Source organism: Homo sapiens, chromosome 16, assembly GCF_000001405.40.
Source record: "Homo sapiens chromosome 16, GRCh38.p14 Primary Assembly".
NCBI classification, from domain to species: domain Eukaryota; kingdom Metazoa; phylum Chordata; class Mammalia; order Primates; family Hominidae; genus Homo; species Homo sapiens.
In genome coordinates, this window is record NC_000016.10 from 66720269 (window position 1) to 66839340 (window position 119072).

Genomic DNA, 119072 nt, shown 5'->3' on the forward strand with positions numbered 1-119072 from the left:
GAGTTATATCTGTTAAGAGTATAGTATCCAGAATACATAAATAACTCTTACAACCCAATGATAAAAAGTCAAATAGGCTGGGTGCAGTGACTCATGTCTATAATCCCAGCACTTTGGGAGGCTGAGACACAAGCAAGACCCTCAAAACAAACACAAAAAACACAAAAGGCAAATAACCTAATTTTAAAATGAGCAAAGAATCTGAATAGACATTTCTCCAAAGATATATAAATGGCCAATACACACATCAAAAGATGCTCCTTAACATCGTTAGTCACTGAGATACCCACCACCTTCATACTCATGAGGATGGTTGTAATTTTTAAAAACCAAAAAAACCAGGCTGGGTGTGGTGGCTCACACCTATAACTCCAGCACTTTGGGAGGCCAAGGCGGGAGAACCACTGGAGGCCAGGAGTTCAAGACCAGACTTGACAACCCCCAGCTCTAAAAAATAAGATAAAATAAATATGGCTTTACAATGTTATTCTTTCCAGAATTTCTGACAATTTCAAGTGAGACAGGTAAACATTTTTAGTTATGTGATCAGATACCCCATATGATTAGCAGAAAATTCAATGTATCTCCAGTGGGATGATTCACCATAAAGAAAGCCACCAAAACTTGTAAGCAGTCTGGATTCGTGTTTATTGAAGCCAGTAATTAGAGACATCTTTTTTTCCCAGGACTAGAAAGCAAGGTTCCACATGACTGCATACTGCACCCGGACAGAGCCACACCCCTGGACTAAGGCTGGTGGGGGATAATCTGCAGTCTTACTTTTAAGTTAGAAACACCAATAAATTTAGTATACAGACGACAGTGAACTTTCACTTACAGCATTAACATTGTTAAGGTCATGATGTACAGAGCAGTCACTTTCAACTTTGTTAAATTAATAAAACATGACAATGTCTTCAGTTTAAATACCGATTTTAAAATGCCAATCAAAAAAAAGTGCAAACAAAATAACAATCTAGCAGCATTATCTGTTGCATTTTTAGGAAAGACCAATTCTTGGCTGTTATCTTCAGCCACGTATTCAAAGGTGGGCTTTTCTCTGATTTTTTTTTTTATTTTAAAGACAAAAAGCAGATGTAACCATTATAATGTGCATAAATAGTCATAAAATTGTCTTTAACAGTCTACCATACAAGTGTACTCTGCAAATAAAATGAATTTTACTTTAAAAACTAAAGGCTGTTTATTATTTGGCCTTTGGTTCCAATGCTTGAAAACCCCAAAATAACAAAACTCATCTCCCTTCCTCCCACCTCCCAAAAAGAACCCTGCAGCTCCCCAAAGTTGGTAGACTTTGGCAACCACTGAGCACATGACACTATGTATCAGCTTCTTCTGATACTAGGAGCTTCCACTTCTCATGAGTAAATAAAAGTGGTCTCCAAGAAACCTTCCTTCACAAGACATGTCTTAGCATTTCATCAGTTTTAGTATATTTTATATTGACACAAAAAGTGCTTATCAGTTCAAATGATAAAAAATAAAGACAAATTAAAATTTTGCATTAAAATTTAAAATTATACCATATTCCTCTTCGGCATGTGCCTTTCCAGGAATTCTTGTTTCTGAGGTCACTCATTTTACTCCCGGGGACTAAGCGACCCCACCTTTAGTGAGGCCACAAGCTGTTTGGCATCTATTGGTCACTATACCACAATTATCATTCTACAGTCAGTTTACTGTCATTACCTAGACAACCTGGTAACTGGAAGCCACAATACATTTGTTTTTTTAAAAAACTGAATTAAAAAAGGAAAAAAATAGTATATCTCAACAATAAAACTGGCACAAGAAACATTTCTATCAGAAAGGCAAGTTGATACTCAGCTTTCTCCTTAACAGTGTTCAGACCTTTACGAAAGCAATTCAAGAAAGTCTTCAAAGAGTCTTGACACAACATAGGATATTAAGTTATCCCCAGTACTACATTAGTGGTCAGTCAAATCTGGTATGTAAAAGTAATGACATTAGGGAAGTTATGCTTAGACACAGTACAACAAACATTCATATAAAAAAAGTAAACTCCACATGGTGAACTGTGGTTTTTTCCCTTGGTTTGACAACATTTTATACATTAAATTCATGGTAGTGTTTGCATTTAAATGCTGTCATATATAAAATTAAAAGTGCAATTTCAAATCCACAGAAATCATTTCCAGAATGGTGGTATAACATGACAATGTGCATGAATTTGCCCTAGGTGGGGAGACACCTGAAACTCTTATTTCCATAAGAAAAAAAATGCTACATTTTATGAAAACACCTAACAAGAGAAATGTATCATTTCCATTTTCTGTATAAAACATTCACACTTATCTGTCCATCTCATAGCACTGATCAGACCAGGAAGCTAGGAAAAGACCCTTTTGCATCAGTGGAACTCCTTGAAGCTTTCCACAAGTCATAAGGCAGGGCTTGGTACGAGCCAATTAACCAGAGTGCAATTACATTAAAAACCTCCCCCAAACTTTCCGTGGCACATTGCATTATGGTAAAACCAGAGGTTCATCACCTATTTTGTATTAGTTAGGCCAGCCTGTGATAGTAAAAACAAAAAATTTAATTTAAAAAATAAAGCAGGAGCTATTTAGACAACAAAATTCAAAGTAAACTAATTCTGTAACTGCTGACTTTGAAGACATCCCACAGTGACTGTCTGCCCCACAACACATATCCGTGGACCCCAGTACCTCTCACGAGGACATAGCCTGGGCCAAGCACATGGGTCCTGGGCAGCTGCCATCGTTCCCACCCCTGGGTCAGCTCCGCCTGACTCAGGCACCCCCACAATTAGTACATCTTTCGTAAGTTAAAGATGCATTCAAAATAAGCCTAATTCCCATTTTGCTTAGTGTTTTGTTTGGAAATGCTTCTAACAATGATTCTTCAACTTCTACTGAATGCACAGTATTTACTGACACTGCTCATCTCCTCCTTCCTCCACCTCCCTCAACATTCAGCTTCCCCACCATCACTTGTCTCATTACTCCTTCTGGTCTTTCTTTCCTGGACTTTCTGCTACTTAATCTGCTTCCCAAGAACAAGTGAATTTACTAACATGAAACTGGTCAGACTAACCATCATCTTACCAATGATTTCTTGGTCTCATTTGCTCCACCCTGTTAGAAAGTGGGCCCTCTTTCTTTCACTCTACCTTCCCCTCCACAAGAAGCCCAGATGTGCTTGCCTCCCACAAAAGAGCCACATGCCCCAGAGTCCAAGGGTTATCCTTAACAAAGGGTCTGACATGTAACCTTCCTAAATGTGCATTTCACACTCGGACAAGCCAATGAAGTTTTTTTTTTTTTTTTAAAGTTCATCTCCCCTGCCCCAAAAAACTGATAGCATGTGCCATATCAGAAAAATCCTGGTCTTAGCAGATCAATATACATAGTTATTTGGTCATTCGACATATGCACTTTTTAAGGAGGTTCAGGCTTCATTTTCTGTTGAAGAGTTTGTTACCATAGAGTCTGGCTTTCGAGTCATTCTATCCAGTTCTTCCTGAACATTTGACAACACAGTCTTTTGTCCTGAAAAAAAAAAAAAGCAAAAAAGCAAAGTAATGATGTGAGAAGAGGAAACAATTTTTTTTAAAGGAGCATTTAAAATTATACGCCTTCTATAATCACTTGATGACAGTAACCTTAATAAGAATGAGGAAAGCCCTTTTCTACTGCAGTGGTGAGGAGACCCCAACTCGGCACATCCTAATCCCAAAAGTCACAGGCCAGTGCTTCCTCCAACTCCAAGGGAGTGACTTGACTGCTCTCTGGCGGGGGGTGCCTTTGTGCCAAATACAAGAACCTTTCTGAAAACCCTCTCACCACCCAACCCTGACCCCTGTGCACTCTCACCACCATCTTCCTAGAGGTAGTACCTGAATTTCAGCAACGAAGGAAACTATTTTCTTTGCCCCAGATAGGTGTTTTTGTTTATAACATTCTAGACTGACTCAAATGGATAGCCTGAAAACATTATGTTTCAATAAGAATAAGATAGTTCAGTCCTGCACAAAATCTATACTTGTATTTTTCTGCTGTCAGACACGAACAGGCCTAGAAATAGACACCTATTTCCCAGAAGGGAATACTACCAGCCCAGAGTCTGGGCCACTAGACCAGACTCTGAGTTTCTTAGAACATAGGAGCCACTGGAGGCCCAGGCTGCCCCAAGTGATTTCCTGAGGGTCTCCTCTGCCCTGAAGACATCAATTAGGGAAAACAATGTATAAACATACCTTATAGCCAATGGAAAATGGAAAGCAAAAACCCCTTAAAATGTCCTCCAGCTTCTTGGGAAAATGTGTAATTCCCAAGGAAAACATGTTTTGTTTTGTTTCAGAGATCTCCAAGACATAGACCCGCCCTACCTGCTTACATGGAAGGACAGGTGGGTGGCTGCCACAGAGGTGTGTATGTGACAAGTAGGGAGCTTCAGGGAGGAGGAGGCCTTGACTCTGCAGTGAGACAGTGAGGGTTCACAGCCAAACTGGGGGCAGTGGAGTAAACAAAAATCCTTACAAAGCATCACAGAAAAAAAAATAGAACAAATAAAACATCACTGGTTCAGAACAACTAAGGCTTTAGTATAATTTTAAAAAATTAAAAGTAGGCCAGGTGCACTAATCCCAGCACTTTGGGAGGCCAAGGCAGGTGGATCACCTGAGGTCAGGAGTTCGAGAACAGCCTGGCCAACATGGCGAAAAACCGTCTCTACTAAAAATACAAAAAAATTAGCCGGATGTGGTGGCGCGTGCCTGTAGTCCCAGCTACTCGGGAGGCTGAGGCAAGAGAATTGCTTGAACCCGGGTGGTGGAGGTTGGCAGTGAGTTGAGATCATGCCACTGTACTCCAGCCTGGGCGACAGAGCAAGACTCCATCTCTATCAAAAAAAAAAAAAAAGTCAGCCGCAGACGGTGGCTCACACCTGTAATCCCAGCACTTTGGGAGGCCAAGATGGAGGGATCACCTGGGGTCAGGAATTCCAAGACCAGCCTGGCCAACATGATGAAACCACATCTCTACTAAAAATACAAAAAATTAGCTGGGCATGATGGCACGCGCCTGTAATCCCAGCTACTCGGGAGGCTGAGACAGGAGAATCGCTTGAACCTGGGAGGCGGAGGTTGCAGTGAGATCACGTCATTGCACTCCAGCCTGGGCAACAAGAGCAAAACTCCACCTTGGAAAAAGAAAAAAAAAGTCACTGGTACACCCTCCATGGACCATGACTTCTACTGGAGAGGTTCTACAACAGGGCCACATATGTAATTTAGGCTATACCTCAACTCACCCAACACCCAGTTCCCGAGAACCCAAATGTACACAAATCCCACTCTCAATGTGCCAAGGAAACCTGCATGGTAGTAAGGCAATCCCACTGAAAGCACGGCACACTGCTCAGTAGGAAATGAAGACCTGCTTCCTTGCTTGGCTATTCAGGACACTGCAGGGTCTGCAGGGCAGGTGTCTGCCTCTCCATCCTTGCAGCACTACTCAACCACAAGAGTCACAAGTCTCCAGGGCCCTTCTGTACCTGACTTCTTGGCTGTGCTCTGCACCCCACCAGCACCAGGACTTCCAGGAGAGCCTGTCTTTTTACTCAACAGACTGTTGAAGAAGCTGGCCAACACCCCTTCACTTGCTGCATTATCTAAGGAAAATTAAAGAGAAAAAAAAGCATCATATAAACTGGAAGACTTAAAATTAAACACCCTAGTTCTCAGCTTGGCATTAGCCACTTGTGGCTATCAGCTTCCTAGGATATTGATAACATTCATTCGCTACGATGCCTTTACACTGCTACTGCTGAGGCTACTTAGCATGATTACTAAGTGGAACCATGTTTACATTTCCCACTTGTTTGGGAGCAGAATAGATAACCTGTGCTCCACACCACCTCCCCGTCCATGAGACAGTGTTTTTCAAAGTTGCATGAGCACTTAACATTCCAAACCTGCTGTGAAAAGCTCACATCCTGAATAGAAGACACCCATCAAACAAGCATTAAATAAAACTGTTTTTTAATGATTTTACTGCAGGCAGTATCTGTGAGTATCACTAAGTTACTGGGATAAAAGCTACTTAATCTGAAAAGTAATTGAGCTTGACAAGAGAAGTGAAGGGGGAAAAATCCCCACAATTCATAGACAGTCATCATATAAACATAATGAGAAACAAAGTTACAGATTCAAAATACACATTTTAAAGTGACTCCCTCAGCCAGGGGTGGTGGCTCACGCCTGTAATCCCATCACTTGGGGAGACCAAGGGCGTAGGACTGCTTGAGGCTAGGAGCTTGAGATCAGCCTCGGCAACGTAAGTGAGACCCCTACCTCTATAAAAAATATTTTTGTTTGTGTTTTTTTGAAATGGAGTCTTGCTCTGTCACCCAGGCTGGAGTGCAATGGCACAATCTCGGCTCACTGCAACCTCCACCTCCCAGGATTAAGCCGTTCTCCTGCCTCTGCCTCCCGAGTAGCTGGGATTACAGGTGCCCACCATCACGCCTGGCTAATTTTTGTACAGAGAAGGTTTCACCATGTTGGCCAGGCTGGTCTCAAACTCCTGCCCTCAAGTGATCTGCCCGCCTCAGCCTCCCAAAGTGCTGGCTTGAGTCACCACGCCAGGCCTTTTTTTTTTTGAAACAGTCTCTCACTCTGTCACCCTGGCTGGAGCATGGTGGCATAATCACAGCTCAACTGCAGCCTCAATGCCCTGGGCCCAAGCAATCCTGCCGCTTCATCCACTTGAGTAGATGGGACTACAGGCAAGCACCATCATGCCCAGCTAATTTTTCAATATTCTGTAGAGGCGAGGTCTCACTATGTTGCCCGGGCTAGTCTCGAACTCTTTAGCTCAAGCTATCCTCCCACCTTGGCCTCCCAGAGTACTAGGATTATAGGCATGAGCCACTGCATCTGGCCTACAATAAAAATTTTAAAAATTAGCTGGGCATGGTGGCACACGCCTATAGTCCCAGCTACTCCAGAGTTGACATGGGAGGATCACTTGAGCCCAGGAGTTTGAGGCTGCAGTGTGCTATGATCGTATCACTGTGCCACAGGCTGGGTGACAGAGTGAGACCCTGTCTCTAAAAAAATAAAGTTACTATTTTGCATTCCTCTCTGAAGGAATGAGCAGGGCCTAAGTGAGGTCTCACACAGAGCCAGGTGCATGGGCTACCAATTCTAACAAAGGAACAGGCCCTGGTCTCTGCCTACCATGGACCTTCTTCCTCTGGAATGGGGGAAATGGAAAGTAGCCCTTATCGGGGAAGAGAATAGCCTGGCTTCCATGAGTCTCCACCTTATAGACTCAGCCACCCAGCCCCTGCAGGGCTCAGGTCTAAAACTAAACTACTCTCCAAAGAGACATACTTTTGAGGAATACATACTTTTGATGTTTGGGTCCGGCTTTTTTACTGACGTGCCTGGGGAGGAGCTAGGCACACTGGCTGGCCCTCCCCGACCCTGGGTCCTTGGAGAGCCAGAGGGTCCTCTTGCAGGAGATTCCTAAGTCCAAAAGCAGCTAAGGTCACACACAGGCATAACAATAACAAAAAATACATATGCCACAAATGGAGACATGCTTCTGAGGGATATTTTTCACAGGCTATGGTACAGGACTGGGAGTATGCTCTCAATTCAAGCCCTTTCTGGCTCTCTTTCTCCTGAGAGAAAGACATCCAGATAACAAAGCCAGCTCACTCTAATTCCCAGAGTTGTATTCTTTCATCAGAAACTTCTTGAGTTTCTTTTATGTTTCTGGTCATGGGTCTTTAGGGAAACCAAATTCCCACTGAAAATACAAAACCCACACAAATATACGCTCTCACAAATAATGGTATAAAGTTTGATGACACCCACAACACTGGGCCTTGACCCTCTGTTTAGTGTAAGGTACTCACAGAAGCTCTCGTGGGAGTGGCTGGTTGCTTGGCAAGGAGTGACTGCAAAGAGAGGGACAAACTGGCTATTAACCAAGGCCTGCAGAGAGCACTGAAGGTCTAGAGAAAAACTTACTCCAAGTACTCCACTAGAGGGCACTATTAACAACAACTAAGTCCTATGTTTTATACCACAGATGCCAAAAAATTTTAATTGAGCCGTTTGGTATATGGTGAAAAAAAATACTCCAAGTAACCAGTTTTGAAGCTAAGGAAGCAAGCAAAGGACAGAAAGGAAAAAGATGGAAAAAGAAGGAAACAGTTGGAAAAAGAACCATCAAAACTTCCTGCTGACCTGCCTGTACCACTGGGCAGATGATAGGTGGACCCAGGACACATCTAACAATAATCTGGGTGACAGAAATGGGAAGTCTGCATTCTAAACTGTCAGCTTGGGGAAGTTACTCTCCTCATCTGCAAAACAGGCATCACCTGCCTTTATGTACAGGGCTGTGTGAGGCTACATGAAATAATGGAAGTGTGGTCAGGTTACTTGGTTAACTGTCAACATAGGAAGTATTATGCCAGAAAACCACATTTCCAAAGAAAGAGCACTTAAAAGATGCGAATCCTACTATTCCTGTAGGAGAGTCTGCAAGGCAGGTAGGTGATCTCCTAAGGAGGTGGTCCATCCCCAACTAATCCTAGAAATAAGGAGGGAATGAGGAGACCTGGTCTCAACCCCTCTACCACTGCAAGCTCTTTGTGACTTCCCACATGCAGACACCCCCAACCCCACCCTAGGGACTGGCATTTCATGCATGAGAAGGCCTCTGTTCTAACCTCACTGGTCTTCTTACCTGTTGCTTCATTAGGAACACCTGCTCATCTTCTGCTGCCAACTCTTTGTCGTGGACCAGCTGTGAAACAACATACATGTTTGTGGCCACAGGCCAAGAATACTCCTAACCACTGTCAAACTTCATGCCGAAAGGAGAGTCCGAGGCTCAGGCTTCAACACAGGTCTGGGAGATCCCTACTGAGACTGCAGAGTAATATTTTTCTAGCCTGGCACAGACCTCTCCCAAAACCAGCCGCAGCATGTAGCCAACTGGCATTTTTAAGTCTGGCAGGTTCTAAACACCTCAGGGTCTGCAGGACATCACATGAGGGGATCCAGTAACAGTAATCCAGAGGCAACGGCAGCACTGGCAGGACTTAATGGGAAACACCACCAACTCCAGGTGAGCATTCCATCACTCCTTCCCACCAGCCCTGAGCCATTTACATAACGCCAGACCTCATTTAAAGATCAACAAAAAGGCCCTGGGACTTACTACTCCCCACTACCCCCCACAAACTATACAATGTGTAAGACCTGTTTCTTTATAGTTTTTTTTTTTTTTTTTTTTTTGAGATGGAGTCTCGCTCTTGTCACCCAGGCTGGAGTACAGTGGCCCGATCTCGGCTCATTACAACCTCCGCCTCCCAGGTTCAAGCAATTCTCCTGCCTCAGCCTCCCAACTGCTGGGATTACAGGAATCAGCCACCACGCCCCATCTTTATAGGCTTCTTTTTGCATTAAAAAACACCTAAACCCTTTTTCTTCTTTTCTTTTTTTGATATGGAGTCTCACTCTGTTGCCAGGTTGGAGTGCAGTGGCGCAATCTGGGTTCACTGCAATCTCTGCCTCCCAGGTTCAAGTGATTCTCATGCCTCAGCCTCCCAAGTAGCTGGGATTACAGGCGCTTGCCACCATACCCAGCTAATTTTTGTATTTTAGTGGAGATGGGGTTTTGCCATGTTCGCCAGGCTGGTCTCAAACTCCTGACCTCATGTGATCTGCCCGCTTTGGCCTCCCAAAGTGCTGGGATTACAGGCATCAGCCACCGCGCCCGGCCCTAAACCCTTAAAGCAATTGTCTTTGACTACCTTTCTCACGGGAGGTTTCACAATAAAGTCTTCATATGCATCTTCCGGCTTCACGGTTGTAAAATTTTCATGTAAAATAGCTATTTTCTTTTCATTGTCCCAGCCTGCAGGTCTAAAGGCAAAGAGAGAGGGACTGAATTGCTTTTCCTGGGGCTGCCTTAGAGCATACTCAGATCACATTCAGGACTCCTGGGTAGGACACTTCTCACAAGATATAGTGTGTAGTTGTTGGGGGTTGTTTGTAGCTTTTGGCAGATGTGCCAAAATACACTGTGGGTATAATCCATCAGAACATCGCAGGTCCTGCTCCATACTGAGTTCATGGGCCCAAGGTCTAAGGAGCCAGTATGAGATCCCATTCCACAGGCTGCCCCACTCAAAAGCATTTAGCACTCTCCCACAACTCTGCCTAGAAGAGCAAGGACACAGTGGGGTCCTGTTCCGACAGAGAATAGGATGCAGAGAGCAGCACAGAAGGCAGAGCTCAGGATGGGATGGTTTTCTTGGGCTCTGACATGGCTCCCCTCCTGTGGGTTGTTTCTCTAAGAATTCTTTCAACAGTTATCTTGTAGACTGGTTCATTAACTTTGCTGGCATGGGAAGATGTGTCCTAGAACCAAGGGGCAAGCAGGGCCTGTGTTTATCCTAGGCCCCAAACCAGAGAAGCACAGAGTCCTTGAGGTTCCTACACCAGTGCTGGCCAGCTCAACATCACAGGGTAGGATGGCACCCAAGTTCCATTATGTGAAGCCACAGCCTAGGGTTCCCACCTGAATCCCTTAAAGGTAGCAATGGTAAAATACCCTGTATGACACACTTTTGAACTCGAGCAGCTCTGAAAGATGGCAACTGACTGATTGTTCTCACAGGCCTCTCATTCTCCATCTGTCTTCTACTCCATAGCTCTATAATCAAGAGGGTGCTTAGCCAGGGTGCTCCACCCCAATATCCTTGCTGACTTTGCCAGTCACCAGAGAGGTAACTACCAACAGGACCAAATGTGCAAACGGGCAGGGCATGATTGAGATACTGCCGTGAGCCATGCAGCCTTCGGAAGCTGAGAGATGCTTCTTCATTCCAGACCAGCCCCAAATCCAACCGGTCTCCTTGCTCCTAGGGATGACATGTGATTTGGATACCAAGTGATTCCAAACACACCTCTCACAGGGCTTGTGCCTCTGGCGCCTGCCTGACTGCTCTGAACAACTATCTAAAATCAGCCCAAGCCTGTAGGTATGCCATCTATGACTAGCCTGAGTGACACTCTCCTTGACTGTGCAGGAGGCAACCCAAATCCCTGAGAGCTCCTGGCTTTCACATTTCCAGCCTCTCACAGACTGCACTCCCCGGCTCCCCCTATTGCAATTCTTTCCAGTCCGCCTGGGATCTACCATTTGTCTTCCAGCATCACCCTCCTGCTTTCCCTGCCATACTTCCTCCATAACCCCATCACTGCCCTTCCCTTCTTCAGCTGTGTATGTCCCCTCTAGACAGTGCCATATGCAAGGAACACGTATCATTCATTTCTGTGTCCTTTGCAGAGAACCTGAGCACCTAGTGGGTGCTGAATAAGGTTTCCTGAATGAATAATGTAATTGTTTGTTAAGTCAGGAGGATACTGAAGCCTGAACATCAATCTGCTAACACAAGTCTTGTCAGAGACCACAGCTTCATATTTATGCATCCAGCAACACTATGATTCTCCAGTGAGAGAAAGACACCAGCTTAGGAAAACAGGTATCCAAGTCTCTATCGAGGACAATCAATCCCGGTGGCTCCCAAAATGTGAAATGCCAGAAGCACAGTAAGCACTTAATATAGCGAAAGCCCATGCTGACAGAGATGCCGAGAGGATGTTTGCAGTCATCCCTGCCAACACACAGATAAAGCAGGCGCTTTAATAGAAGACATTCAGGATCCCCCAAGCACAATTCCCTATATTCCCTCCCCAGCCAGTATTTTACCAGAGTTGACAGTGAGTGCCAAAAATGGCTGGCTTAGGTTTTGGCAACTTGCTCTCGAGGAAGAAAGGCAGCACCCCTGACCACACCACCCACTTCCCTCAGGCAGATGCCTCATAATCCGGAAAGGAACAGAGAGAAGGTGCAGTGAGAGAGCTGGCTGTAGAAGACACAGACAGAAGGCACCTTCCTTGAAGGGGTAAAATGTAAAAAGCAAATGTACTTTAAAAAGAAGAGTTTCAAAGCATCAGCTCAAAATAACTCACATAAAAACGGCATCCTTTTCCACAACTAAGGCAGGTGTGGTGAAGTGGAAACCGTATGTTTTATGAACAATATACTTATACAACAAGTCGAGGTTTTTCTCTTCTTTCACTGATGTGTAAATCAAGGCAGCTCCATCTAATCAATCTGCTCAAGAAAAATCAATTCACTGCAGGAGGAGACAAAATCGAACACATACAACCTCAAAGTACTACTCATAGGTTGATCAGTTTTTGATCAATATATGAGCAACAGAAAGCATTACAATTTTAAAAACTAAAACGCTTATAGTATTACATAGGCATACTGCACACTGGTAAAAATAAATAAATAAATAAAAAAGTAAAAAGGTCATAGTAGCAGATGAATGAAGTCAAAAGCATAAAGCTATGTTGATGCTAGTGGGCTGTAGAGTTTATTTTTTAACGTGTAAATTGTTGTCTTGATCCCACAGATTACTTCCTGAGAAGTAAAGTATTGGCTCTGAGGTTAGCCCAGGAAAACACTCTCAGAGTATCAAGGTACACAGATTCCTTCCCAGACAGATGCCTACATGCGACCAAATTTATCATTAAACCCATCTTTTGAGGGATGGGTGCCAACAGGCTAATGGGCCATCCCAAAAAAGATGGCAGGAACTCATCTCTCACCTCCACCCCAGGGTGTGGAACCACGGCACCAACTGCTATTGGCTTTTTATAGTTAACAGGACTCAAAAGACTACAGACACCACCTCTCTATCATGGACAGCACAAAACATAAACATATGGGAAACACCAGTAGCCTATAAAACAATACCCTGTTTGGTAATTGACCTTTTCTACATAAAAGCAAAGTTTAAAAATATTTCTAAGACAGTATGATAAAAGTAATTTGATGATAAAATGATCACATTAAATTCTTAATAGGAAAGCTTATCAAATGTATAGCATTAATTAAAAGTGGGCAGACACAGTGGCTCACGCCTGTAATCCCACCACTTTGGGAGGCCAAGGAGGGCAGATTACTTGAGGTCAGGAATTCGAGAATAGCCTGGCCAACATGCTGAAACCGTCTCTACTAAAAATACAAAAATTATCCAGATGGCCAGGCATGGTGGCTCGCGCCTGTAATCCCAGAACTTTGAGGGGGCCGAGGTGGGTGGATCACATGAGGTCAGGAGTTCGAGACTAGCCTGGCCAACATGGTGAAACCCTGTTCTCTACTAAAAATACAAAAACTAGCCGGGTGTGGTGGCTCATGCCTGTAATCCCAGCTACTTGGGAGGCTGAGGCAGGAGGGTCGCTTGAACATAGGAGGTGGAGGTTGCAGTGAGCCGAGATCATGCCACTGTACTCCAGCCTGGACGACAAGAGTGAAGCTCTGTCTCAAAACAAACAAACAAAAATCTGGAAGTGGTGGCGCACACCTGTTGTCCCAGGTACTCAGGAGGCTGAGGGAGGAGGATTGCTTGAACCCAGGAGCACAAGAGCTAAGACTGCACCACTGTACTCCAGCCTGGGTGACAGAGCAGACTCTGTCTCAGAAAAAAAATTAAAAAATACGCCGAGCGCAGTAGCTAACAGCTATAATCCCAGCACTTTCGGAGGCTGAGGTAGGTGATCACTTGAGGTCAGGAATTTGAGACTAGCCTGGCCAAAGTGGTGAAACACCATCTTAAAACAAACAAACAAACAAACAAATAAATGAGTGATCAAAGGTAGACACAAGTTAATAAACCTAAAACTCCGATACAGTAAAACATAAACCTAGTAAAAAGATATATACAAATTCTCTTTGGCAGAACACTATTCTGGGTTTGGGAGGTGCTTTATCTCTTTGAAGATGCCCCATTTGGAAGAAAGCCTGTGACCCAGGCCCCACACAGCGCCCAAAGGATACACTGAAGGCAGAACCTCCGCAGGTGTGACTGGATAAAGTCCAAATGCTCATCCCTGTAATCGTGCTCCTTCTCCAGGACACTCACCGCATCACACTGCAGGGAAGACAGACAGAGTCACCTTTTTGCTTCATTGCCTGCTGACGATGGGAACACCTCATTCTTCAGAAATAAAGTATTGTGGCTCCAAAGAAGAAAGCCACAGCTCAGGGTCCAAGCATTAATTAGAGAAGAGTAAAAAAGAACCGGAGATTTTTCTCATTCATCTTGGGCCTCGTTTTTTTTTTTATCTGTAGAGTGAAGATGTAATAGGCCTGATCACCTAACAGTTTGTTCTAAACATCAAACAAGCTCCCATCAGGAGGCAGGCCCGGTGTACACAGTTGTACACTCCACTCCACAGGGCTCCATTCTCAAGAACAGGATGAGAATGGCACACTATAATTGGGTAACATGATGGCTCTGACTGGAAATAAAGTACTTTTAAAACCCAAAATGTGGCCAGGCGTGGTGGCTTACACTTGTAATCCCAACACTCTGGGAGGTCAAGGTGGGCAGATCACCTGAGGTTGGGAGTTTGAGACCAGCCTGACCAACATGGAGAAACCCACATCTCTAATAAAAATACAAAATTAGCCAGGCATGGTGGCGGACACCTGTAGTCCCAGCTACTCAGGAGGCTGAGGTAGGAGAATCGCTTGAACTGGGAAGGCAGAGGTTGCAGTGAGCCGAGATCACACCATTGTACTCCAGCCTGGGCAACAAGAGTGAAACTCCGTCTCAAAAAAAAAAAAAAAAAAAAAAAAAGTTTTAAAACCTATTGTTTTTCCTTATATAAGAGATACAACTTTATTTCTCTATTTCTCTATGACTGAACTTTGTTTGTTTTTTTTTTCTTTTTTTTTTGAGACATAGTCTCACTGTGTCATCCCGGATGGAGTGCAGTGGCGCCATCTCAGCTCACTGCAACCTCAGCCTCCCAGCTCAAGCAATTCTCCTGCCTCAGCCCCCGAGTAGCTGGGATGACAGGCACCTGCCACCACGCCTGGCTAATTTTTCTATTTTAGTAGAGACAGGGTTTCACCATGTCGGCCAGGCTGGTCTTGAACTCCTGACCTCAAATGATCCACCCACCTGAGCCTCCCAAAGTGCTGGGATTACATGAGCCACCATGTCTGGCATGACTGAACTTAATTTCTATTCCTACCTCATCATTCTAATTTTCCACCATCAGTTTGGACCACATCAGCTGATTTAAATAGCCTTAAGGAAACTGCTGTGAGTTCTTTTTTTTTTATTTTTATTTTTTGAGACGGAGTCTCGCTCTATCGCTCAGGCTGGAGTGCAATGGCATGATCTCGGCTCACTGCAAGCTCCACCTCCTGGGTTAATGCCATTCTCCTACCTCAGCCTCCCAAGTAGCTGGGACTACAGGTGCCCGCCACCACGGCTGTCTAATTTTTTGTATTTTTTGTAGAGACGGGGTTTCACCATGTTAGCTAGGATGGTCTCCATCTACTGACCTCATGATCCGCCCACCTCAGCCTCCCAAAGTGCTGAGATTACAGGCGTGAGCCACCGCAACTGGCCAACTGCTGTGAGTTCTAAGTTTGAAAGTCAACAGTGCTTCAGAGACATTAACCCTAGGCCATGAGCAAACTGACTAGTCATGTTTCCTGCATTTAAACTTCCAATTTACATGATAATTTTTTCTGTCTTGACATATTCAATGTACCTTAATGAATCTCAAATAAGCCCAAGTCTCCCTTGGGAAAAAAACGTCAACAGTTTCTCAAACTTTCAGATGGTGACTGTTCACCACCCGAACCCAGCCAAGCCAACAACCCCCTGGCACACACCTTTGTGCACACCACCAACACCGGGATCCCCAGGTTATGAGTCAGCACATTGTCACCCAGAGGCAGGGCAACATTTTCTTCATCGGAGCCTGAGGTCAGAGGGCCTCTTCTCTGTGGGGAACCTTGACAACCTTCTTCAGGTTCCATATAGTCTTGAAAATCTTTCACAACTGGGGGAAAAAGAGGAAAAAAAATCACATGCACATAAATAAAAATACATGTTAGCTTTAGAACACTGAAAAGAAGGCAATAATAAGCACAAAACACAGGCAGTTGTGTGTGACAAACTTCTTAGTCACATCCAACTGCAAAATCAAGGATTTGGGGATGGTGATACAAAATGCCAATTCTGAAATATTCAGTGTGAGCTTTGTAACATCGGGGCAGCAAAGACATTCCCCTGGGCATCTTTAATTGCACCAAACCCCTGAACAGGTTTTTTTTTCTTCTTTTTTGAGACAAAGTCTTGCTCTCTTGCCCAGGCTGAAGTGCAGCAGTCTGATATCACCATCTTCTGAGCTCAAGTGATCTTCCCACTTCAGCTTCCCAAGTAGCTGGGACTAAAGGCATGTGCCACCATGCCCAGCTACTTTTTAAATTTTTGTAGAGGTGGGATCTTCCTGTGTTGCCAGGCTGGTCTCAAACTCTTGGGCTGCAGAGATCCTGCTACCTCGGCTTTCCAAAGTGCTGGGATTATGGGATTACAGTCTTGAGCCACCATGTCTGGCCCTTAAACAGGTTTTTAAAAAATACTAAGGTTTCAATAGTTCTTACCATGAAGAAAGCCACTTTTCTTATGTATCTTACATTTTCAGAATACCAGAAGAGTTGAACTGTGTAACTTCAACATAGCTGACCATTAGAAACAGCTATAACTTACAATACTTATCACAGTCCTCATTAGAAATGCCTAATGAGCTGGGCACAGTGGCTCATGCCAGTAATCTCATCACTTTGGGAGGCCAGGGCGGGTGGTTCACCTGAGGTCAGGAGTTTGAGACCAGCCTGGCCAACATGGCAAAACCCCATCTGTACTAAAAATGCAAAAATTAGCTAAGGATGGTGGTGCACCTGTAGTCCCAGCTACTTGGGGACTCGTGCTAAGGCATGAGAATCGCCTAAACCTGGGAGGTGGAGGTTGCAGTGAGCTAAGATTGCGTCACTGTACTCCAGTCTGGGCAACAGAGTGAGACTATACCTCAAAAAACAAAACAAAACAAAAAACAAAAACAAACAAAAAACAACAAGCTTCCACCCTGGCCAACATGGTGAAACCCTGTCTCTGCTAAAAATACAAAAATTAGCTGGGTGTGGCAGCACGTGCCTGTAATCCCAGCTACTTGGGAGGCTGAGGCGGGAGACTCAGTTGAACCAGGGAGTCGGAGGTTGCAGTAAGACAGAGCGAGACTCCGTCTCAAAAAAAAAAAAAAAAAAAATGCTTAATGAAACAATTGAATTTTATAAGAACATGCTGTTTCCACACAGCTGAAGCTTGTCAGCACTAAGTAACCAGGCTGGTCTTGCCCAGCACCAGATGTATTTCCTTATTATCCTCACTCTTGTGGACTCAGTCTCATCTTTTGGGGATCCCAAGTCACTTGTGCAGTGTTCACGGCCTATTCCTGCCTAACACAAGAAAGGGTCAGTGGTACAACATCCACTTATTGGCATACAATATTCACTAATCCAGCTAAGGAAGGCCATTAAGGTGACAATGGTCCGAGCCTCAGTTAAGCCAAGTGACCACAAAGCCCACAGCTCTGCACCTTTATGTGGGCACTTCAAGGCTCTCATGTTGGTCCAGAGAACAAAAAATGCAACAGTTAAAGCTACCTTGAGCCAGAGAAGAAAACAGGCAGCTCTACCCTTCTAAGTCCAGTAAGACTGAAGGATCAAAGGCCTTTTACTCTCACCAACATGCTAAGTAAATTCAAACAACAGGACTGAAGAGGACCTAGAGAAAGGTCCTACCTGCTCCTCTTCACCCACAGAACACGTTTCAAACATTTCAAACCACGAGTTTTTATTTACAAAGATTTGACGTTACTATTATATGAGCTTCTGAAATTATCTGAGAGCTCTCTGTCTTTCATGTAACAGTGAGCAAACTGAAAACTAACTGATTAGGCCCTAAAGTGCAGATGTGATATTTCATCTCTACAGCTTCTTTTTTTTTTTTTTTTTTTTTTTTTGTGATGGAGTTTCGCTCTGTTGCCGAGGCTGGAGTGCAGTGGCACAATCTCGGCTCACTGCATCCTCCACCTGCCGGGTTTAAGTAATTCTCTGCCTCAGCCTCCTGAGTAGCTGGGATTACAGGCACCTACCACCATGCCCGGCTAATTTTGTTTTGTATTTTTAGTAGAGACAGGGTTTCACCATCTTGGCCAGGCTGATCTTGAACTCCTGACCTTGTGATCCACCCACCTCAGTCTCCCAAAGTGCTGGGATTACAGGCGTGAGCCACAGCACCCGGCCTACAGCATCTCTTTAATTAAGCTCATTCATATACCTTCACTGTCAGGCTAAACGCGATGGCTTATGTCTGTAATCCCAGAACTGTGGCAGGCCAAGGCGGGTGGATCATGAGGTCAGGAATTCAAGACCAGCCTGGCCAACATGGTGAAACCTTGTCTCTACTAAAAATACAAAAATTAGCCAGGCATGGTGGCGGGCACCTGTAATCCCAGCTACTTGGGAGGCTGAGGCAGGAGAATCACTTGAACCCAGGAGGTGGAGGTTGCAGTGAGCCGAAATCGTGCCATTGCACTCTAGGCTGGGTGACAGTGAGACTCTGTTTCAAAAAAAAACAAACACACACACACACACACACACACACACACACACACACACACACACACACAAATACTTCACTGTTAATACAAATAATCTAGTCAAGTAAACCATACTCCATTTTGGATAAAAACAGAGAAGAACTCCTCCATGTGGTTGTTGAAGGGTCTTTAAAGGAATCAAATATTCTCACATTTTTCTCTTTAAAAGCACTTTTAACAAATCTTCAAATCAATAAAATATACAATGGCTTAACTGGGCAAGATCTAATGCCCGAAGATCTCGTGAGGCACTCAACTAGGGCTTCCCAGACAGTGAGAAGCACAGAGCCTGGAAGGGCTCACAGGTAAGCTAAGCTACGGTTGGAAGGTGGAGGCAGGAAGTTCAGACAGCTGGCTCCACGAACCTCCACCCCATTACCTCGTGCACTGTAAACTTTTCTGCTGTTTTTTACCTGTGCCATGAGGAGAAAATAGTTCAGAAGCCCTAGATTATTCACGCTCTAAAGGAATGACTTAATTGTGGCTGCCCAACAATAGGAAATTCACATTTTTAAATAACTTAGCATTTTATTTTATTTATTTAATTGTTTTTGAGATAGAGTCTTGGCTCTGTTGCCCAGGCTGCGGGGCAGTGGCACAATCATGGCTCACTGCAGCCTCGACCTGCTGGGCTCAATCAATTTGTCTGCCTCCGAGTAGCCAGGACTACAGGCATGTACCACCATGACTGGCTAAATTTTTTTAGAGACAGGGTTTCGCCATGTTGCCCAGGCTGGTGTCAAACTTTTGGTCTCAACCAATTGGCCCACTTCAGCTTCCCAAAGTGCTGGGGTTACAAGCATTGAGCCACTGCGCCTGGCCAACTTAGCATTTTAGAAAGCAATTTGGAAAGCAGAGCAAATATACATAACATGAGTGAAAAGGCAGTATTAAAAAGAGGAAGGACCATGTAAGTTGGATAGTAAAACGTGCATTTTTTCTTGGGTATACACATACTGCAGTGTTAACAATTTCTCTCCAGATGGTGAGTATTTCACAGCAGGGGACATCAGCCCACTTGGGGCTTCCCTTTGGAATCAGATGGGAGTGGGTACAAGAAGATCACAGAGCATCTTCACTGCTGCTGCTGCTTCTCTCTCAACTTTTCCCTCCTACCTCATTTATTGGTTTCACAGTCCTGAGAAGACCCCATAGTCCTACATAAGCATAAGAAAAGCCCCATATATAAAACAAGAAAGAGAAGACTAAAGTACAAAAAAGCGCCACCTTCTGGTGGCTATAGGGGATGCTTTCCCTTTCACTCAGATGATCCCTGCAGCCAAACAGCTGCCACAGACACAAAACCACTGGGAACCTAACCCTAAAAGAGACTGGCCGGCCATGGAGCAGCTTTCCAAAATCATAAGAATGGAGACTGGTGTTGGACTGGAAACCAGGTTGAATAACAGCCCTTCACTCCTTCCATATAACATCTAGAGTCCAATTAATCTGGAAAGCAAGAGTCCTCTGGGCAAGAGGATAGCCAACTGCTTTATTAAAATGTAGCCTAAACCCAGTACTAACAAAGGCTCCTCCAACATACAACACAAAGACGTGGCTACCATTCCAAACATCTGAGAAGGGGTGGTGACAGCAGAGAGGCCAATGGAAAACCAACCAGAGTCGTGGGACATGGTTCCAGCAATTGCTAGCTGCCCTACGGTGTCCTCTCTCCTCTTCCTCCTTATAACCAAACTGAACTTTGATATTTAGAACACATGGCAACCCAAAGTAAAGATTACATTTCCCAGCCTCCTTAAGAGACAGCAGCCCCTGCAGCCCTGCATTTCTCTTCCTCCATCCTGCTGACTGGAACACGGATGTGAAGGCTAGAGCTCTCAGTCAGGAGGAAGAGAACCACACCCTAGAAATGACAAAGCAGTAAGCACAAAGGAGCAAGGTCCTCCAGCTGTCTTCCCAGGGCTCTAATTTCCAGTCCTCAACTACCTACACCTCCAGATTTCATTTACAGGAGAGAAATAACCCTCAGTCTTGTTTAAGCCATTATGTTATCTCAGGTTTTATGTCACATGCAGCTGAATCTAATCCTAAATAACAGCCATCAATGACTAAATCACAAAATAAATTCAGTGTTTCATGGAAATTTAAGCCCCCCAGAAGCAGGCCTTTTATTTACTGTGTCTCCAGCACCTAGAACCTGGTACCTGGTACAGTATAGGGCAGACACTTTCCCTATCTGGGAAAAAACAATATTGGCTCAATCTCTCTCTTTTCTGTCTTAACAGATCTCTACAAGGTTATCACTCTAAGAAAACAGCTTCAGAGAACTGAAGTCACCAGTACATTAGCCCACTCATCTGGGTACAAAGCTGTCTGTGCAGTGGATGAAAGCAGGTCTTCAGACTCAGAACTATTCAGAGAAGTTGTCCTTAAGGGCTCTATTTCAGGAAAAAAGAGGCATTATCTAGAAAGGTCAGTGGTTGAAGACACATGAGCTGAGCTGCATAACAATCACAGTAGCACACATGCGGGTGACCAGGGAAATATACACATGCACAACAAACCGAAGAATACAATGTTAAACTCATTGTTTTAGACAACGTGGGACAGAAGCAAGATGAAGTACTGGACAGAAAACACACTGCGAGAAACTTGATTTAAAAAGCGCATCAAAATTTCTGAACCATTCTGCCAGTAAGTGTGAAGATCCCGTGTGCCATGCCCGAGAAGCCCTCATTAATTCACCAGAGGGGGTGATGTCATCCTGTGAAAATACGCCAGGCTGGGTCAAGCTTGCCCCGGCCAGGACGGCTGCTGCTGCTGCCATGGCTCCAGCCCCTGCCCCTCCCATTTCCCTGGCAAGTGGACAGAAGATGATGTAACTGCACAGAAGCAAGGGAAAGGAAAAACAAGCTTCTGAACCACATTAAGGAAAAAAAAACCCAAACAAACTTCCTTTAATTTGAAAGTTCTTTGTTGTCAAAAGGGCTTGGATGTCCTTAGTCTTAAAATAACCTTTCATGTTAATTACAAAAAAAAAAAAAAAAAAAAAAAGACCCTCCTATTTCTAACTAAAATCGTATTTTGCTGGATTCCAAAATGAACTAAGGAGCTGAAAGCTTTGTCTTTCTTAGGACTTCCTCTAAGCCTGCCAACACGAGGGTCCATAGGGCCTTAATGGAATTCCAGGGCAGTAAACTCAAGCTGCAGAGACCACAGCAAACCCTCACATCCTCTGATGTTAACTCAGCAGACAGAGAGTAACAGAAAAGCACAGAGATCCACAGAACTTAACACATTTTAGGGAGTGAGGGAAGAACTCTTATTTGAAACGGAAACCAATGAAGATAATAAATATTGATTTGTTTTCTTCAACTTGTGACACTTGAGTTAAAGACTGCTTTGAATACTTTTGACTACTGAGTTTACAAGAGGAACTCTGAAATAAATGGTGCAAACAAAACAAAACCACGAAGCAAGGGAAGCCTCTAGGATTGGGAAAAGGAAAGTGATTCAAACCATCTAAAGAGACTCGTGAACTTCCCAATTAAGAAAATTATATTTTACTCACACTTCCGTTCCAGCTCCCTCATTTTTTCTGGTGGAATTTTCATTTTATCAATGTGCTCACGTAAAACACTAGCCCATTTCTGCAGAGATTCCATCACAGTCCAAGGTCTAGACATGTCTGCAACAAAAATGACGAGGGTCTCTGGCAAGGATTCAGCAGAAACTGCAAATTTCAGCAGGCCTTTGTGGTACAAGTCTCCATCCAGAATCCACACGTTGCAGCGCGTGTGATCTGAGAAAACAAGTGAATGAAGCTAGTTACCACCTGACAGTGACCATCAGCATAGCTGCAGAAACAGACACATCAGGAAGATCTTGAAGGTGACAGCTATGAATTCTAAATAGAATGCAAAATTTGGAAATCCAAACCAAAAAGTGCCCAAGTGCTCAGGAGACAGCAATCCTTGGTCCTGGTGCCTTTAAAACTACAGTAATATAGGGTCCAGGCATGGTGGCTCACACCTGTAATCTCAACACTTTGAGAGGCTGAGGCAGGTGGATCACTTGAGGTCAGGGGTTCAAGACCAGCCTGGCCAACATGGCAAAACCCCATCTCTACTAAAAGTACAAAACAAATTAGCCGGGCATCGTGACACTCGCCTGTAATCCCGGCTACTTAGGAGGCTGAGGCAGGAGAATTGCTTGAACCCAGGAAGTAGAGGTTGCGATGAGCTGAGATTGTGCCAATGCACTCCAGCCTGGGCAACAGAATGAGAGTCCATCTCAAAACAAAAACAAAAACAAAAACAAAAACAAAACAAACAAAAAAAACTACAGTAATATAGGAGGTGTTCACACCTAAAAAGGTTTCCAAAATGTCTATGAAGTAAAGATTGAGGGTATCGGACCCAGTGCGGTGGCTCACACCTATAATCCCTGCACTTTGGGAGGCTGAGGCGAACTGATCACGAGGTCGGGAGTTCAAGACCGGCCTGGCCAGCATGGTAAAACCTGTCTCTATTAAAAATACAAAATTTAGCTGGGCATGGTGGCAGGCGCCTGTAATCCCAGCTACTTGGGAGGCTGAGGTAGGAGAATCACTTGAACCCGGGAGGCAGATGTTGCAGTGAGTCGAGATCGTGCCACTGCACTCCAGCCTGGATGACAGAGTGAGACTCCATCTCAAAAAAAAAAAAAAAAAAAAAAGGGTGAGAGTCTCTTAGCTTTCAATAAAAACCAAAAGATACTAATGTTCACTGGTCAACTGTGCCACAACCTAAATAATCCATCATCCTAAGGTAACAGCAATCAGTGAAGCAGTGAGCTGTGCTGAAGAGCCTATGTTTAAACAAGCCCTTCTTGTGTTGGTCACACTAAACAATGCATTCACATACTATAAAGGATGCCAAAGAGACAGAACCTTTGTATTTAAATGTGAAGATAAAATCATCACTTACATAAACTGAGATATGAATTACCAGACGCCTAATTATATTGGGGAATTAGTAATTTTTTGTTATGATAATAATATGGTTATGTTTTTAAAAAATTCTTATCTTAGATGTCCTTATGGCAGTATACATAGATAAAATTTAATGTCTGAAATCTGCTTCAAAATCATCTAGTGGGGAGTAAACAGAGCAAAGAGTAAAAGTACAGTTGAAATAAAATTGATCAAGAACTGGTTATGTATGTTTGTATATTTATTTTTGAGACAGCGTCTGAGACACCCAGGCTGGAGTGCAGTGGCAACTGCAGTCTCGATTTCCTGGGATAGTGATCCACCCACTTCAGCCTTCCAAGTAGCTGGGACTACAGGCACAAGCCACCATGCCCAGCTAATTTTTTAGTTTTTTGTAGAGATAGGGTCTCCTGATATTGCCCAAGCTGGTCTCAAACTCCTAGGCTCAAGCAATGCTCCTGCCTCGGCCTTCTAAAGTGCTGGGATTACAGGCCTGAGCCAGTGCGCCCAGCCAGAACTGGTAATTGTTGAAGCAAGGTGACAAGTACACTGTGGTTCATGATACCACTCTCTACTTTGTATATATTTTTTGTTTTCTACTAAAATAGATTCACACAAATGTGCAAGTGCTAAGATGTAATGAAACGTGGTTCCAAATGAATACCAGGATGATCTAACTGCCGAAGACAATTCTCCAAATTTATTCATTTATTTGAGATGGAGTCTCACTCTATCACCCAGGCTGGAGTGTAGTGGCACGATATTGGCTCACTGCAACTGCCGCCGCAACCGCCGCCACCCCTCCCTGCTGCCCAGGTTCAAGCGATTTTCCTGCCTCAGCCTCCCAAGTAGCTGGGACTACAGGCACGTGCCACTACGCCTGGCTAATTTTTGTATTTTTAGTACAGATGGGGTTTCACCACGTTGGCCAGGCTGGTCTCGAACTCCTGACCTCAAGTGATCTGCCCGCCTCAGCCTCCCAAAGTGCTGGGATTATAGGCATGAATCACCATGCCCGGCCAAATTTATAATGTATTTTTAGAAATTTTCAGTTATCTTTTGAGAACTATTTTTTATTTATTTTTATTTTTTGAGATGGAGTCTCCCTCTGTCACCCAGGTTGGAATGCAGTGGTGCAAGCTCAACTCATTGCAATCTCCTACTCTAAGGCTTCGATTCTCCTGCCTCAGCTTCTGAGTAGCTGGGATTACAGGAGTGCACCACTACGCCCAGCTAATTTTTGCATTTTTAGTAGAGACCGGGTTTCACCATGTTGGCTGGGCTAGTCTCGAACTCCTGACCTGTGGTGATCTGCCCGCCTCAGCCTTGTTGGGATTACAGGCATGAGCCACCGTGCCCGGCAGAACTATGTTTTATAAAAGTACCTTGAGAACTATCATCAAAAATATTTTATTAACTATTAATACTTTTTCTTTTTGTGATGAGTTTTACTTTGTTGCCTAGACTGGAGTGTAGTGGTGTGGTGTAGGGGTGTGCCTAGACTGGCGTAGCTCACTGCAGCCCACGCCTCCCAGGTTCAGGCGATCCTCATGCCTCAGGCTCTTGAGTGGCTGGGATTACAGTTGTGTGCCACCATACTGGCTGATTTTTGTATTTTTAGTAGAAATGGGGTTTCACCACGTTGTCCAGGCTGGTCCCGAACTCCTGGGCTCAAGGGGTCCGCCCACCTCAGCCTCACAAAGTGCTGGGATTACAGGCGTGAGCCACCGCGCCCGGCCTATTAGCTTCTTTTTCAATAAATTCCAACATATACTTTAAAACCAGCAGGGCCTGGTGGCTCACGCCTGTAATCCCAGCACTTTGGGAGTCTGAGGCGGGTGGATCACTTGAGCTCAAGAGTTCAGGACCAGCCTGGACAACATGGCAAAACCCCATCTCTACAAAAGATACAAAAATTAGCCAGGCTTGGTGGCATGTACCTGTAGTCCCAGCTACTCGGGAGACTGAGGAGGGAGGACTGCTCGAGCTCGGGAGGTGGAGGTTGCAGGGAGCTGAGATAATGCCACTGCACTCCAGCCTGGATGACAGAGCCAGACCCTGTCTCAAAAAAAGAAAAAAAATAAAACAAAACAAACAAAAAAACCCAATCTTCCTCTTTTAGAAAAATATACTTAAAAAAAAACCTATCTTTTATTAACTTTTTTGTATAAGCAATTAACATGCTATAAAAAAATTTATATTCATGGCTTTGTGTCAACAGTATAAAGTATCTAAATCTAGCAATACTTTCAAATTCTATTTTAGCGGCTTTAGTTTGGGTTCTGTGAATGTCCTCAAAAATACTACTCTGTACCCAAAGTCTGTGGGTTTTAATGCCTACCCATCCACAGGCATGGTTCCTTTTTTCAGCCTCTCTCCCCACTGCCCACTACACGTAACTCACCCATGTGCTTGGAGATCACACCACGTGTAGCATTAAACAGATGCCCCCAAACCTGGAGGCAGAGGTCCTTTGACATGTCACATCCTACCACAAACTAGGTACAAGCCAGAGACTGTTTTCTCTACCTGGGTAACTGCTTGCAAAGTGTATATTTATAACTCAATCACATCACACAGTAAGAAAGACTAGGGCTGGAAAATGTACCATTAACAACAGATAAGGGCAATTCTTCCATCAAACAGGAACTTGCAAGCGGGTGGCCTAAAAAAATCCAATAAATGCAGAGACCAAGAAGTTTTTAAGGTAACTTTAAAAAAATCTGTATATAAGTTAAAATATACTTAAAGGCAAATAAATGTGGTCAACACGATGCTCTGGCATGAAATATGCTTATGGTATCTTGAAACAGAAGAGGCTATAGAGATTCACAGATTACCTACATCATGTTTTACACTTTCAAAAGAAACAAAAGGGTACTAGAGCTATCACCATGTCTCAAGCACTGTTACACCTGATACACCCTGTATCATTTTGTATAGGCACCATTACCCCATTCTACAAATGAGGAAACTCAAGTACAGAGTGGTTAAGTCAGTTACCCAAAGCCACACAACTACTGACTACAGGCATGGCATTCTGAACGAGTTCTGCCTGGCTCCAAAGCCACAGCTCTTTCCACAGTAACCACACTGTCCAAAAAAGGAAGCAAAAGACTCAATACATGTGAGATCCTCTGGCCAGGCTCAGCAGCCCTGTATGTACAGACTCCAGTGGGCCTAGATGAGTACCCAAATGCCTCTGTCCTTCTTACACAAGAGACTCTTACCCATGCCCTCAACATTTTTTTTTTTTTTTGAGACAGAGTCTCACTCTGTTGCCCAGGCTGGAGTGCAGTGGCACAATCTCGGTCACCGCAACCTCTGCCTCCCAGGTTGAAGCGATTCTCCTGCCTCAGCCTCCTGGGTAGCTGGGATTACAGGCGTGCGCCACCATGCCTGGCTAATTTTTGTATTTTTACTAGAGACAGAGTTTCACCATGTTGGCCAGGCTGGTCTCAAATGGACCTCAGGTGATCTGCCTGCCTCAGACTCCCAAAATGCTGGGATTACAGGCGTGAGCCACCGCGCCCAGCCACCCATGCCCTCTACTAAACAGCTCTTGGAGATGGTAGAATTACGGTGCTGGAAAGGACCTTGGTTCAACTTTGTCATTTTAGCAATAAGGAAATGGGGGACTAGAGGTGGTAGGATCAGCCCTCATTATATAATCGCCCATACATCGTAATCTTTACTGTTTAAATGAGTAAAGGCAAATATAAAGAAAGTAATTTTTTTTTTTTTTTTTTAAGAAGGAGTCTCGTTTTATCGCCTAGGCTGGAGTGCAGTGGTGCAATCTCGGCTCACTGCAACCTCCACCTCCTGGGTTCAAGTGATTTTCATGCCTCAGCCTCCAGAGTAGCTGGGGCTACAGGCATGCACCACCACGCCTGGCTAATGTTTTGTATTGTTAGTAGAGATGGGGTTTCACCAAGTTGACCAGGCTGGTCTTGAACTCCTGATCCCAAGTGATCCACCCGCCTCAGCCACCCAAAGTGCTAGAATTACAGACGTCAGCCACCACGCCTGCCCTAAAGAAAGTAATTTAGTGAATACACTTCATCTTTAGGTTATACAGATAACTTTTCTACCAAAAAAACCAACCAACCAACCAACCTAGGTACCAATGGTTATTTATTTTTGAATCATTGAAAAGATCTAACATAGGCTGGGTGCAGTGGTTCATGCCTGTAATCCCAGCACTTTGAGAGGCTGAGGCGAGCAGACTGCTTGAGCTCAGGAGTTCGAGACCAACCTGAGCAACATAGTGAAACCCCATCTGTACAAAAATTAGCCAGGTGTGGTGGCACACATCTATAGTCCCAGCTGCTTAGGAGGATGAGGTGGAAGGATGACCCGAGGCTGGGAGGCAGAGGTTGCAATGAGCCAAGATTGAGCCACTGCACCCCAGCCTGGGTGACAGAGTAAAACCCTGTCTCAAAAAAAAAAAAAAAAAAAAAAAAAAAACTAACATAAAACCAAAAGATTATAAAGGAGGCATTACTGAGCAGTTGTAACCCAAAACCATTACTCCAAATCACAATTACACTTGTAAGAAAACATTTTAAAATTATATGTAATCCTTATAAGAGTGTTTATCATGTGCTTTCAATCATCCTAAGCAGTAACTATTACTACTCACGTTTTAAAGATGAGGAATTAAAGAATATTACCACCTCTGAGCATCTACTCCTCTACCAGAAGAAACACAGAAAATGGGCATTTCTTTCATTCTTTCTTTTTTAAAAAACAGAGACGGTCTCGCTCTGTCACCCAGGCTTGAGTGTATAACACAGCTCACTGCAGTCCCCAACTCCTGGCCTCAAGTGATCCTCCCACCTCAGCCTCCTGAGTAGCTGCGATTATGACAGGAGTCACCAAATCCGGCAGAAACTACCATTTCTAAACTGTCACAAAGAGATTCAGGAAACTCTCCTATTAACATATGTTAAATTGTTACACTCTAAACCACACCAACTTCGGATTCTCTACTAGAACCAGGCAGAGTAACAATGGTCCCCAGGACAGCCAAGCATTTCTCTCATATAAAACTCCAAAGCTTTAAAAAATCTTTCTTACCACCTTTATGGGTTAAGTAAAAATTTATCTTCAGTATCTCTTTTTAAAGGCAGGCTAGCCAGAGCAACAGCTAAGTGTCCCATTCCCCAATTTTGCTAACATACTCTATAAAGGGGGTTAAGTCCTGCAAAAGATACGTACTTCATCTATTCTGTGATTAACTCTCTGAGAACCAAACAGAAAACTGAGAATGCCTGGCCATGCTGCAGGAACTGCACCCAAGGAAGCAGTCAGAGTCCTGCATACACCCCCTTACCATGGGACCAATGCTTCACTCACCATCTCGGTCCTCATCATGGACACTGAGGTAGAGATATTCTAGGCCTCTTCCTTTTTTGCCATGCTCAGCTCCTTGTAGTTTAGTCATGAGGGTTGTTTTACCAGAACCATCTTCACCTACAAAGGATGTTTGCAAGACAAAGGTGTACTGTTTATTCCGGGCAAGGATGGGGAGGCATGACACTCACATGACACGGAGAAACTAAGAATTTCATGCAAAGTCTGCTGTTGAAGTCTCACCTGCTTTCATAAACAAAGGACTTTGCTGGAAGAGTGGTTGGGAGGGTGGGGAGGAGAGGGTGGTAAAGGCAGCAAATTCCAAGATCTAAAATGACATTCTACTGCAGTTATCCTTACTTCAAAAGGGAAATAATGAGGCAGGTCCACAGGCCCTATCTATAATTTATAAGACATGCATTCGGAGAAGTGAAAGTAAAAGGTAGGGTTAGTTTCTCACAAGAAAAAGTTTCACCACAAGAAAAACAAGAAATCTTCAAAATATGATACAATTAACCTAAAAGTCCAGGTACTGTGAACTAAAAAAAGTCTGATCCTGCTTCACAATGGTGAAGAATGGAAGTTATTCACTTTTGATTTTAGTACATCTCCTTCACAAACATTCTGAAGGCTAAGAAACTGACGAAAATAATTATAGACCTAGCAAAACTCTTCAGTACAATCTCAGTTAATTATTAAGCACTTCTTCATCTCCCTCCACCCAAACAACACCCCCCTTCCCCGGATCCTTAAACATCAAGGAGAACCATCGCCAAACATTACTAGGCACTTCTGCCATTTAATAATATGGAATTACAGAACATGAGAATTGAAAGGCAGTCAGTCCACAGATCAAAGACCTCCTCTCCATCTCCAATGCCTCTACCTTATTCAGGCCCTCTGCATCCAGACCAAGGTGAGGACCTGTCAGCCTGACTTCAGTACCTGCTCATTTTGAGCTACTGTCCCTCTGCAGGCAGCGTTCTTTCTAAAACTCAGATCTGGTGATCTTGATCCCCCACTTCTTGAAGATCTCTAAGGGTCCGGTATTACCTACCACAGTCAATTCCTGAGAAAGGTCACACATTCTAACAGTAGGAAAACTACCAAGGCAGTGATTCCCATGGGAATTGGGGGATGGAGGTGAGATAAAAGCCATTTGAAAAATCAGAGAACTTCAGGAAACAGCACTAACTCTTCAGCCTTCCCACAATCTGCCCCCAACTTACCTTAGCAGCCACCAACCACAAGGCGCTTCTAGCAGTTTCCAAACCCCACACCCTCTTGTCATCTGTGTCCCTGCATACTGACACTTTTCTGCAAAATACTCAACCCCCGAATCATCCTCCTTCACCAGCTCTAAGCAGTGTAATGCTTCCACAATAATCGGCATGGTGCAATGCAATCACCAATACATCTGTCTTCCACCAGACTGAGATTCTTCTATAGTGTTTAAGAGTCGCCTATGCTGAGCCTGTGCCCAGCCCACAGGTCCCAAGCAACAAATGGACTTGCTGTGTGAATGTACCCAAACTCCCTCACTTGAGGAGAGTGAGGCCAGAGGGAGTAAGGGACCTGACTCAGGTAACCTAGCAGTGAGGGCTAGCATAATGGAGGAAACGTCCCCAGTGCTGACTCTCTGTCCTCTGCAAAGTCCCTAAAACCTCGGACTATGCACTACTGATGAGGCTCAAAGAAGGCTCCCGTGGTCATTTCCCCACAGCTCCGAGCCCAGGTCACCTCGTTCTCCCACCTTCTCCACCTAATCTCATCTACTAGCTTCCCCTCTCCACGACCTCAATTTGGTAACCGTCGAGGCAATGAAGGCATAGAGGGCCAAGTGACTGAAACAATATGCCGACAACCCCAAAGCACCACTACGCTCTCCAAAGAGGGCAGCATCCCACCCTCAGGCGCTGGAGGCTTGACCACTCTCCAGCTGACCGGCCAGGGCCGACGGTCCCTTTCCCGCCAGGCTGCGGGCAGGCGGCTGGAACGGGGAAGGCGGGGACCTGAGGGAGGGGCGCCCGCCTCGCCCACCCCAGCGACCTGGGGCAACGCCCCGCCGCCGGCGCTCACCGAAGACCAGGATGTTCTTGCCGGACGGCAGCTTGGACCTGGCGCGGGTGGACACTTCGCTCAGAATGGAGGACCTGTGGCGACAATGGCAAGAGTGGTCAGCCCCGGGCCGGGCTGGGATGGCCCGGCTCGCGTCGGCCCCTCAGTGTGTCCGACGGTCCGGCCCAGAGGCCGCGCCCCCCACGGCCCGGCCCGACCGCCCGCGGCCTCACCATAGGCTCTGGCCTTCCTCCTCCTCACTGGTCAGGTCGCCGGCGGCCGCCACCGCGGGCCCGTTGGGACCTAGCAGCAGCTTCTTCTCCACCCCCACCGGCGCCATCTTGCCAACTGCAGCCACAAAGAGGGCCCTCCCCCGGGCCCGCCGAGGACCCGCGAGGACCCGGGCCGGGCCGCCCCCCGCTCGCCGTCCCTCGCGCCGCGCCGCCCGCCGACCTTGCCGCGGCGACTGCGCCGCCCAACGTGTCCTCTAGGTCTGCGATGGCCACGGGCTCCCACGGGTTGCGAGGCCGCCGAGGTGGCGGGCGGCGGTCAGGCAGCCGCCGGGGCAGCCATGCGCGGGGAGGCGGTGGCAGGGGCGGGCACCGTCCGGACCGAGGGCGCGCTGGCGGCCTCTGCCGGCTGAGGGGCGCAGCGCAGCACCCCGCCACGCTCGCCGATTCCCCTGCGCCGTCGCGGGTCGGGCAGCCGGATGACCGACCCGAAAGCCTAGGCTTTGGGAATGAGACTGATGGACACAAAAGCGCCATTTATCTAGAGCTCACCATGTGCCAGAGTCACACATTATCTCACTGAATCTTATCTAACCCTTTCACAGATGAGGAACCTGAAGCTCAAAAAATTTAAGAAACCCACCCAAGGACCCAAGGCTAGAAGATAACATTCGGTACTTCTAATTTATTCCCCAACCTTGGACCATTATATCATGAACTTGGCCTAACCCTACTCAAGCCCTGCATTGAAAGACTAGCCTTAAGGAAGACCCCAGAATCCTCATAAATATCCTGCATTTCCCCCTCCTCCTCCGAAGACTAAAGACTGTGAAGTAGTGCTCTTGACCGCAGTGCATAATACACTTGGCTTTGCTTTATTAACATGCTTTTTAAAATGATGTTTTCAGGGAGCCAGCATTTCACACCAGAAGAGGAGCCCTTAATTTCCTTGGGGGCCAGCTGGCAGGTGCAGAGCGGGGAGAAAAATAAAAGGAAAGGGGATGGAAAAGGGAAAGAGCGGAGAGTAACCGAAGGAAAAACATACATTCCATTATCAAGCTTAATTTTAGGTGTGGCCTCTACTTGAGGGCTCTTGCCATTCTCTATGGAAACAGGCTAACAAGACATTTCTAAATATCACAAGGAAGTGGAATGTGGCAGAAAAGCACCACCTAAGTAGGTTTCAGATGAGTAGGATTGTGATCCTGATGCCAAAAAATCTGGCGGCATGAATTACGGGATAAAACAAATGGGCATATCATCTGCCAAACTGGATGTAAGGTTTAAACAAGACGAGAGTGAAAACCCACTGAGTTCCTCCCTTGGAAATCTGGGAAAATCAGGCAAAGTGCCAGAAGTCCTAAAAGGGCAAGCAGTGCTGAATTTTCACAGGACAGAAGATGGAGATGAAAATTACAGGCCAGTGAGCTTAATCAGCACTAAGTGAAATTTTGTGATTAAACACTAAAGGAAAAGAGAATACCAGATTTACACAGTATCTTTCTTTTTTGCAGGAGTACCAGGTAGGCGGATGCTGCAGATACAGCAAATGCAGATTTCAACAGGGCATTTGACAATTCACATCTTAGATGCGAAAGTGAAATCAATGCTGGATGATAGCACTGAGGCTTATTAAAGACTAGCCCAGAGGTGGCTGATGAAGAGGAGGGACCAGCAGATGAGGCTGCTAGGGGCCTGCCCAAACCTCCTGCCCTGGCCAGCCAATTCAGGGTGCCATCAGTGACTTGGATAAGAATACAGCAGCAGTCATGGAAGTTGTGGATGACCTGAAGCAGGAAGGGTTGCCTTATCTACTGCATGACAAACTGAGCAGAGACTAAATCTAACAAGTTGAAATTTAGCAGGAACTATTAAAGTCCTGTGGAAGAGTTTAACAAAAAAGCATAGGAAGGCCAGGTACGGTGGCTCACACCTGTAATCCCGGCACTTTGGGAGGCCGAGGCTGGCGGATCACTTGAGGTCAGGAGTTCCAGACCAGCCTGTCCAACATGGCCAAACCCCGTCTCTACTAAAAATACAAAAAAAAAAAAAAAAAATTAGCCAGGAATGGTGGCATCCGCCTGTAATCCCAGCTGCCTGGGAGGCTGAAGCACGATAATTGCTTGAACCCAGGAGACAGAGGCTGCAGGGAGTTGAGATCACACCACTGCACTCTAGCCTGGGCGACAGAGTAAGACTGTCAAATAAAGTAAAATTTAATTTAAAAATGCATAGGAATAGGATAGGAAATTATTTGAAATAAAAATGATAATCTAAACGTCATTACTGTATTAACTATAATCTAAGAGTTGGTCATGTAGAATGCCAAGAAACATCTTAGGGTAGAACCCATAAAACCTCACTGATGCTAACAAAGAAGCTAGCCCCCCATGCCAGTCAGGCTGGATTTCTTAGGGTGACATTTCTGGACACATTTTGCAAAGACAGAGGTATCCAGTGGTCAGTGACTAAACTCATAAGGGGACAAGACATCGTTCTGCTGCAACATGAAGTAACTAGGGCTCATCAGTATGAAGGATAAAGATACAGAGGGAGAAGAAGGGAAAGTGTAGACATTTCTGAAAAGCTAAAGCAAATAAACATACACCAAAAAGAAGTGAACCTGACTATATGATGTGGGAGTATTCAAAGCAACTGCATAATTAGTCTTTAGAAGAAGAAACTTTTTTTTTTTCCTCTAGGATACTACAATAAACAATAGAAGAGGAAACTTTTTTAAGAGATAGGGTCTTGCTCTTGTCCAGGCCAGAGTACAGTGAAACACTCATAACTAACTACAACCTCGAACTCCTGGGCTCAAGCGATCCTCCCACTTCAGCCTCTCAAGTAGTTAGGACCACAGGGGCATGCCACCACATCCAGCTAATTTTTAAATTTTTTTGTAAAGATAGGGGTCTCACTATGTTGCCCAGGCTGGTCTCAAACTCCTTGCCTCAAGTGATCCTCCCACATTGGCCTCCCAAAGTGCTAGGATTACAAATATGGGCCACCACCACAGCCAAGGAAACATTTTAATTAACAAAATGTCAAATATTGATTTAGTGTATGGGAACCTTAGTTAAATAGCTTGGGGAACTATTCTTTCTGAATTCTGGGGAGGGACTTTTGTACCATATAAAAATACTAAAATCCAAATGTCCCACATAGTATTTATTGCAATATAATGTCAAATAACATTTAAAGGCTAATTCTTTTCTCTGTGTCCTTTAAGCTTAAGGAAAAATAAAAGCATATTCCTAAACAAATGTTTGATCTTATGAAGGAATTTTCTTACTAATCTGTACACTGATGATATATTTGCTTTATAAATCATTGTAATTTGATGAGTTTCAGCATCACAAAAACTGTTTAATGAAAACTGTATCCTCATTTCCACATTCCTTCTCATGAGAGTTTAGAAAAATACTTTAAATGTATCTTTCAAGGCACTGTATTTTAAGAATCCAAACTAAAAACTGACAGTCTTCTTTCAATCAAGAAGCTGCACACGTGGGGTGTTTGGTCAGCTTGTGGTATTTGTGAGCAAGGTCCACAGCCTTCCGTCCTTGCTGAAAGGGGAAAGACCACAAAATTGAATTCCAGTGATTTCCCATTTTCTTAACTCCATTGAAAAGGTAATTTACTTCTTCTTCAGTAAAGTTTTTGCGAATTCTTCTTTTTTCTATAATTAGAATTGTAGAATATATTAGTATTTGCTGAACAAAGGTCCTGAGATGCAAATAAGTGCTTATTTGGATATGCTTAACTTATACCTAAGGATATAAACTACAGAGTGAGAAATGCCAGGGCTTCTCATCATGTGGAAACCCACTTCAATTTTAAAAACCTGAGTGCCTAATATTAAGCTAGTTGCTATCACTGTGACTTCTTCAGTAATTATAACTTAATTGACAGTAGTAATACAACATCTTTCAGTCAAGAAACAAAAGTTTATAAACATTTGATTGTTAATTCAACATTCCTGTGAGGACAGTTAACAAACATCTTACCGGCCAGGCACGGTGACTTATGCCTATAATCCCAGCACTTTGGGAGGCTGAGGAAGGTGGATTACTTGAGGTCAGAAGTTCGAGACCAGCCTGGTCAACGTGGCAATAATCTCTCTCCACCAAAAATACAAAAAGTAGCCAGGCATGGTGGCACGTGACTGTAGTCCCAGCTTCTCGGGAGGCTGAGGCACAAGAATTGCTTAAACTCGGGAGGCAGAGGTTGCAGTGAGCTGACAGCACACCACTGCACTCCAGCCTGGGCGACAGAGCAAGACTCTGTCTCAAAATATATAAATAAATAAAAATAAAAAACAGCTTACGTATCTTAGAGATACAGTCTTCCCAAAGGGCTCCATAACTTGATAGAATAGAAAAGAATATCAACACTTGTTAAATATTAGGTTTGATAATATTTTTAAGAATAAGGGTCTTTTGAAATTTGCTTTTAAAAACACATGGTCAGCTAGATCAAAACTCAAAATATAGGCTGCACAATGAGGAAGGAAGTTTTTAACTATTTGGTTTTTAAGGGATACTTTCTATAAAGAAAGAATATACAGCTGGTATCTGTAAACAAATATTTTCTGGTGATGATTACTAGGAAATAGTTTTCTTTAAGCTTTTTCATTCATTATTATCTCATCTTATCAATGTGGGTAGATGCTGGTGAGGAGAAGTTTTCTGTATTTCCAGTTGAGGCTGTTATTTACTTTCGTAGTACTGGGTGCAGTTGTCCTGGGTCACCCTTAGAAAACCTTGCCCTTGCAGGCCAAGACAGCCATTTGTTTACCTTTTCTAAGAGCCACAGTTCAGACCTTTTAAAACAGATGAAAAAATCTTCCCAGCAGAAGGTTATCAGTGTAAATGTCTGATTATTACTTAATAGTATTATTTAGAATGTAAGCTCCATGAGGGCAGCAATTTTGATCTATTTTATTCACCATTGTATCCCCAGTGCTTAGAATAGTATCTGACACACAGTAGGTAGTCAATAAATACTTGTTGAGAGAAAAAATTTATTGGTAAAACTATCTCAAAGCTTATCAATGAAATTATTCTTTCATTTTGGGTGTACTGGAAAACTGTGGCTATCCAAGAAATAGGTTTCAACTTCCCTTGCTAAATGATTTGAACCCATAATAATCAGGACTAGATTGGTTACTATAACTTTCAGGATATTGAGCCCTGGAGTTGATCATGTAAAGCCCCACTTTTCCATTGTGGCTGCCATCTCCCTGACTTTTATACTTAATATCTGTGCCCAAATCTTCAAAGATTCCTACAGCAGAGTACTGAGCAGCCTGGAAGAAGGAAGCAGCTCTCTACACCCCAAGCTCCCCGCTCTGTGACTTCTTTAGTGCTCCTTGTAATATTAGGTATTAGGGAAGAGCAAGGGAAAATGGGCAAGAGGGCTTAATTCTAAGGACTCTTTTATTTTTCAAGCCCTCTCAAAACACCAATCCATCCTGAAATAGAGACTTGGGGAAATCTGTAAATGCTTAGGACAGTGGTTCCTTCTCAGAAGAATGGGCTCACATTTGAGTATAAAGTATAATTAAATGAACGGTGGTGAGTATCCTAAAAAAAGGTTAAGTTTATCAAGGGGGAAAAAATGGCAACATACCAAATATTCCTGGCCGGCTTGTGAAAGAGATGTAAGAATCACTACTTTCTCAAGGTTCCTTTCTAAATTCTAAAAAGTAGGCCAGATTATTTGGTTTTAGCTAAAGCAAGTCTTACCTACAAAAAAAAGGCATGTTTTTCTGAGCTCAATGTCACTTAACAGTATATAGGACTGCTGTATATAATCATTGTATAACCATTATTATGCACATTTCATGAAGTTCTGCAAATTATTTTAATATGCAAATAGATTACAGCATATTTTTCATTGTTACGTACTTGCTTTGAAGACATGTTGCTGAAAAACACCTATTATTAATTTGATGCCAAGCCCTTGTCAAGAACAAGATCTCCAAGTGCATGATGTTTCTATGAAAAAACACCCATTTTCTAACAATTACTATAGAAAACATTACTTCAGAAAGTGGGCTCATCTGTAGTGGTACTATACTTAATTATAATTTGCATGCAGAACTTTTAATCTAGAAAAAGACTCAGATATAAAAATCAAATTTGAAATTTCCTTGAAAGTTTTGGCAGTGAAAATAGCCAAATAAATATATGTGGCAAAATGCTTCCTGAATGTATCACGTCCAAATGTCTAAATAACAGAGTGGCTCTATAGGTGTTACTAATTAATATATCCAACCTATTTTAGTCTGCAGGTATTAACTCCGTACGAATAAAAGAAAATGATGATGTTATTTAAGTTTCTGATACATCGGAAATGGTGATCAATGTGAAATGTTAACCCTATAGTTAAATAAAAATTCCCATAAATTAACTAATTGTTTAAGAGGCATTTTTATTTCTTAAGCAGAGTTTTAAAGTTTATACTATTTGTCTCTTCAATTTTTATTGTTTCAAGCACTATAGTTATGAACAAAAACCTGCAAAGTCTCTCTGAAGCACTTGTGCATAATAATTTTGTTCTTAAAATAGAAATGTGAGGATAGAACAAGGGCTTCTGGAGAATGGCTTTTTGAATCTAAGTTCTGCCACTTACCAAGTATTAATAATTATGCCTTACAATAGGAGCAAATTAATATCTAACTTACAATATTGCTATAGGAATTAAAGGAAATAATATCTATACAACACCTAACACCTAGCAGGTGCTTAATAAATGTTAGTTTCCTCCTGCTCCTTCCCCTGCTGGCAGGCAGTGAGTGAGCAAGCAACATGAAGGGAAGAGGAAAGTCTCTTTTATTAGAAGGTCTGACCCTCATCAGAGGCAAGGTTTATCATTTAAGATCCATTAATAATAAGACTGAGAACAACCACTCAGCTGTTCTTTCTCAGAAATATATGAAATTTAAGTTCATTTAAAAATTAAATATATTCAGCCAGGTGCAATGGCTCATGCCTGAAATCCCAGCACTTTGGGAGGCCAAGGTGGGTGGATCACTTGAGGTCAGGAGTTTGAGACCAGCCTGGCCAACATGGTGAAACCCCATCTCTACTAAAAATACAAAAACCAGCAGGGTGTGGTGGCACATGTCTGTAATCCCAGCTACTTAGGAGGCTGAGGCAGGAGAATCACTTGAACCTGGGAGGCGGAGGCTGCAGTGAGCCGAGATTGCTCCACTGCACTCCATCCTGGGTAACAGAGCCAGACCCTGTCTCAAGAAAAAAAAAATTAAATTAAATATATTCACTTATTCCTCCAGGGGTAGTAGATTCATTACTGAGTCGTTGTCTTCTACGTGGGGTCAGCAGAATTTCTGAAAAATATGGAAAACATTTAGCACATTTAGCGTATCAATCTGAGTAATAGCATATCAATTCCATTAGTATATTTCCTTTATTCCCCCGTCTAGTGGGAATACTTAGATAGATTAGGAAGAATTTTTAAACCAACAGTCTAAGACTACTCCCTGGGTACATCTTCAATTACTTGTTGCTTAGAGACAGATTTTCTTTTTAAGATTATTTTATCCTCTAGTTTTTAATATATTTAATGCTTTAGATAATAGTTCAGAAGGTATAGCCATAATTACAATTTTAAAGCTGCTGAATTAATTACTTTTGTTACAGATAAGTGATTTCCTTAGTTCACTTTTATATCTGTCTTCAGCTTCCACAATGACTTTGTGACGATCACATTGGTATGGGCAAGAGTGCAAGAGCTTGCTAAAGTTTCGGCTATTCAGGGATTTTTCTACTGCTATGCAACCTAAAAGAAAACAAATTAAAGTTATGTGTAGATGTCACAAAATATCTAGTAACAAATCTATGATAGCAAATATCTATATGATGGTAACTGAAGTAAAATCAGGAACTATAAACACCTCAAGAAGCTCAAAATCATATGAGGGAGTAAAGACAACAAATACAACAGAGTGAAATAAGTGCTGGGAGGGAGGTATGAACAGTTACGGTGCTTTAGAAAAAGAGCATCTAGGCCGGCCACGGTGGCTCATGCCTGTAATCCCAGCACTTTGGGAGGCCAAGGTGGGTGGATCATGAGGTCAGGAGTTCGAGACCAGCCTGGCCAATATGGTGAAACCTCGTCTCTACTAAAAATACAAAAATTAGCAGGGTGTGGTGGCATGCACCTGTAGTCCCAACTGCTTGGGAGGCTGGGGCAGAAGAATCACTTGAATCCAGGAGGTGGAGGTTTCAGTGAGCTGAGATTGTGCCACTGTACTCCAGCCTGGGCGACAGAGCAAGACTCTGTCTCAAAAAAAAAAAAAAAAAAAAAAGGAAAGAAAGAAAAGAAAAGAAAAAGAGCATCTAGAGCGGGCGCAGTGGCTCACGCTGTAATTCCAGCACTTTGGGAGGCTGAGGTGGGCTGATCACAAGGTCAGGAGTTTGAGACCAGCCTGGCCAATATGGTGAAACCCCATCTCTACTAAAAATACAAAAATTAGCCAGGCATGGTGGTGGGTGCCTGTAGTCCCAGCTACTTGGGAGGCTGAGGCAGGAGAATCGCTTGAACCCGCCAGGCGGAGGTTGCAGTGAGCTGAGATCACGACTGCACTCCAACCTGGGTGACAGAGCGAGACTCCATCTCAAAAAAAAAAAAAAAAAAGAAAAGAAAAGAAAAGAAAAAGAGCATCTAGGTTGGGTGCAATGGCTCATGCCTGTAACCCCAGCACTTTGGGAGGCTGAGGCGGGCTGATCACAAGGTCAGGAGTTCGAGACCAGCCTGGCCAATATGGCGAAACCCCATCTCTACTAAAAATACAAAAATTAGCCAGGCATGGTGGCGGGTGCCTGTAGTCCCAGCTACTTGGGAGGCTGAGGCAGGAGAATCACTTGAACCCGCCAGGCGGAGGCTGCAGTGAGCTGAGATCACGACTGCACTCCAACCTGGGTGACAGAGCGAGACTCCATCTCAAAAAAAAAAAAAAGAAAAGAAAAGAAAAGAAAAGAAAAAGAGCATCTAGGTTGGGTGCAATGGCTCATGCCTGTAACCCCAGCACTTTGGGAGGCTGAGGCGGGCTGATCACAAGGTCAGGAGTTCGAGACCAGCCTGGCCAATATGGTGAAACCCCATCTCTACTAAAAATACAAAAATTAGCCAGGCATGGTGGTGGGTGCCTGTAGTCCCAGCTACTTGGGAGGCTGAGGCAGGAGAATCGCTTGAACCCGCCAGGCGGAGGTTGCAGTGAGCTGAGATCACGACTGCACTCCAACCTGGGTGACAGAGCGAGACTCCATCTCAAAAAAAAAAAAAAAAAAGAAAAGAAAAGAAAAGAAAAAGAGCATCTAGGTTGGGTGCAATGGCTCATGCCTGTAACCCCAGCACTTTGGGAGGCTGAGGCGGGCTGATCACAAGGTCAGGAGTTCGAGACCAGCCTGGCCAATATGGCGAAACCCCGTCTCTACTAAAAATACAAAAATTAGCCAGGCATGGTGGTGGGTGCCTGTAGTCCCAGCTACTTGGGAGGCTGAGGCAGGAGAATCGCTTGAACCCGCCAGGTGGAGGTTGCAGTGAGCTGAGATCGCGACTGCACTCCAACCTGGGCGACAGAGCGAGACTCCACCTCAAAAAAAAAAAAAAAAAGAAAAGAAAAGAAAAAGAAAAAAGAAAATAAAAAGAGCATCTAGGCTGGGTGCAGTGGCTCATGCCTGTAACCGCAGCACTTTGGGAGGCCAAGGTGGGCAGATCACTTGAGGTCAGGAGTTCAAGACCAGCCTGGCCAACATGACAAAACCCCGTCTCTACTCAAAATACAAAAAGTAGCCGTGCATGACGGCAGGTGCCTGTAATCCCAGCTACTTGGGAGGCTGAGGTGGAAGAATTGCTTGAACCTGGAAGGCAGAGGTTGCAGTGAGCTGAGACTGTACCATTGCACTCAAGCCTGGGTGACAGAACAAGACTCTGTCTCAAAAAAAAAAAAAAAAAGAAAGAAAGAAAGAAAAGAAAAGAGCATCTAGGGTTGAAGGGTTGAGAGTGGTGGCTCATGCCTGTAATCCCAGCACTTTGGGAGGCCAAGGTGGGAGGATCACTTGGGCTCAAGAATTCAAGACCATCCTGGGCAACATAGTGAGACCCTGTCCCTACCAAAAAAAATATTAGCCGGGTGTGGTGGCACACATCTGTAGTCCTAGTTACTTAAGAGGCTGAGGCAGGAGAATCCCTTGAGACCAGGAGTTCAAGGCTGCAGTGAGCCATGATCACACCATTACACAGAATAAGACCCTGTCTCAAAAAGAAAAGACAGCTCACGCCTGTAATCCCAGCACTTTGGGAGGCCTAGGCGGGCAGATCACAAGGTCAGGAGATGGAGACCACCCTGGCCAACATGGTGAAACCCCGTCTCTACTAAAAACACAAAAATTAGCTAAGTGTATTGGCGCGCCCCTGTAATCCCAGCTACTCGGGAGGCTGCGGCAGGAGAATCGCTTGAACCCGGGAGGCAGAGACTGCAGTGAGCCGAGATCACACCGCTGCACGCCAGCCTGGCGACAGAGTGAGACTCTATCTCAAAAAAAAGAAAAAGGAATATCTAGTTTGTCTGGTTTTGAGCAAGAGTCCCTGTTAAGGGAAGATATCCAAAAGAAGTGATCCTTAAGCTCAGTCATCTTTTTTGTTTTTAACATTTTATTATGTAAAATTTCAAACACTGAACTCCCATATATCTATCACCCAGCTTCAATAATTATTAACTCATGGCTAATCATGTTTTATTTATACCTCTACCTACTCAGCTCTGTCCCCACGTATGCACTGGATTATGACACCTGGAATTTACATTAAAGTATCATTTCATCTGTAAATACTTCACATGCATCCTTAACAGATAAGGAATTGTTTTTTGTTTGTTTGTTTTTTTTCCTGTGACAGGGTCTCCCTGTCACCCAGACTGGAGTGCAGTGGTATGATCACAGCTCACTTTTAGCCCTGACCTCCTGGGCTCAAGTGATCCTCCAGCCTCAGTCTCCTAAGTAGCTACAACTACAGGCATGCTCCACCACACCTGGCTAATTTTTTATTTTTTGTAGACACAGGGTCTCCTTACATTCCCAGGGCTGGTCTCAAACTCCTGGGCTTAAGTAATCCTCTCCCCTCAGCCTCCCAAAGTGCTGGGATTACAGGTGTGAACCACTGCACCCAGCCGGGACTTTTTTTTTTTCTGAGATAGTGTCTCACTCTGTCACCCAGACTGGAGTGCAGTGGCATGATCTCAGCTCACTACAACCTTAACCTCCTGGGCTTAAGCAATCCTCCCACCTCAGCCTCCCAAGTAGCTGGGACTATAGGCATGCAACACCACACTCAGCTAATTTTTGTATTTTTTTTAGAGACAGGTTTCACTATGTAGCCCAAGCTGTTCTCGAATTCCTGGGCTCAAGTGATCCACCTGCCTCAGCCTCCCAAAGTGCTGAGCTATAGGCATGAGCTACCACCACACCCGGCCAGGACTCCTTTTTGTAAACAGATAAAACTATTATGACACCTAAAAATTCATGCTTAATATAATCTAACATCTAGTGTTCAATTTTCCCTATCAATTCAAAAATTTCTTTTGAAAGTTGGTTGTTGGAATCATGATCCAAATAAGGTTCATCATTACTTTTTTTTTTTTAAGAGACAGGGTCTCACTATGTTGCTCAGGCTGGACTTGCACTCCTGGGCTCAAGCAATCCTCCCACCTCAGCCTCCCACGTAGCTGGAACTACAGACACACGCACCACTGTGTCTGACTTACATTCGGTTAACATATGTCAAGGTGCTTTTAATCTACCAGTTCCCCTCTCTTCCTTGTCATTTACTTACTGAAGATACTAGGTCATTTGTACTATAGTTTCTCAAAGGCTAAGTTTTGCTGATTGCATCCTAGTTGTGTCCTTTAAAATGTTGTTGTGTGTCCTATAAACTAGTAATTAAATCTAAATGATTGGTCAGATTCAGGTTCAAGTGTTTTTACTAGAATTCCATGAAGGTAGTATTGTATGTTTCTTACTGTATCATATTAAGAGGTACATATTGTCCGTCTCTCTCTTTTTTAAAAAAGAAATTGTAATTGGGCAGCCTCTTGAGCCAATAGGGTTAGAAAAACTCCCTCTTTTTTTAAATATTAAGATAGATCAGCAGCAAACCACCATGGCACATGTTTACCCACGTAACAAACCTGCACATCCTGCACACGTATCCCTGAACTTAAAATAAAAGTTGGAAAAACATTTTTTAAAAAAAGATAGATTGGTAGGTTCAGGTAATGTCAGCCATGTCCATCCAGTATAAAGTTCTCCATCAGTTTGTCACCTAATTGTATTAGTGGCCCATTCCTAAAGGACTAGAAGTTGGCCACGCAGATAGTTGGCTGAGATGAAGACATTTCAGTACAATAAAGATGTGCAAAACCACTGAAGTGTGAAAAAGCATAGTATTCAGAGCATCATGGACACTCTAATATGGCTAGAGTACAGAGAAGTATGGGAGAAAAGCTGGGGATGGGAAGGGTTGCAGGGAACGAGACCAAGAAAAGTCTTGAAAGCCATGCTAAGGAATTTTAACTCTTCAAGGCAACAGGGAGGAACATAGAGATACTTATTAAAAGCAGGAAGATGACACGATTTCATTTGTCTTGTAGAAAGGGCACCTGAAGGCAAGAGGATCAGTTGAGAGGTTACTTTAGTAGTCCGCAAAATAAATGAAGGGATTTTGAAACAAGGCATTTGCGGGGAGAATGGGGAGATTTCTGAGGTAAAATTAGCAGGGTTTGATGAATAATGAGCTGTTGGGATAAGGGAAACGTTTAGGATAATTCTCAAGAAATTCAGTACTTGATCAAATGGCAAAGTTTGAAATAACCATAGCACATTTCTAGCAGATTCAGAGTAAATGCACAGTAAAATTTAACAAGTGGAAGCAGGACAAAATTCCACAAAACTTTGAAAGCCAGGCAGAGAGGTTGATTCAGTGGGTTACAGAGAAGCACTGAGGGTTCTTTAGCATGATGACACGATAAAGCACATATTAAGAAGATAAGTTAACAGTGATATGCATATTATACTTGGGAGTTGGAGAGGCTTGAGACAAAGACTGCTAGAAAATTGCTGCGATAATTTAGGCATGAAACAAAAAGGGCCTATGTGGCAAAAAAGAACAAAATTTGATAGACTAGAAATAAGGGACGGAACGAGAGAGAACAGTCATGGATGATTCAAGGCTTAAAGTCTGGGAGACCAGACAAATAGTGGCAACACTGACAGAAATGCAGTGAGTTGGGAGGCCAATTTAAAAGGAAGAAAGATGCTGTGGATGTTGTGTTTAGGATACATTAAGCTTAAAGTAACAAGAAGATATTGAAGTGGGTATGTGCTGAGAACTACTGGAAATGAAAGAATAAGGCTATAGCCCACGTTAGAAGCCAAAAGTCAAGATACATATTTGAAAACCATCAATAAAATGATAGATGATGCTACAAAAGTAAATGTAGTGAAAGAACTGCGTAGGTGCTATAGACTAGGTCTTGAGGAGAATACTTGTGGCAATCTGGCAGGAAGAGAGAGATAAAGGTGAAGACTGAGTTCTATTCATCTTCGATTCCAGTGCCAGCCAAGGACTAAGCACTCCATAATGTTTGTGGAATGAATGAATGGTAACTAGGGGAGAAAGGAACAAGGAAATAACCATCTCATACAAACTAAGCAATTACAGAACATCCACTTTGCCACCTAGAATACTTTTGACCAGAGATTCCCAAACTTTCTAGGTTCATGGCACCTCTAAGCCAAAAGAAATGCCTAATGATTCTGTCAGATCCAAGACAACTTAATAAGTATTTATGTTCTAACAACTTAGTAGCCATTTGAAAAAATAATACAATTAAACTGAAAGAAATATTTGTACTTTTTTATTCTTATTAAATACATTTACTTTCTTTCTTTCTTTTTTTTTTTTTGGAGACAGAATCTCGCTCTGTCACCAAGGCTGGAGTGCAATGGCATGATCTCAGCTCACTGCAACCTCTGCCTCCCAGGTTCAAGCAATTCTCCTGTCTCAGCCTCCCGAGTAGCTGGGATTACTGGCTCATGCTGCCATGCCCAGCTAATTTTTTGTATTTTAGTAGAGACGGGGTTTCACCGTGTTGACCAGGCTGGTCTTGAACTCCTGAGCTCAGGTAATCCACCCGCCTCGGCCTCCCAAAGTGCTAGGATTACAGACATGAGCCACCACACCCGGCCTAATACATTTACTTTCTAATGGTATATGTGCATCTGCTGGGAGGAGTGGATGAATAATTGAAAGGATAGCAAATCAAACAAACTATTGGGTATTTTTTTTTTTTTTTTTTTTTTTTTTTTTTTTTGAGACGGAGTCTCGCTCTGTCGCCCAGGCCGGACTGCGGACTGCAGTGGCGCAATCTCGGCTCACTGCAAGCTCCGCTTCCCGGGTTCACGCCATTCTCCTGCCTCAGCCTCCCGAGTAGCTGGGACTACAGGCGCCCGCCACCGCGCCCGGCTAATTTTTTGTATTTTTAGTAGAGACGGGGTTTCACCTTGTTAGCCAGGATGGTCTCGATCTCCTGACCTCATGATCCACCCGCCTCGGCCTCCCAAAGTGCTGGGATTACAGGCGTGAGCCACCGCGCCCGGCCGGGTATTTTTTTAAGATGAGGAAAAATGAGCATAGTTCAAGGTGGAACAAAAGGAGTTAATGAATAGAATGGAAGTGAAGAGAAAGATTTTGCAATTAGTATTAAAATGTGGAGAAAAAAAAGATATGAGATTCAGCTTATGGCTGGACATCAGTTTTAGAAGAATAGAGATAACCTCTTCATCCAAGAGGGAAGAACAATGATGTTCTGAGCCGAATATAGAGAACCTCAATTTTGTCCATAGAGCAGAGTACAACAGCAAGATGAAAAAAGAGGAAATACCGGGGTGTGAAGGAGGAGGAGAAGGGATGGAATAAGTATTGTGGAACATTTACAAGAGCCCTGCAGAAAAAACAAATAATGAACATGAAACAGTAGAAACATTTACATATTATAAATATAAAAATAGGTATTTTTAAAACTTAATGCCTATGTTTACAGGATAATCCAGAATGCATACCTAGTAATAACGGCTCTCTGAAAACATTAAAAAATGTTTATTTTACTCAGTAAGGTTAAATTCATAGATGGTATTAAGACAAAAAGATAATAAAGTAATAAAAAGGTACTAACTGTGTTTATTCATACATACAAATATTGGAAGCTCAGCCTGATGCTGATAAAAGGTGTTTTTTTTGTTTTGCTTTGTTTTTAATTATAGAGACAAGGTCTCGCTATGTTGACCATGCTGGTTTTGAACTCCTGGCCTCAAGAAATCCTCCAGCCTTGGCCTTCCAAAGTGTTGAGATTACAGCTGCCTCACCTGGCCCAGATAGAAGATATTAATTTGAATGCTTTGATATTCCACAGTATTATTTCTCCAAAGGGAACAAAGTAAATCATACATGTAGAACTATTATAAATTCTAGTTAATTACAATAAGCGTGGTGGCTCATGTCTGTAACACCAGCACTTTGAGAGGCTGAGGCAGGCAGATCATTTGAGGTCAGGAGTTCAAGATCAGTTTGGCCAACATGGTAAAACCTGCTCTACGAAAAAATACAAAAAAAAAAAAAAAATTAGCCAGGTGTGGTAGTGGGCACCTGTAATCCCAGCTACTTGGGAGGCTGAGGCACAAGAATTACTTGAACCTGGGAGGTGGAGAGTGCAGTGAGCCAAGATCGCGCCACTGCACTCCAGCCTGGGTGACAGAGTAAGACTCTGTATCAAAAAAAAAAAAAAATTCTAGTTAATATCATAAAAGGCTTTGACTGTGAAACAACTGCAATTAAAAAAATACTTACCTGAGCACCTATACGTCAACATTTCGGAACAACTGGGAGTTGCTAGAAAACTGACTACTTCTTTATTTATTATATCTGAACATAATGTAAATGGATCTGAAAAAAATTGCAAAATGAAGGATTTTTGGATTAATGAAAAGAATCAGATATTTTCAGGATTTATTAAATATCAAGCTTTTCATAAACCTTAGCCTAGTACTATGCCTCCAGTCATGCTGGTGAATAAACAGAAAGATTCTGGATCTTAATGGAAGGCATTTACAACAGAAAGAGTCAAAGGTGTGGCTTATGCTTTAGAGGGCCAATATAGCAATGGACTTTTTTTTTTTTTGAGATGGAGTCTCACTCTGTCGTCCAGGCTGGAGTGCAGTGGCATGATCTCGGCTCACTGCAACCTCCGCCTCCTGGGTTGAAGCAGTTCTCCTGCGTCAGCCTCCAGAGTAGCTGGGATTACAGGTGCCCACCACCGCACCTGGCTAATTTTTGTATTTTTAGTAGAGACAGGGTTTCACCATGTTGGCCAGACTGGTCTTGAACTCCTGACCTCAGCTGATCTGCCCACCTAGGCCTCCCAAAGTGCTGGGATTACAGGCGTGAGCCACCGCACCCAGTCAATGTGCATTTTTAGCTATATTGGTTACCTAAATATCTGTTTTATTAAAAAACCAAAGAAACATTTTTAATCATACCTGTTACTGGTAACTGCTGCTTTATATTTTTGGCAATGTGAACTGGGTGTTTAAAAACATGGTCACTAAAAGAAAATAGACACCAGATTACTAAAAGTAAACATACTGTTTGGTGTGCGGACCAATGTTTCTGTAAGCAGTGTTGTGATTTTCGGTGTTTGGTGGGCAAAAGCAACCTGGAATCACGATCTACCACAATCTACCAAATTCTGCCAACGTAGGGCCTGCAACAATTACAGCCGTGTTTCTAGAGCTCGAGTCAAACAAGACTCCAGAGGGCAATAGTATTGATGCCAGAAGAAACATGGAAGAAAAAGATTATAAAAAGAAGGAAGTAGGAGAGATGAAGGCAAAAAGGAGAGAACAAAATCAGTGGGAGCAAAAATGAACATGGGTGCAGGATGGCAAAGTGCTAACAACAATCATTTAAAGACCTGAATTTAAAAATCCTTCCTAACCCCCAAAACATTTGTATGTTTGAACCCTGTAGTCCTTGATGAATAAATACAAGTTTTGATTATACTGTCACAATGATTAACAGGCAGTACAGAAAAAGGCAAGAACTGTAGATCAGATAGCAGGCATAGCAGTAGCTTTATAGTTATAGCTATCTGTCCATGTACGTATATTTGTAGGAGCTACTACATAGGAGAAAAAAAGCATTTCAAAGAGATGAAAATATTAATAAGTTGGCTGAGGTAGAAATATGGCTAACCCTAGCCGGGTGCGGTGGTTCACGCCTGTAATCCCAGCATTTTAGGAGGCTGAGGCGGGCAGATCACCTGAGGTCGCGAGTTCAAGGCCAGCCTGACCAACATGGAGAAACTCCATCTCTACTAAAAATACAAAAAATTAGCCGGGCGTGGTGGCACATGCGTGTAATCCCAGCTACTCGGGAGGCTGAGGTAGGAGAATCACTTGAACCCGGGAAGTGGAGGTTGCGGTGAGCCGAGATCATGCCATTGCACTCCAGCCTGGGCAACAAGAGCGAAACTTTCTCAAAAAAAAAAAGAAAAAGAAAAAGAAAAAAGAAAAAGAAATATGGCTAACTCTATAGGAGAAAGAAGGGTATGGGTGGAAAGCTTGGGATGGAGGTCAAGAAGGCTGGCCCAGGACCATATCTTACTGCTTCCCAATTCCCATACCTGAGCAATCAAGTTAAAATTAACATCAAGAATGGTCTTGAAACAGATAAAAGGGGTGGTATTGGTGTAACCCTTCTTCCTGGTACTTAGTTTACCCTTCAACCTGCCCGAAATGTAGCAGCATCCTCTTCATTTTTCCCAAGTACAGTAACCAACAGAAGAGCACAACCCAATAAAGGGTTTAAGAAAAGCTACAATCCCAGGTCTAGCCCCACAAACTAACTGCAAGGGAAAAAGACTATGTTCTAGAGACAAAGTGCAGGGAACAAACAAAAGGGCAAACCCAAACCAAATTTTCTTCACATCCTATTCCCTTTATCACATTAAATTTAAAAACAGTTTTTGCTATACTGCTGATTATCAATGCACGCATTGTTACTTCAAGTAAAGGGTTTCCGTTTAGGTTTTATTTTCTGAGTATCCTTTCTAAAATTCAAATCTGTTACGCCACTCAATTTAAAATCCTCAATCACTCCCTATACCCTGTGAGTTAAAACCCAAAATCCACAGTATGACATTGCAGGGCCCTAGATTAACTGGCCCATACCTCCCTGTCCAAACTCCTTTCCCAACACTTCCTACTTTAGGCTCTTCCCAAGACCATGTTTCATCATGTCACTTCTACATGCCCAATATTTAACAGTGTGGCATACTGTAGTACACAATAAATGCTTGCTGAATAAATAAAAGTTACACACAATTATTAAACTATACCTTGATTGAGAAACAAAATTCTTTTCAAAAGTAGTTTCTTCATGTAAGTTTTGATTGCAGCTTGACTTGGCTTTATATAAAGTCTTATTTTGCTCACTCTCCCTGTAACAAGCATGGACTGGATTTGCGCTCTTTAACGGTGTCTTCATTTGGTCATCATTTGTACATGCTTTAGACATGACTCCATGGGACTTATAACTCTGTAACTGTCTAGAATGGCTTTTATCCTCATCTTCTGCTTTGCTACCTCGACCAATCCGATCTGCATGGAGATGTTTCCATGTATTCTGAATACTTATGTTCATAGATGAAATATTATCCTGATAGTTTTCTCTTTGTATTTCTTCCTATAGTGTAAAAATGACAAATAATTTCAATATAATCCATTCCCTTTATAATCCAATTTATACTTCATTTAAATAATGAAGAATGAAGAAAAAGTTTATGATTGCCAATAGAACATATATGATAAAAGGCAGTTTACATTAGGAAGAAAAGGGAGTTTATTCATTAAACAATATTGGGACAATTGGGTAGCCATCTGGTGAAAAAATAAGTTGAATACCTCACAGCTTATACAAAGATAAAGTCAAAATGAACCAAATTTTTAAATATAAAAACAAAGTCATATATGTTCTAAAAGAAACCATTATATTTTAATATTCTTAAGGGGTATAAGACCTTTCTAAGTATTACCCAAAATTAAATAATAAAACAAAACTAATATACTCGACCACATAAAAAAAATTTTTTTTAATTCTTCTAGAGACCAAAAACGTTATTCTGGGCAGGGATCTCAGGAATAAAGAACCAGAAGCAAAACCAAATGACAATCAAAACACCCAGAAATAATATGTATAAAGCATATATCTTAAGCAACAGGATATACATATATATATATTTTTTGAGACAGGGTCTTGCTCTGTTACCCACACTGGAGTGCAGTGGCATGATCACAGCTCACTGCAGCCTCGACTTCCTGGGCTGAAGCAATCCTCCCACCTCACCCTCCTGAGTAGCTGGGACCACAGGCATACAACACCACACCTGGCTAATTGTGTATTTTTTTGTAGACACAGGGTTTTGCCATGTTGCCCAAGCTGAAGGATAACTTTTAAAAATAACATTTATAAAAAGCTACTATAATGAAATATGAAAAAAGATCAACGATAGCATGGAAAAGCAGGCACAGAAGATGAACAGATAGTTTATAGGAAAGGAAATATTAATAGCTCTTAAACACAAGAAAAAATGTTTCATCCCACTTAAGATAAATAAATATTAAAGCTACACTGAGATATTTTTCTTCATCTATTACACTCACAAAGATCAAAACGCTGTGGGGAAACATGTACTCTTAAACATTGCTAGTGGGAGTGTAAGTTGATACATCTTCTGTGGTGAAACAATTTGACAGTATCTTTCATAACAAAAACTATGTCTATCTAGGTATTTGAGAGGTACTATTATTTTCTCCATTTATCGATGATGAAACTAAAGCACAAAGAGATTAAATAACTTGCCTAAACTTTCCCTAAAGTTCACAGCATCCATGAATTTGGGTATCTGTGGGAGGTCCTGGAACCAATCCCCCATAGATACCAAGGGTTGACTGTACTTTAAATGGGTGAACTGTACGGTATGTGAATTATATCTCATTAAAGCTGTTACAGAATACACACACACACACACACACACACACACACACACACACACACGGGTACATGTGTAGCAGGTATTTAGAGTTGTTTGCAATGGTAAAAATTTAAATATAACTTACATGTCCATCAATAAAGGACTGGTTAAATCAATTATGGCACATCTGCAATAGTGAATACTACTCAGACAATTAAAATAATAAAATCACTATATTATACTAACTTGGACACTATGTTTTGATTTTTTAACACATATGCATATACAAAAACACAAAGCATGCATACATAGAAAAATATATTTATATAAAGAGGAAAGAAGTTATTAGATTATTACTACTTTTCTCTTTCTTGAACCCCAATTATTCAGATGTTAGATCTCTTGGCTCAATATTCCACATTTCCTGTCTTTTCAGTCATCATTTCTACTTTTTAAAAATCTTTTATTGTTGTTTTATGTCAAAGCATGATTCTTCCAGTATTACTATGGAGTTTTCCATTTAAAACTATTTAAAACTTTAAAAAATAACTTGGGAAGAAAAAATTTTTTACCCTCCAACCTCTACTGTTAAAAAATATTGGCTGGGCATGGTGGCTCATGCCTGTAATCCCAGCATTTCGGGAGGCTAAGGCAGGGAGATCACTTGAGGTCAGGCATTCAAGACCAGCCTGGCCAACATGAGGAAACCCTGTCTCTACTAAAAATACAAAGAAATTAGCCGGGTGTGGTGGCGCACATCTGTAATCCCAGCTACTTGAAAGGCTGAGGCATAAGAATCACTTGAACTTGGGAGGCGGAGGTTGCAGTGAGCCGAGATCGTGCCACTGCACTCCAACCTGGGCAACAGAGCAAGACTCTGTCTCAAAAAAAATTAACAAAAAATTTATATGTCAGTGTAGTATGGAGAAAAAAGAAAGAAATTTTAAAAATTTGAAAAAAGTTCTATATTCTTTAAAACAAAGAATCCAACCTCATTTCCTTCTCTTTCAAGCTGTTCTATTCTGTGTAGAATTTCCTTTGCTTTCCTCCAGTGCTCTTCAAGATTATTCTCCTTCACACTTATGTCCTTTAATTGCTGTGTTTCATTTTCATCAAAAGGATATTCTCCTAGACTTAGAGATAATTTCTCAGCTTTGTAGTATGGGAAAAAACAATGAATGAAAAGTTATTTAAACACTTTATATATAAGGACAACTTCACAGCCCACCCTCTCCTTTCTCTAAATTTTTCCATCCAGACTATCTTAACAGCTTAATTGGTACTGAAAAGTAAGTGGAAGATTATCTAGCAGAGGCCCAGGACTCAAACAGTCATAAATCAGACTTTACTCTTCAGAGTTACAGGAGAAAAAACATGCAAATATGTTATGCCAGACACATAAACACCCTCAGGTACATGGATACTGGTTTTAAAGTAGTTAGTTTTTTAGGCCCGGCACAGTGGCTCACACTTGTAATCCTTGCATTTTGGGATGCCGAGGCGGGAGGATCACTTGAGGTCAGGAGCTCAAGGCCAGCGTGGCCAATATGGTGAAACTCCACCTCTACTAAAAAAAAAAAAAAAAAATTAGCCAGGCATTGTGGCACGCACCTGTATTCCCAGATAATCTGGAAGTTAAGGCACAAGAATCCCTCAAACCCAGGAGGCACAAGCTGCAGTGAACAGAGACTGAGCCACTGCACTCCAGCCCTGGCGACAGAGTGAGACTTCGTCTCAAAAATAAAGTAGTTTTTTTAAAAAAATAATGTTCAAAAATTGATTCCTTCCTATAATCCTTTTTTTTTAAACATACTGTGTCTGCAGTTTTTCTTCCACAAAGATCAAAATTCTCATCATGGACACTGCCCTCTGAGCTCAAGCTACACTGGCCATCAATTCCTTAAGTGCACCAGGTTCCCTCCTATCACAGGGCCTTTGTGCCTCACTGTTGCTTATGCTTGAGACACTCACTGATAACAAATTCCTTTCTTTTCACCTAATTAACTCTAGACATTCAGTTCTCAGCTCAAGAATCACTTCCTCCCAATGCCTTTTCTGCTCCACGTCTAGACCAGATTCCTTTGTTATAGGCTCTTAAAGACCTGTGGTCTATCCCTATATATTTGTTATGTCAATTTATAATAACACATAATCTCATTTTTTGAGTTACTGTCTATTTCTGTAGTTAAAACTAAGCTCTGTGAATACACAGACTGTTTTTCATCACTGTATCCCTGATGTCCCTGATGTCTAGCACTCTGCCTTGGCACATAACAGAAACTCAAACTTTTTTTTTTTTTGAGACAGAGTCTTGCTCTGTCACCCAGGCTGCAGTGCAGTGGCACGATCTTGGCTCACTGCAACCTCTGCCTCCCTGGTTCAAGTAATTCTTCTGCCTCAGCCTCCCGAGTAGCTGGGGCTACAGGCGTGCGCCACCAGGCCTGGCTAATTTTTTTTGTATTTTTAGTACAGACAGGGTTTCACCATGTTCGCCAGGCTGGTCTTGAACTCCTGACCTCGTGATCCACCCGCCTAGGCCTCCGAAAGTGCTGGGATTACAGGCGTGAGCCACCATGCCCAGCCCAAACGTTTTTTTTTTTTTTTTTGAGACAGAGTCTTGCTCCGTCGCCCAGGCTGGAGTGCAGTGGCGCAATCTCGGCTCACTGCAAGCTCTGCCTCCCGGGTTCACGCCATTCTCCTGCCTCAGCCTCCCGAGTAGCTGGGACTACAGGCGTCTGCCAACACGCCCGGCTAATTTTTTGTATTTTTAGTAGAGACGGGGTTTCACTGTGTTAGTCAGGATGGTCTCAATCTCCTGACCTCGTGATCCGCCTGCCTCGGCCTCCCAAAGTGCTGGGATTACAGGCGTGAGCCACCGCGCCCGGCCCCAAACATTTTTAAATAAATGAATGTACTTATGATTTAACAATAAGTAACCCTTAGTCCACAAATTTAATTCCTGCAAACTAAATTTGTGCACACGGCATAAAATAGTGAATTATCTATACTGCTGCTCTCTTCCACATGGGTTTGTATATGCTGAATATACCCTAGTTGTCATGTCCAAATTTTATACTCTGATTTTCTTTTTTTTTTTTTTTTTGAGACAGGGTCTCACTCTATGACCCAGGCTGGAGGGCCAGTGGTGCAAACACAGCTCACTGCAGCCTCGACCTGAGCAACTCCTGAGCTCAGATGATCCTTCTACCTCAGCTTCCCAAGTAGCTGGCAGGCATGTGCCACCATGCCCAGATAATTTTTTCTATATATATATTTTTTTATAGAGACAGAGTTTCTCTATGTTGCCCAGGCTGGTCTTGAACTCCTGGACTCAAGCGATCTGACTGCCTTGGCCTCCCAAAGTGCTGGGATTACAGGCATGAGCCACTGTGCAGGGCCTAGTCTGCTTTTCAAATGTAAGAAGAATCTGAGAGCTATAGGGCCTTGGCTCATGAAAGCAGAAATAAATTCTCCTTTATAAACTTTGGTTGGTATGTTCTTAAAGTAATAGTACACTTACTAATTTTTTTGCAGTTGTGAAGCACAAATGTGGCAGCTTTGTTCAGTTCCTCATTCTGCGATTCAGTTAAGGCTTGAATCATGAGTGGAAGCCCATTGTTTTTAAAAAGGTCATACTGATTTTCCTCTGGAAAACATAAACAAAGAGGACAATGTTTTTTATCATAAACTATCTATATGAGGTCATAATTCTTCCTTGTGATAATTATGAACATAGTTCAAAATTTTAAAAATAGGCCAGGAACGGTGGCTCACTCTTGTAATCCCAGCACTTTGGGAGGCTGAGATGGGTGGATCACTTGAGGTCAGGAGTTCAAGACCAGCCTAGTCAACATGGTGAAACCCAGTCTCTATAAAAAATACAAAAATTAGCCAGGCATGGTGGCAGGCACTTGTAATCCCAACTTCTCAGGAAATTGAGGCACAATAACTGCTTGAACCTGGGAGGTGGAGGCTGCAGTGAGCCGAGGTCGCACCATTGTACTCCAGTTTGGGCAACAGAGTGAGACTTTGTCTCAAAAAACAAAAACAAAAACAAAACAAAACAACAACAACAAATTTTTAAAATAGAGAAACACATAGTTTCAAAAGGATTTTTTTTTTTTTTTTTTTGAGAGGGAATCTCGCTCTGTCACCCTGACTGGAGTGCAGTGGCACAATCTTGGCTCACTGCAGTCTCCGCCTCCCGGGTTCAAGCAATTCTCTTGCCTCAGCCTCCCGAGTAGCTGGGACTACAGGCACACGCCACCATGCCCAGCTATTTTTTTGTATTTTTAGTAGAGACAGGGTTTCAACATGCTCACCAAGCTGGTCTTGAACTCCTGACCTCGTGATCTGCCCACCTCAGCCTCTCAAAGTGCTGGAATTACAGGTGTGAGCCACCATGTCCAGCCCCCAAAAGGATTTTTAACATAGAAAATAATTCACTTAAGGCCGGGCTCGGTGGCTCACACCTGTAGTCCCAGCACTTTGGGAGGCCGAGGCAGGCGGATCACCTGAGGTTGGGAGTTCGAGACCAGCCTGACCAACAAGGAGAAACCCCGTCTCTACTAAAAATGCATAATTAGCTGGCCCTGGTGGCGCATGCCTGTAATCCCAGCTACTCGGGAGGCTGAGACAGGAGAATTGCTTGAACCTGGGAGGCGGAGGTTGCAGTGAGCCAAGATTGCACCGCTGCACTCCAGCCTGGGCAACAAGAGCAAAACTCCGTCTCAAAAAAAAAAAAAAAGAAAGAAAAAGAAAATAATTCACTTACACAAAATACCTGTCTCATAAGTGATCTCAGAAACGCAGCCACAGAGTAGTATCATAACTCATAAGAGTCAACAAACTCACTTGGTTTGAAAAAGGGTATAATCAATCCTAAATTACACAGAGGTTAAGGGAAAGAATAGGTAAATAAACTAATGGAGGGAGTAGAAAGTAAGGGAAGGAAGAAAGAGTGGAAGAAGCAAGAGAGAGCAAAGGGAGGAGAGTGGAAAAGTGAGAGTGGAAAGAGCAGAGAGAGATTAGAAGAGAGAGGGGTAGAGAGGAAAGTGGAGAGAATTGGTAAGAAGGAGTAGATTGAACAGAGGGAGAATGGGAGGAAAGTAGAGAGGAGGAGGAAAATAAAAGGGGGAGAAGAAAGAGAAAAGAGAGAGGAGACAGTAATAGGTAGAAAAAGAAAGAATCTTTGAAAGTTTTAACAAGGAGAACAGAATCAGATTTGTGCAGCAATGTGCAGAGTGGGCTGAAAAATGAAGGTAGAAGGGAAGGAGCTTTCTCCCTGTGCTGCAGTGAGAAAACCACTGCAATAATATTGGTGAAAGATGTTGTGGGTTTAAGGGCCTACTTTGGAAGAGCAACATTGGAACTGGACAGAAAGGGATCAAGAGGGGTAAACAGAAGTAGAACTACAGGTCTTAATGACTGACTTAATACAATGAGTGAAGGAGAATTAGGAGCTGAAATGACTAGTTTGAGGTCTGAATGACTAGGAGAAAAGCAATACTTTTAAGACCTTCACATAACTGGAAGAAAAAAAAAAACAGAAGTATATTTCCGCTTTACTATTTTAATAACCACACTCAATAAATCCAATACTTACCACAATCCTCTGTGCAATGACCAAGAGTAAGCATGATGCTAAATTTTTCTCCTGAATCCAGACTTTCATGAAGCAGTAATGCCAGAAGTTTAGAAACAATGTGGTACTTGGAGAGTACTATCCCAAAAGTAGCTATTAGTATAAAATAGGAAAAAAAGATAGTACAAATTTAAAACTTATAAATGTATATATACTATGTATTTTTCAGAGTTTATTCAGGCAGAATGTTATATATCTATATAAAATTAAATATACACATATCATAACATCTAATAAATATGTGTATGTGTGAATATAAATAAAATATAAATTCATTGTAATAAGATGGCGGCCTATTACTATAACCCTCATTACTCTTTCTTCCCATACTAAAGACATATTACTAAAGCAAATTTTTTGAAGAATTTTTTTCTTAATTGTTCTGCAGAATGCTGTGAAGATGAAGTAACACTAACTTCCTAAAAGCTGAGTATGCTTACTCTCCCCTTACATACCTCTTCTTATCTAGATTGGATAGTAAAGACTTTCCTACATAATCAGTTCCTGCTGTCATTTAAAATACACTATTAACTGACCACAGTTCTACTGACTTACTGATGCAATGAAGCATATGCAAAGCTATGCTGAGATGTGACAAAAGTCAAAAAGACCACCATTTTAAGCTATACTTCTCCAAATGTGGCTTTTAACAGAGTTCACCCAGAGTCTAACAATACTAATATCAACAAAAAAGTTGTGAATTCCTGAAGGGACTACATCTTAATCATTTTTGTACTTGTAAAGCTCCACACATAGCAGGTCCTCAATAACCACTTTTTAAAAAACCATCTATTTTTTGCTCCCTAGTTGTTTGTGAATAATAATAGAGTTTCTTACTCTTCAGTGTTTGCGCATGTGAGAAGCAGCAGCCATGAGTTCAAGTCTGGTTCTGCCACTCACTAGTAATGCTGTGTTGGGTAAATCTGACCTCATACTTAGCAGAAAGAGATGTATTCTTTACATAAATTGGGTTTTCCATTCTTAATCTCAAAAATATCCCTTGGTTTCTCATCTGAAAATTTTAAATTTTTTTTTTTTTGAGAGATGGAGTCTCGATATGTTGACCAAGCTGGTCTCAAACTCCTGGCCTCAAGCAATCCTCCCATCTTGGCCTTCCAAAGTGCTGGGATTACAGGTGTGAGCCACCACACACAGCCTGAAATTTTTAATTTAATGCTGCCTTTTTTTCCAGATGGAGTTTTGTACTTGTCACCCAGGCTGGAGTGCAGTGGCATGATCTCAGCTCCCTCACTGCAACCTCCACCTCCCAGGTTCAAGCGATTCTCTTGTCTTGGCCTCCTGAGTAGCTGGAATTACAGGCACCCGCCACCACGTTTGGCTAATTTTTGTATTTTTAGTAGAGATTAGGTTTCACCATGTTGGCCAGGCTGGTCTTGAACTCCTGACCTCAGGTGATCTGCCCGCCTTGGCCTCCCAAAGTGCTGGGATTACAGGCATGAGCTACTGTGTCCAGCCATGTTGGATACTTTCTAATACTTCCTTCCACCTGTGAGAAACTTAGTCTAAACCATGTTACTATTCAATCTACTATTTCAACACTCTTCATGCTATATTCAAACAAAATTCAATTTCAAAAAAACTAGTAAGCACTGTCACTCACGATTATCAGCAATGCATGCATCCACAGTCTTCGTCACAACCACTGCAAGTTTAGCACTGGAAAGAGTCTCATGTGAATCAGATTCCAGCTGCATGAGAACTTGAGACAATACATCCAGTCCGCCCACAGATACGAAGTATTTCTGAACATATGCTTAAAGAATAAAGTAGCAAAACTATTAATATTTCAAACAAGACAGCTGAATGGTTTTATTCAATAAATCTGCATTAAATATAACATTGACCTTTTCAAATACTTTCTAAAAATCCCAAAATTAAAGAACTAAAAATCCAATCTTTACCTGTGCATATAATCATAAAATAGATTACTTATTATGTATCTTACTTTGACACAGTAAAACTACAGTATTTCTTGTGTACTAGAAATCTTTTTTGTTTCATTTAGTAAGAACTGCTCTATTTTGTAAGAATGGCATTATTAAGCTGTCCTTTAGGCCGAGCATGGTGGCTCATGCCTGTAATCCCAGCACTTTGGGAGGCTGAGATAGGCAGATTGCTTGAGTCAGGAGTTCAAGACCAGCCTGGCCAACATGCTGAAACCCCATCTCTACTAAAAATAAAAATAATAAGCTGGGTGTGGTGGTGCATGCCTATAATCTCAGTTACTCAGGTGGCTGAGGCAGGAGGACCACTTGAACCTGGGAGGCAGAGGTTGCAATGAGCTGAGCTCACACTACTGTACTCCAGCCTGGGTGACAGAGTAAGACTCTGTCTCAAAAAACAAACAAACAAAAACAAAAGAAAAAAACAAAAAAAACACCTAACCCTCAACATTATTAAACAAGTCTTTCAATAGAGTTATAAAGAATATATTCATTCATTTATCTTGGTAATTAGCAAGCTGCCTATTTTCTGCAATCCAACATAACTAATTCCTCAGATTGACTCCTCAAGATGCAAAGTAATTTAACCGTTCTAAAAGAGCATACATCTCATCCATCATATTTACACCTAATTATTTTACTTCTTGGAGCATAAAATTATAACAGATCCCTGAGAGTCGTAACTATTCCAAGCAAAGATTCAATGACCGGTATCTATTTCTTTAAGTCTGAAGTCTTTTGTTCCCTAGTGGAAAATAATTCTGGGCCGGGCACCATGGCTCATGCCTTTAATGACTACAGGCGTGCACCACCATGCCTAGCTAGAAATTTTTGTATTTTTGGTAGAGACAGGGTTTGACCATGTTCCCCAGGCTGGTCTCAAACTCCTGAACTAAAGCAACCTGCCTGCCTCGGCCTCCCAAGGTGTTGGGATTACAGGCGTGAGCCATGGCGCCCAGCCCAGAAACATTATTTAAGGGCAGGCAAACATTTTCAATATTATGGTGGCTCCAAAATAGACTTCTTTCCTAGAAAGTATTTTCATTTTTTAAAAATCTTCAAAAAAGAGGCTGGGTGTGGTAGTAGCTCATGTCTGTAATCCTAGCATTTTTGAGAGGCTGAGGCAGGAGGATTGCTTGAATTCAGAAGTTCAATATCAGCCTGGGCAACATAGTGAGACCCCATCTCTACAAAATAAAAAAAAAAAATTGAAAATTAGCCAGGCTCAGTGGTGTGTGCCTGTAGTCCCAGCACCTCAGGAGGCTAAGGCAGGGGGATCACTTAGGCCTAGAAGTTTGAGGCTGCAGTGACCCATGATTGTGCCACTGTACTCTAGCTGGGGTGACAGAGTGAGTGAGACTCTAGCTCAAAAAAAAAAAAAGCACTTGTTAATGCATTGATGAAAATGGCAGTGTGTTACCACAGATTCTTAGTTATAGCCTAAGTGACAAAAACTCAGGCATATAAGCAGAAGAACATCCTAGACCACATTTATTGTACACTGAATATTTCAGATTTCCTCTGATCTGTAGTTTACTGAGGGTAATGACGTCCTATAACTATCACTCATTAAAGTTGGCTTTTAGAGATAAAGGGACTGTTAGGGTATCACGGAAATAGATTCCAATTTTTTTTGAATTCTAGAGATACATCCTTTGCATGTGACATATGAGTATTCGTTTCAAACACTTGAATATAGATATACATCAGCAATGTGTGAAAGTTCTAGTTGTTCCACATCCTTGCCAATATTTAACATGACCACTTTTTAACATGCTAGTGGTGTGTAGTAGTATCTCCATGGGATTTTAATTTGGATTTCTCTGATAACTAATTATTTCTTGAGCATTTTTTTCCTGAGACAAAGTCTTGTTCTGGCTCTGTCACCCAGGCTGGAGTGCAGTAGCGTGATCGTGGCTTACTGTAAGCTTGAACTCCTGGACTCAAGTGATTCTCTTGCCTCAGTTTCCTGAGTAACTAGGACTAAAACAGGTGCATGCCACCATATTTGGCTAATTTTTAGAATTTTCTTGTAGAGACAAGGTCTCACTACGTTGCCCAGTCTGGTCTCAAACTCCTGGGCTCAAGCGATTCTCCCTCCTTGGCCTTCCAAAGCACTGGGATTACAGGCATAAGCCACCATGCCCAGCCAATCTTAAACATCTTTTCAAGTGCTTATTTAATATTCATATCTTCTTTGGCGAAGTATCTGTTCAAATCTTTTGCCCATTTTTTTTAATCTTTTAATCATCAGGTTGCTTTTGTCTTCTTACTGATTTATAAGAGCTGTTTACAAGTTTCTGGGTACAAATTCTTTTTTTTTTTTTTTTTTGAGACAGAGTCTCTCTCTGTAGCCCAGGCTGGAGTGCAGTGGCGCAATCTTGGCTCACTGCAAGCTCCACCTCCTGGGTTCATGCCATTCTCCTGCCTCAGCCTCTTGAGTAGCTGGGACTACAGGCGCCCACCACCACGCCCGGCTAATTTTTTTGTATTTTTAGGAGAGACGGGGTTTCACCGTGTTAGCCAGGATAGTCTCAATCTCCTGACCTCGTGATCCGCCTGTCTCGGCCTCCCAAAGTGCTGGCATTACAGGGGTGAGCCACCGTGCTGGGCCCAAATTCTTAATCAGATAAATGTTTCTTAAATATTTTCTCTCAGTCTAGCTTACCTTTCATCCTCATAGCAAGCTCTTCCGAAGAGCAAAATTATTTCAATGGAGTCCAATTTATCATTTTTTCTTTAGTTATTTATGCTTTTTGTGTCCTTAGAAACCTTTGCCTACCCCCAAGGTGTGAGAATCTTCTGCTTTTGTTAACGTTTTATATTTTTCACTCTTATACTTATTTAAGTCTATGAACCATTTCAAGTTAGTTTTTGTATACTGTATAAGGGTTCAGATTCATATTTTGCATATAGATACCCACTTTTTCTAGCATTATTTGTTGAAAATATCTTTTCCTCCACAGAATTGCAATGGCATTTTTGTAGACAATCAACAACAATATATGTATGAGTCTATTTCTGGGCTCTCACTTTTGTTTCCTTAATCTGTAAGTCTACAAGGCCAGGTGCGGTGGCTCATGCCTGTAATCCCAGCACTTTGGGAGGCCAAGGCGGGAGGATCACTTGAGATTAGGAGTTCAAGACCAGCCTGGCCAACATGGTGAAACCCCATCTCTACTAAAAATACAAAAATTAGCCAGGCTTGGTGGCGGGCACCCGTAATCCCAGCTACTCAGGAGGCTGAGACAGGAGAATCACTTGAGCCTGGGAGGTGGAGGTTGTAGTGAGTCGAGACTGTACCATGCACGCCAGCCTGGGCAACTAGAGTGAAATTCTGTCTCAAAAAAAAAAAAAAAAAAGAATCTGTAAGTCTATACCTACACCAAAGCCACGCTTTCTTGATTTCTGTATAAGTATTAAAATCAGGCAACACAGTCCTACGGTTTTATACTTTTTTCCCCAAAAGTTTCAATTATCCTAGCCCCTTTGCATTCCATGTAAGTTTTAGAAGCAGCTTGTTAATTTCTAGAGAAAAATCTGCTAGGATTTTGCTTGGGAATTCCATGAGTCTAGAGATGAATTTGAAAGTGACGTTCTTACAGTGTTGAGTCTTATAATCCAGAGTATTATATATCTTTTTTATTTTTGTTACTCTGTGTGTGTGTGGCTGGGGCGGTGTTACAGGATCTCCCTGTTGCCCAGGCTGGAGTGCCATAGCACAATCATAACTCACTGCAGCCTTGACCTCCCAGGCTCAAGCAATCCTCCCAAGTAGCTCAGACTACAGGTGTGAACCATTACACCTGGCTAGTTTTTAAATTTTTCTGTAGATACAGGGTCTTTCTATGTTGCCCAGGCTGGTCTTGAACTCCTAGATTCAAGTGGTCCTCCTGCCTCAGCCTCCCAAAGTGCTGGGATTATAGGCATAAGGCACTACACCTAGTCTCTTGTCTTTTTCCCAGTCTCAAGGGGAAAACATTAAGTCTTTCACCGTTAAGTGTGTTACTTGTAGTATTTTGTAGAGGTCGTTTATCACATTAAGGAAGTTTCCTTCTGTTCCTAGTTTACCATGAGTTTACAGATGTAGGTTGAATTATGTCAAATGCTTTTCCTGCATCTATTGAAATTATCATATTGTTCTTCTTTTCTAGACTGTTAATATGATGAATTTTCTAATGTTAAACCAGTCTTGCATTCCTGGGATACACGCCACTTGGTCATAACATATTATCTTTTCTATATATTGCTAAATTAGATTTGTTAATATTTTGTTAAGGATTTTTACATCTATGTTCATAGAGCTATTAGCCAACAGTTTCTCGTAATGTTGTTTCTGGGTTCTGATATCGGTGTAATGCTGGCCTTATATGTTGGGAAGTGTTTCTCTCACTTCTATTTCCTGGAATAATGTATGTGAAGTTATTTGTTTGTTTCCTGAAATGTTTAGCAGAATTCGCCAATGTAACCATTAAGGCCTGGAATTTCCTAAGCTAAGGTTTTGTTTTGCGTTTTGTTGTTGTTGTTGTTGTTGTTTAGAAGTGGGTTCTTGCTATGTTGCCCAGGCTGCAGTGGCTATTCTCAGGTATGATAATAGCACACTATACCCTTGAACTTCTAGACTCAAGTGATCCTCCCACCTTAGTCTCCCAATAGCTGGGACTACAGGCATGCGCCACCGTGCCCAGCTTGTGTTAAGGTTTTAAACTACAAATTTGACTTCTTTAACAGATATAGGAATATTCAGGTTACTATTTCTTCTTGGGTGAGCTTTGTTTGGTAGTTTGTATCTTTCAAAGAATCTGTCCAACTCATCTAAGTTGTTAAATGTCATGACATAAAGCTGTTTCTACTATTCTTTTATTACTCTTTTAATATCTGTTAAGATCTATAGTGATGTCACCTTTCATTCCTGGCACAGGTAATCTGAGCTTTCTCTCATTACTTTGTGATCAGTCTGGCTAGAGGATCACTTTTATTGATTTTTTCAAAGAATTAGCTCATGTTTCAATTATTTTTCTCTATTTCACGATTTCTAATCTCTTCATTATTTCCTTTGTTATGCTTATTTTAACTTACTTGGTTGGCTAATTTCTTAGGTAGAAGCTAATATGGTTTTTTTGGGTTTTTTGTGTTTTTTTTTTGAGACAGAATCTGTCTCTGTTGCTCAAGCTGGAGTGCAGTGGTATGATCTTGGCTCACTGCAAGCCCTGCCTCCCAGGTTCAAGTGATTCTCCTGCCTCAGCCACCCGAGTAGCCGGGATTACATGTGCACACCACCACACCAGGCTAATTTTTTTGTATTTTTAGTAGAGACAAGGTTTCGTCACATTGGCCAGGCTGGTCTGGAACTCCTCACCTCAAGTGATCCTCCACCTCGGACTCCCAAAGTGCTGGGATTACAGGTGTGAGCTACCACACCCAGCCAGAAGCTAGTATAATTGACTTGAGACCTTTCTTCTTTTCTTATACAAGCCTTAATACTATAAATTTCCCTCTAAACACTGTTTCGCAGCATCCCACAGATTTCTTTTAATTTTTAATTTTTTTTTTTTTTTTTTTTGAAACGGAGTCTCATTCTGTCACCCAGGCTGGAGTGCAGTGGTGTGATCTCAGCCTCTGCAGGTTCAAGAGATTCTCCTGCCTCCGCCTCCTGAGTAGCTAGGATTACAGGTGCCCGGCTAATTTTTGTATTTTCAGTAGAGACAAGGTTTCACATGTTGGTCAGGCTGGTCTCAAACTCCTGACCTCAAGCGATCCACCTGCCTCAGCCTCCCAAAGTGCTGGGATTACAGGTGTGACCCACTGCGTCTGGCTTTTTTTTTTTTTTTTTTGAGACAGTCTCTTTCTGTTGCCCAGGATGGAGTGCAATGGTGTGATCTTGGCTCACTGCAACTTCCGTCTCCTGGGCTCACGCGATTCTCCTGCCTCAGCCTCCCAAGTAGCTCGGATTATAGGTGTCTGCCACCATGCCCAGCTAATTGTTGCCAACATGCCCAGCTAATTTCTGTATTTTTAGTAGAGATGGGGTTTTACCATGTTGGTCAGGCTGGTCTTGAACTCCTGACCTCAAGTGATCCGCCTGCCTCAGTCTTCCAAAGTGCTGGGATTATAGGCGTGAGCCACCATGCCTGGCCTAATGTTGTATTTTCATTATCATTCAGTTAGAAACATTTTATAATTTTCCTTATGATTTATGCATTGACTCACAGATTTTAGTACTAAGTTGTTTAATTACCAGATATTTGGGGCTTTTCTAGATGTTTTGTTTTTATTCATTTCTAATTTAATTACCTTGTGATCAGAGAACACACTCTATGGGTTTTTAGTCTTGCTATCTGGTTTCTCCGTTTTATGAGAGTATCTGGGGAGATTAAAAAAATGATGCTGCTACCACCATCTTCCCAATATCCTTCTAAAAATATCTACTTTTAAGATTTTCTTATCTTTAAGAGTCTAAATACATCCAAAATAACCCAAATTACAAGAATTCAATTGATTCAATAATAAATTCAATCGTTTTTATTATGCTTTGAAATATGTTTCTTCAACTATGACCTAGAAAATAACGAACACTTACTGTTATTTGCAAGAGTGAGTCCAATAAATGAGCAAATAGGGCGAATTATCTCAGGTGTCGTGCAATTTTTTAGCCATTCATTAGCATGTGGAAAAAGGGAACAGCAAAACATTTGATTCTCATCTGAAAGAAGACAAAGTCAATCATGATTTAATATGACAATTGGAAAATATCAGTTTTCATTTGTTTTTATCTTTATTTTTATATTTAAACATGACAGATAATTACCATTTTGAGGATTGTTGACACAGACACACAGAGTACTACACACTGAAGACCACAACTGATAACTCTGGAAAACATTTTTATCTGACAAATCCAACTCATGTTTTGAAATAACTGTCCTATTAGGTTAAAAAGAAAAGAAAGTAAATTAATACAAATGTGTTAAGGTCCTAAGTAATGAATAATTAACAAAAAGAAATTTGTATTTGTTTACCTGAATAACCGTGACAGAACTGTAATACAACCTGTTTCTCTCACAAGTGTTTGTCCGGTCCCTTAAAAAAATAGCCATATAAAAATATGAGTTTTATTTACAAATAGTCTTGCAGAAATGAAGAACAGTTAAGTTTTATTTTAATAAATAACTTTTAAACAACTTTAAAGTATTACAAAGTATAACATAGAATTACGGTGGATAAAAATCTGCAATCAAGATTATTATGAAAAATATGTCACTACTGCTTAGAGACTAATTGTATTCAAATTTCCTCTAAAAATTACAAAACTCTTACTTTGCATCATGGTTCTGTGTTGCAGTATCAAGATAAGTTCCAAAATGGAAAAATAAATAAATTCAACCTTTTCTAGTTTTTCCAAAATAAAACAAAATCTAGAAACATTTTTTTTAAGTGCACGCCTGGCAAGAAGGCGCCTCCTCAGGCCTCTCTGGCAAGAGGCTTAGCTGAATTACCTGAGCCTGCTCAGACTACCATTGTGCCTGGGTCTGTGATCCTCCCCATGGAAACAATAATAGCAGAGGACTAGAGGGTGAGAGACCAGCCACTGCTAGCAGAAGAAGGTGAGGCTTGACTTCTCCCCTTCAAAGGATACAACCTGATGCCTCGCTTCCCTGAGGCTGCCCTACCCCCACCCAACACCCTGGGGGTTTGGGCCTTGAGCCCTACAACCACCCAGACTTCCCCCTCTATTGATGCCCACATTTCCCCTCTAGCAGGAAGGGTGGCATGAGAGAGTCTGCTGGTACTGAATATGGTCGTGCTGGGACCTGGGTGACATGGGGAAGGGGTTACACAGCCTTGGCCTCCCCAAGTGCTGGGGTTACAGATGTGACCTGCTGTGCCTACCTAGAAGCATTTCTTTTTTTTGAGGCAGAGTCTCGCTCTGTCACTCAGGCTGGAGTACAGTGGCTTGATCACAGCTCATTGCAGCCTCAACCTCCAGAGCTCACTCAATTCTCCCACCTCAGCCTCCCAAGTAGCTGGTAGTACAGGTGTGTGCCACCACACCCAGTTAATTTTTCTTTTTCTTTTTCTTTTTTTTTTTTTTTTATTTCTTTGTAGAGAGACAAGGTCTCAGTATGTTACCTAGGCTGGTTTCAAACTCCTGGGCTTAAGGGATCCTCCCACCTTGGCCTCCCAAAATGCTGGGATTACAGGGATGATCCACCACCCTGGCCTAGAAACATTTTAAATGCTTACAGAATTTCTAACAGTTTGAAGAATTAAAATTTTAAAGAGTTAAAAAATAACTGAGCAGTAAGTATATGGGAACATTCTATATTCTCTTTGCCACTTTTCTGTAAATCTAAAATTATTCCAAAACAAAAACCATTGCTGGCTTACACCGTAAACACTGTAACTAAATGGTCAATTCAGCAGAAAATCAAATAAACTAATTCATTAAATGCCTCTCTTTTTCTCTTTAAACCTGTTACCTTTCAATGCTAAGTACTACAAATTACTTTATTTCTTAAAATTAATAAGTATTGAATGATTAAATACATGCTAATAACCCACTTTTCTTTAAATTAGTATTCCTCAGAGGTGAGGTTAAAAAAAGACACTGGGCCGGGAGCAGTGGCTCACGCCTGTAATCCCAGCACTATTTGAGACCAGCCTGGCCAACATGGTGCAACCCCTGTCTCTACTAAAAATCCAAAAATTAGTTGGGCATGATAGCATGTGCCTGTAATCCCAGCTACTCAGTAGGCTGAGGCAGGAGAATCACTTGAACCAGGTGGCAGAGGTTGCAGTAAGCCAAGATCATGCCACTGCACTCCACCTTGGGTGTCAGAGCAAGACTCTGTCTCCAAAAACACAAAAAAACAAAACTGATATAAGAACTCAAATAAAAAATTAATAATGGCTGTTCCAATTGATTAAAGTGTTTTCAAATAGTCATAAGAGAATGTACTTACTATTATTTGAAACCAGAACCAAAATAACATAAACAGACATTCTTTTCAAATTTATGTTTGAATCATTAGATAAGAACCAAGTTAAGTCTTCAAACAACTCTGAAGTACACAAAGTCTGCTGACAGTAAACTGAAATATAAAATATAATTTTAATTTCAATGCATTGTCACAAACATGCTTTAAAATATGCTGAACAAAATAAAAAATTGCCTAACTGGCGATGGTTCTTAACCAAATCTCATTTAATTGATATTTATTAGTCATACAACAAAATTTCTGACAAACTGATATGCGCTTACTCAATTAGCAAAGAAGCAGAATATTAATCAAAAGTACTTAATCTAGGCTCCAAAACACATACTGAAATCCCCTAGAATTTACAATAAAAAACTTACCTGAATAAAAAATTAAATAAAATTTAGCAAAAAAAAAAAACACTTTAAAGGATGAGTAACAAAACATAGCAAGAAAAACAATTCAAGAAAATTCAGAAACCTACTTTAGAAAACAGAGGGACAAACAATATTTGTGCTATGTTCTGAGACTTTCCTAGAAATAAAACTCTTTTCAAAAATCATACTACCTGATAGTTTTTGTGTGTGTGTGATAACGCAACAAGCAGAATTTTACAAAAATAATATAGACATAAAGATACAATCAACGTTTCATCCAGTTCCTAGAACCAGCCATTAGACCCTATCTCAAAGGCAAGGACTAAGCCAGGCACAGAAAGACAAACATCATGTTCTCACTTATTTGTGGGATCTAGAAATCAAAACAATTGAACTCATGGAGATAGATGATTACCAGAGGCTGGGAAGGGTAGTGGAAAGTGGTGGGTATGGTACCAAAAAAAAAAAAAAAAAAAAAGAAAGAATGACTAAGACTTACTATTTGATAGCATAACAAAATAACCATAATCAATAATAATTTAATTGTACACTTTAAAATAACTAAAGAGTATAATTGGATTGTTTGTGTAACATAATGAATAAATCCTTCAGTGGATGGAAACCCCATTCTCCATGCCGTGATTATGCACTGCATGTCTGTATCAAAACATCTCATGTACCCTATAAATATATACACCTATTATATAGCCACAAAAATTAAAAATAAATTAAAAAAAAATTCGGCCGGGCGCGGTGGCTCACGCCTGTAATCCCAGCACTTTGGGAGGCCGAGGCGGGCGGATCACGAGGTCAGGAGATCGAGACCATCCTGGCTAACACGGTGAAACCCCGTCTCTACTAAAAATACAAAAAATTAGCCGGGCGTGGTAGCGGGCGCCTGTAGTCCCAGCTACTCGGGAGGCTGAGGCAGGAGAATGGCGTGAACCTGGGAGGCGGAGCTTGCAGTGAGCCGAGATCGCGCCACTGCACTCCAGCCTGGGCGACAGAGCGAGACTCCGTCTCAAAAAAAAAAAAAAAAAAAAAAAAAAAAAAAAAAAAAAAAAAAAAAAAAATTCAGGGACTATATCTTACTTATCCCTGTATCCCCAATGCCTTGCACAAAGATTGGTTCCTAAAAGGTGATTTTTTTTTTTTTTTTTTGAGACAGGGTCTTACTCTGTGGTCTGTCACCCAGGTTAGAGTGCAGTGGCATAATCTCGGCCCACTGCCACCTCCACCTCCCAGGCTCAAGCAATCTCCCACCTCGGCCTCCCAAGTAGCTGGGACCACAGGTGCACACTACCATGCCTGGCTGATTATTTGTATTTTTGGTAGAGATGGGGTATCACCATGTTGTCCAGGCTGGTCTCAAACTCCTGAGGTCAAGTGATCCACCTGCCTCAGCCTCCCAAAGTGCTGGGATTATAGGCGTGAGCCACCACGCCTGGCTGATGAAGAAATATTTAATAAATAAAAATATAAGAATATAAAGTTGGTCTGACAAAACAATGGTTTATATTCATCCTCATTTTAGACACACTGCAGAAAAGTGTTCTTGCCAATGTGAATTTCTATACCCAAAGCATATTTACCCACACATGACATGGTTGTGGGTTATCTTCATCCTTTGATCTGGAAAGAAGATGAAAGAGAAAGGAAAAGACAGGGAAAAGGGAAGGGAAGGAAAAAGGGAAGGGAAGGAAAAAGGGGAGGGGGGCAAAGGAGAAAGGGGAGAGGAGGGGAGGAGAAGGGAAAGGAGGGAGGGGAAGGGAAGAGAAAAGAAAGAAAGAGAGAGAGAGAGAAAGAAGAAAGGAAAGGCAAGGAAAGGAACGGAAAGGAAAGGAAACGAAAGGAAAGGAAAGGAAGGAAAGAGAGAGAAAGAGAGAAAGGAAGGGAGGGGGGAAGGAGGCTAGATAAAATTATTCAAACATGTAAAAAAAAGGAAAGGAAATTAACTATAAAATTAGTTTTGAGTATACTGTTAAAATATAACACAATGCTTAAAGTATAATGAAATAAAGTTTTATATTTTACCATTTTTCTCTGCAATAGCTCCTAATGTATATAAGGCTGCTTCTTTTACCATGCTATGTTCACTTGACTTTGCAAGATTTTTTACAAACATCAAACCACCAATTTCCCGAAAATAAACACTTGCATTACCTGTAGGATGTGCAGAAAAAAAACAAAATAGAAATGATATTTATTTTCAGGGATAAAATAAATCACATGAAGACGTAACATGATATGTAGAATAACTGAATGGAAGATAAAGAACTATGCTTATTTGATATATCAGAGTACTAAAGAACTAGAATCACAGATAAAAATTCACTATTATATCTTACTGTTTTGTTGACAAATTGAATGAATAGTGACCAAAGCTTCCTTTTGTGAAAAAGCATTGTCCATTTGATACTTTAGACACTCCAATAATAAGTTCAGGTCAGTCTTCATTTCTAAAGAACAAAAATGTCATTATTTTAAACCAAAAGGTTTATTTCATAAACTAACCATTCAAATTTCACTTACTAAATACATATCTTTGGAATGGTCAACTTTTAAAGTAATAGGCAGGTATTACTTTTATAATCCAACAACCATGTATTTTTTTTAAAAATGTTCTTTAAATAAAATAACTTAAAATGAACATCTTATAGTTCTTTGAGTTTCCCTTTTTATAAATATAGGAATAGAAAGTCCAAATATTATTCTCTTTAAGTAAAGCCACACTGGTTTAAATATCTGTCATTTAGAAAAAAAAAGTGGATAAAAATGAAAATAACAACATATGAGAATTTGTGGGATGCTACAAAAACAGTATTTAAGATGAAAGGTCTCAGATCAATGACATCGGCTCCCACCTAGGAAATTAGAAAAAGAACAAATTAAACCCAATATAGGTACAATAAAGGAAATTATAAAGATCTAAGCTGAAACCAGTGAAACAGAAAACAAATACAGAGGAAGTTCTTTGAGAAGAGCAACAAAACTGATAAACTTCTAGCCAGATGAATTAGGAAAAAAGGAGTAAAGACACAAATTACCAATATCAGAAATGAGAGAGATGGCATTACCACATTCCACAGATATTCGGAAGATATTAAGGGAGTACTACATACAATTTCATACCTACAGATTGAACAACTTAGGTGAAATGACATCACCAAAACTCACCCAAGAAGAAAAAGACAACTTGAATAGTCCTATATCTATGAAAGAAGTTGAATTAAGAGTTAAAAACTTTTCCTCAAAGAAAACTCTAGGTTCAGATGGTTTCATCTGTAAATTCTACCAAACATTTAAGGAGGGAATAATATAAATTCTACTCAATTTTTTTCAAAAGTTTAAGAGAAGGAATACTTCCCAACTTATTCTATGAGGCTGGTATTACCTTTATACCAAAACGGAAGCCATTAGCAACAAAACTACAGACCAGTTTCCCTCATGAACATACATGCAAAAAGTCTAAACAATTTTAGCAAATTGAATCCAACAATATATTAAAATAAAAATACATCACGACTAAGTGGGTTTATCCCAGAAATACAAGGTTGATTTATGATTTAAAAAAAATCAATGTAACAAAACTTAAACAGGAAAACCTTTTGGTCATCTCAATAGATGTAAAAACAGCATCTGATAAAATCCAACGTGCATCCCTGATTAAAGAAAAATATTCCGCAAATTTGGAATAGAAAGGAACTTCCTCAACCTGGCAAAGTGCATTTACAGTTGAAAACCCTACAGCAAACATCATACTTAACAGGGAGAGACTGAATATCTTCTCTCTAAAACCAGGTATAAGACAGAGATGTTTGTTCGTATCACCACTCCTATATAACATTGTCCCGAAGAGTCTAGCCAGTGCCGTCAGGTAAGAAAAAAGAAATAAAAGGCACCCAAATTGGCAAGGAAGTATTTGAATTTGCATACAACATGATCTTCTATATAACTGGATGGAATCTACAGAAAGCTACTAGAATCAGTGAACTAAGTTTTCCAGATAACTCTTTAATACATAAAAATAGATTGTACAGCCAAGTGTTGCTTAATGATGGGGATACATTCTGAGAAAAGCATCATTAGTTGATTTTATCATTGTATCAACATCATAGACTTTACTTACACAAACCTAGATGGTAGAGTTTATTACACATCTAGGTTGTATGGACAGCTATTGCTCCTAGGCTATAAACCTACACAGCATGTTACTGTATTGAATAATATAGTCAATTGTAATACAATGGCAAATTTTTGTATATCTAAACACATCTAAACATAGAAAAGCTATAATACAGATTTTTTTTTAGAAGATATATCCAGAAGCTGATATGGGTGCATCAGCGAGTGAGTGGTGAATGAATGTGAAGGCCTAAGACATTATTGTACACTACTGTAGACTTTATACTACTCAATTTATTTTTAAAATTTTATTTTATTTTATAAAATTTTATTTTATTTTATTTTGCACTCCAACCTGGACAATAAGAGCAAGACTCTGTCTCAAAAAAACAAAACAAAAAAAATTTAGAGTTCTGAAAGATATAGGATGAAGGGTGGATATAATATAGAGGAGCATACTAAGAGAAATTAAGATGTATCATCAATCAATACAGTACTTAGTCTCACTCTTTGTTTTGTGGTTTGGTTTTTTTTTTTTTTTTTTTTTTTTGAGATGGAGTCTCGCTTTCTCACCCAGGCAGGAGCGCAGTGGTGCTATCTCACTCACTGCAACCTCTGCCTCCTAGGTTCAAGTGATTCTCCTGCCTCAGCCTCCCGAATAGCTGGGATTACAAGTGCCCACCGCCATGCCCGGCTAATTTTCTGTATTTTTACGAGAGATGGGATTTCACCATGTTGGCCAGGCTGGTCTCAAACTCCTGACCTCAGGTGATCCACCTGCTTCGGCCTCCCAAAATGCTGGGATTACAAGCATGAGCCACTGCACCCGGACTGGTTTTTTTTTGAAATGGAGTCTCACTCTGTCACCCAAGCTGGAGCGCAGTGGCACAATCTTGGCTCACTGCAACCTCTGCCTCCCGGGCTCAAGCAATTCTCCCACCTCAGCCTCCCAAGGAGCTGGGATTACAGGTGTGCACCACCACGCCCAGCTAAATTTTTTTTATTTTAGTAGAGACAGGGTTTCACCATATTGCCCAGGGTGGTTTCGAACTCCTGAGCTCAGGCAATCCATCTGCCTTGGGCTCCCAAAGTGTTGGGATTACAGACCTGAGCCACCACGCCCGGCCATAGTCTCACTGTTGAAAGAAATTCAACTGTCAATTTGTTTCAATGAAATAATTCATGACAAAATTTGTTAGTGAAAAACCATAGTACAAAGGTTATCACTAAGATGCTTTTAGCAACAGCAAATATTTATCTATCATTTTGTACACTAACAGACACTATAAGAAGGTAAGTTTGACTATGGATACCAATAAGCCACATCAACGTGCCAAAGAAAATTTTTGATGGAGCATAATGATTTTCAGTTCTAGGCACAATGCAGGCAGGATACAAGAGACTTTTCTTCTCTTTTCTTTTCTTTTCTTTTGAGACAGGGTCTCACTATATTGCCCAGGCTGGAGTGCAGTGGTGCAATCACAGGGCACTGTAGCCTCAACCTCCTGGGCTCAAGGGATCCTCCCACCTCAGCCTCCCAAGTAGCCGGGAATACACGCACATGCCACCACGCCTGGCTAATTTTTATATTTTTTGTATAAACGGGATTTTGCCATGTTGCCCAGGCTGGTTTCAAACTCCTGAGCTCAAGCCATCCTCCCACCTCGGCCTCCCAAAGTGCTGGGATTATAAGTGTGAGCCACCAAGCCTGGTCTGCAAGAAACTTCTTTACGTATTCCTCCATTCCCTTCTGTATGCCTTTCTCATACTTTGGTATCTCCTATCATAATCCTTCCCTTCCCAGCCAAAGCATCTCCTGACATAACAACTATCATGTTTCACCTTGGTTTTTATCTTCTCTAGGCAAAGTAACCTAGTTCCTTCAATACCTCCTGAATAAAATAAACCAGCAAACACTGAAGTGAATACAAAAAACACAATCAGGCTGGGCACAGTGGCTCACGCCTGTAATCCCAGCACTTTGGGAGGCCGAGGTGGGTGGATCACAAGGTCAGGAGATGGAGACCATCCTGGCTAACATGGTGAAACCCCGTCTCTACTAAAAATACAAAAAATTAGCTGGGCGTGGTGGTGGGCGCCTGCAGTCCCAGCTACTTGGGAGGCTGAAGCAGGAGAATGGCGTGAACCTGGGAGGCCGAGCTTGCAGTGAGCCAAGATCCGGCCACTGCACTCCAGCCTGGGCGACAGAGTGAGACTCCGTCTCAAAAAAAAAAAAAACACACACACACACACACACACACAATCAAATAAAATTTGATAAATTGGACTTAACATTTTAAACCTTTATACCTCAAAAGACACTATCAAGAATGCAGAACAACAGCCCAGTCTAGCAGAAAATATCTGCAAATCAGTTATCCAAATAAATAGGGGGCTTGTGTTCAGAACACATAAAGAATTCTTAAAGTGCAATTCTAAAATCACAATCTAAAGTGTGGAATGGATTTAAATAGACATCTGTCCAAAGATGACAGATTGCCAATAAGTATATGAAAAGATGCTCAACATCACTGGTCATTAGGCAAATGCAAATCAAAACCACAATTAGATACCACTTCACCCTGTTGCTAAACAATTGACTGATGGGAGCTGATGGATAAATACTCTTCACCCTTTGGCTGGGATGACTCTCAGGGACATGACTCTAAACTGGCTCCCAGTTTCCCAGTGGGCTTAAGCTCCAGTTACCCATAATAACTACTTATTTGATAACATACTCTCTGTCTTCTTTTTCCTATCTCATTTTCCCACTTTCCAGCTAGTGTTTCCTGGGATCACTTTCTGAAAAAAGGTACTTGCACTCAAATCCTTATCTCACAGTCTACTTCTGGGAGCAATCTAAAGACTTAAAATGGAAGAGAGTGAGGTGTGGGACTGAGGTTGGAGGTTTCGTAAATGGTTTGAGAGGGGAATCACCAACAGTTATCCCCTATCTCTCCAGTTTTCAACTTCTCCCTCTCCACAATCTCCATTCCCTCTTCAGAAATTCTGTCTTTTATAACACTTTCTTGACATTACAACTTTCCTCTAGCTACTGCCATATATCTTACTATTTATTTATTTATGAATGAATGACAGGGTCTCGCTCTGTCATCAACGCTTAAGTGCAGTGGTTCACTGTAGCCTTGACCTCCCAGGCTCAAGTGATCCTCCCACCTCAGCCTCCCAAGTAGCTGGTACTACAGGTGTGTACCACCACGCCCAGTTAATTTTTAATTGTTTTTGTAGAGACGAGGTCTCAATGTGTTGCCCAGTTTAGACTCAAACTCCTGGGCTCAAGTGATCCCCCACTTTGGCCTCCCAAAGTGCTGGAATGATAGGAGTGAGCCACCACACCCGGCTGATCATATATCTTTAGTCAAGCTCTTAAAGAGTAAGCAATTCATACTGTGTGTCTTCAGATCTTAATTTTCCACTCAAATCTAAACAGACTGCAATCGGGCTAAAATCTATTAAGTTTACCATTAACATAACAAATTACATCCTAAATGCAAAACGCAGTGGAAAATTCAGTCCTCAGCTGTGGCATTTGACATTTTAGGCTCTTAAGCAACCTCTTTCTCATGAAGCATTCTCGTAAGGTTCTGATTTCCAAGATACCACATTCCTCTCTTTTCACCTTTTTGAAATGTTTTTCTCAGACTTTTTTTAAGGGCTGTCTTCCTCAGCTAAAACCTTATGTGATGGTGTATATTATTGAACACTTTTCTCTCTGGTTAACCTCCTCCATGCCCATGGATTCAGTTTCCATCTTTCTGGGAACAATTCTGAAATCTGTACCTGCAGGCATCCTTTGATGGTAGTCCTCTCAGGTTCCCATTATTCTTGTATACACTGACATTAAATCAACTATCACATGATATTCTAATTGTCAGTATGTCTTTTCCCATTAGAATGTCAGTTTCCTGAAGCCAGAAATTATGTGACAGGCACAGAGTAGTGCTCAATAGTTATGTAAATGGCTGAATGATTCTTTCATTTCCTGGATCCTGTCAGATAATCTACAGTACATCCTACCAATACAAAACTCATTGCAGATATATGATCCATCAATTTCTCACCTTGTGTTTTCTTTGTGTCTTCACTTTCCATGCTTGTCTATATTCTTTTTCCTTATATTTTGTCTATAAGATAAAGGTATTTTCTCAATTTAAATCAATGTTTGAGAATGGCAAAGATATAAGTACAAATGGGCGGGAAAAATTGTTTTCCTGAAGCCAAAAGACCGAGGAACTACAACTTTTAAAATAATAATTAAACTTAATTAACTTAGTTAATAAGTTGAATCTGCAACTTATTAGATGCGTGATATCAAGCAGGTTGATTAAATTCTTTGAGGCTCTGTATCCTCATCTGTAAAATAGAAATGATATTCCTATTTCACAGAGATGTTACCATAATTACATTGAAAAACATAAACATATCTGGCATTTCTAAGCACTATATGCATTCAACAAATTTTATTAAGCAAATGAATGATTGGGTGACTGGATCTAACTGGACCTCTTAGCTGGTCCCATTTCCTTCCTTTTTTTTTTTTTTTTTGGACAGCAGGGTCTCACTCTGACACCCAGGCTGGAGCGCAGTGGCTTGATCACGACTCCCTGCAGCCTTGACCTCCCAGGATAAGGTGATCCTCCCACCTCAGCTTCCAGAGTAGCTGAAACTACAGGCACATGCCACCATACTTGGCTAATTTTTTGTATTTTTTGTAGAGACGGGGTTTCGCCATATTGCCCAGGCTGGTCACAAACTCCCGGTCTCAAGCAATCCACACACCTCAGCCTCCCAAAGTGCTGAGATTACAGGTGTGAGCTCCCACACCCAGCCCCCATTTTCTTATTTTCTTCATGGAAATCTTCATCTCATAGTTTCAGATTAGGGACCCCTCTACCTAAGAGAGGTTTAAAAACACACCACACACACACACACACACACACACACACACACACACACTCTTTAGATTGGCCTTTCTCTTCACAAGCTAAATACTAAATTAACAACCCATGGTTATTTTCAACATGGTATAGTGAGATGGGATCTCACTATGATGTCCAGACTGGTCTCCTGAGCTCAAGCAATCCACCCACCTCAGCCTCTCAAAGTGCTGGGATTACACACTTGAGCCACCATGCCCAGCCTAGAACCATTTTTAAAATAACTGGCAACTCTGATATGGCCTCTCACATACCCTACTTTAAAATGCTAAACTGATTAGTTAGAAAAAATGCCTCAGAGTCCAGTTAACTTCTTAGAGCAACAAATCAGGATTCACAAAACTCTAAAATTCTTATTTATTCCAACACTATGTTGTTAAAGAGAGATATCCAATTATCCATTTATAGAGCAAGGCCTTGTCTCAAAAAGAAAAAAAAAAAAAGAAAATACCTAAGCACAAAGAAATGTTTAAAGAAATAACAAATGTAAAAATCTTTTATAAAGTAGTATACAAATGTACAAGTATATTATTTTTGCCTTTTTTTTTTTTTAAGAGATAGGGTCTCAATCTGTCACCCAGGCTGTAGTGCAGTGGCATGATCTTGGCTCACTGCAGCTTCAAACTCCTGGGCTCAAGTGATCCTCCTGCCTCAGCATTCCGAGTAGCTGAGTCTACAGGCACACATCACCACACTGGGCTAATTTTTTAATATTTTTGTAGAGACAGGGATTTTGCTATGTTGCCCAGACTGGTCTTGAATTCCTGGCTTCAAGTGATCCTCCCGTCTTGGCCTCCCAAAGGGCTGAGATTAGAGGCATGAGTCACCATGCCTGGCCCATTTTTTAACCTAAATATTACATTACAATAGAAGTAGGTATGTTATAAGTCCACAGGATTGGATATTATTACAAGAATATTCACATTTACTAGAAATGTTCAATAGCAAAGAAAAATGCTATGTTACAAAGTTAACCAAAAAGAGTATAAGACTCAATTTAATCTATAGTATGATCCAAAGTAGATAGAGGTAAACATAAAATAAGACTGGCTAGAAAGACGACATATTAACACTTGTCTTTAGTTGGTGGTTCTATGGGTTTTATCCCACTATTTTCTATTTTTCACAATTTTTATAATAACAGCTTCTAACATTCAGTAAATACCTATTGAGGCTAGACTTTGTTCTTTACACCTTATGAATATTCTTTTTAGTCTTCACAATAACCTTATGAGGGAATTATAAGGACGAAGATACATGAGGAGAGGGCAAATAATTTGACTAACTTCAAAGTGCTAGTAAGTGCTAGAGTTAAAATGGGAGCCAAGAAAATTTCAGGCTAGGGCCTACACTCTTATCCTCTCTTATACTGTCTCCCATATATAAATACATATTGCTTTTGAACAAATGGGTTAAGATTTGGAAAATATTACTAGATTTAAAAAGATGAACTCTTTAGAAAATGGAAAATTGTTATCATATATGGATGTTTTTGTTTCATGGACAACCTTAAGGACTATTTCCTTAATTTTAATTATCCAATCTATTCTGCTTTTAATGTAATTTTTAAGAGGTGTAATGTATAACTTTTTCTTTTTTCTTTGGATGGAGTCTCACTCTGTTGCCCAGGCTGGAGTGCAGTGGTGTGATCTCAGCTCACTGTAACCTCCACCTCCCGGGTTCAAGCAATTCTCCTGTCTCCGCCTCCTGAGTGGCTGGAATTACAGGCACGCACCACCATGCCTGGCTAATTTTTGTATTTTTAGTAGAGACAGGCTTTCACGATGTTGGCCACGCTGGTCTCGAACTCCTGATCTCAGGTGATCCACCCGCCTCGGCCTCCGAAATTGCTGGGGTTACAGGTGTGAGCCACCGTGCCTGGCCTAAGAGGGGTAATGTATAACTTTTAAACCTAAATGCTTTAAAATTAAAACTGGTCACCCACACTCTTTTCTCCCTTTGTTTTTATACTTTTTTCTTATAAATGGTTACTTTGCACAAAAAGAGTTTGCCAAGTACTTGGTAGCATTAACACAAGTCATCTATTTACTTGAGAAGTGCTTACAAACACCCATAGCAAAGGATAAGTTATAACTTTCAAGGGATTGATAATCAGAAAATTATATTTAAAATTATAAAACAAGTATATTCTCAAGAACAAAAGCATCTGCCATATAAAGCAGATTATGAAGTGCTTTTAGTAATTTAGTGAATATATGTACTGCCACAAACAAGGAGATTTCAAAATTCTTTACTGTATTCTCACAGGAAAAAAGGATTTTTTTCTGGATGACAGAGAGAACCTCTCCCACTTACACGTTTCACTCAACCCACTCCCCAAAACAGTAGTGTTAACTCAAATTCAAATTTCAGCAAGAAAAGTAGCTGAATATTACTTGTTTACCTGATTTAGAAAATGTATACAAAAGCTTTTGGGGGGCCGGGCGTGGTAGCTCGCGCCTGTAATCCCAGCACTTTGGGAGGCCGAGGTGGGCGGAAGACTTCAGGCCAGGAGTTGGAGACCAGCCTGGCCAACATGGTGAAACCCCGTCTCTACCAAAGAAAAGTACAAAAATTAGCTGGGCGTGGTCACGCACCTGTAATCCCAGTTACTTGGGAGGCTGAGGTGGGAAGATCCCTTGAGCCCAGGAGATGGAGGTTGCAGTGAGCCAAGACCGCGCCACTGCACGCCAACCTGGATGATGGAGGGAGACCCTGTCTCAAAATAAATAAATAAAAATAAAGAAAGTTTTTTTTTTTTTTTTTTGAGACAGTCTGGCTCTGTCGCCCAGGCTGGAGTGCAGTGGCGCCATCTTGGCTCACTGCAACCTCCGCCTCCCGGGTTCAAGCGACTCTCCTGCCTCAGCCTCCCCAGTAGCTGGGATTACAGGCGCCCACCACACCAAGGCCAAGAAAGCTTTTTGAAATCGAAATATTATCCCAGTATATCAGAAAGATAAATGGCATCTTTTTGTGTAAGGCTGGCAGGGCTGATAATCCCACCACTAAATTGTTTTTTGTCAGCGGATATCCAGCTTGTAATTATATATAGCGAAAATACCCTCTAAAGAAGACGCAAGAAGAGAGAAGGGGCAAATTTGTTTTCGATCGTTTAAACGGTCAAGAAATAACAGTCATTCAGGTCCCAGAAAACGCACTGTGGGTACCAGAAGTCAGCTGGCTCTGCAATATGAACACCCCCCCACTCCAGCCCAGAGCATAAATCCTCAGGGCCTCCTCCCAGGTTCCACAGGTAACAGACACGTAACCTTTCCAAGGCGGGGGCGCTCACCCCGCCCGGCTTCCTGCCCATTCAGCCTGCGGCCCGCTCACCTACAGAGTTGGATGAATTCCTTGTGCAGAGCTTAGGTGGCCCCTCCAGGCTCCTCTCTGACCAGGGCTCGCAAGTCCTGCGTGGGAGCAGGACACTGGTTAGCCGCGCGGGCCACTCGTGAGCCATCAGCACCCTCAGCAGGCCCTCCCCGCTCAGGTGCTGTGTGACATGCGGCCCGGCCCTGGCCCTGGGAAACGACCTCACCGGTGGGTCCCACCCTCTCCACACATCAAAGTCACCTGGGGAGGCGCCTGGGGAGTCAGAAGTGAAATAGGGGGGAATACTGCCAGGCTTTACACGTCTCTAAATGGTGCATCACGTGATGACTGTCTCTTCCCGCCAAGGGCTGTGGGGACTACAGCCGGGGCCTGGCACCTGCTCATAAAGGCCCCGTCCCCCCAACTCGACCCTTCTCACGTGGGCTAAGGGCCTGACGGGGCGGTAAGACATCCTGGCCGGCCCAACCCGCCTTACACAGGCGCCAACATACAGAGTTTCCAAGCGCGGTAAGGCAGGACAACAACGCGCGGGAGCGGAGGCCGTGGCGTCTACCCTCAAGCGGGAGCTTCCGCCCTTTCTTCATCACCGCTCACCTGCCACGACGCACGACAGGGTTTCCCGCCCAGCCGACCAGGCTCACGTCCGTGGGCGGGACTTCCGGCCGGCAGCCCCGCCGCCCCTGCAAGGTGTCTTACGCTTCCGCGGGTGCCCTAGGTTGCCAAGGGCAATGGGGTGGTCGGTGTCCCGGCCGCAAGATTTTTTAAAAAGCTACAATTTGAAAGAGAAATCTCACCGCCCCCGGTTTTTAGGGTTTTTACCTCAGACGAGCATTAGCCCCAAAATTAGGGGACTGTGCACGCGGTTGACGAGGCCTGGCTATGGGACGGTGGCCGCGAAGCACAGGACGGCGAAGCCCCAACCTCCCCTCCACCTGGCATCTGTGCTGTGTGTTCTCCCTTTTGTTGGGCACCTCGCTAATCGTCACCACAGCCCCACAGGGGCAGCCAGGCCTCCACCTCACCAGGGGGCTTCCGGAGTTCAGTCCAGGAGGACTTCTCCGCGCCTGGACCAAAGGATCAGAGTGGGGCCAAGGCCTGTCCCTTGCCGCCTCTGCCGTAAAATGCAGCCCATGGGACTGCTAGGCGATGAAGGCGAGGGGAAGGTCCCCGATACAGTGAAGAACAGCCAAAGAATGGCTGACACATTAGCGTCTGGAAAACCAAGTCCCTGTGAGGTACCCTAGCAAATCTAACAGGTTCTCACTTAAGAGACGCTGGCCTCAGAGACAGTTGCAGCAGATTAGGGGCCTTAGCTACTAAGAGTCATGCACCACGGACCACGTTCCTCAGCCCTAAGTATTAATACATCAAGCCCAAAACCGGGAACTGCCCCCACTTCTGGATTCTGGATTTCCACTCTGTTTGCATCTACTACTTCCTTTTTTTTTTTGCCCTCTAATATGCTGGTGAATGCTATTAGTCCCATGTGATTAAATTTAAGAGTATATATAATATGAGTAGAATGACCCCATAAAATTTCAAGAAGTAGGTTAGGCAGCCAAAACTCAAGTTAATTAAGATAATACTACATACAAGGGGATGGTCTTGTTTTCTGGGAAAACTACATATCCAGAAATATCTTTTTAAATTCTATTCATTTTAACAAATGATGATGGTCCTAAAATGTCCATAGCTAACATCTGCACATGGCTTAAATTCATTATTGAAGATGGTAAGAAAAAAAATTTTTAATTATCTCTAATAAAACACAAGGATAATCTATGACAAGTAACTTTGAAATAGCAAGCCAATATTGATGCTCAGTGAGAAATGGATAGGATTCATTTTCTAGGAAAATGACTGTCTCCTTTCCCCTCCCCACAAAGAACAAGACTACATTATTACAAATGAGAAAAATGTTTATTAAGAAAACAATTTAGCAGCTCTCCTTTAGAATTTTACAGACTAAAGCACAACCCGAAGGCAATTACAGTTTCAATCATTAACACACTACTTAAGGTGCTTGCTTACTCTACAACTGGAAAGTTGCTGAAGTTTGTGACATGCCACTGTAAATGTAAGTATTATTAAAAATTACAAATTGTTTGGTGATTATTTTGATGACCTCTTGAGCAGCAGCTCCTGAAAGGAAAAAGGAGAAAAGCAAATCTTTGAAAGAGTAAACTTCAAGAGTTACATACTCAATTCTGTAAAGAAACTTTTCCTTTTCAAAAGCAAAGGTGTTTTAAAGTGACCCAAAACAGATGCAGTTAGCTTACTGAGTCATATCAACATAAAAGCCTATAATTCTTTTTGTTATTAAAGGAAATCTAAACAGTAGTGTGGTTGACCAAACTTTAAAGGATACACACAGGCATAAAAGATTCTCAAAGGACACCCTACTGCTGCATTTGAATTTTACCTTGTATCTGTTTTATAATAAAAAAGGAGAAAGGTATATTTGTTCTGAATGCATTTGTAATTTAGGAAGGATCTATATTAAATATCGCCAGACCGCTATATTTACTCAAAACAAAAAAACTACTAAGAAAAAAACTTGTGCATCTTCTATAACCTGAAGATTCCTCTTTCCCAAATATTCATGGACTGGATAGAATTTTTTTTTTTTTTTAGACTAGAGTCTCACTCTGTCACCCAGGCTGGAGTGCAGTGGCGTGATCTCGGCTCACTGCAACCTCCTCCTCCCAAGTTCAAGTGATTCTCTTGCCTCAGCCTCCCAAGTAGCTGGGATTACAGATGCCTGCCACCACACCTGGATAATTTTTTTGTATTTTTAGTAGAGATGGAGTTTCACCATGTTGGCCAGGATGGTTTTGAACTCCTGACCTCAAGTGATCCGCCCACCTCAGCCTCCCAAAGCGGAGGCCTTACAAGCATTAGCCACCGCGCTCAGCCGACTGGATAGAATTTGAGACTACTGTGCACCAAATACTGTTCTAGGCAGTAGGGATACAGTAAGGAAAAAAGACAAGAAGATCCACTTACCCTCATGCTACTTTTTAGCAGCAAGAGAGAGAGAATTTATTTACAAATAAATAGAATGTGTAGTATGTCAACTGACCATAGGTGCTAAGGAGAAAAAGCAAATAAGGGAGATATAAATACAAGAGAAGGGGTTTGTATTTTAAATAGGAGAGTCAGGGATGGCATCGCAGAGAAGACAGCATTTGAATAAAACCTGAAGGAAGTGAAGGGATATAATGGCACTGTGCAAAATGATTACAGAATGCACAGAAGTAAAAAACAAAAAAAAAAAAACAAAGAAAACCTTCAATTTATACTTTTTTCTGCTATAGTTAAGTCATCCAGTCCATCCATCTGGCTGTACCTCTTCTTAGATTCTGGACTGCATCTGAATAAATAATAATTTGCCCTTTTCTGTGAATTGGCAGAAAATTTTGCTACTTTGGCACAAGAGACTACTTGGTTTTAGTTTAAAATAAATTATTCTGAATCAGGCTTTAATTTGGATTTGCTTAGAAAATAGTTTTCTTAGGTCTGTATGATGCATTTACATTTTGAACACTTCAAATATTAATTAGACCTAAATCTGCCTTTAAAACATTCAACATCTAGAAGGAAAATGCCACAAGCTAATAGCTCAGTCTACAGGAGATCACAGGACAGTAATTTTTTTTGAGGGGTGTTATGGACTGAATGGTTCGTTTCCCCCTCAAATTCATATGTTGAAATCCTAACCCCCAGTGTAATTGTATGAGGATAGGGCCTTTGGTAGGTGATTAGGTCAAGAGCGTAGAACCTTCATGAATAGGATTAGTGCCCTAAGAAGAGACCCCAGAGACTTCTCTTGCCATTTTTTTTTTCACCATGTGAGAACACAGAAGAGAGAGCTGCCTATGAACCAGGAAATGGGCGCTCACCAGACCTGACCATGCTGGCACCCTGATCCCAGACTTCTAGCCTCCAGAACTCTGTGACAAATTTTTATTGTTTATAAGTCTATGATATTCTGTTACAGCAGCCCAAACTGACTAAGACAAGGGGGAAGTAGAGTGAGGGAGGGAAGTAAAGGGAGCTTTTATGAAAGACATGTCATTTTTGAGTTGGGTCTTGAAGAACATATAGGTTTTGGACATGCAGAAAAACATATTTTTAAGGCAAATAGGCACAGAGGAGCAAAGATCTAGGAGCAGGAAATCAAAGGGCATCCTGGGGGGAAAGCAAGTAATATGATAAAACCAAGGCTGGAAAGGCCGAGTGGAACCAAAACACAGGGTTTTTTAACGTCAAGCCAAAGTCCTTGGACTTGCTTGGAGGACTGTTGTAGAGTGTTATGTATATTGGTGGGGCAGAGGGTTAGTAAAAGGACACAATCAGAGCTATGCTTTAGAAGGATTAATGACTCTTAAGGAGTTTAAGTTGGATGGCAGTGGGAGAGATGGAAGGCAGGGAGACCAGTATAGGGGCAACTGAATAAATATCCTAACCTGAGCAACATAGTGGGACCCTGTCTCTACAAAAAATTGAAAAATTAGCCAGGCTTACTGGCACATGCCTGTAGTCCCAGCTATTCAGGAGGCGGAGGCGAGAGATCACTTGAGCCCAGGAGTTTGAGGTTGCAGCGAGCTATGATGGCATCAATACACTCCAACCTGGGCAAAACAGTGAGACTGCGTCTCAAAAAAAAAAAAAAGAAAGAAATATAACATCCTGCTTCACTGACCTCCCTAATTAAAATAGCTAGACGACAAAACTTTGTATTAAAATAGTAACTGTACTATGTAACAACAGGTGAGTCTTCTCATATATGGAACTCACCCCCCAAGAATGCAGCAATGGTATGTGGCTCAGCAGCTCCATATCGGCAACTAAAGGAGACCACAGAGACATGAATTTTGATTAGCCTTATGACAGGTGTGGAATCATCTCCTAGATACCCTAAAAAATACTCACAATTCGTGGACATAATCATCTTTCACCATTACAGATAAACCATATTCCTGAAGGAAGCCAGTGAGACAAGACTTCAACTTTCCTATATCTTCTTCAACTTGATAGTTAGATACTCCTAAAAATAAAAGTTAGTTTTCATTAAAATAAATGTGATTCAAAATTAATGGCCAACTCCTTTATTTAATCTAGTTTCAGATGTTCTAGTCAAAATATGTATGAAACTGAAGAACAAAAATAACAAAGTATGAGACCAATATTTGCACATATCACAAACCTATAATCAGAGACCAACTAAAACCTAGTAAAAATTTGAATTTAATTAAATCTTTATTAATTGCATCATATTCACTGTCTAGAAAAGCATCTGGCACATAGTGCTTAATAATTATTTGATAGAAGAACTTAATGAATGAGAAAGTAATGTCCTACTTATACCCTTTATAAAAGTTATTCTCCAATTCTAAAAGACTAAATGATAAATGACACTGAGGACATAAAGCTATTAATAATAGGTAACTTTTTTTTTTTCTTTTGAGAGAGAGTCTTGCTGTTACCTAGGCTGGAGTGCAGTGGTGCAGTCTCGGCTCACCGCAACCTCTGCCTGCCGGGTTCAAATGATTCTCATGCCTCAGCCTCCCAAGAAACTGAGACTACAGGAGTGCGCCACCACACACAGCTAATTTTTTCTATTTTTAGTTTCAGTGTTGGCTAGGCTGGTCTCGAACTCCTGGCCTCAAGTGATCCACCCGCCTTGGCCTCCCAAAGTGCTGGGATTACAGGTGTGAGCCACCATGCCTGGCCAATAATAGGTCACATTTATTGAGCATTAATAGATGCTGGACACTGTTCTAAGGACCTTATATCTATATTAATTGATTGAATCCTCAAAACAGTCCTATGAAGTATGTATAGTTATCTCCATTTATAGAAGAGAAAACTAAAGCACAGAGAGATTAAGTTACTTAGCTCATAAGTGATGCTGTATGACTTCCAAAGCTAGGTCATAAAAAGCCCTGTACCTTCCACTTGGGTTTTTTGGAATGTTAACTGCAGAAGCCAACTGACATGCCAAAAGGAAGTCCAAGCTAGCCACGTGAAGAGATACCTGACCAGCCGCCAGCTATTCCCACTGTTCTGACTAAGGTGCTAGTTACATGAGTAAAAATGTCTTCTTGCATGTCTAACTCAGTCAGTCAAGCCTTCAGAATGACTCCACCCCCAGGCTCAAGCAACTGCATGCCTCCCCAAGGAGAACTGCCTGAGACCAGGCAACCCACAAAATCACGACACTATTTATTGTTTTAAACCACTAAGTTTTGAAGTGGTTTGTTATGCAACAGATAACTGAAATAAATACTAATCAAATAATACAAATAAAGCAATACATATTTGGTGTTTATTCTTTTTTTTTCTTCTAGTAAGCTTGCTTGTTAGGACTATAAACTCTGGGCAGCGCAGTGGCTCATGCGTGTAATCCCTGCACTTTGGGAGGCCAACACAGGAGGATCACTTGAGGTCAGGAGTTCGAGACCAGCCTGGCCAACACGGAGAAACCCTGTTTCTACTAAAAATACAAAAATTAGCTGGGCGAGGTGGCGGGCGCCTATAGTCCCAGCTACTCGGGAGGCTGAGGCAGGAAAACTGCTTAAACCCAGGAGGCGGAGGTTGCAGTGAGCTGAGATCACGCCACTGCACTCCAGCCTGGGCGACAGAGCGAGACTCCGTCTCAAAAGAAAAAAAAAAAAGACTATAAACTCTGGAGACACACTGTATCAGATGGAGCAGCAGGTTTTATGATACCCCTAGAATGTGTTGCTATGCAATAATCCTGCACAATTAAAATTATCATCCCAAAGAAAAATATTCTGAGCAACCTCAGATCTTTGAGATTATGCCAATTCTCCAATGACTACATTTGCTGAAGATAAAAAGTAGATAACTAAACAAAGAAATTCCTACATCTTCAGAGTTATTGAGTTCAGAAATTAGTAGCATACTTTTTTTTTTTTTTGAGACAGTCTCACCACAGTCACCCAGGCTGGAGTTTAGTGGCACAATCACAACTCACTGTAGCCCCAACTTCCCAGGCTCAGGTGATCCTCCCGAGTAGCTGAGTCTACAAGTGCACACCACCATGTCTGGCTAATTTTTTGTATCTTCAGTAGAGATGGGGTTCCACCATGTTGCCCACGCTGGTCTCCAACTCCTGGGCTCAAGCAATCTGCCTGAATCAGTCTCCCAAAGTGCTGGCATTACAGACGTGAGCCACCGTACTATGCCTGGCCAGCATATTTCTTGTGGCTTTCCTATTCCACTAAATTAAACTCAGTGTGAGTCTTAGTAACAAACTATGGAAAATGACAGAAAAAAGTTTTCTTCTATACATATTCAACCAACATCCCCCTGTAATAGTTTAGAATCGAACACTATTTTGCAAATAGTTAAACTTAAAAAACAAAAGGTGGTTCTTCACTGGGGAACGTTTGGGGTGTAATCTGTTTACAATGTGAAATTCAAGCAACACTATTATAAATACCCTGAGAACACTTTCAATTTAAATGTTTTATTGAAGATCTTATTATATCTGGTAATTCAATTGCTATTCTTACCTGGATATCTACCCTGTTGTTTATGAAATCTATCAACAGCCCGTAACATTAAGTACAACACTATTTCATTATCTGGATTGTCCATGCTAGAAACTGAAAGGAAAAAAAATTTCAGTTTAATTTGGTTAATTTGCAATGTAACAAACAATGAAGGGCTGAATTTACTATATACTTGAGTTTCAGGACTATTAACTGGAGTCACACAATCTCTACTGAAGTAGTAACATACTGACTTTAACTCATACATATCACACAATGGACTCAGTGACCTAAATATGACTTTATGCATACATTAAGTTTCATATAATATATAAATTATAATTACCTAGATAAGCTTAGAATAAAATTAGAATATGTTTACGTTATCTTTAATATCATCACCATATACTCAACACTATTATACACAAAATATTTATATCTTTTAAATTAATTAAAATTAACCCAGAATCAGAAGGCTATTATACTTACTAATTTCATCCTTGTTAATTGTATCCAAACCATATTCTTCAGCTAAGGATCGACATCTTACCACTCGAAGAAATGCAGAATTGCTGCCTGAACAGAGGAAAGATATTCTGGAAGTAATGACTGTGACTGGTGAATATTATGAATCACAGGTGACTTTAAGAACAGAGAATTATGTGTATACCCTTCTCAGACATGAGAATGTGAAGAAATGTTTTCTCCTTGGTTCTAATAGCAGAGAAAGCACTAGAACATGAATCACCTTAAATTTATATCCCTGGCACTACAACCAGTTCAGAAGCAAGTAAGGTGATGGCCTCTCTGAACCTCAGTTTTCAAGTGTAAAATGGGGATGATACTGTTTACCTTTGAGAATTGTTCTACAGATTAAATGTGACATCTGTATAAAGTGCATCTCTAGCACAATGCCTGATATGGCTCTAAAAATAATAGTTTTCATCATTATTATGGATAAGTAGTCCTAAAGGAGAGAGGTTTATGAATTGTACTCTTGATATATGTAATGACTTTAAGCTTTGTATTATTGAAATTTTCAAAAACGCCCCAAAGTAGAACAGAATAATAAATGTTCAAATACCCAGCATCAAACTTGTGATCTAGTATTATATAATCTAATACAACAAACGCTAATTCAAGATTAGTCTAATAGAACAAACAAGGTGCAAGATTAGTAGTGGCAGAAAACATTAAAACCGAGCCTAAACAGACATTGTGGAGAAGTCATAAAATGGAAAGCTTGGATAAATCTATTTTAAGGATGGGGAGCATGCAAAATATAAACTTCCACAGGACGTAGGAGCAGTAGCTACAGGGAGAAATCTTCAGATGGCATGCACAACAGATTGGGTATTTTGAAACTGACTCTTAAATAAAAGAAAATGCTTTTGGCCTACTGAGGAGTTACTGAGAAGACTCCTACGAACCTAACCACTCCGAAACTAGATGGCAAAATTCTTAACTCCATTACAGTCATTTAACACAGATCAAAATGAGTATTTAAACCAATATTGTCAATGTACATGTGACTCAAGACTTCACACCCAAAGTCTTCAGACAAAAAAACTTCCTAAATTACTTAAAATTTAAAAACTGAAAATCCTGTATTAATGGCAATTTTCAATTAACTGACCGTCAAGCCTTTTTAGCATTGCCACAGATAAACATGTTCTACCTCTGATTCAGTCTTAAAATACTCGCCATGTATTGTATTATGAGAGGAAAAAAAAAACCTTACCCAATAATTATCTATATCTATATCACTGAGGCCATGGAAAACTTAAAATTTCAACCATTCAAAATACCTGGGAACATTCCCTGTGGCACATTTCTATCAAGCAAAATAAGGAAATTAATTCAAGGGGACTTACAGAGTAATTTTAATTCTTTCTCTGAAATGGACTCTGGTGCCTGTAAAGAGATAAATACAGATTCTGTTCCAGTTTAAAAGAGAAGATTAACAAAGGGTGCGGCACAAAGCCAATCACTGTGAGATGGGAAGGCTTTCTCCAAGAGCTGGGAGAGCACTTTAAAAATATCTTGTTTCCTTATCACAAGCTATCCCATTAGGCAGGGAAATGACAGCTCCCTCTAAAGAAGCACAGAGGCAGTGCCACACCCTCTGTCTCTAAACCCTTTCTGGCTGGAGTTACGTGCTGAGGCCTGTATGGGCACAGTGTGCCCAGTAGCTTACCTGGCCAATGGACTGCAGCAATTTGGCAACATGATTACCCACAGCGGCAGCATCTTTCTTTGCTTTTTCACGGTAACTAAAAAAGAATAAAAAGCAATTACTAACAAATTTTTAAATTAGCAAAATTTAAATTGTTACCATGAACAAAAATTTTCTTTCCTTTTCATGAAAAAACACAGGTCTGACAATGTATGAAATGTGAAAATGCCAGGGAAATGCTATCAACAGCACCATGAGTAGCTGGGAATCTTTCCAGTGTTAGTGACGGACTCTCAGTGCCCACTAAAACCCAGGGTCCCTCTAACAGCACCCAACTTAAAAACTGCTCCCCTAGAGGGATCTATGATTTCGGCTTCTGTGACAGAGGACCTGAAAAAATACATTACTGAAGAACATGACTTATCTCCTGGAAGTCAAGTCCAAGGAAAGTTAAATACATTAAAACTGTTCATCTCCAATGTAAAACTTCTTTGTTTTTTGAGACAGGATCTCGCTCTGCCACCCAGGCTGGAGTACAGTGGCGCAGTCCTGGCTCACTGCAGCCTCAACTTCCCACGCTCAACTGATCCTCCCACCTCAGCTTCCCAAGTAGCTGGGAATTCAGGCACACGCTACCATGCCCGACTAATTTTTGTCTTTTTTGTAGAGACGGAGTTTCACCATGTTGCCCAGGCTGGTCTTGAACTCCTGGGTTCAAGTGATTTAGAAACTGAAAATACTGTATTAATGACAATTTTCAATTAACTGACCTTCATACCTTTTTAGCATTGCCATAGATAAACATGCTCTACCTCTGATTGTTTTAAAATACTCTGTATTTATTATGAGAGGAAAAAAAAACCCTTACCCAATTATTATCTGTATCTATACCACTGAGACAGACCATGGAAAACGTAAAATTTCAACCATTTAAAACAACTGTGAACATCCCTTGTGGCACATTTCACCACCCGCTTTGGCCTCCCAAAGTGCTGGGAATACAGGTGTGAGCCACTGCATCCGGCCATAAAAGTTTTCTTTACGTCTATTTACCTTTCACCCTCTAAAAATCATCAGTGTTCAGGCTGACTACCTCCCATGTAAGGTCATACTTCTTTCTATCCTCAATTGACCTTCCCCAAGTTTTAAGTAGTTGAACTCTTAGGCTAGGACAACAAACCAAGATTCGTTCAATGGTGACATGATAAAGAGTGAAATCTGTCTGGGGAAGAGAGATCATCTCTGTGTGACATTACTTGGACCCCAAAGAAACCGAGCCAGCAGACCTGGATTCTTTGCACCATGCCCTAACTATACGAGGGTCATATTCATTGAGACCCATCCCTGTGATAGTCTATCTGGGTTCAGGCTAGTGATACCTGGATAGCAAGATGTCTAGCTATAGTCATAGACTATAACTTATGAAACATTAAGATAAAAAATTCATCAAACCTTCATGGTTTTAAGTTACAAATACAAGGTAGTATAGGGCCATAGCTAAGCATACAGGCTCTGGTACTGGGTTTCCTGGGGTTCAAATCTTGGTTCTGCCATTTACCAGCTATCTGACCTTGTATAAGTAACCTTTTCAATACCTTAGTTTCTTCATGTGTAAAATGGGGCCGGTAACAGTCTCTCTCTCTCTCATAAGGTCGTTGTGAACCTTGTGTGTGTGTTAAATTACTTAATACATATAGTTCATAGCACAGAGTTAAGGGATCAAATATTAAGTTTATCATGAAGTATGAAAAAAAACTCTGCCTCCTAGGCGTATGTGGTAATTCTGTATTTCCCATTCAATTTTGCTTTGAGCTTAACAAGAATTGCCCCCTAAGTTCTTTTTTTTTTTTTTTTTTTTTTTGAGACGGACTCTTGCTCTGTCTCCAGGCTGGAGTGCAGTGGCACGATCTTGGCTCACTGCAACCTCCGTCTCCTGGGTTCAAGCGATTCCCCTGCCTCAGCCTCCCGAATAGCTGGGACTACAGGTGCGCACCACCACACCTGGCTAATTTTTTGTATTTTTTTAGTAGAGACAGGGTTTCACCATGTTGGCCAGGATGGTCTTGATCTTCTGACCTTGTGATCCACCCGTCTCGGCCTCCCGAAGTGGTGGGATTACAGGCGTGAGCCACCACGCCCGGCCTAAGTTCTTTTTTTTTTTTTTTGAGACAGAGTCTCACTCTGTCGCCCAGGCTGGAGTGCAGTGGTGCGATCTCCGCTCACTGCAAGCTCCGCCTCCCGGGTTCACGCTATTCTCCTGCCTCAGCCTCCCGGGTAGCTGGGACTACAGGCGCCTGCCACCACGCCCGGCTAATTTTTTTGTATTTTTAGTAGAGACAGGGTTTCACCGTGTTAGTCAGGATGGTCTCAATCTCCTGACCTCGTGATCCGCCTGCCTCGGCCTCCCAAAGCGCTGGGATTACAGGTGTGAGCCACTGCGCCCAGCCTGGTCTAAGTTCTTCAGCTTATTTTTACTTATTTATTTGAAACAGGGTCTTGCTCTGTCACCCAGGCTGAAGTGAAGTGGCATGATCATGGCTCACTGCAGCCTCAAACTCCTGAGCTCAAGAGATCCTTCTGCCTCAGCCTCCTGAGTAGTTGAGATTAAAGGCGAACACTACCATGCCCACCTAATTTTTCAATTTGTAGAGATGGAAGTCTCACTATGTTGCCCACGATGGTCTCAAACTCCTGGACTCAAGCAATTCTCCCACCTTGGCCTCCCAAAGTGTTGGGATTACAGGCATGAGCCACTGCAGCTGGCCTAGTTTATTTATAAGCAATGAGGTTGTAATAAACTTTCATTTGATTTCTGACAGGATGATAAAATGTTTATCTCTAATATAATCAGACTTTTTCTATTACATAGTTTGAAAACAGTGACATACACGTTTTGCAGTTTTATATATTTGCCTGAATCTGCAATCATATCAGGAATTGTGCCTCGAACAGGTAAATTTCCTTGACCCTCTTTGGCCACAAATTCCTTTAAGGCACGAGCTAAAATCCAAAATGATGGAGTCTAAAAGAATAAGAAAAAATTAACATTAAGTGGCGTTTTACTTTGACCCAAAGTTTTAGCAGCAATGTTTTTACTTTTGTTGTTGTTACCTGTTTGGTGATATTTATGCAGCGATCATCATTAAATATATCTTCAATACTGCTTGGGATCTAACAAAGGAACATGAAACATTTACTTACACAGTATTAAGAATTCGCCCATCTTTATTTTCAGTGCTATTTCTTCAGATATGTTCTTTGAATTCTCAAATTGTAATCAAATACAAACTTCTGATTGGTTTATAATTTTATTTAGAATCAGTACCATATGAAGATTTGATGGGGAAAGAATGGAAGAAAGACCTCTCCGGCCCACTGTTGCTACCATTTAATACCTATTCTCTTATACCATAAATGGGGTAAAGAAGGGGCCCCAGTAAATTATTTTATATAGTTACATCTGAAGACAAAACAGATTATAGACTCGCAGTATATCATGATTTTCCATCTTGTCAAAAATCTGAAACCCTTGCACCCTAATTAGTGACCGTTGAGACAACCACTCTGAAAAAAACTAAAACCATAAAGTAATTTTATTGCTAGCAAGATCTTCATACGTTAATCAAGAGTATAAAGCTGAGCACAATGGCTCATATCTATAATCCCAGCATTCAGGAGGCCAAGGTGAGAGGGTCATTTGAGCCCAGGAGTTTGAGACCAACCTGAACAAAACAGGAAGACCCCGTCTATAGAAAACATAAAAGTAAATTAGCTGCGCGTGGTGGCACGTGCCTGTGGTCCCAGCTACTTGGGAGGCTGAGGTGGGGGGATCACTTGAGCCCAGGAGGTCAAGGCTGCAGTGAGCAGTGATTGTGTCACTGCATTCTACCCTGGGCACCAATGTGAGACCCTGTCTCAAAAAAAAAAAAAAAAATACACACACACACACACACAAATCATAGGCTTGGATTCTACTGATGGGTGGAAAAAAGAAATGTCTCAGTGGGACCTCCTAACTGCTCTCTCTGCTTCCACTCCCAGTCCCCTCAATTGTGTTCTCCTCATGAAAGCCAGAATGGTCTTTTAGAATACAAAGCAGCTCAATCCACTTCCCTGACTGAAATGCTTAAATAGCCTGCAAGGCCTTTATGATCTGGCCCTTTCTGCCTCTCCAAACTCAAATCCTTCCTACCACTTTTCCCCCTTTTACACTTCACTCCAATCACACTGACTTGCTTACTGATGCTTGAACAAAAGTCAAGCTTCATCCCACTTCTGGGCCTTTGCACATGTGCTCCCTCCAACTGAAAAGCTCTTCCACCAGACCTCTGCGTGTCACTTCACTCAGGCTTCTGCTTAAATGTCTTTTGGAAAGTCTCCCTGGCTCCCTATGTACAATTGTCTCTCAACCCCGGATTCCCTTGTCCCCAGCATGCTCTCTGACCCTTTGTTCTGCTGTAATTTTGTTCACAGCACCTGGTGCATTTTTATCTGTTTATTTAGCTTACTGCCCCCCAACTATTAGAATCTTTTCTTTTCAACTGTGGTTTTATATTCAGTGAAATACAGAGATTTCAAATGTCCAATTCAATGCATTTTGATAACTATATATACATATTTTTAACCATAACCCCAATTAAAACAGAAAATGTTCATCACCCCAGAAAAGTGATTCACAAAGCACATTTATTTTTTGGACACAGGGTCTCATATCATTGCCCAGGCTGCAGTGCAGTGGCACAATCATGGCTCACTGCAGCCTCAACCTCCCAGGCTCAAGCGATCCTCCCACTACCTTAGGCTCCAGAGTAGCTGAGACTACAGGTGCATGCCACCACACCCATCTAATTTTTAAATTTTTTGTAGAGACAAGATCTCCCTACGTTGTCCAGGCTGGTCTTGAACTGGGCTCAAGCAATCTTTCTGCCCTGGCCTCCCAAAGTGTTGGGATTACAGGTGTGAGCCACCACACCTGGCCAGCAAACACTTTTTTTTTTTTTTTTGAGACAGAGTCTCGCTCTTGTTGCCCAGGCTGGAGTACACTGATGAGATCTCAGCTCACTGCAATCTCCACCTCCCAGGTTCAAGCGGTTCTCCTGCCTCAGCCTCCCAAGCAGCTGGGATTACAGGTGCCCACCACCATGCCCAGCTAATTTTTTGTATTTTTAATAGAGATGGGGTTTCACCATGTTGGCCAGGCTCGTCTTGGACTCCTGACTTCATGTGATCTGCCCTCCTCGGCCTCCCAAAAGTGTTGGGATTACAGGTGTGAGCCACCGCGCCTGGCCCCAGCCAGCACACTTTTAATCACTCAGCAACACTGCCTTGTTGTCTCTAAAAAGTTGGTAATAATATCTTACGTGCCTTCCTAACTTGAAAGGCAGCATATTTGCTGTTTTAAGTTACAAGAAAATTCTAACTTAAACTACCAGGTGTTATTCCAAAGCTCCCCAAAAACTTCAATGGTCAGACCTCAACAACTAAGCCATAACAAAACCAAAGGCATCTGAGGCGGAGTCTTACTCTGTTGCCCAGGCTGGAGTGCAGTGGTGTAATCTTGGCTCACTATAACCTCTGCCTCCTGGGTTCAAGTGATTCTCCTGCCTCAGCCTCCCGAATAGCTGGGATTACAGGTATGTTCACCATGCCCAGCTAATTTTTGTATTTTTAGTAGAGACGCGGTTTCACTATGTTGGCCAGGCTGGTCTCGAACTCCTGACCTCAGGTGATCCACCCGCCTCAGCCTCCCAAAGTGCTGGGATGAGCCAGCATGCCCGGCCCTGTATTTATTTCTAACTATACATTTAGAAAATATTAACTTAAATCATTATAGTCAACCATTTAATAGCCAAGGACTCTAGAAAACATCTTGTTCATGTGAATCCCTCAGCAACTCTTTCATTACCTGAGTTGTATTTAGTGCTGTGTTCACATTTTTAATAGCTTCTTCAAAATTCTCTTCATCTTCTGGAGCCCCATTTTCATTTTTTAGAATTCCTATTGTAATGGGAAATTGTTAGCAAACAGCCCTTTTCTTTTCACTCTTCTGTTCCCCCATTATAAAAATAACCTTGTCAGATCCTGCAGAATATTAAATCTTAAGAAGAAATACGGCTTATCATTAGTCCTTAAAACTATACAAGGCGTGGCTTCTTAACTTCTCCAGAAGGAAAATAAAAGCTCATGATGCTATCATCTGACAAAGGTGTTAACAGAAATCCAATAAGTACCTGCCTCTAGCAATTTGCTTTTCAAGCTTTATACAGTATTTAATCATATCCCATATTACCTTGTCTAATCAAATCTCTGAAGTCCTCTTTTTCTTTATACGTTTTAGGTATTCGTCCATTTGTCTAAATTGGTTAAAAATTTTAAAAATCTAGTTATTAAAATTCAAAATACAGAAATTGAAAGTCTAAAGTGTCCCCCATTCTCTACATAAGATTTCATCAACAAATATATTTCTCTGTGAAATCAGAGGCTCACTTGATAGAAAACAGACACTGTGACCATTTATCTACATTCATTCCCCCTGCCAGTTTCATAATGACATTTATTGAATTTCATTTTAATTAAAATTATCAGGATCAAAAGAGGAACTGCTAGATTTAAATTTAAAAGCATCCATTTGCCCTACCATACAACTCCATAAGGAAAAAAAATTAATCTCCCATTCCCCATCAAGGAAATCCTTTGTAAGAAACTGAAAATACAGTTGCATATGAAATTTTTTTTAAAAAAGGACATACTTCACTATACCACTGTGCTAAATATTTAGCTATGATCACAATCCATGGAGTATGACTGTGGTCCTAAAAATGAGAGACAAATAAAAGAAAATATCAGTATTATGAATTCTTCACTGTACCATCTCGTTTTCAACAAATTCAACAATATTTATGATCTCCTAATATATGCAGAGTAGTGAATAGACGAAAATGAACTGAGTTAATAAAAACTGCTTTACAAATTTTTCTAGAGGCAGATACCTAGTATGTCACATATATACTATGATTGTCCCCATTATACCAGCAAAACAGTCTCAGAGACTGCCACCCAAAAACACAGCTCAAATCTCAATTTCAGACACCAATCCTAAGTAAGAAAGGAGGATCTTTTCTGTTTTCTGATGAACCAAATAAGCAACTGCATGTTAATTAATATGGAAGTGGGAAAAAATACATATACGCCTTATAGTGTTATGTCATTATTTCTATTTGTTTAGAAAAAGTCCATAAAGAGAACTTCTTGGAATTTTTTTATTTCTGTTTTTTGTTTTAAAATTTTTTACTTTCAATTTTTGTGGGTACTTAGGTGTATATATTTATGGGGTACATGCTTTGATACAGGCATGCAATGTGAAATAAGCACATCATGGAGAATGGGGTATCTGTATAGCATTTATCCCCTCAAGCGTTTATCCTTTATGTTACAAATAATCCAATTAAACTCTTTTAATTATTTTAAAATGTATAACTGAGTTGTTATTACTAACTATAGTCACCTTGTTGTGCTTTCAAGGAGTAAATCTTATTTATTCTTTCTAATTTTTTTTTGGTACCCATTAACCATCCCCATCTCCCCACCTGGAATAGGTTAATGTCCAATTTCTTGACCTGGGTAGTGATTACACAGATGTTCAGTATATGTACTTTTCTTCAGTAAAAAAGTTTTTTAATTTTGGAGAAAAATTAATATGTTGAAAACAAGGTAAAATACTGTTATTGGGTAATCGGGATGACAGGAATATGGAAGTTTATAGGATTTTCTCACTTTAGTGTAATTCAAAAACCTTAGGTTAAAAAAATGTTTTAAGTCTATCTGTAAATGTAAGGTCACACACACTACCAACCTTTTTTTCCATATGATCCAAATCATAGGACTGAAAATGTTCTCTCAGTTCAGGAAATGGCTTATCTAGTCGTAGATCCTCTAATGCATTATCTGGATGAGATTCTATTACTGTGAAACAAAGAATTCAAAAGGATAAATTTAACACTTAAAAAAAAAAAAGAGAGAGATGGGGTCTTGCTGTATTACCCAGGCTGAAGTACAGTGGCACAATCACAGCTCACTGCTGAAACTCCTGGGCTGAAGGGATCCTCCCACCTCAGCCTCCTGAGAAGGTGGGACTACAGTCTCGTGTCACTGTGCCCAGCTAATTTTTTTGTAGGGATAGGGTCTCACTATGTCACCCAGGCTAGTCTCAAACTCCTGGATTCAAGGGCTCCTCCTGCCTCGGCCTCCCAAAGTCCTTGCATTACAGGTGTGAGCCACCGTGCCCAGCTCAAAAGATAAACTTAATTCTTTGGCAATACTGATGACAATACATTGAATTATAGAAACTTAGGAAATCTTTAATTTTTAAATGGACACAGGGCCCACAGGTTTTTTCACTGTTTTATTAAGGTACGATTTACATATAGTAAAATGCAGAAATCTTAAGTCAACTATAAAGTTTTAGTAAAAGTAAAACCAAGATTCCTTTAGAACACAATTTGTTCTAACTGGAAAAGCTCAACATTGACAAACCCTAGGTACAGATAGCAACTAACAACCTATCCTTCCTCCTCTTGTGGTCTTCAATAGACAGCATCACCATCTACCTAGACTTCTTCTCCAGAAACCTGATGGGCATCCTTCACTTCTTGCTTCCTTGGCCCCAACATCAGTAACTCCCCACTTCCTAATCTCACTCTGTACACTGCTCTCCACATGAGAGAGGACAGGAGAGTGTATAATTTCAGTGAGTGCTTAGAGGTAGGCCCAGTTCTGTCACTTGCTAACTATGTGACCTTAGGCAAATAATTTAATCTCTCATTGCCTCAGCATCATCTATAAAAAGCAGATATTAAAGTATCTACAGATTGTATATCTCTCTTATCCAAAATGCTTGGGACCATAAGTGTTTTGGATTTTGTTGAGTTTTTGGTATATTTGCAAATACATATTAGATGAGCTCTCTAACCCAAAAATCTGAAGTAAGAAATGTTCCAATGAGTGTTTCCTTTGAATATTATGTCAGTTCTCAAAAAGTTTTGCATTTTGGAGCATTTCTGATTTTGGATTTTTGGATTAAGGATACTCAATCTGTACCTTATAAAGGTTTTGGAAAGAGTAAATGAAATAATTCTTATAAAGGCAGGCACACAACTAGTAATGCTGAACCTTCATTATTATCTACCCTCTCTTCTTCTCTTCCCTAAATTAGGAAAAAGAACACACTCTCTCTTACTTAGGCCACTGGAAATTTCTAACAGCAATCACTGCCTCCAATCTTTGCCCCTTTAAATCCATTTACTTTCCACTCAACTTCAAAGTGACCCATTTAAAATAAAATGTTTACATGGTCACTCTCCCACTTTCAACTCTTTTGTTCCCTCCCATCAGTTGACACCACTTTCAACTCTTAAATGGCTCACCACCAGCAGCCAGAGCTTATCCTGACAAGCACTCCCTAACTGCCCACACAGATATTACTCCTCAGTGATGCTACCAATGCCAATGGCTATCACCACATTAGCAGAGTGCTTGGCTCATAGTAAAAATGTTTTCTTGAGTCAATAAAGAGCACTGTTTTGAATACTGGATGAAAATTTTATGATCATCTAAGATTAAAATTTTATAAGTAAAGGGCTTATATAAACCCTCAGCTGATGGAGGTCTGCCTATAAACGACTTTGGTCTCTTACAACAGTTTCCTTGGGAACAGTAGTTATGTAAATGTCTTTGTTGTGTGAAATTGCACCTGAATTGAGAGAACCTAAAGCCTGCATGAGAATGAAATAAAAGATTGGACGGACCTGGTGCAGTGGCTCACACCTGTAATCCCAGCACCTTGGGAGGCCAAGGCGGGTGGATCACCTGAGGTCAGGAGTTCGAGACCAGCCTGGCCAACATGGTGAAATCCTGTCTCTACTAAAAATGCAAAAAATTAGCTGGGCGGCCGGGTGCGGTGGCTCACGCCTGTAATCCCAGCACTTTGGGAGGCCAAGGCGGGCAGATCACGAGGTCAGGAGATTGAGACCATCCTGGCTAACATGGTGAAACCCCATCTCTACTAAAAATACAAAAAATTAGCCGGGCACGGTGGCGGGCGCCTGTAGTCCCAGCTACTCGGGAGGCTGAGGCAGGAGAATGGCGTGAACCCGGGAGGTGGAGGTAGCAGTGAGCCAAGATCGCGCCACTGCAGTCCAGCCTGAGCAAAAGAGAGAGACTCCGTCTCAAAAAAAAAAAAAAAAAAATTAGCTGGGCATGGTGGCGGGTGCCTGTAATCCCAGATACTTGGGAGGCTGAGGCAGGAGAATCAGTTGAACCCGGGAGGTGGAGGTTGCAGTGAGCCAAGATTGTGCCATTGTACTCCAGCCTGGGCAACAAGAGCGAAACTCTGTCTTAAAAAACAAAAAAAAGACTGGAGTGGGGAAAGGTGGTGTAACTTCATGGGTCAGAGTGATCCACATTCCTTAGCTCTCCACAGCCATACATGCCCAATGTGGGTTAGGGGGCAAAAGAAGCTGGGTACTTGCATAGTTGCTGGATCTCCTAATAAGATGAAGAAGCTGTGCCTGTGGTATATCATGCTTTGTATCCTTCTATAATGCTACATAAAGAGTAGATTGCAGCCTATTGAATCTGATTGCCACTTTGAATCTGCAACTAGAGATGTGCTGCTACAAATTTACTTTGTAATTTAAAACTGACTTTCTAAATTGTCAAGTTTCTAAAATTATAGCTAAAGCAACCAATAGTAAGCCCATATGCTCAACAATTTTACCTGGATGTTCTTTTATAATGATCCTCATATAACCAACTAGTCCATATGTCCTACAGATCAAAAGAGGAATCTGGGAATTCCAGAGGACATCTGCTAAGCGTAGTGAAGTGCTGTTTAAAAAAAAAAAGCAAAATATGAACATAAGCAAATGGAAATATGCCAAACATGAAAACATGCAAAACATGAAAATGTCTTACAGCAACTTTCTTACTAAATAATAGATGCAAAGGTACATAACTGCATTTACATAAGCAGGTCAAGAACACACTGAAAAGCAAGCATTTCCACAGGCTGCAGTCTCAAAGAAAGTACATCTTTGGACAAGAGGGATGTGAAACTTTAGTCTGTCATATTAAGGAGAAACGTTAAAGAAAGATAATTCTAAACATTTCCATGATAGAGAAAAAATATAAAACCCACAAATACACCCCTAACAATTCCAATAACCAATTCTCTGTTGCCCAGGCTGGAGTGCAGTGGCATGATCATGGCTCACTGCAGCCTCGACCTCCCAGGCTCAAGTGATTCTCCCATCCCAGCCTCCTGAGTAGCTGGGACCACAAGCAGGCACACCATCTGGCTAAATTTTGTAGTTTTTGTAGACACAAGGTTTTGCCATGTTGCCCAGGTGGTCTTAAACTCCTGTGCTCAAGTGATCTGAACCTGTCTCAGCCTGGTTCTGCTGGAATTACAGGCATGAGTCACTGCACCCAGCCTTCAATAATCAATTCTAACTAGTTTTTAATCACTAAAACAAACAAAGAACAAAAACAACAACAACAAAAAAACAATGTTCGGTTTAACTGCTCTAAATATATTCCAAAAGTTTCACATCTAAGGTTAGGCTTGGTGGCTCCACAACTGTAATCCCAGGACTTTGGGTGGCTGAGGCAGGCAGATGACTTGGGGCCAGGAGTTTGAGATCAGCCTGGCCAACATGGTGAAACCCCGTCTCTACTACAAATACAAAAATTAGCCGGGCACGGTGGCACATGCCTATAATCCCAGCTATTTGGGAGACTGAGGCACGAGAGTTACCTGAACCCAGGAGGCAGAGGTTGCAGTGAGCTAAGATTGTGCCACTGCACTCCAGCCTGAGCAACAGAGCAAGACTCTGTCTAAAGAATAATAATAAAAAAAAAAGTTTCAGTATTTTTCTCTTCCTCATCTTTTCAATGCTGGAAGATTTCTAAGAATTTCTTTTATTTATTTATTTATTTATTTATTTTTTTTTTTTGAGACAGAGTCTAACTCTGTCACAAGGGCTGGAGTGTAGTGGCACGATCTTTGGCTCACTGCAACCTCCACCTCCCTGATTCAAGCGATTCTCTTGTCTCAGCTTCCCGAGTAGCTGGGACTATAGGCGTGAGCCACCACGCCCAGCTAATTTTTGTATTTTTAGTAGAGATGGGATTTCACCATGTTGGCCAGGATGGTCTCAATCTCCTGACCTCGTGATCCACCTGCCTCGGCCTCCCAAAGTGCTGGGATTACAGGCATGAGCCACCGTGCCCAGCCATAAATCTGAAACTCTTGACCAGGCACGTTGGCTCACACCTGTAATCCCAACACTTTGGGAGGCCGAGGAGGGTGCATTGCTTGAGCTCAGGAATTTGAGCTCAAGCTCAAAAAAAAAAAAAAAAAAAAAGTTTCATATTTAAAGTTTCTATAGAATTTAACAATTTTTAAAACCATATCATCATAGACTGTGCAAAGAAAATAAAACAATGCAAATCTAATAAGATTAAAATAAAAACATATTAACATAAAAATTTACCTTTCAGGAAGCTGAGTTGCAACTACAACAGTAAACCTACAGAAAAATGAGGGATCATTGTCTAGAAGGTTTTCTGGACTCTAAACAGGACAGCAAAGAAAAAAACAAACAAAAAAAACCAATTTCACAATCATATTAAACATGGCAGAGACAGTTAAGCTATTTTACAACAAATGAGGCAACAATTCCAATTCAACTAATCATAAATGACACAAAGATTCAAAATTCTAAATTTCTGGGGCTTTGAATTATTTAAAAAATTGTATTTCAGCACAGACATAATAATGTGTGTACATATATACCTCTTCCACAAAACTTCCAGAGACATCGCTATTTAATTCTTGTAAGAATTCCATGGCAGCTTCAGCTCGGTTCTTTTTAAAAACAAAGCATTTAACTTGAATTAGAAAAAACTTGGTCACAATATAATCCCCCAATTTATGGAACAGGCAAACATACTGTAAAACTATCCAAATTTCATGCATAAGTATGACAACTCTGTTTCCCTTCTTTTTTCTTTTTAGAGACAGGCTTTTGCTCTGTTGCCCAGTTTGTAGCATAGTGGCCTGATCATAGCTCACTGCAGCCTTGAACTCCTAGGCTTAAGCAATCTTCCTGCCTCAGCCTCCCAAGTAGGTGGGACTACAGGCATGTGCTACCATGCCCAGCTAATTTTTTAAAAAAATATTTTGTAGAGACAGGGTCTTGACATGTTGCCCAGGCTGGTCTTGAACTCCTGGTCTCAAGCAATCCTCCTGCCTTGACCTCCCAAAGTGCTGAGATTACAGGCGTGAGCCACTGCTCCCAGCCAATTCTGCTTCTCCTAGTGTTTAAGACTCAACAGAATATTACTTAAAACAGAGCAAAACCATCATCATCCAGAGTTCTCAAATGACATTACTTGTACTCTACTTTTTTGATTAGGCAAATGACCAAAAAACTCTGGGTAGCAGGCAGGGATATCCTGGATCAAGTTCAGACTCACTCTAACCACCCACATCTATAATCCTGTACAAGAGTGGTTAATCACTAAGCTAAAAGTCATTTCACTAAGTTGACTAACATGGTTTTGTAAGATTTTTTAGGCTGGGCGTGGTGGCTCATGCCTGTAATCTCAGCACTTTGGGAGGCTGAAGCGGGTGGATCACAAGGTCAGGAGATCGAGACCATCCTGGCTAACACGGTGAAATCCCATCTCTACTAAAAATACAAAAAATTAGCCAGGCGTGGTGGTGGGCGCCTGTAGTCTCAGCTACTCGGAAGACTGAGGGAGGAGAACGGCGTGAACCTGGGAGGTGGAGCTTGCAGTGAGTCGAGATCGCGCCACTGCACTCCAGCCTGGGGGACAGAGCGAGACTCCGTCTCAAAAAAAAAAAATTTGTTAACCAGAATGAATATTAACATTACTCAAGATTTAGCTTTAATACAGGATGCAATGTATAAACACAGACAGTACACCTCTAAGTTCTTAAACTACCAAACATATGAAGATTTACAAGATTACAAAAATTAGTTAACTTTTTTCTCAGAGAAATAATACACGTTTTTAAAGTCAAAGCTTTTCAAGCAATCAAAACACAGGGGCATCATTAGATGCTCACATCCAACTATATTCTCTAATTGTTTACCTTGCCGATACTGCTTCTTTGAAGGAAGAAACTAAAGTGAACAGAATAAAGGAAAAAAAAGTAAAGCTTACTGACTATAAAGGAAAAGTTGTTTGTAATAGCATGCATATTTCATTCACAGTATAAAACAAACTATATTGTGATTACAGACTGTAATGGCCTTCCTGGAGGAAGAAAATCAGATGGAACTTATAAAGAAAGATAGGCTAATAAATCAATGTTTCTTTCCCAAATTGTGTACCACAGCATGTGAATTTCACAAGATCCTCTGAGAGAAAAGGGTTCCTTGGCTAAAAACGTTTGGGAAACACCGGCGGGTGTGGTGGCTCATGCCTGTAATCCCAGCACTTTGGGAGGCCGAGGTGGGCGGATCACGAAGTCAGGAGATCGAGACCATCCTGGCTAATACAGTGAAACCCCGTCTCTATTAAAAATACAAAAAATTAGCCGGGCGTGGTGGCGGGCGCCTGTAGTCCCAGCTACTCGGAAGGCTGAGGTAGGAGAATGGCGTGAACCTGGGAGGCAGAGCTTGCAGTGAGCCGAGATTGCACCACGGCACTCCAGCCTGGGCGACAGAGAAAGACTCCGTCTCAAAAAAAAAAAAAAAAAGTTTGGGAAACACCATATACTATATTTCCCTCTTGGAAATTCATAATACACATAATACATGTGATACTAAAATCTTATGGTAAAGAAATTTTTACTTCATTTGATCCATTTCCCAAACTAATTTCACTATGGAACCCATTGGCCCATTTAACAGCTCTTATCGTTCCCTAGAACCGGTGTTCCACAGACCACTCTCGGTGTATTGAACCATTTGTTTTTGCACGTAACTGTAACAGATTTATTCAGGCTTCCTCCCACACATACCCTTGACATGTCTCAAGGCCCAGATATGAGGCTGCTGATCAGAGTCAGGATGCCACTTTTCGGTATAAGCTCACTGGCTCCATAAGAAGAAACCTTATTTTTATCACTTTCTACTCTAACCCACCAAGTAAGCAAAGATAACAAGACTTCTTGGTATATATCAATAAAAAAGCTGTGCTGTGCCTGGCAGAAACTGGCACTACGATCCAAAGAAAAGGCATCAAAACTAAATATGAACTAATTGCTGGTTTCCCTTATATTTACTCACTGTTGTTGTTACTGACAAACACAATGAGAGATACCAGACTTCAAGTCCCTGAAAAGGTGAGCTTTAAATCCAAATTTGGGCATGTTCTGAAAGTCTAAATATAATCTTTAAAGAATAATATACAGGCCATCTTTAAAACAGCATTTTTGTTGACACTGTAAAGAGAGATACCCCTAGACTAAGCCTAAAAGACATCACAAACAACAGGCATTATTGTTAATTATATGCTAACACCTACGGATCAATACAAGAGCTTAGGAAGTGCCCATATTCCATGAATAAAGGAATAACGACTACTCCTTTGTATTAATAACAATAAAGACAGTAATGATGGGTAACATTTATTAATGCCCTATTTGCCAGATGCTGTACTAGCACTTTACCTATATTATCTCACTTCCTCACCATAATCCCAAACATAAGGATGATTTCCACTGAGAGTCGAGTCACCCTGACTGAGGAGGTGAAGCTAAGACTCAGGCCTTGCCTTCCTTAACGTGAATATATTTGAAGAGAATAGAACATACTTGTTTCCAGCATCTTCTCCGCTGACCTGATTTCCATCAATAATTGTAAACGAACCAATACCTGAGAGCCAAAACAGAGTCAGTCAGGAATACATAGTTCTAGGTCATAAACTTAAAGAAGTATATTTAGAACACAACCACAAACCTACGTTACCTGGTAGTACCAAGTTTTTAAGAATTTCAGTTCCTGTGGCTGTTGCATTTATTAGGCAAACATGAGCAGATTCTAAAGCCTCTTGCCCATGATCACCCCACAACCTACAAAACAGACACAAATTTGATGTTTTTAAAACTTTCATGAAAATACAGCTTTCTTATTTGAATGGTGATCTTTAAACTTTCCTTGCATAGACTGATATGATAACCACAGAATACAGGTAAGACGGGAACAGATATTAGTATAGTGATTATACAGTAATCTAGAACTCAGGTTGATGCCTTGAATGGTTAGGGGAAAAGAGGGAGAGGGTCAAATTAGAAACAGAAACTTGGTCTTCCAGCCCCTTATCAGCCTGGGCACAAGAGCGACACTCTGTCTCAAAACAAACAAACAAACATTTAAAAAGCGTCTTTGGATTTAAACCCTCATCTGTTTTCTATTTCATTTATTCTTTGTTTTGTTTTGAGACAGAGTCTTGCTCTGTCACCCAGGCTGGAGTGTAGTGGCATGATCTCAGCTCACTTGGCCTCCCAAAATGCTGGGATTACAGGTGTGAGCCACCGTGCCCAGCCCTATTTCATTTATTCTTAAATTATGTTAGATGTGCCAGGTGCAGTGGCTCACACCTGTAATCCCAACACTTTGGGAGGCCAAGGCAGGCGGATCACGAGGTCAGGAGATCGAGACCATCGTGACTAACATGGTGAAACCCTGTCTCTACTAAAAAATACAAAAAATTAGCTGGGCGTGGTGGCAGGCGCCTGTAGTCCCACCTACTCGGAGGCTGAGGCAGAAGAATGGCGTGAACCCAGGAGGCGGAGCTTGAAGTGAGCCGAGATTGCGCCACTGCACTCCAGCCTGGGCGACAGAGCGAGACTCCGTCTCAAAAAAAAAAAAAATTATATTAGATGCATTTAAGTTAAGTTAGATGCATTTAAGATCTCGACATAGGGCTTATTACTGTGACTTCTGCAAAAGCTTTACCAAGAAAACTGAATTATCATCTGAAAAGCCTCACATCAACTTCTACAGGAGTGCTTTAAAGTATATTACCCAATGAACATTCTAATAGAGTGATTAATGTGCCTTCCCTGTTACCTGATTTAAAGCAGATTACCCCTTATTATGTAGTCAGTATGTCCTCCAGAGCATGTCAAGCAACTGCCTTGTTTTTTGTTTTTGTTTTTGATACAGGGTCTTACTATGTTATCCAGACTGGTCTTGAACTCCTGGGTTCAAGCATTTCTCTCGCCTCAGCCTCTAGAGTTGCTGGGACTACAGGCACAAGCCACTGTACCTGGCTTCATTTGTTTTTGTTTGCTGAGCATCCATCTTTCCACTCCACTGTATGCTCCATAAGGGCCCAGACAGCTGTCAAATGTATGGAGGAATCGCCTAGAAGAACCAGATGGACCGTAAACGCCTGTTTTCTCCATCAAAGTATGGCACGTAGAAGACACCTGACATATATGGTTGATGGATGCTTAGATAGTTGGAGAGTAAATTTAAGAATACTGGTGCATCTTGGCTGGGCGCAGTGGCTCACGCCTGTAATCCCAGCACTTTGGGAGGCGGAGGCAGGCAGATCACCTGAGGTCAGGAGTTTGAGACCAGGCTGGCCAACATAGTGAAACCCCGTCTCTACTAAAAATACAAAAATTAACCAGGCACAGTGGCACGCACCTATAATCCCAGCTACTAGGGAGGCTGAGGCATGAGAATCGCATGAACGCAGGAGGCGGAGATTGCAGTGAGCCAAGACCGCGCCACTGCACTCCAGCCTGCGCAACACAGTGAGACTCCGTCTCAAAAAAAAAAAAAAAAAAATACTGGTGCATCTCAAGCAGGGTGAGATAGTGTGTGTGCCTGTAGTCCCAGCTGCTTGGGAGACTGAGGCAGGAGGATCACTCCAGCCCAGGAGATCAAGGCTGTGGTGTGCCAATAATCATACCTGCGAACAGCCACTGCACTCCAGCCTGGGTAACATACTGAGACCCACCTCAAAAATAAAACAAAAAGAATACTGAGGCCAGGCACTGTGGCTCATGCCTGTAATCCTAGCACTTTGGGAGGCTGAGGCAGGAGGATCACTTGAGTGCAGAGGTACGAGACCAGCCTGGGCAAACCCCCATCTCTAAAACAGTTAGCTAAGCATGGTGGCACATGCCTGTAGTCCCAGCTACTCAAGAGGCTGAGGCAGGAGGATCGTTAGAGCCCAGGAAGTTGAGGCTGCAGTGAGCAGTGTTCTTGCCACTGCACTCTAGCCACTGCACTCTAGCCTGGGTCACAAAGTGAGACCTTGTCCCTGAAAAAAAAAAAAAAAAGAATCCTGGTGTGTCTCTAAGTAACATGTTTCAAGAATAGGCCAAATGAATCAGTCCTCTCTACTATCTTGCTGGCCCAACTAACGTGAAGTAAGGAGGGGCTTATTGACTGCTGCATTTTGCTTCTAACTGCTTCCCTTTGACACTTCAAAACCAGTTCTCACTATGAAAGTAAAGTTTGGGACTTAAATGGAATGCCCTCAGCAAAAACCCTCTTTTGTTAGAGTTGCTTAGTAACCTCAACTATCTTCTCAGCTCTGTCATGTACAGTTATACCTGCATTAGAAACACAAGAACTCCAAGAATTTACAAGAAAACCTAAGTTGGTTATAAGGACTGTTACCCTGTTTCTTCTCCGAAAAGCTTGGAAGCAGGATGTAACTGAGTACCTCCGAAAAAGCCAGAAGAGCCTTAGTTTACATCCTGGCTCAAAGATATGGGGAACTCTGGGCAAATTACCTAACTTCTCCAAGACTCTGTTTCTCCAACTGTAAAGCACAGGAAATGGTTGCTTTCAAGGGTACTCTCAGAACTAAGTGCCTAAAGCCTCTACTACAGCACTAGGCTGGTGGCGCAAACAGAAGCTCCAGTCCTTGGGGACATATAACTTCTGTTGTCTCAGAGGCTCCAGGAAGGAGGAAAGCTGAGCAGCTTTGTTATCTCCACAGCCTCAAGACACAGAAGACGCTCAATAAATAAGGAATGGGTAGTGCAAGGAGAAAAGGCAAGGGTGGGGAAGTACCCAAGGACCCTCCTGATGGCTTAGGCCTGCACTGTCCATTAAGGTAGCTGCTAGCCACATGTACTACTGAGCACAAGCAATGAGGCTAGTGTTAACTGAGATGTGCTGGTAAGTGTAAAATACAATATTTATACGATAGTTTTGGGGGGGCTTTTTTGACGGAGTCTCGCTCTGTCACCCAGGCTGGAGTGCAGTGGCACGATCTCGGCTCCCTGAAACCTACACCTCCTGGATTCAACCGATTCTCCAGCCTCAGCCTCCAGAGTAACTGGGATTACAGGCGCGCACCACCACGCCCAGCTAATTTCTGAATTTTTAAATAGAAACAGGGTTTCACCATGTTGCCCAGGCTGGTCTCGAACTCCTGACCTCAGGTGATCCGCCCGCTTCGGCCTCCCAAAGTGCTGGGATTACAGGCGTGAGCCACCGTGCCGGTCCTCCAAGACAGTTTTAAAAAGGAAAATACTCATGACCAGCTTGGGGAAAGGTGGCAAAAACCTCGTTTCTACAAAAACAAAAATAAAAATAAAAATAAAAATTTAAGTAAAATATCTCAAGAACTTTTTATATTGTGTTGAAATAGTAATGTTTTGGACATATTGGGTTAAATTGTATTTAAAAATCAATTTCATCTGTTTCATTTTACCTTTAGTGTGGTTACTAGAAAATTTATAATTACATTTGCGGCTCACATGAGACTAGCATTTTATTTCCATTGGACAGCGCTGGCTGAGAACAAAACCTAACCCTCTGTGCCGCCCTCGCGGCCGGGATGCGGTGCGCCCCGGGCCTCCCCATTCGGAAAACGAGGAGCCTGGGCGCAACGGGGCCGGCAGCCGCCTTAGCTACCCGGCTGGCGCTGGGGACCCCGTCCCCCGAACTGCACACCGCGTGGCGGGGGAAGGGGTCCCAGCCCTCGCGGAGCACCTTTGGCCCAGGGCGGGAGCTCCGAGCGCCGGCTTCCCGCGCCCCGCACGGCCCGGCCCAGCCTGGAAGAAGGCCTGAGGAAGGCCCGACCGCGCCGCCCGCGCCCTTAGGCCCGGCCCGAATGCTGGAAAGCCCGCCGGCCCGCCCTCGGCTCGGTGAGCCTCGGCTCACCTCAGCTGCCGGTCGTACTTCTGCTCCTTGAGCAGCTTTCCCAGCTGCGCCATGGCCGCGCCTGCCGCGCGGAAAACAGCCGAGCCCCTGCGGAGCGCCGCCACCAGCTCCACAAGCGCGCAGGCGCACTGAGCGCCCCTTCGCCGCTACCGTCTCCTGCGCGCTGCCTGCAGGGGGCGCCGCACTGCACTGCGCACGCGTCGCCGGTACGCCGGGGCCTAAGCGGCCCTGGTACCCGAGCGGGTCTGGGGCTCTTGGTCCCCATCGGCCAGAAAGGCAGACCCGCTAGCCTGCCAATTTGCCCTCTGTCCATGCAGTAATTGGGGGCGACTGGGGCATTGGAATCAGGCATACTTGTATTTCGACCACTTAACTGGCTGTGAGATCTACTCTTTACCTCTCAAATCCTCAGTGTGCTCACCTGTGCAGTGGGGATAAATGGGTCCCAAGTGTCTTTTGACCTTAAATGAGATTTTGAATACAGGAGGCCAGACTCCCCCCAAATCTTGCATGAATAATAACTTTCATTTTGATGATCATTATTTTTCACCCATTTCTTCCTCTCATGAAAAGCCCACAAGCCTATTTTGAATCACAAAGCTAGGGGCTCCCTGCTGCAGATGCAGACAAGTCCAGGGCTCTGTTCTTGGAGAGTTTAGTCTCATGAAGGAAGAGGGACAGCAAACAAGCACTTACCAGACAATGTGGCCTTCCTCTAGATAGAGGGAAGCAGGGTGCTCAGGGGTGCACAGAAGAACCTCCCCAGTCCCCCTCTCCAAGAATGTTTCATGTGGTTTGGAGATGGAGGAGTGTTTTGTTTTGTTTTGTTTTGTTTTGTTTGAGACAGGGTCTCTCTCTATTGCTCAGACTGGAGTTCGGTGGTGTGATCTCAATTCACTGCAGCTTCAACCTCCCAGGCAGCAATCCTCTCACCTCAGCCTCCCAAGTAGCTGGGACTACAGGCATGCACCACCACACCTGGCTAATTTTTGTACATTTTTTGTAGAGATGGGGTTTCGTCATGGCCCAGGCTGGTCTCAAACTCCTGGGCTCAAGCGATCTGCCCGCCTTGGCCTCCCAATGTGCTGAGATTATAGGCATGATCCACTGTGCCCAGCTGGAAGGGTGTTTTAAGCATAAGGAACAGCAGGTGCCATCTCTAGGAAGCAAAGAAGGCATAGCAAGCTGTAGGTGCTAGAGTAAGTTTGGTCAGGTGAAGGATAGGGAGTGGTTGAGAAGGTTTGAGAGACAGTTGGGACAGGCTGGGTTCTGAAGACTGTGAACATAGATCCAAGGAGGAATTTAAAGTCCTCCACTTCCTGAAAAGACCCTCCTTTCAGGAAGAGAACGGCTGTCCTGTGGGGATGGGAGGCCAAGGAAGGAGGTTACCCCATGAGAACAATTGGGAGGGGGGTGGTGGTGCTGAAGACAAGGTGACCATCTGTGAGGGAGACGAAGACTCCTTCCCTGCTATCTCGCAGACCCTACAGGCACCTTCAGGTTAATAACTGCCTGAAATAAGGTGAAAATGAACACAGATCCCCACCCCCAATCCCCTAGGATGGGGACCAGAGAGATGGCACAGTTTGATGGTAATGATGCAGTGATGATGAATTGCACTTTGCCCTGGGCATGGTCTCCTGGACTAGGGTGAGAGTACACCTTCCCATACCTTCCCTTGCCCTTACCCAGCTCCCATGGAACACACTGATGGGAAACAGAGGTGTGAGGCTTTCCCAGCTCATCATGTGTTTGTGCTGTCACATTTCCTTCTCCAAGTGGACAGGTAAAATATAAGGGATAATAAAATACACTCCGGGAAAGTAGGAAGGTCAAAAGGCAGCAGATGAGAGTTCACTGCTTAGTTTCTCATACCTATGGACTTCATGAAAGGAAACACCCACAAATTTGGTAGAAGGCTAGTCATATTGCCCGTGAAGAAGTAAATGATTTTGAAAAGGTTTGTGTTGGTGTTGTCTGTAAAATGATACCTCAGGGTATCAGTTTCCTAGGAATGTCGTAACAAAGAACCACAAACTGGGTGACTTAAAACAAGAGAAATTTATTGTCTCACAGTTCTGGAGGCTGGAAGTCTACAATCAAAGCACGGGTGGGACTATGCTCCTTCTGAAACCTGTAGGGGAGAATCCGTCCGCTTCTTCTTGGCTTCTGGGGGTTTGCTGGCAATCTTTGGCTAGCAGCCACAGCACTTCAGTCTCTGCCTCCATCATCACATGGCATTCTCCCCTCATGTCTCTGTGTTTCCTCTCTTAAGGACACAAGTCACATTGGATCAGGGCTCACACTGATGACTTCATCTTAACTGGTTTACACTTGCAGAGACCCTGTTTCCAAATAAGATCACCTTCACGGGTACTGGCAGGTTAGGACTTCAGTAACTTCTGAGGAGGACATAATTCAGCCCAGAAGCTTTGTATTAATATTATCATTATTTTTTTAGAGGTGGGGTCACACTATATTGCCCAGACTTGTCTCAAACTCCTGGGTTGAAGCAGTCCTCCTGCCTCAGCCCCTCAAAGTACTGGGACTACAGGCATGAGCCACTGCACCTGGCCCTGCCCATTTTTAATAGGGTTATTTGTTTTATTGTTATTGAGCGGTCTGAGTTTGTACATTTTGGATATTAGTCCCTGATCTAATGTATATTTTGTAAATATTTTTTTCTCAATCTGTGGGTTGTCTCTTTATTCTGTCATTTCCTTTGCTGTGCAGAAGCTTTTTAATTTGGTATAAACCCATTTGTCTATTTTTGCTTTTGTTGCCTATGCTTTTGGAGTCTGGTTACTATTTTTTGGCAGCAGTGGGGGACAGGATCTCATTCTTTCACCTGAGCTGGAGTGCAGTGGTATAATCATGGCTCACTGTAGCCACAACCTCCTAGGTTCAAGCAATCCTCCCACTTCAGCCTCCTGAGCAGCTGAGACTACAGGCACCCACCACCACACCTGGCTAATTTTTAGATTATTTTCTGTAGAGATGAAAGTGAAAATAATAATAATAATTCAACCCGTAAAACCATGTAAAGGTGCCTATGCTGGAGCAGAGGAGGCTGATCAGACACAGTTCTTTTGACGGCCCTGACATGAAAGAATTCAGGGCCCACTGGTGAGTTCTCCCTGTTGTGGAGGGTGGAAACCAGATATATCAGACCAGGAAGCCATGGTGTAATTCATTTAAGCTATTGGTTTTCAAAGTGTGGTCCTGGACCAGCGGCATCAACATCACTTTGGAAACTTGTTAGAAAGGCAAATTCGGCCAGGCGCGGTGGCTTACGCCTGTAATCCCAGCACTTTGGGAGGCAGAGGCGGGTGGATCATGAGGTCAGGAGATCGAGACCACGGTGAAACCCCGTCTCTACTAAAAATACAAAAAATTAGCTGGGCGCAGTGGTGGTCGCCTCTAGTCCCAGCTACTCGGGAGGCTGAGGCAGGAGAATGGCGTGAACCAGGAAGGTGGAGCTTGCAGTGAGCCGAGATCCCGCCACTGCACTCCAGCCTGGGCGACAGAGTGAGACTCCGTCTCAAAAAAAAAAAAAAAAAAAAAAAGAAAGGCAAATTCTTGGCTGGGTACAGTGGTTCATGACTGTAATTCCAGCACTTTGGGAGGCCAAGGCAGGAGGATTCCTTGAGGCCAGGAGTTTGAGACTAGCCTGAGCAACATAGCAAGACCCTGTCTCTACAAAAAGAAAAAAAAAAATTAAAAATTAGCCAGGCATGGTGGTGTATGCCTGTAGTACTAGCTACCTGGAAGGCTAAGGTGGGAGGATCACTTGAGCCCAGGAGTTTGTGGTTGCAGTGAGCTATGATCTCGCCACTGCACTCCAACCTGGGCAACAGAGTGAGACATTCCTCTCTTAAAAAAAATTAAGTATTAAAAAAAAAAAAAGAAAGCCAGGTAAGGTGGTTCACTCCGGTAATCCCAACACTTAGGAGGCTAAGGCAGGAGGATTGCTTGAGCCCAGGAGCTCGAAACCAGGCTGGGTGACATGGCGAAACCTTGTCTCTGAAAAAAAAAGAAACACAAATTCTTGGACCTTATCCATACTTGCTGAATCAGAAACTGTAGAGTGAGGCCCAGGAAACTGTTTTAACAAATCATCCAGGTGATTCTGATACATGCTTGATCCTACCCTGGCTTTCTGAGCACTTACTATGATGCCAGGCAGGCCCCTGACATGCATCACCTCGTGAGCTCACAACCACCCAATGCAACAGATATTGCTGCTAACCCCGTTTTACAGACAGAGGGCAGATGTTTGGGGAGAAGAGTGAAGTAACAAAGATTAAGAGGTGGTGCAGGGGTTAGAAACAAATACCCCAGTCTGGTGCGGTGGCTCACACCTGTAATCACACCTGTAGTCCCACACCTGCAGTATTTTGGGAGGCCAAGGCAGGAGGATCACTTGAGGCCAGGAGTTAGAGACCAGCCTGGGCAACATAACAAGACCCCGTCTCTACAAAAACTAAAGAATGTGGCCGGGTGCTGTGGCTCACACCTATAATCCAAGCACTTTGGGAGGCCGAGGTGAGCAGATCATGAGGTCAGGAGTTCAAGACCAGCCTGGCCAATATGGTGAAACCTTGTCTCTATTAAAAATATAAAAATTTGCCTGGCGTGGTCGTGGGCGCCTATAATCCCAGCTACTCAGGAGGCTGAGGCAGGAGAAACGCTTGAAACCGGAAGGCAGAGGTTGCAGTGAGCCGAGATTGCGCCACTGCACTCCAGCATGGGTGAAAGAGCGAAACTCCATCTCAAACAAACAAACAAACAAAATTAGCCAGGCATAGTGGCATACCTGTAGTCCCAGCTACTTGGTGGGAGGATCACTTGAGCCCAGGAGTTGGAGGCTGCAGTGAGCTATGACTGCACCACTGTACTCTAGTCTGGGTGACAGAGTGAGACCTTGTCTCAAACAAAAAGAAATAAATACCCCCAACAGATCTGACCAGACCCCAGTGCAGATCTGTTATTTTATCCAGTCCAGTTGATCTCAACGAGGGCAGACTGGACCTTTGGGCTGTCAGGAAGTTTGGGGCTAGCTCTGTGCTTACAGAGATTATAGTCTGTGGGAGACCAGCCAGGAAGAAGTCATAACCCAGGACATCCTCCCAGGCCACTAGCCCTCTCTGCCTGTCCTTGCACATCCTATCCCTTCTCACCCTGGTCCTCATTGGCTGATCTCTTGCCTCTCTCCCCAACCCCATAAGCTCCTTGAGGCAGCTATAAGTCTATAATGTTCACAGTTGTATCACCTGTGCCTGGCCCAGCAGTTGACATCTAATAAATCTTCAATAAATGTTTATTGAATTAAAGAATAAATTTCTGAAACTATTGCCATCATACTTTGTACATTTTAAAATATGTTCCTAGCAATGTATATATCATTTGATTTGGTAATTCTACCTCTATCAATTTATTCCAAGGAAATCATCAGACACATATAAGATGTATAAGTAAGGAGGCCAGGTACATTGGTTCATGCCTGTAATCCCAGTCCTTTGGGAGACTGAGGTGGAAGTATTGCTCGAGGCCAGGAATTTGAGACAGACCAGCCTGAGCAACACAGTGAGACCCCACTGTGTGTTTTTTTTTTTTTTTTTGAGACGGAGTTTCGCTCTGTTGCCCAGGTTGGAGTGCAGTTGCACGATCTTGGCTCACTGCGACCTCCACCTCCCGGTTCATGCCATTCTCCTGCCTCAGCCTCCTGAGTAGCTGGGACTACAGGTACCCGCCACCACGCCTGGCTAATTTTTTTTGTATTTTTAGTAGAGACGGGGTTTCACCGTGTTAGCCAGGATGGTCTCAATCTCCTGACCTTGAGATCCACCCGCCACAGCCTCCCAAAGTGCTGGGATTACAGGCGTGAGCCACCGCGCCCGGCCGACCCCATCTCTTAAAAAAAAAATCATACTGGGTCTCAAAAAAAAATACTAAAGATGTGCAAGTAAGGATGTTCACTGCAGTGATATTTGCCACACTGAAAACTAGAAATAACAAAATCACAGCAGTGTGTGAATGAATATTATGAGGCAAGTTCTCCAAGGCCGATCAAGCAAGGAAACATTTACCATAGGGCACTGGGTGGGAAAAAACTGGTCAAAAAGCCATCCTATGATCCGGATTGCTCAATTGTTTTTTCCTTTTTTTTTTTTTTTTTTTTATGATGGGGTCGCTCTATGTTACCCAGGCTGGAGAGCAGTGGCTATTCACAGGTGTGATTATAGCATACTACAGTCTCAAACTCCTGGACTTAAGGGATCCTCTCACCTCAGCCTCCTGAGTAGCTGGGATTATAGGCACACCACCACACCTGGCCTTGACTGTTTACATACTACTAATACATGCAGGTTGAGCATCTCCAATCCAAAAATCCGAAATCCAAAATGCTCCAAAATCTGAAACTTTTTGAGCACCTACATGATGCTATGGGGGACCTGAGATAATGACACTTTTGCTTTCTGATGGTTCAATGTACACAAACTTTGTTTCATGCACAAAATTATTTAACGTAGTGTGTCAAATTACCTTCAAGCTATGTCTCTAAGGTAAGTATGAAACGTAAATGAATTTTGTGTTTAGACTTGGGTCCCATCCCCAAGATATTATGTATATGCAAATATTCCAAAGTCCGAAAAAAAATCGAAATCCAAAACATTTCTGGTCCCAAGAATTTTAGGTAAGTGATACTCAACCTGTATCAGAAAAGCTTGACAGAGCATCACCCTAATACCAAAACCAGGAAAGGACATAACCAAAATAGAAAACTACAGACCGATAACCTTGATGAACATAGATGCTAAAATCCTTAACAAAATACTAGATAACTGAATCCAACAACATATCAAAAAGATAATCCACCATGGTCAAGTGGGTTTCATACCAGGGTTGCAGGGATGGTTTAAAATACGCAAGTCACTAAATGTGATGCACCACATAAACAGAATTAAAAACAAAAATCAGGTAGGACACAGTGGCTCATGCCTGTAATCCCAGCACTTTGGGAGGCCCAGGCGGGTGGATCACCTGAGGTTAGGAGATCGAGACAAGCCTGGCTAACATGGTGAAACCCTGTCCCTATTAAAAATACCAAAAATTAGCCAGGTATGGTGGTGTGCACCTGTAATCCCAGCTACTCGGGAGGCTGAGGTGGGAGGATCGCTTGAACCCAGGAGGTGGAGGTTGCAGTGATTTGAGATCACACCATTGCACTCCAGCCCTGGTGACAGAGCAAAACTCCATCTCAAAAAAAAAAAAAAAGAAAAAAAGAATTAAAAAAAAATCATATGATCATCTCAATAGATGCAGAAAAAGCATGACAAAATCCAGCATCCCTTTATGATTCAAACTCTCAGCAAAATCAGCATACAAGGGACATACCTCAATGTAATAAAAGCCATCTATGAAAAACCCACAGTCAACATAATACTGAATGGGGAAAAGTTGAAAGCATTCGCTCTGAGAACTGGAACAAGACAAGGATGTCCACTCTCACCACTCCTCTTCAACATAGTACTGGAAGTCCTAGCCACAGCAATCAGACAAGAGAAAGAAATAAAAGGCATTCAAATTGGTAAAGAGGAAGTCAAACTGTCACTGTTTGCTGAAAATATGATTGTTTACCTTGAAAACCCTAAATACTCCTCCAGAAAGCTCCTAGAACTGATACAAGAATTCAGCAAAGTTTCCAGATACAAGATTAATGTACATAAATCAGTAGCTCTCCTATACACCAACAGCGACCAAGCAGAGAATCAAATCAAGAACTCAACCCCTTTTACAACAGCTGCAAAAAACAAAACAAAACAAAACAAAAAACTTAGGAATATACCTAACCAAGGAGTCGAAAGACCTCTACAAGGAAGACTACAAAACACTGCTGAAAGAAATCATAGATGACACAAACAAATGGAAACACATCCCATGTTCATGGATGGGTAGAATCAATATTGAGAAAATGACTATACTGCCAAAAGCAATCTACAAGTTCAATGCAATCCCCATCAAAATATCACCATCATTCTTCACAGAATTGGAAAAAACAATTCTAAAATTCATATGGAACCAAAAAAGAGCCCACATAGCCAAAACAAGACTAAGCAAAAAGAACAAATCTGGAGGCATCACACTACCTGATTTCAAACTCTACTGTAAGGCCATACTCACCAAAACAGCGTGGTACTGGTATAAAAATAGGCACATAGACCAATGGAACAGAATAGAGAGCCCAGAAATAAAACCACATACTTACAACCAACTAATCTTTGACAAAGCAAACAAAAACATAAAGTGGGAAAAGGACACCCTTTTCAACTCATGGTGCTGGGATAATTGGTTAGCCACACATAGGAGATTAAAACTGGATCCTCACCTCTCAGCTTTGACAAAAATCAACTCGAGATGGATTAAGGACTTAAATCTAAGACCTGAAACTATAAAAATTCTAGAAGATAACATTGGAAAAACCCTTCTAGAT

The 119072-nt window shown here is 42.1% G+C and overlaps 3 protein-coding genes and 1 long non-coding RNA gene across 29 annotated transcripts, besides 9 other annotated features; 1 reads left to right on the forward strand and 3 right to left on the reverse strand.

Annotated features, from left to right (window-relative positions):
* Positions 1-624: 624 nt before the first annotated feature.
* On the reverse strand, positions 625-31341 carry DYNC1LI2 (dynein cytoplasmic 1 light intermediate chain 2). 5 transcript variants are annotated; one of them, NR_136658.2, is made up of 14 exons: positions 31217-31341; positions 31005-31078; positions 28929-29045; positions 22170-22400; positions 15807-15976; positions 13950-14043; positions 12071-12206; positions 9844-9955; positions 8772-8831; positions 7933-7974; positions 7420-7537; positions 5560-5676; positions 4394-4480; positions 625-3554 (listed from the first exon to the last, which is right to left on the reverse strand). NR_136658.2 is itself a non-coding variant. In NM_006141.3 (13 exons), the coding sequence occupies exons 1-13, from the start codon at positions 31321-31323 to the stop codon at positions 3454-3456; spliced, it is 1479 nt and encodes a 492-aa protein (NP_006132.1). In that variant the 5' UTR covers positions 31324-31341; the 3' UTR covers positions 625-3453. The 5 variants fall into 5 exon arrangements, 4 of the variants coding, with proteins under 4 accessions (NP_006132.1, NP_001310884.1, NP_001273086.1 ...); NM_006141.3 differs by lacking the exon at positions 4394-4480; XM_017023008.2 differs by lacking the exon at positions 625-3554 and having other exon boundaries at positions 4393-4480.
* Positions 26344-26544: a silencer, noted in NCBI's record as "peak2616 fragment used in MPRA reporter construct". NCBI's record gives its function as "represses an SCP1 promoter by STARR-seq MPRAs in K562 erythroleukemia cells {active_cell/tissue: K562}" and the evidence as "EXISTENCE:reporter gene assay evidence [ECO:0000049][PMID:32103011]".
* Positions 30969-31768: a silencer, noted in NCBI's record as "silent region_7567". NCBI's record gives its function as "represses an Ori minimal core promoter by ATAC-STARR-seq in GM12878 lymphoblastoid cells {active_cell/tissue: GM12878}" and the evidence as "EXISTENCE:reporter gene assay evidence [ECO:0000049][PMID:35858748]".
* Positions 30982-31697: an enhancer, noted in NCBI's record as "H3K27ac hESC enhancer chr16:66785153-66785868 (GRCh37/hg19 assembly coordinates)". NCBI's record gives its function as "activates a minimal SCP1, AML or CMV promoter by ChIP-STARR-seq in naive H9 embryonic stem cells {active_cell/tissue: H9 hESC(naive)}" and the evidence as "EXISTENCE:reporter gene assay evidence [ECO:0000049][PMID:30033119]".
* Positions 31484-34475, forward strand: DYNC1LI2-DT (DYNC1LI2 divergent transcript). The gene is made up of 2 exons (NR_133569.1): positions 31484-32632; positions 32728-34475. It is a non-coding gene; the product is annotated as a DYNC1LI2 divergent transcript (long non-coding RNA).
* TERB1 (telomere repeat binding bouquet formation protein 1) lies at positions 34372-81757 on the reverse strand. 18 transcript variants are annotated; one of them, XR_007064867.1, is made up of 19 exons: positions 81200-81316; positions 80709-80785; positions 76500-76562; positions 70641-70751; positions 70327-70455; positions 67901-68029; positions 65957-66017; positions 65746-65861; positions 65518-65640; positions 58595-58747; positions 56935-57066; positions 54850-54975; positions 52321-52481; positions 49695-50041; positions 47836-47900; positions 47147-47242; positions 38847-39022; positions 38505-38570; positions 34372-34895 (listed from the first exon to the last, which is right to left on the reverse strand). XR_007064867.1 is itself a non-coding variant. In XM_047433947.1 (19 exons), exons 3-19 carry the CDS (start codon positions 76528-76530, stop codon positions 34708-34710), a joined length of 2184 nt encoding a protein of 727 aa, XP_047289903.1. In that variant the 5' UTR covers positions 76531-76562; positions 80709-80785; positions 81303-81757; the 3' UTR covers positions 34372-34707. The 18 variants fall into 18 exon arrangements, 16 of the variants coding, with proteins under 16 accessions (XP_047289903.1, XP_047289904.1, NP_001129977.1 ...); XM_047433947.1 differs by having other exon boundaries at positions 38873-39022; positions 81303-81757; XM_047433948.1 differs by having other exon boundaries at positions 38873-39022; positions 80713-80785.
* Positions 53164-53364: a silencer, noted in NCBI's record as "peak2617 fragment used in MPRA reporter construct". NCBI's record gives its function as "represses an SCP1 promoter by STARR-seq MPRAs in K562 erythroleukemia cells {active_cell/tissue: K562}" and the evidence as "EXISTENCE:reporter gene assay evidence [ECO:0000049][PMID:32103011]".
* An 852-nt stretch (positions 81758-82609) lies between the features above and the next one.
* NAE1 (NEDD8 activating enzyme E1 subunit 1) lies at positions 82610-110708 on the reverse strand. Of its 5 annotated transcripts, NM_001018159.2 has the most exons (21): positions 110579-110708; positions 107712-107809; positions 106409-106512; positions 106255-106315; positions 104587-104617; positions 103261-103332; positions 102959-103038; positions 101182-101291; positions 98260-98369; positions 97157-97219; positions 96697-96760; positions 96313-96404; positions 93519-93578; positions 93296-93429; positions 90429-90504; positions 90106-90145; positions 88721-88807; positions 88253-88345; positions 85644-85758; positions 85509-85558; positions 82610-82850 (listed from the first exon to the last, which is right to left on the reverse strand). In NM_001018159.2, exons 2-21 carry the CDS (start codon positions 107744-107746, stop codon positions 82741-82743), a joined length of 1587 nt encoding a protein of 528 aa, NP_001018169.1. In that variant the 5' UTR covers positions 107747-107809; positions 110579-110708; the 3' UTR covers positions 82610-82740. The 5 variants fall into 5 exon arrangements, with proteins under 5 accessions (NP_001018169.1, NP_003896.1, NP_001273429.1 ...); NM_003905.4 differs by lacking the exon at positions 107712-107809; NM_001286500.2 differs by lacking the exon at positions 107712-107809 and having other exon boundaries at positions 106400-106512.
* Positions 110183-110392: a silencer, noted in NCBI's record as "silent region_7568". NCBI's record gives its function as "represses an Ori minimal core promoter by ATAC-STARR-seq in GM12878 lymphoblastoid cells {active_cell/tissue: GM12878}" and the evidence as "EXISTENCE:reporter gene assay evidence [ECO:0000049][PMID:35858748]".
* Positions 110403-110462: a silencer, noted in NCBI's record as "silent region_7569". NCBI's record gives its function as "represses an Ori minimal core promoter by ATAC-STARR-seq in GM12878 lymphoblastoid cells {active_cell/tissue: GM12878}" and the evidence as "EXISTENCE:reporter gene assay evidence [ECO:0000049][PMID:35858748]".
* Positions 110403-110932: a biological region, named in NCBI's record as "H3K27ac hESC enhancer GRCh37_chr16:66864603-66865103".
* Positions 110432-110932: an enhancer, noted in NCBI's record as "H3K27ac hESC enhancer chr16:66864603-66865103 (GRCh37/hg19 assembly coordinates)". NCBI's record gives its function as "activates a minimal SCP1, AML or CMV promoter by ChIP-STARR-seq in primed H9 embryonic stem cells {active_cell/tissue: H9 hESC(primed)}" and the evidence as "EXISTENCE:reporter gene assay evidence [ECO:0000049][PMID:30033119]".
* Positions 110444-110668: a silencer, noted in NCBI's record as "fragment chr16:66864615-66864839 (GRCh37/hg19 assembly coordinates)". NCBI's record gives its function as "represses an EF-1alpha promoter that drives an FKBP-Casp9 reporter gene in an ReSE screen in K562 erythroleukemia cells {active_cell/tissue: K562}" and the evidence as "EXISTENCE:reporter gene assay evidence [ECO:0000049][PMID:32094911]".

What these genes read in the sequence shown, in the direction of transcription:
- DYNC1LI2 (NM_006141.3), bottom strand. Translation starts at nt 31,323, where the DNA reads ATGGCGCCGGTGGGGGTGGAGAAGAAGCTGCTGCTAGGTCCCAACGGG. An exon ending in GAGGAAGGCCAGAGCCTATG is followed by an intron (nt 31,079 to 31,216) that starts GTGAGGCCGCGG and finishes TTGTCGCCACAG; the next exon opens with GTCCTCCATTCTGAGCGAAG. An exon ending in GAAAAGGATGCCGTTTTTAT is followed by an intron (nt 9,956 to 12,070) that starts GTGAGTTATTTT and finishes CTTTGCCTTTAG; the next exon opens with ACCTGCAGGCTGGGACAATG.
- TERB1 (XM_047433947.1), bottom strand. Translation starts at nt 76,530, where the DNA reads ATGGAAAGTGAAGACACAAAGAAAACACAAG. An exon ending in AGACACAAAGAAAACACAAG is followed by an intron (nt 70,752 to 76,499) that starts GTGAGAAATTGA and finishes TTTGTTCTTTAG; the next exon opens with AAATGAAGACTGACCTGAAC. An exon ending in GGTTCTGGTTTCAAATAATA is followed by an intron (nt 66,018 to 67,900) that starts GTAAGTACATTC and finishes TATTTTTTTAAG; the next exon opens with GGACCGGACAAACACTTGTG.
- NAE1 (NM_001286500.2), bottom strand. Translation starts at nt 110,631, where the DNA reads ATGGCGCAGCTGGGAAAGCTGCTCAAGGAGCAGAAGTACGACCGGCAG. An exon ending in CTGGAAGTTTTGTGGAAGAG is followed by an intron (nt 103,039 to 103,260) that starts GTATATATGTAC and finishes TGTCCTGTTTAG; the next exon opens with AGTCCAGAAAACCTTCTAGA. An exon ending in TGGATCATATGGAAAAAAAG is followed by an intron (nt 97,220 to 98,259) that starts GTTGGTAGTGTG and finishes TCTCATTTTTAG; the next exon opens with GACCACAGTCATACTCCATG.